Source organism: Trachypithecus francoisi, unplaced genomic scaffold, assembly GCF_009764315.1.
Source record: "Trachypithecus francoisi isolate TF-2019V2 unplaced genomic scaffold, Tfra_2.0 Lachesis_group11, whole genome shotgun sequence".
Lineage (NCBI taxonomy): Eukaryota > Metazoa > Chordata > Mammalia > Primates > Cercopithecidae > Trachypithecus > Trachypithecus francoisi.
The window spans coordinates 864288-1004920 of NW_022681456.1; the positions used below are offsets into that span (position 1 = coordinate 864288).

General features: G+C 57.4%; 1 protein-coding gene, 1 long non-coding RNA gene and 1 pseudogene across 4 annotated transcripts; 2 read left to right on the forward strand and 1 right to left on the reverse strand.

The window, feature by feature from the left end:
* The first annotated feature begins 5942 nt into the window (after positions 1–5942).
* Positions 5943–121170, forward strand: GALNT9 (polypeptide N-acetylgalactosaminyltransferase 9). Of its 2 annotated transcripts, XM_033220062.1 has the most exons (11): positions 5943–6562; positions 42030–42210; positions 66954–67120; positions 68453–68627; positions 72025–72222; positions 80931–81048; positions 114089–114274; positions 116430–116567; positions 118309–118404; positions 119626–119793; positions 120318–121170. In XM_033220062.1, exons 1-11 carry the CDS (start codon positions 6325–6327, stop codon positions 120462–120464), a joined length of 1812 nt encoding a protein of 603 aa, XP_033075953.1. In that variant the 5' UTR covers positions 5943–6324; the 3' UTR covers positions 120465–121170. The 2 variants fall into 2 exon arrangements, with proteins under 2 accessions (XP_033075953.1, XP_033075954.1); XM_033220063.1 differs by lacking the exons at positions 5943–6562; positions 42030–42210; positions 66954–67120; positions 68453–68627; positions 80931–81048 and having other exon boundaries at positions 72152–72222.
* On the reverse strand, positions 52471–57266 carry LOC117089159 (annotated as a pseudogene). The gene is made up of 2 exons (XR_004439483.1): positions 54081–57266; positions 52471–52993 (listed from the first exon to the last, which is right to left on the reverse strand). The product of XR_004439483.1 is annotated as an uncharacterized LOC117089159 (transcript).
* Positions 121171–128013: 6843 nt separating the features above from the next.
* On the forward strand, positions 128014–131192 carry LOC117090935. Its single transcript, XR_004440152.1, has 3 exons — positions 128014–128555; positions 130020–130289; positions 130503–131192. It is a non-coding gene; the product is annotated as an uncharacterized LOC117090935 (long non-coding RNA).
* Positions 131193–140633: the final 9441 nt, after the last annotated feature.

A 140633-nucleotide genomic window follows, 5' to 3' on the forward strand; every position in this document is an offset into this window, starting at 1 on the left:
GAAGGTGCAGAGAATGCATTTTTGAAAAGTATCTGGAGCAGTATCTGGTGCACTAATGCCAGATTTGATAAATTGAGGCAAAACCTGAAACCTCCTAGGTGACATTTTTGTTCCACAGAAGAGACCAGCAAGGAACAGGCATTTGACCCTGTTGACAAGTGCTGCCAGGGAACCGGCATCGCACCACAGTCATCACAAAGCTGGGTCAGCACCCAAGCGGTAAACGCAATTTCAGCGGGGAGGAAACTCAAATTCTATAACCCTTTTACAGTGTTTTGGGGAGAAGAAAATAGCAGAAAATGCACCCAAAGTCCTCCATTTTTATTATAACTCCCTTCTATCCCCATTCCATCTTCCTCTCTCTCCCTTTTTCTCTTTCTCCCTCCTTCACTCCCTCTCTCTCCCTGTCTCACACAAACATGCATGCACACACGTATATACTCAGGCATACACAGAGGCACGCATGCACACACATGCATGCACACACATGTACATACTCAGGCAAACATGCACACATATGCATGTGCTCATGTGCAGGCACACTCAGGTACACATGTACATAGGCACATAGGCACACATGCATGCACACACGTGTACATACTTAGGCACACATGCACATGTGCAGGCGCAGACATACAGAGGCTCATGCACACACAGACACATGCACACACATGTACATACTCACGCACATGCACGTACATGCACACACGCACACACATGCATGCACACATATGCACATGTGCAGGTGCAGACATACAGAGGCTCATATGCACACACATATACACACACACATGCACACACAGAGGCACACACACATTCTCACCCTGGCACCACTTCTCACATCTGTTCACCGGTTGGGACTCACTTCTTTACCTGGAGAAGCGGGTGGTGCCTCGGCCGGTGGGTTTGAGTCCCTGGCATCTCTTCATCTTCAGCACACTATGAACTTGCAGCACCTCCCCAAGGTCTGCTGTGCCCATCTGCAGAGTTAATGGGCTGTGGGCCACCAGCTGTCACATAGGGGGCATGCAAGGGTGGCACCCAGGGGCAATGAATAAACTGCCACAAACATGTCTGCTGTCTCTTTAAAGCCACTTACAGTTGGATCTGCTGCCTGAGCCCAAGAAGGGAACACAGCATTTGGAAAAGCAGGCTCAGACCAACGCCCTCCTCACTGGTGGTCCAAAGCTTAAATCCTGGATGTGCCACAAAGGACTGATCTTGCCAAGGCTGTATAAGCAAAGTGGAATGAAAATGAAAGTTAATTCTGAATCCGAGGTCCTTTTAGAAAAAAAAGTAAATTAGCCTGATTTATTCATTCCACATTTTAAACATATATCAACATCGCATGGTACCCCATATGACATATGCAATATTTGTGAATTAAAAACAAAATAATTTTAAAAACAGAAAAGCAGGAGGGGAGGGGATCAGTGTGTTGTTATGTCCAATCTAAGAAACTCTGCTGTCCCAGGAGTCAGCAGTGGAAAAAATCACAGGTCTTGAAATCCAACAGACCAGCGTTCAAATAATGATTCAGTCATCAAAAAAAAATCTGGGGTGTCAGTGACCCCGACTTTGTCTCCTGGGCCTGAACTGGAGCTGCCAGCGGATGTCTGTCGAGGTCACTCTCATTGAGGACTTGGTCCGAGCAACCGCCGCCCACACTTGGATCTCCTGGGGAAGGTCCCACCCTCATTCCTGAACTCCACGCCCAGAGGATCTTGGCCCAGGAGAGGGAAGCAGAGGCCCAGACCCAAACTCGTCAAAACCAAAAGTCATGTTTTGCTTTAGTCATGTCTTCTGTGACATGGTTGCACTGAAGTCTGATTGGACAGCGTGTCATTTGTAGCAACGCTGGGAAGCCTGGCATTTGGGGGCATGAGGTGGGTTTGGCATAAAATCCCGATTGGCTGGAAGGCTGCGGTGCTGACTGAGAGAGCACTACTCACCAAAACACCCCGGTTCTCCCGTCTTCCAAGCACGTGGTGGGATCTCCCTTCCCACCCCACTGCGTACAGGCGCCCATGCTCCCACCCCACTGCATTCGAGGCCCGTGTGACAGTCTCTCTCCAGCAGGTGATGGGTGGAAGCAACGGGTGTCACTTCGGTGTGGGGCGTGGACAGTGCGAGGCCCCTGAGTGCTCCTCCCCGGCTGGCCATCCAGCATTCACGCAGGGGCTCCGAGCGACTCTGGTCAGCAGAACTCCCCGGTGACCCAGGTGGATGCGCAATCCCGTGAGAAATTACCCTGTGTCATTTATGCCATTGAGATTTGGGGGTTGCTTGTGATCATGGCATAACCCTGCCTCCTCGAGCGACACATTTAGATGCTAAAACACAGCACGCCGCGTTCCCTGGGTGGCGCCTGAGTGAGAAAATGCCTTTCTCTCCATGATGTGGCCAGAAAGCACTTCAGTGACCTTGAGTTCCAATCTGTGGTTCGAGGAAAGGGCCACGTCCAACTGGGGGTGAATGCTGTTCAGATCTGTACAGAGTAATCGAGGCTAAACCTCCCACAGGGCTTGAGCTCATGGACATTGAAGTACCAGCATTTCCCTTCACTGGGCTCGTTTTAAATCCCACACCGCGTCCTCCACGGCCCCCGCCCACACGAGAGCCTGCCCCTCCAGAGTTCTGCAGTGACACCCAGATGCCTCCCTGGTGATGCTGCAGTGGTGTGATCTTGGCTCACTGGGGGGTGATGCTACTGGTGAGGGTTTCTCCCGATGCGAAGGGTCGGCACCCCGGACCGCAGCTACCTTTGTGGACTCGGCAGGGGCTGGCTCTCTAAGGGAGGCCCTGGAAGGCCAGGGTTTATCAAAGACGGGGTGGGGCTGGCACTGTGGTGCTAAGATGAGGGGCAGCCATGGGTACATGCATCTTTTCAGACAGGGGTTCATCTCTGCACCCCGTGGGTACGTGTGTCTTCTCAGACAGGGGCACATCTGCGCCCCGGGGGCCGCCTCACATGTTACAACTCACTGAGCATTCAGCATGTGTATATTTTTGTGTTTGTGTGTGTGTGTTTGTTGAGACAGGGTCTCACTCTGTTACCTAGGCTGGAGTGCAGTGGTGTGATCTCGGCTCACTGCAGCCTTGACTTCCCCAGGCTCAGGTGATGCTCCCACCTCAACCTCCCATGTAGCTGAGACTACAGCTGTGCACCACCACGCCTGGCTAATTTTTTGTCCTTTTTTGTAGAGATGAGGTTTTGCCATGTTGCCCGGGCTAGTCTTAGACTCCTGGGCTCAAGCAATCCACTGGCCTCGGCCTCCCAAATTGCTGGGGGGAGGTCACAGCACCCGGCCTCCCGTATGTCCTGAAAATCCAGCAAATGATAGTTTGCCAGACTATCTGATGCATTCTCTTCCATGTAAAGTACACTAGTATTTTCCCATGTCCAGTGTGCTTATATTTCCAATGAAATTTACCCAAATCTTGATGGTAGTTAGGCCACATCTTTTCCTGCTAGATTTTAGAATGCAGTAAAATGTATTTACACGAATAAAATGTTTTCTCCTACAAAGCCACGTTAACATCGTTTTCATTAAACATATAATGGAAAGTGCTTGATGTTTTCTCTTGAGTGGCCATGACTAATAAAGTCGATTCTGGAGCCCAATTGTCTGGGCTTGAATCCCAGATCCATGCTTTGCCATTGACGTGACCTTGAGCAAGTCAGTTGCCCTTTGGTGCCTCAGTTTCCTCACATGGAAAATTAGGTACCACCAGTTTGTATCACACTTCAACGTGGCTGCTGTTGGTATTAACTAGGTGACAGGCATAGAAGACCGTGCCTGGTGAAACCTTTGCCCTGCATGTGTGCCAGCTACCTGCATCATTATTCCAGCAGCTGTCCTTGTAACGTCGGGAAACATTTACAACCTGCATTTTATAAACAGAAAAATACGACACTTTAAGGAGGGACATGGGAATGGCTATTGATCAAAAACAGACCGGGGTTTATCACACTGGCTGCATCGTAATCACCTCCCGGATGATTAAAAACAGCCTCCCTGGCTCCGTCTCAGAACAGGTGATACATATCTACAGTAAACGCCCTGCAGACAGCTGCCTCCGTCCCAGTGCTGGGTCCTGCCTGGTTCTGGTCCTCTGGATTTCCTGAGATAAACGTCCTGAGGAAGAAAAGAATGGCTCAACAAAGAAAGGAGAAATGGGTGTTCATCTCACCCAGCCTCAGCGAAGGGGCAGAAAACCTCCAAGTTGGATAGGCTGTCATGCCTGACACCAAGAAATGGATACTTGAAGAATAGAATACTAAGCTCAGAGCCAGAACCCCCCAGCTCTCCCTACACACATGTGCACACACAGACACATGCACACACACACAGAGGCACATGCACACACAGATATACACACAAACACAGACACACGAACACATGAACAAACACAGATATGAACAGAGACATGCACACATGTGAACACGCACAGACAACACACACATGAACATACATAGACACACACACAGAAACATGTACACATGAACACAGGCATCCACACACACGAACATAAACACAGAGACACATACCTGGAGAGAAACATGCACACATGAACACACAAACATAGACATGAACACACAAACATAGACATGCACACAGATACACAGAGACACTTGTTCACAGATACACAGACACATGCACACATGGACACACAGACACATAGATACACAGACACATGCACACAGATATACAGAGACACATGCACGCATGAACAGAGATATGAACACACGCACAGACACAGACACACATAGACACATACGCAGATACACACATGCACAGACACATGCACACACATGAGCACACACAGACACAATGCACACTGACATGCAGGCACATGCACACACAGATATACACACAGACACATGGACACAGGTGGGCACACAGACACATGCACATGGAAACACATGGACACATGTACATGCATGTGCGCTGACAAACGGACGTGCACCTATGCAGATACATGGGCACGCAGAGGCAAATGCATGCACGCTCACGCACACACACACACACACACACACAGAGCCAAGAGCTGTGAAGTCCCTTGTCCTACTCATCTCTGTGTGGAGAGCCAAGCACGGGTGCTTAATAAATGCTCCATCATTTATTCACTCATCCCACACACATTTACTGAGCGCCACTCCGGGTCGGATCTCTGGGAACACAGGGGTGAACCCTGCCTTTGGGTGGAACTCCTGTCTCTTGGGTGCTGCCACTGGAAGTTGGGCCCCTGTGCTGGTGGCTTGGCTGACATCTCCTGTGGATTCCAGGTTCTCCTCCACAAAACGCCAGTGTGGGGCCAGATCAGAGCCTGGGCTGGGGTGGGGGCCGCCGAGGTTTGCGGCCTCGCGTCTTACCTGCGAGCCTGGCTCAGGGACGGGGCCCTTCTCCCCTGCTGGTGGCTCCGGGGTCCCCTGTTGCATCCCAAGCCCCACCCCCACACCCGCCCCGGGACTCAGCTTCCCCAGTCCTCAGCCCCGGACGCGGGAGAGGGAGGGAGGCCGGGAGCTGGGCTTGGGGAGGGGTGGGCAGGAGACCACCAGAGAGGCCCTGCCCCGGGTCCTGCCCCGGCCGCCCCCTCCCCCATTCACGCCGGCGACACCGCCCTGGCCGGGCATTCCCGGAGGCCCCGCTGCCCTCGGGTTAAGCTTGGGGTCGATTCGGACCGTGCTGGCCATTGGGAGCCCCGGGCGTCTGGCGGGTCCTGGGGAGGGAGGGTCCGCGCCTGGCCCGCCCCCCGCGCCCGCGTGCCCTTGGCCCAGGCTCTGCGCGCTGCCCCCGGACCTGCTGTGCTGGGGTCCCGGGGGACGCGCTGGGGGGGCGGGGCAGGCGCGCGGGGCGGTCCCGGGGGGCGGCCTTGCGGGGCGGGGGAGGCGGGGCGGGGCGGTCCTGGGGCCGCGGATGCAGATGAGCTGAGCTGAGGCCGCGTCACTCTGCACCGGCGCGGTGGCTGCGGGGCGGGCAGGACCGGAGCCGGCACAGACACCGAGCGCCGCCGCCCGCACCTCCCCCGCCGCCCCCCGGCGCCCCCGGCCCCCCTCGCCGCTCCCCGGGGCGGGGCCGCGCCCTCTGAGTGGGGGATGCCGGCCGCGCCCCGCGACCCCAGCCCCGGGCAGCCCCCTGCGCTCTGGGGGACCCTGGGCGGCCGTGGCCGGGCGCGCTGAGCTGGTGCTGAAGGGACAGCTCCCGGCCGAGCCCCGCAGCCCCGGGCGGCTCATGGTCCCCGAAGCCAAAGCCGAAGCCGAGGCCCGGGCGGGGACGCTGGGGATGCCCCGCGAGTGAGGCCCCCGCTGCAGCCGCGTTCATGGCGGTGGCCAGGAAGATCCGAACTTTGCTGACGGTGAACATCCTGGTGTTCGTGGGCATCGTCCTGTTCTCCGTGTACTGCCGCCTGCAGGGCCGCTCCCAGGAGCTCGTGCGCATCGTGAGCGGCGACCGCCGGGTGCGCAGCCGACACGCCAAGGTGGGCGCGCTGGGGGACCGCGAGGCCATCCTGCAGCGCCTGGACCACCTGGAGGAGGTGGTCTACAACCAGCTCAACGGTGAGCGGGGGCACCAGGGTGCAGGGGAAGCCCTGCTGGGGACAGCGGCCACCGCGGGCGCGATGGGTCAGGCCAGACTCGGGTGGGCGCCCCTCTGCGCCCCTGTGGGAGGGAATATGCAGGAGAGAGGAAAGGGAAGGGCCGCAGAGGCCCCTCTAGCAGCAGGCAGCAGCCTGGGTGCCCCGCCCCCCGCCCCACAGCACCCACCCCTCCAGTGGAGTCTTGAGGAGTCCCCCTGCCCCCACAATGACTCCAAACTTACCCCCCAGGGGAGCTTCTGCAGGCACTCTGTGGAGCTGCTCCAGGAGCAGGCAGTGCCCCAGGTCCAGGAGTGTGGGGTGGGGGGCTGGCTTGGCACTCCAGGAGTGAGGGGCGTTAGGTTTAGGCGGGGGCGTCAGGTTTAGGCTGCGCCAACCCCTCCACTCTTGAAGGTGGGGAAAGAGGAGGGTGGGGACACCACCCTTGGGAGGCTGCTGGTGCAGTATCCTTTGCCCCTGAGGTTCGAAGTCACCCCAAATGCTTCAACTACTGTGCTAGGCAGCCCTTGTCCTGGGGGTGCCCAAGGCCTGGTTAGAAAGTTGTTATGGGAGAAGCATGAGGCTGAGACCTGAGGCTGGTGGGAGGATGGAGTTGAGGATCAAGCAGGGCTTGGCAGGACTCATTACCCAGGGAGACCCAGGTTGTGGCACCTGGGAGCCCCAGAGTCCATGAAAGCCTCCAGCTCCTGGTGGGTCTATTTCATCACGAGTGGATGTAGGTCAGCCCGAGAGGCAGCACCGGTGTCACCACAGGTCAGGGCCAGTGGCCACAGCTGCTGAGAGCAAGCACTTTTCCACTCGCTCCACCTTCCCAGAGCAGGACCGGAGGAGCAGCTGCCCCCAAGGCCGCGCTGCATCGGGGCGCCAGGAAGGAAGAGAAAGTTTGCATGTGCCCACATCACTACCCGACGCGGCTTTCCGCTCCATGTCGATGATTCAGGTTTCTGCATTGGCAGCCCCAGCAAACCTCCTCCAGAAAGCATCCCTAACAGGCTGGAGTGGGAGGTGACGGGAGCTGGGGTTACGCGGGCAAGCACGGGCTCCGGATGTGCTTGCTGTGTGTGGGGGCGAAGACACGGGGGTGGTCTTGCGTTTCCTTCAGGAGCCGCACCCTCTCGAGGGCGAGCTGCAGACAGGCCGTGGGGTGGGAGGGAAGGTGAGTCCCCATGACAAGGGGTCGTCCCAGCTTTGTCTGGCTCAGAGCACCCCGACTTCCTGAGCACCATCACCCACAGAATCCCTGACTTTCCCGCAGAACTGTGCTTGGTGAGCTCTGTGGCTTCTCTGATCTTTCTGATTCAGCTGGAGCCACGAGGGGAGAAAAGTAGTTCAAGCAGCCGCCTGGCCGCCCGGCAGTGCGATTCATCTCCCGGAAGGCGGCGTGCCTGGCAATAGCACATGGCTCTATTGAAGTGTGCTTGCCACGGTGTTATGGTCTGTTTTATGGGGAGAGTCGGAGGATTACATAAAAACATTGGCAGCACGCTGAGGTTGCGTAACACCACGAGGGCAGCTCCGCCCTGTGAGTCGTTTTCCCTGCCTCACCCTTCAAGGTGAGAGTCGGCCGGGATGCTTGGTGGTGGAAAAAGCCAGGACCCATGGCCTGCTTTGCTGACATTAGCAGGAGATCAGGAAGCATTCCAGGAAAGTGTGTCTCCCCCTGCCCCAGCCCGCCACCCCCAGTACCTTCTCCTGTCCCCCCTCCTCCGGTCCTCTTTCCCCTCCCTTCTTCCTCTTCGCTTCCCTCCCCCTTCCTCCTTTCTTGCTTTTAAAATAGTTTCTCCTTCTTTCCTTCATCCCAGCTTTCCTCCCTTGTCAGCCTGCCTCTGAACTGCCCCCACCGTCTGTCTGCTCTCTGTCTGCCCTCCACCTTTTGATGAGGCCGAGTTTCATCCCCCTCTGTGATGAGGCTGTACCGCGTTCCTCTCTGTGACCAGTGGGCCTGGCACAGTGTCTAACCCAAGAGTCAGTCAGTCTTGGCCCCAGGAAATGGTGGGAGACACCAAATTACTCTCACCCCTGGTGGGGCCCTAAGGGGAGGGCAGTGCAGTAGAGGCTTGACATTTGTCCCCATGAGGCCGTTCGAAACAGCATTACCCCCTCCGATGCTGGCACAGGCTCTCGGTGTTCAAGGTGTGGAAGAAGGCTCCCTGGAGGAGGCAGCCTGCTTCCATCACAGCCTGTTCCAGAATGTGACATCCCAGGATGCAAGATTGATTCCTGGGAGCTCCCACTCGATACTAATCCATCTGAGTTCAGAAAGGAGAGGGGGAAATCCAAAACAAAATGGATTGATCACTTTTCCCTGCCTTGATTGCTTCCTGGAATTCCTCTGCTGGCTGGGAGGGGCCTAGTGGAAGGAAGTCCACGTCTTCCTCGGAGTGGAGGAGCAGGAGGGCTGTCGGGCTGGGGAGGGGCCTGGAATCTGAAGTTCTCCCCGCACCCTGCCTCCACTGGCCCAGTGGCCTTTCTTTGGGATGTCCATTGACCTTGGCAAAGAAGTCCTAAGGAATGTGTGCGGTTTCAAATTCATGAGGCCCTGGAGGGATGTTGGTTAAGGAAGCTCTGTGCGGTCACTCCTCTGTGTACGTCAGGGTTTGCTTCTAAATTCACGCTCAAGGCAAGGATAAAATGTTTATACACAAAAACCATCCTTCTGAATATCTTCAATTGCACATAAATGACAGCATCCATGGTTTTGTGCATGCAGCAGACACAGTAAGTCTCATAAACACTAAATTTCAGCGCCTCTAAACTCAAGGAAAAGAAGGGGAGGAACGGTCTCTGTTCAGTTTTCTGGGCATTCAAACCCATCTGCCTTTAAGAAAATTTTCAAGCCCCTTGGGATGGGAAGGGGAGAGGGAGACAAAGAGCCCCCACTTTCTCTAGGCGTTTGCAGGGCCCACCCTGTGTCCATGCGAGGCCTGGGCAGTGCTAAGGCGCGCTGGGCTGTTTGTCGCTGTGGGCGTGGAGGGGGTGAAGGTCACCACCAGGGAGCAGGCCTGCCCACGTCGCAGCGGCTGGACTCACTCTGCCGGGACAGTAGAATTGCCCCTGCCTGGCGCGGTTCCGGCCCTCCTGCCCCCCAGGAAGAAAGGCTCTGAACGGAGGATGGAGCCGGGGATGACGATGGGAAGTTTTCCTTTTGTTGGTTGGTTGTGAGGGAGGTCGTTTCTAAAATTCAGAGCACACATATGTGAATTCCGTCTCACTGACCTGCCCCAGCACAGGTCACAGGGCAGGCTCAGGTCTGAGAGTCTGGGCCTGAGCAGCAGGAAAGCTGGGAGCCTGGGACAGGGTGGGCCACAGGGCCCAGAGAGGTCCGGCGAGGTGGCACTGGCTTCAGAGGGACCTAGGTTTCTGTAGTTACTAAAAGTTTGAATTGAAAAAACGGAAGGCCCCACTGTAGCCAGGTGGTTGCTGGCCAGAGAAGGTTGGGGTGTGGCGCACGCTCATTGCACACTCGTTCTGCCCACGCCCCCCTCTCCGGGAACACGGACTCAGGCTCCCTCCAGTCTCAGGAATTCCCACATGCCTCATGCATGCCCCCATGTCTGTGTGACACCTCGCTCATGTCCACTGAGGGCGAGGCTGTGTCTGTCTGGTCCCGGCTCTGACGCCCAAGGCTTCTGGCGGTACCATGAACGCAGTGCTCCATGAATATCTGTCCAGTGAGCAAGCGAGGGGGTTTTTCTCCAAGCAATTCATTGTTTTGTTTAAATGAACTTAAGAGACACTTGTGTGTCTCCAGCGCACCCGTGAGTAGAAGGTGACTGTCATGGGAACAGCCTGGAGACTCCAGCAGGTGCCACCCCACCGAGGCCTGCCCTGTGCCCGAGGGAGGCCTGAGCCAGGGCCACATGAGTACGATGCCAGAAGAATTTGGGAGAGCAAGGCCTGAAGAGGGGCGGCGTCTCATGGAGCTGTGCCCATGCATGGCCCACAGCCATGTCTGCAAGCTGGGCCCACTGGGATGCAGCCCCTGCTTTGGGAAGCCCCAGTGTGTGCAGAGCAGGAGCCGAGGGGACGTTCCTGCGGGGCTGGAGGACTTGAGGAAGGGGTGGTCAGGTTGCCAAGGGGCGTATCTCCCCAGGCTACCTTCGCCACAGTGGGGCCCAGAACTCTAATTCGGACGCAAAACACTGCCAGGGGTCCCGGCACCATGAGTGACTACCAGTGAACACCTGGCTGAACCAGAATGTAGAGGCCGGGGAGGTGAGAAAGGGGAGGTGGGGGGAGAACGCCAGGCCACCCAACGCTTGCCTTGCACCCGGCTGCAGAGGGGCGGCAGGCTAGATGGGAGGGTGTCTCTCTGACAAGAGCAGGGGCGATGGCGTCTGCTTCAGCGGCAGGCAGACCGCACAGCTGAGAGCGTGAACTTGGGGAGCCAGTCCAAAGACGCCCTGCTGTCAAAGTGACAGGCAGTCGGCCCACACTGCCTTTGTCCCGTCCACAGCCGTGGGTCCGGGGTCTCGGACATGGCACGGGCACATCAGCTGCACAAAGACAGCGTCTCTTTCATGCCTGGCACAGAGCACGTGCCCCGTCAGACCTGTGTGATGAGTGAAGGCCAGGTAGGAGCTCGCAGACAGTGCCGTTGGAGGTGCACGGGGTCCTGCAGAAGGCGCGGTCGGAGGCACACAGGGTCAGGTCGGGTCCCAGCAGTGCCTGGCTGCTGCCCGCCGTGCGTCTCGGAATGTCCTGTGACCCCCACTCTGCCGGCTCCGTCACACCCTCCCTCGAGAGCCCCGGAGGGGGTCAGGTGTGGGTTTCTAAAAAGGGCTTTCCAAGCGTCTGCTCTGCGTAAGCATTTCCATTTTGGAAATGCTTTGAGAAACTCTCCTTGCGAGGAAATGCGGTTTCCAGCAGAAAGCTTTTCCTATTCATTTGTGAGTTTTATTTCCCAAATGACTCCTGCTGGTTCCAGGCAGCCTTTCCAGCTTGAGTTCATCGTCTCTACCCTCCCCTGAATTCCCTCCGTGTGTCACAACATCCCACGTTGCTGATCCAAACGGCCGGAGTGGCCGTGGCCGGGAAGACAGCTGCAGTGTCCCGGAGGCTTCAGTCACGGCCCCAGCAGGTCTCGCTTCAAAACGCCAGCAGTATTGACATGGTGACCGTTTTTCCGCCTGGATCATTAACCTCCAGGCCCCGGCGGAGTTTCACAGCTCCCCCATGATTGCGGATTTACTACAAAAAGTGAAAAAATAGTTACCAGCCACGGCCAGAGCCCCCGCTCTGACTCTGATGACGAGGCTGGTTCGTGGCTACAGGACGGGAATTGCCTCTCCTGTTTCCCGACGTTCGCTGGGTCTCCTGACACTCGGAGGAGTCTGGCATTTCCCGGCTGAGGAGATGAACACATTTTGGTGGTGCGTTCTCTTCCTTGCGTGCGCTCACACACAGCTGTCCTCCCCACAGCTGCCTCCGGATTTGTCGGGGATTTTGACCCCATCTGACCATAGACGGGTCAGAGCCACTCAGCCCGCTCCCTTGACCTGGAGGGTGGGCTCTGTGCAGACCTGCACCTTTGAGTCTTGGGGGAGATGAGTTCCTAAACACTTGTCAGCCACTTCCCTTGGGGCAGAGCAGACCTGCGTGGGGCAGGCCCGGTCCGCAGCCTTCTGTCTGCAAACGCAGCCCAAGCTTCTAGGAATGACCCAGGCAGGCGGTGATCCCCAGCGTCAGCGTGTGCTGGGCTGAGTGTTTGCATTTACAATTCAGCTCAGCAACCTGCATATTTCTGAGTCTTGGAACTATTTTCTGAAAGGACAGTTTATCCTTCATTGGCTGGAAACTTGACAAAAATAAGTCTGTAAATTTTCGTGTCAGATATCCCACTGAGGACAAGCGGGCAGGACGGGATCCGTGTCCTCAGACCCGTGTGGTCAGCGGCCCGTTCTCTCTTGAACAAGCACAGATGCCTGTGAAGGGATGAGGAGGTGGAGAAGCCAGGAGGCGCTGGAGGAGGGGGCAAGGCTGACGCACGGCTCTCACGCCCTAGGAAACGCCCTGTGACCTGGGCTTTCCCTTACGGGATGGTGAGGAGAATGATGGCCGCCCCGCCACTCAGCGAGGAGACTGGTGTCAGCCTAAGTCTCACAGTCCCCCCTCTGGTTGCCAGTCACAGAAACGAGAAACTCATATTCCAGTCATTTAAAAGGTGCCAAGGGTTGCATCATCTTGTAGCATGGAAGCGGCTCGGCCCTGGGCTCTGCATCCCATCCCCTGGGCTCACGATGCCCTCCTAGAAGGCTGCCCAGGACTGCTCTCGCCTCCATCCTCGCAGAGCCTACAAACCCTGCTCCCATGCCTAGGGACACCCATGGTGCTGCCCGAGTTCTGGAAGTAGGAAGGGCAAACTGTGAAGGGGTGACAGGAGCTGGGGTCGGGGAGACGCCCCCATTTCCTGTGCAGACACTCACCCCTCCCGGAGCCTTCTGTGGGACGACTGAGCCACGGACGGGGGTGCCGGGTCCTTGCTGTGCTCGAACTGGCATTTGCGGGCCCGGCCCCTCCAACCCGAAGGCCTGTCTCTGTGGGCAGTGGCACCACCTTGTGCGCCACACGTCTGTTCCTTCCTGGCAAAGCCGTGAACACCTGCTGCGTTCCTGCACTGCACTGAGGACCTGGGCCTGAGCAGAGATGTCCCCACCTCAGGGGCTGACATCCTAGGGAGGAAGACAGGGAGTGAGCACGTTGCATCGTCCAGATGGTCTCAGACAGAGCCAAACCTGTGAGGAGGCCCGAGTGATGTGGATGAATGGGTACCTGGGTTGGGGGGGATGGTTAAATGGGGCCGACCTGGAAGCTCATGTTCACCTGGAACCTCGGAATGTGGCTTATTTAGAAACAGGGTCTTTGCAGAGGTAATTAGTTAAGATGCCCTCAGCCAGGACTGGGGATTCGGTGGGCCCTAAATCCAATGACTGTGGTCCTTATAAGACGAGGAGAGACTGTGGGGTTGGAGGGGAAGAGGCCCTGTGGGGGCAGGGGCAGGGACTGGAGTGGTGTGGCCACAGCCGGGGCCCTGGGAGAGGCAGGCCGTCTTACCCACGGCCTTCAGAGGGAGTATGGCCCTGTGTGCCTGACATCCGACTCCCGGCCTCCTGTGTGAGGGGACAGGTATGTGAGGGGACAGCTGTGTGGGGTCCCGTGTGAGAGGACAGGTGTGTGGGGTGGAACCTCCCTGTTTGGTGCCACTGCAGTGACCTGGGACACACACAGCTGGGTGGGGAGGGAGCCACTCTCTGAATTGTGAATGAGGAGAAGGAGCTGCCAGGAGAGAATCGGGGGGAAGCGCCGGGTGTCGGTGGCAGGTGCAGAGGCCCCAGTGGGCCCTGGGGTCAGGGTGGTCGGGCCGAAGTGAGCGAGGGAGATAATTGGGTACCAGGGCGGGCCTCGGTCTCCTGGACAGCCCATAGGCCTCGGAAGGAGGCTGGCTGCACTCCTAGGCTCTGGGCCGTGCCAGAAGGTTCTTGATGAGGGATGTGACGCTGTGGGTCCCCGTTTCCCGGGGGCACTGAGGTCCCATCTCTGGTGGTGCCTGTCTCCTGGATGCTTGAAGCACATATTCAGTTTCACTCGGATCTGCCAGGACCCAGATGAGACGGGCGACTCATTAGCAGACGGGAGACCAAGGTCTCCAGAGTGGCTGGTGTACCACGGCCTCCATCCCGGACCACCCCGGAGGGGTCTCGATCCCGGACCGATGGGGGCCTCGATCTCACACTGACAGGGGCCTCGATCCCGCACCGACGGGGGCCTCGATCCCGCACTGACAGGGCCCTCAGTCAGGGCTGACACAGGCCGGGCAGTTCTTCCTGGCGAGGCTGCCCTGTGGGTGGGTCATGGACGTTGAGCAGCATTTGGCTCCACCCACTGCCAGGCACCCTCCTCCCCACTGGGATGCCAGGAGGCCCCTGGAGCGAGAGCCCACCCTGGGCACCTGCCTCGCTGACTATGGCGTCGACTGCCTGGGTTCAAACCTAGCTCTTCTCTCCTCAGCTGCATGACTGTGGGCCGGTCACACGCCTCCTGCACCTCAGTTTCCCTGTCTGTAAAAGGGGGATGCCCCAAGCAACAGCCTTGGGCACTGAAGGAGGCACCCAGCACAGCAGAAGGACCCCCGCTGGCACCGCCCACCTCCTCTCTGCCTCTGAGATGAGGGTGGGCTGCTGCTTCTCCATCCCGAGGGTGCCTGGTGGGGGCGGAGGCCTTGAGCTGGCCCAGGGACATGGAGTTGGAGAGAATCAGATCACACTGCGGGAGCTTCCCTCCACCCTCCTCCACCCTTTCCCATGGCACCAGGGCCCGCCTCTTGGCCTCTGACCTGGGCAACCTCTCTTAATCGGAGAGGGGCGTTTCCCGGGCACACGGGCTTTCTAACAGGCACACCTGGCCAGACTCTCAATGCAACATCCTGTTTCCATTCTGTTTACTGATATTTACTAGTAAAATGATATGTGTTTTCTATTTTTGGTGCCAACCCATCACTTATTTAAGAAACGAATTAATTGAACTTAAAAGATGAGTCGATTTGAAAGAAATTGTTAAGTAATATGAACTCAAGCTTCTGCAGAGACGACAGATTCCCCAGGAATCCGGAAAGATCCGAGGTGGGGGCGTCTGCGCCGCGTGGCCCTTGAGGGCTCTGGGCCGTGTCTGCTGCACCCGTGTGCTCAAGGTGGAATCAGAACCCGGGAAGCGAGCTCCCGGCTCTGCAGGCTGCACTCTCCCCGGGGCGTTCTGTGCCTCTCAGTCTGAGTTTAAACAACAACAAATAAAAACACAACAAGCACGTGTGGATGTGCTGCTGGGAGGCTCCTGGGCTTGGCGGCCGGCCCTGGCACATTGTACCCACGCGGACTTGGGGACGTCGCTGCAGGAGCTGTTTTTGCGGGAGCAGCTTGAGGCTCGCCAGCTCTGTTAGCAGCTGAGATCTTTGATTTTCAGCTACAGAAAACTCAAGTCTAATAGAGTGAACGCTAACGGGACCCAGCGGCCCAGTGGTTCTGGCAGAGGTGAGGCGTGACCCGGTGGCGAGGGCCGCTTGCCGCCCCCTTTTCCTTAGGAGCGCCTGCCTCATATCCCTGCCTGCATGGTGGGGTCCCTGCCCTCCGGACCTCAGGACGCTGAGAGTGGAGAAGACACGGGCTCCACAGGAAATCCGGCTGCCCTTAGAAGGACGCGGGAGGCTGGGCTCCCAGGCCTGAGGAATGCCTTCTGTCTACGTGGGGTTGTGGGAGGAGCACCCGAGGGACCCGAGGTAACCTGTGGACGTGTGTTGTGCCAGGCACAGCTGTGTGCGTGGCGGAGTGGGGTGTTGACCTGCACCAGACGGAAAGGCTTGATGAAAAGCAAACTCGGCTGGTGCGTGGGTCAGGGCTCTCCCGAGGAACCAAGCCAGTGGATAGAGAAAGACCTGAAAGGAGATGCAGAGTAAGGATTGGCCCCGCGACTATGCAGGCCAAGAGGCCCCACCGTCTGCCGTCTGCACGCTGCAGGCCAGGGAAGCCAGGTGAGGTCCTTTGGCCTGTGTGCAGAGACCTGAGAGTGGGGGTCACGTTGGGGAAAATGCTATAACTTCTACTCCAAAGGCCCGAGACCTGGCAGCTCCATCTGATGTCCACAGGCAGAAGCAGAGGGAGGTCTCAGCTCACACAGGACATGAAGCTGCCGTCCTCTGCTTTTCTGTTTCAGCCGGGCCTCCGAGGAGGGGCTGATCCCTGTCCGCACTGGGGAGGACAGACCTTTCTTCCTCAGCCCCTGATTCAGACTCGAATCTCGCACAGACGCACCTGGAAGCAATACTTCCAGCCACCTGGGCATCCAAGGCCCTCTCGGTGGACGCAGAATTCGCCATCACAGCCAGTTTCAACCATGGGAAGTGTCCCTCCCGCGAAGGCACGCACGCTGCAGGCTTGGTGGCTCAGTGGTGGCCACGGACACCCAGGTCTGTCTCTGCTCCTCCCTCCCAGAGAGTCGCCGCCGGCGTCCAAAGGACCTGTGCAGCCACCAGGTGTGCATGAGCAGGGCCCTGAGAGGCGGGAGGCCCCGCAGGGACGTTTGGGGACTCACAAGCCTCCTGCCTCTCTGTTAGGACTGTGTCGTCTCTGAGCACCTAGCCAGCCACTGGCAGAGGGCAGGAGGAGTGCCCTGTGGGACTGGCCTGGTCATAACTGGCCCTAGGCGTCAGCACTGCCCAAATGCTGGGATGCAGGCCCAGCTGGGAGGTCAGTCAGGGTGCACATCCCAGGATCCACCAGGAGGTTTAGGGCGGCCCCGAACCTGCAAGTCACCATCTCTGCATGATCCTACAGCTGCAGCTGCGACACTGCACCGGAGTTCAAGCGTGGATGCCACCTGTGAGGCCCTGAGGCCCTGTGCTTATGGGATGGCAGATTTGTGTTCCTGGTGGCCTGAGGCCCCTGCGTTGGAGGCTGGACCGAAAGCTGGGGCACGAAGGGCAGGTGCTCTTAGAGCCCCACCTCTGGCCCTGAGGAGAGGCGGCCATGTGGGTTCCCCGAGCACCCACCTTGTCTCTTGTTCTAGGTCAGGCCTGCCCAGAACCCATCCAGCCCCATGCACCATCCAACACTCTTGGTCAGCATCCTGCCACCCACACTTGCCTGGCCAGAGGGGCTGTGCTCAGGCCCTTGGCTGTCAGCATTTTATTGTTATTTTTTAAACTTTTTCGAGGCAGGGTTTCACCCCCACCACCTAGGGTCAAGCAATTCTCCTGCCTCAGCATCCCAAGTAGCTGGGATTACAGGCACACGCCACCACACCCGGCTAATTTTTTATTTTTTGTAGAGACGGGGTTTCGCCATGTTGCCCAGGCTGGTCTTGAACTCCTGAGCTCAAGTGATCCACCCGCCTCAGTCTCCCAAAGTGCTGGGATTACAGGTGTGAGCCAATGTGCCCATCGGTGCTTTCTTTTTCTTTTTTTTCTTTTTTTTCTTTTTTTTTTTTTTTGAGGCGGAGTCTCGCTCTGTCGCCCGGACTGGAGTGCAGTGGCCAGATCTCAGCTCACTGCAAGCTCCGCCTCCCGGGTTTACGCCATTCTCCTGCCTCAGCCTCCCGAGTAGCTGGGACTACAGGCGCCCGCTACCTCGCCCGGCTAGTTTTTTTGTATTTTTAGTAGAGACGGGGTTTCACCGTGTTAGCCAAGATGGTCTCGATCTCCTGACCTCGTGATCCGCCCGTCTCGGCCTCCCAAAGTGCTGGGATTACAGGCTTGAGCCACCGCGCCCGGCCCGGTGCTTTATTTTTAAGTTTATTTACTTGGCTTATTTGCCAAGTGCAATTGTTCTTTGAAACACCATCCTGGACCCTGGTGGAGTGCCAGAGAAATAACGAGATCTAGAGGTGCCAGGTCAACCATGGATCTTCCTGAGGCTCCCAGCAGCCCCCGTGCGGCCCCATCAACACCCCTCCTGCTTCTTTCCCTGCCCTGGTTGGGAGGGACAAGGCTGGGCCCCGGGGCTGGAGGGGCCCGAAGATGGGGCCAGCTGGGGAGGGCCGAGTGCAGCCTCTACTGGGCGAGGGGGGTCTGGCCACTGCGTTTTTGAGCTTTTAGGAAGATTTTTAAAAACAAAATCTCAACACACGCTTACCAAAATTATGGTGTATTTACATGTTCATGGATAACAAATTAATGCTTTTAACAGGCTCACTGGAGTGTGATCCAATTGTGCTGTTCACAGATGATCCTGGAATTCATAAAACCCGCAGGTCTCTGCAGTGAGGTGGCCCAGGATGATCCTGGAATTAATAAAAACCACAGGTGGCCAGGTGCAGTGGCTCAAGCCTGTAATCCCAGCACTTTGGGAGGCCGAGACGGGTGGATCACGAGGTCAGGAGATTGAGACCATCCTGGCTAACATGGTGAAACCCCGTCTCTATTAAAAAATACAAAAAAACTAGCCAGGCGAGGTGGTGGGGGCCTGTAGTCCCAGCTACTCAGGAGGCTGAGGCAGGAGAATGGTGTAAACCTGGGAGGCGGAGCTTGCAGTGAGCTGAGATCCGGCCACTGCACTCCAACCTGGGTGACAGAGCGAGACTCCGCCTCAAAAAAAAAAAAAAACCACAGGTCTCCACGGTGAGGTGGCCCCAGAGAGGAGCTGACCCCACGCTAGGGAGCCCGTGTGGATGGAAGAGTGGCAAGTCCAAGTCCTGGGTCTGGGCACCCACTGTGAGGACATGAGTGGAAGGAGCAGGGGAGAGGGTATGGCCTGGGGATGGTGGGAGCGGCACAAGGGTCCTGTCTCCCAAGTTGGGTAAGCTGACCCTGCCAGCTGCTTCTGTGGGGTGTGGGATGGGGGCTGTGCTCTGTGGGGTGTGGGATGAGGCCGTGTTCTGTGGGGTGTAGGATGGGACCGTGTTCTGTGGGGTGTAGGATGAGGCTGTGCTCTGTGGGGTGTAGGATGAGGCTGTGCTCTGTAGGGTATAGGATGACGCTGTGCTCCATGGGGTGTTGGATGAGGCTGTGCTCTGTAGGATATAGGATGAGGCTGTGCTCCATGGGGTGTTGGATGAGGCCGTGTTCTGTGGGGTGTAGGATGAGGCCGTGCTCTGTGGGGTGTAGGATGAGGCCGTGCTCTGTGGGGTGTAGGATGAGGCCGTGCTCTGTGGGGTGTAGGATGAGGCCGTGCTCTGTGGGGTGTAGGATGAGGCCGTGCTCTGTGGGGTGTAGGATGAGGCCGTGCTCTGTGGGGTGTAGGATGTGGCCGTGCTCTGTGGGGTGTAGGATGTGGCCGTGCTCTGTGGGGTGTAGGATGAGGCTGTGCTCTGTGGGGTGTAGGATGAGGCTGTGCTCTGTGGGGTGTAGGATGAGGCTGTGCTCTGTGGGGTGTAGGATGAGGCTGTGCTCTGTGGGGTGTAGGATGGGACCGTGCTCTGTGGGGTGTAGGATGGGACCGTGCTCTGTGGGGTGTAGGATGAGGCTGTGCTCTGTGGGGTGTAGGATGAGGCTGTGCTCTGTGGGGTGTAGGATGGGACCATGCTCCGTGGGGTGTAGGATGAGGCTGTGTTCTGTGGGGTGTAGGATGGGACCGTGCTCCGTGAGGTGTAGGATGAGGCTGTGTTCTGTGGGGTGTAGGATGGGACCGTGCTCCGTGAGGTGTAGGATGAGGCTGTGTTCTGTGGGGTGTAGGATGGGACCGTGCTCCGTGAGGTGTAGGATGGGCTGTGCTCTGTGGGGTGTAGGATGAGGCTGTGCTCTGTGGGGTGTAGGATGGGACCGTGCTCCGTGGGGTGTAGGATGAGGCTGTGTTCTGTGGGGTGTAGGATGGGACCGTGCTCTGTGAGGTGTAGGATGAGGCTGTGCTCTGTGGGGTGTAGGATGGGACCGTGCTCCGTGAGGTGTAGGATGAGGCTGTGCTCCGTGAGGTGTAGGATGAGGCTGTGCTCTGTGGGATGTAGGATGGGACCGTGCTCCGTGAGGTGTAGGATGAGGCTGTGCTCTGTGGCGTGCAGGATGTGGGCCGGGCCATGTAGCATTCCTGGCCTCTTCACACTAGATGCTGGTAACTGCCCCACCCCTCCCCAGGTGTGAGAGCCAAACCTGCCCAGGTCTCGCCAAGTGTCCCCATGGGTCTGAGTGCCCATGTGAGTACCAGTGCTCGCGACGGGGAGGAGGCTGGGTGGCTGCAGAGGGAGTGGGCTGGGGTGGGCGTTCCTGTCGGATGTGAAAGGGTGGCCGAGGGACCACACAGAGCATGGGGGGATTTGCTGAAGTGGAGGAAAGAGAGAGGGACACGGCCTGGCAGGAAGAGGGACAAGGCCTCGGGAGGTCCCAGCAGCACCTCGGATGGCCGTTCCCTGCGCACAGGCGGAAGCGCGAGTGCTCCTGGATTCTCCGTTTCCCAGGGAGGAAGGAAGCGAGGTCATCTGAGGTTGAGAACTGCAGATTCCTTTTCTTTCTTTTTCCTTTTTTAGTGAAGCTGTAGCACTAAATAGATTTTTAAAGGAAGTATATGCTCAGTTATAGGGAATCTGTTTCCTCCCAGAATAGGGGCATAAAAATGCATCGTGAAATGGGGACATGGGGTCAGGCTGGGGAAGAGCCCGCAGGCTGTGTGGTGGAGAATCATGGCTGTGTCTGCCAGGCATGGAACCCCCTTTGATCCAGCTCTGCGCCTCTGCTGGAGAGCTGATCCTGGACCGGGGTGCTGGGGCCTGTAGGGTTGCCTCCCAGCCCGCTGGCCGGCTCCTGCCTCTGCCTGCCTCTTCTTTCAGTGAAGAGGAGGTGAAAGGCTGATGAGGAAACGATGGAACCCAAGACCTGCAGGTGCGAGGTGGGGGGCGGGCCGTTTCAGGGGCTGCCTGCCCACCGTGCCCTCTCCAGGACCCCGCGTCCCCACCATCCTCCACTCTCGAACATTCTGGAGACTTCTCAGGGCCAGAGACCATCCCCTTTCTCATGCTCCAAGTCCCCATTAATGTCTCGGAATGGGCCCAGCACAGCGGTTTATTGCAGCCCCAACGTAGAGGGGTCTTCCCCGAGGCCGTGTCACTCACACCCGGTGTGACGTGGTGGGGAGTATGAGTGCGCGGCTCAGCCCTCTGCTGCGTGTAGGAGGCTGTCTCTGGGCCCTGTGTTCCTGCACGGACACCACGGCTGAGTGTGGATGCACAGCCTGGGAGTGGCAGAGCTGGGACCCGAACCGGCGGCCTCCACAGAGACTGGCCCAGAAGCCGCGACCTTCTCAGATCAGCAGGCACTGCGCGACCTCGCCCACGGCCCACCGCAGAAAGGGGCTGCTTTGACTTTCCACAGAATAGTTCAGTCGCATCAGCTCCGTGTGTAGCCCCAGCGTGAAATCCAGCAAGCCCTGATTTTATTTCTAAGTCAGAAAAGAACAGACAGGGTCTGAATTCTGCAAGGGGCTATTTTCACACTATTTTGAGAAAATTGTGGAAAATGCCTGTTAATATTCTGAGGCTCGAGCACGTTGCAGTGGACACAGGGGAGGCCACCATGATTATCTTAGTTGCTCGGTGCAGAGCCTTGCGGTTAAAACGTGGCTGGAGCGCTGGGCTGCCTGGACTCAGAGCCCGGCCCCACCACCTCCCCCTGTGCCACCTCCATCAGGCCACCCAGCGTCCCGCTCCTCAGCTTCCTTATCTGTAAAATGGGGTGAGAACAGCATTCACTTCTGTTGTGAGGACGCTGGACGGGAGGAGCATGTAGAGACCTCTGTCGTGAGGACGCTGGACGGGAGGAGCTCTGGGAGCAGCGCCTGGTACTGGGTCGCGCTTAGTAAACGATGGAGCTGCTTCGGCAAAGGCCACTGTGGTTTCTCATTTCCTCCATCTGAGGTCCACCCAACCTTCCAGCCTTACTCCACCCCACGGAAGCTAGTTCCACTCCGCCCAAGATGCATGAACTCCAGGCTTCCATGGGAAATTGGAGGGGGCATCGGAGAGAGGGTTTGATCCGATTCACACTTCATTCACCAAATGACTGCCCTACTGTGCAGAGCCCAGCAGGGTGTGCCCAGTGCCCTGAGCAGGTGCCCCCTGGGAGTTCACAGTCACACGGGGGGTGGGGGGGGGCAGCCTGCACTGTCTGCTGTCTAAGGCACAGGAGAGGGGATTGCTTTGAAGGGGAAGGTCAGGACAGCTTCATGGAAGAGGAATCTTTGAGCTCACATTCGCAGTTGGATGGATCTGAGTCCTAATCCATCCAACTGGATGGGTAGGCAGATGGGTCGATGATGAATGGGCGGATGGGTAGGTGGGTATAAGAATGGATGGGTGGATGTGTGGATGGATGAGTTTTGGATGGGTGGATGTATGTATGTATGGGTGGGTGGGTGGATGGATTTGTGGGTGAATGGGTGGATGGATGAATGGATGCGTAGGCACCCATGGGGTGACCTTGGGCAAGTCACTGCTCCTCTCTGAGCCTCAGTTTCCTCATCTGTGAAAAGCGAAAAATGATTACCCCTCCATGACAGGATCATGGAGAAGGTTAGACAAGATGGTGCATGTCAAGCGCTTGTCAGACTGCCTCCCACATGGTAGGTCCCAGAAAAGTTAGCAAAGATGGAGGGAGAAAGAGTTCAAGTGGAGCAGGATTTGGACAGATGGATAGCGTGACGTCTGATGTGTAATAGGTGCTTGGTAAATATTGATTGACTGGTGGGATGGATGGATGGGTCGGTGGGTGGATGGATGGGTGGGTGAGTGGATGGATGGGTGGGTGAGTGGGTGTATAAATGGATGAGTGGGTGGGTGGATGGATGGGTGGGTGGGTGGATGTGTGGATGGGTGGGTAGATGGGTGGGTAGATGTGTGCATGAGTGGTGGATGGGTGGATGGGTAGGTGGTAGATGGATAGGTGGGTGGATGGGTGGATGTATGGATGGCTGAGTGGATGGGTGGGTGGATAGGTAGATGGATTTGTGGGTGAATGGGTGGATGGTTGGTGGAGAGATGAATGGGCAAGTGGATGGGTGGATGGATGTGTGGATGAGTGGGTGGATGGGTAGGTGGTAGATGGATAGGTGGGTGGATGGGTGGGTTTATGGATGGGTGGGTAAGTGGATGGGTGAGTGGGTGGATGGCTGGCTGGCTGGATGGATTAGGTGGGTGGAGGGTGGGTGGTGAGTGAAGGGATGGATGGATGGATAGGTGGGTGGATGGATGGATGGATGGGTGGGTGGATGGGTGGATGGATTGGTGGGTGAATGGTTGGATGGGTAGGTGGGTGGAGAGATGAATGGGTGGGTGGATGGGTGGATGGATGTGTGGATGAGTGGGTGGATGGGTAGGTGGGTAGAGAGATGGATAGGTGAGTGGATGGGTGGGTGTATGGATGGGTGAGTGGATGGATGGGTGGGTAGGTGGATGTGTGGGTGGATGGGTGGATGTATGGATGGCTGGGTAGTTGGGTGGATGTATGGATAGGTGGGTGGATGGATGGGTGGGTAAGTGGATGGGTGGGTATGGATGGGTGGATGGATGGCTGGCTGGCTGGATGGATTAGGTGGGTGGATGCGTGGGTGGTAAGTGGATGGATGGATGGATGGATAGGTGGGTGGATGGATGGATGTATGGGTGGGTGGATGGGTGGATGAGTGGGTGGATGGGTGGATGGGCAGGTGGATGGGTGGGTGAATGGGTGGATGAGTGGATGGGTAGGTGGGTGGAGAGATGAATGGGTAGGTGGATGGGTGGATGGATGTGTGGATGAGTGGGTGGACGGGTGGATGGGTAGGTGGGTAGAGAGATGGGTAGGTGGGTAGGGAGATGGATAGGTGGGTGGATGGGTGGGTGTATGGATAGGTGAGTGAATGGATGGGTGGGTGGGTGGATGTGTAGCTGGATGGGTGGATGTGTGGATGGATGGGTAGTTGGGTGGATGTATGGATGGGTGGGTAGATGGGTGGGTGGATGGCTGGATGGATGGATGGATTAGGTGGGTGGATGGGTGGGTGGGTGAGTGGATGAATGGATGGATAGATGGATGGATGGATGGATGGATGGATGGATAGTTGGGTAGGTGGATGGGCAGGTGGATAGGTGGGTGAGTGGGTGGATGGGTGGATGGGTAGGTGGGTAGAGAGATGGATGAGTGCGTGGATGGGTGGATGGATTGGTGGGTGAATGGGTAGGTGGATGGGTAGGTGGGTGGAGAGATGAATGGGTGGGTGAATGGGTGGATGGATGTGTGGATGAGTGGGTGGACAGGTAGATGGGTAGGTGGGTAGAGAGATGGACAGGTGGGTGGATGGGTGGGTGTATGGTTGGGTGAGTGGATGGGTGGGTGGATGGATGGGTGGATGAGTAGATGGATGGATGGATGGGTTAGTGGGAGGGTAGATATATGGATGGGTAGGTGGGTAGGTGGATGGATGGGTGGATGTGTGGATGCATGGATGGATGGGTAGGTAGGTGGATGGATGAGTGGGTGGAGGGGTAGGTGGGTGGATGGATGAGTGGGTGGAGGGTTAGGTGGGTGGATGGATGAGTGGGTGGAGGGGTAGGTGGGTGAATGGATGAGTGGGTGGATGGAAGGGTGGATGGATGGGTGGATGGATAGATGGGTGGGTGGATCTGTAGGTAGGTGGATGGATAGATGTGTGGATGGATGGGTGGGTGGGTGGATGAATGGATGAGTAGGCAAATGGGTGGATGGTGAGTGGGCGGATGGGTAGGTGGGTATAAGAATGGGTGGGTGGATGTGTGGATGGATGAGTTGGGGTGTGAATGGATGGATGGGTAGATGTATGTATGTATGGGTGGGTGGATGGATGAATGGATGAGTAGACAGGTGGATGGATGAGTGGGTGGATGGGTAGGTGGGTGAATGGATGGATGGGTGGATGTGTGGATGGATGGGTGGGTGGATGGATGGGTGGGTGGGTGAGTGGAGGATGAATAAATATAGTAGGAGACTCTATAGAGTGAGGACAGCCAAGCATTGAGAAAGGGAAGATAGTGTCTGGAATGCTGGACTAGGAGAGACAGTGTCTGGAGTGCTGGACTAGGACAGACAGTGTCTGGAGTGCTGGACTAGGACAGTGTCTGGAGTGCTGGACTAGGACAGACAGTGTCTGGAGTGCTGGACTAGGAGAGAAGTCCAGGAAGCCAGGTTGGGTCCCAGTGCATCCATGTGGAGTTGAGCAGCCCAGACTGACACAAGCCTTGGACTGACAACCTCATCTTTGACTTGGGCCCCGGCAGAAGGGGATCAACTCTGGGGGTAGAGACATGGAGCCTCTGCTGCCCCCTGACAACAGGGGTTCAGGGCAGGCTCCCCTTCAGCAAGTGGCTGAGGGAAAGCCAGATGCCCTGGACTCCACTGAGGGCTTCATCAAGGGCAGGGCCAGTTTCCCCTCCAGTCCTCCGTGTATGGGTTCCTGAGGTCTCCTCCTGTCTGTGACCCTCAAGGCTGGGCTGTGTCCGAAGGACGGGCATTTCCAGGAGATTCCAGAGTCGGGATTTGAGCAGAGAGCTGACCCCAGGCGTGTGCACCATCAAAGGACAGCGTGGGCGTGGGGAGGGGTGGGGGCCCATCCACTCTGCTCCTCTCAGCAGCTTCTCTCAGAGGTGGCCACCAAGGTGATGGGGCACCCCAGTGTCCCTCATCCTTGCTCCTAGCCGCCCTTAAACCCAAACCTGGGTCAGGTTGGCATTTATTGCTGCATGGAGCAGCCGCGGGATGTTCCAGAGCCCTGCATGCTTTCCAAAGGGAAGCAGAGGGCCAGGAGATCCTTCCCACCAGATACTTCCAGTCGTTCCCCGTCTCCCTTGCTTTGGCCCCATAAATATTCATATTCATTGAACACAAGTATTATGTATGAAGATTTATCAAACACCATATTAGTCTCAGTGAGAATATATTTTACAGGTATTGCCATGTCCTGCAAAATATTCATGACTTCATGGTTTCGGAAGGGCAGTCAGTCTTTTCACTATTGACAATATGTTACTAGTTTGGGTCCCCAGGGAATCTTAAAAGACCTGTCTGTAATGAAATTAGCTGTTGTATTTGGAGAGCGTGGATAAAATTGAAGCTGGGAGAGACAGAGAGACATTATCTACAAAAGCAAACCAGGGTCTCTCCTTTTTATCTTCACTTTGTAATCATCAAAATTAATAGCCAGGCACATGAAATCGGTTTACATTTTTATAGTGGAAATAAAGAGAGGGACGAGGGAGCTGGTGGGACGCTTTGCCTGCTGCAGCTTCCACACTGCCCTCTGCCCTCCACACTCCCTGAAGTGGACAGCCAAGGTTGCAAGCACACGAAGGACACAGGGCCTGGAGTGCTGGAAGGTGATGGCGCTGCTGGTTCCCCCACTGCAAACAGGGTGGAGTCCTGCTTGCTGGACAAAGGTCATGGTGGCGGCTGCTGGTGTCCCGGAATCTGAGGGTGGAGGGAGGGCCCGCTGTCCCATGGCTGCTGCCCTGGTCTGGAGTCCACCTCTGTTCTTTCTGCTGGCACTTGCTCACGGTGTTTCTTTTCCTTGTGTGCCTTGTTACGTTTGACTGTATGCTGGTCATTGTCATTGAACATTGATTTGCAGGCATAACCCAAGGCCTAGGCTGGAAGCTCTCCTCTCTGGAAAGGGTTGTGTTTGCTTCTCCAGGCTCCTGGAGGCTGCCTGTGCTACCCCTGTCCATGCTGTCCCTGCCCGTGCTGCTCCTCCATCAAGTTCAGGTCTTGATGGTTGCTTGGCCCACACCGAGGCTGCACATCCTGAAGGCGAGTCCCCCAGTGCTTCACCCTCGCTGCAGTTTATGGAGGGAGAGTTTTCTATTTGGCACGTCTGGTTTCTTCCCCCTTTCTCCCTCTTTGAAATGTCAACGTCACAATATTCAGAACACCCCCTTAGGAAAAAAGCAAATTGCAGGCCCACTCATTTCTCTGATTCCCATTTTCCCTTCGCTTTTGGCCTAGCAATTTCTTGCCATCTTGTCAGGTATTTATTGCTTTTTAGAATTTGATGTTGTTGTTTAAATCCAGCATTCTTAGTGCTTTTCAGCAGGAGGCAGGTTGGTCTGGCTCACAGAGGCCACAGTTGTGGGAAACTTTAGCTGGGGCCGAGTCCCTGTCTTGGGCTGCCAGCGCCGTGGGCCCAGGGAGAGCAGGTGCCCTGAAGGGTGGGTGTGGACAGGCGGAAGCTCCAAAACAGGACAGCCGGATTTGGGCTGTTTGGGGATCACCTCCCTCGGGCCACAACCCTGCCCAGTTTCTCTTTGCATGGGAGCACAGCGTGGCTCCCACGTGGCTCCCACCTTCCTAGCAGTGCCCTCCCTCTGCCCCTTCCTCCCTGATTATCTTGTGCCCGGCCATCTCTCAGTTTGTGCTGTTTCCTCTCTTGGAATATTGGCTTCAGTTGCTGTGACAGATGGAAATCCGTGACTCAAAGAGAAGCTGGGAGCTTGAAAGCCCACTTCCTTCCAAGTTGAAAAATCACAGCCGCCCACATATCCCAGGTATCATGTGCTGGGAGAGCAGGCAGCCAAGTGTGAAATTACTCTTCAGGGGGCAGGGACCCAGAGGAAGCTGGCAGGGATGCCTGCTTTTCTGGAGCGCTCTCAGCCCCCAGGAGACGGCCAGCACCGTCCTTCTGGGTGGGGCTGTTGGGTGGGAGGCAGCCTGACCTTATGTGGGTGCCCTCTCGCTCCTGGCACTTGGCCCTGGCTCCTCTGGGTGAGGGAACTCAGAGCCTCTGATGGTCCCGGCCTTTGCATGCCTCAGTTCCTTTACTTCTGTGTGTTACAGACCCTGACTGAAATGCAGAACCGCGGTGTGGCTGGTGAAACCTAGAGGGCTGGTGGGACCCTCACAAGCCCAGCCCTATGGGAATCCCAGCTCCTCCCTTTCTGCTGGAGGCATTCGGCCTCATGGTCACACATTGGCTGCTCCAGCCCCAAGCACTGAGTCCTGGTTCCAGGCCCAAAAAACAGTACAGGGCTGTGGATAAAAGGTGAAAACCTCAGATTCCAGAAGTCTGCTTTTTTAGACATATTTCTCAGACATTCCACCCAGCAAATTCCACCTGAGTCTTACGGACTAGGTGTTAGTCGGGCGCCACCCTCCGCTGCGCAGTCACCGGGGAGGCCCGGCTTTCATCTGTGCCCGCTGCTGTCAAGCGAACTATCGCTCTGCGGCTGAAGGACAGGGGATGGGTGGTGGCCCGGGCGTCTGCTGGGCCCCTTCCCTCTAACTGCCCTCCTCGCGTGGTCTCTTCCTCTGCCCTCTGGGATTCCTGGTGCTGCTGTAACACTGACCACAGACTGGGTGGCTGTACACAACGGAGACTTACTCTGTCTCTGTTCTGGAGGCCGGAAGTTCAAAGTCACGGTGCCGGCAGGGCCAGCTCCCCTGGGGGCCTAGGTCTGCTGCAGGCCTGTCCCACTTGGGGGGCTCCGGGCGGTCGTGGCGTTGTCTCTGCCTCTGACGTCACGTGGCCTCTCTTCTCTGCCTGTGACTATCTGAGCCCTCTCATTGTCTAATCAGCATGCTTCTTACTGGATTTAGGCCCTCCTGCCCCGAGTCCAGGATGACCTCATTTTGAAATCCTTAACTTAGTTATACCTGGAAAGACCTTACTCCCACATCCACAGGTTCAGAGTGGAGATGGCTTTTGGGGCCCTCATTCAACCCACCATCCCGCTCCATTCATCTAAACTGGGGCACGATCCCTCGACCTCCAGGGTGGCTGCGTGAGGCCCACGGGCAGCTAGAGGTGTGGGGCCAGTCGGCCGTGGCTGTCCCGGGGGCCACGATCCCCTCCAGCCCATCTCTGACGTGCATGGCAGATCCGGGCTGTCAGATTGCCGGATCCTCCCGAGGAAGCGGGAACTCCAGGTTTCAGGTGAAATCTACAGGGATTTCAATGTTGGCAAAAACTCAGGATTCTGAGAGCGTCGCGTGGGACAGACACGCCTGCGGCCCGGTGGACGTGGGCTGAGTGGGCGGGGCCGGCTTCTGCCCACCACCCTGCAGGGCCGTGAACGGGGGCTCTAGGAACCTCCCTGGTTGGGGGCAGAGAGGTGGGGCCAGCAGCGTCCTCCCGGGCACCAGCTCACCCCTGCTCCATGACCACCTCCTGCCTCCTCGGGCACAGGGGGAACAGTGTGGCCATCCCGAGCCCCATGGGTGAGGCGTGAGGACGGTCGGTGCACCCGCGGCTCGGAAGGCCCAGGAGCCACAGCCTGGCGGGTCTTTGTGGCCGCGGTGAGCCTCACTGTCTATGCAATGGGGACAGCATGGTGCTGACATCATGGGCAGTGTGAGGATTACAGGACGGGCACCCCAAGGTACCAGGCGGGTCCCGGGCCCCTCTCTTTGTCACAGTCCCAGCGGTCGAGGGTCCCTCCCACCCCGCCTTGCCTCCCCGGCCTGCCCTGCTTTCGTGCGGCTGCCCCACATCCCACAAGCCCTCCCCTGCCTTTAGAAGTGTCTGGGAACCCGCGAGGGGCAGGCACTGCCTGGGGGCTGCTGGAACGAGACCAGCAAACAGAACGGGCGGCGGCACCCAGCAAGGGAGCGTCGGCCCAGGGCAGGGTATTTAGGGGTCTGCTTGCTGTACCAGCTTAGCCTCCTGTATTATTTTCCTGGGGCTGCTGTCACAGATCACCACAGATGGGGCCTAAAATCACATACGTTTCTTCTCTCATAGCTGTGGCATCCAGACACCCACAGTGGATTTCACTGAGCGACTGCCGAGCTATGGGCAGGGCTGTGCGGCCTCCAGAGGCCGCAGGGAGGGTCTGTCCTTCCCTCCCAGCTCTTGAGGGCTCCAGGCATCCTTGGCCACATTGCTGCACCCTCTGCCTCCATCACATGAGCTGTTTCCTCTTCTGTCTGCGTCAAATCTCCCTCCCCGTGCCTTTTACTTTTTTTGTGTGTGAGACAGGGTCTCACTCTGTTGCCCAGGCTACGGTGCAGTGGTGCGATCTCAGCTCACTGCAGCCTCAGCCTCCTAAGGTCAAGCGATTCTCCTGCCTCAGCCTCCCAAGTAGCTGGACTTACAAGTGCCCACCACCACACCAGGGTAATTTTTGTGTTTTTAGTAGAGATGGAGTTTCGCCGTGTTGGCCAGGCTGGTCTCAAACTCCTGGGCTCAAGGGATTCTCCTGCCTCAGCCCCACAGTGTTCTGGGATTACAGCTGTGAACCACTGTGCCTGGCCCAATTCTCTCTCATAAGACATTTGTTTTTGTTTGTTTGTTTGGAGACGGAGTCTTGCTCTGTCACCCAGACTGGAGTGCAGTAGCGCGATCTCAGCTCACTGCGACCTCTGCCTCCAGGGTTAAAGCAATTCTCCTGCCTCGGCCTCCTGAGTAGCTGGGATTACAGGTGCTCACCACCACGCCCAGCTAATTTTTGAATTTTTTTTAGTAGAGATGAGGTTTCATCATGTTGGCCAGGCTGGTCTCGGACTCCTGACCTCGTGATCCACCTGCCTCGGCCTCCCACAGTGCTGGGATTACAGGCGTGAGCCACTGCACCTGGCCCACTTCTCTCTTATATGACACTGGTGATTGCATTCAGGGTGCACCTGGGTGCAAGGGCACCCTCTGTCTCAGGGCTCCTAACTTAATCATATCTGTAAAGTCCCTTGACCATGGAAAGTGACAGACTTGTGGGTTCCAGACATCAGAGCGTGATGCCTTTCGGATCTGTTATGTGTCCCACCACACCTGTCCTGCCCGATTAACAGATATAGACAGACCCAGTGTGTATTTGTTAACTTAATGCCATTTCTTCCAAAACGTGAATTCATTGCTGACATATAGAGACAGAAATCTGTACACCGGCACCTCCTGTTGGAATTTTAGAAGATCTGGTATCTCTGGACCCTAGTCCCTGGGTGGCAGTAATCTGTGGGTCTGAGCCGCAGTCCCCACCACTCTCCGTTGGCCCAGACACACACGCCAAGTGACAATCTGTTCATCCTTCAACTTCCCTGTTTTCCTCAGGGTCCGTTGAGAGGAGGTGGCTGAGAAGCGGGCACAGGTCCCCTCACAGCCCAGACCACCCCCGCCTGCCCATCTGCTCACGAACGGAGTCACCCCCCGAGGAAATCACTTCCCCGCCACACTCCCAGACGGCCGTCTCCTCCCCTGTGATCGTCTTCCAAATTATCTCCTGTAGTTAGAAAAGTGCGTTCCCTCGGGTCATGGGAAAGGAACTTCAAATGATGATTCCATAAAAGCAGAATGACCATGGGCACTCGGTGGCCGTGGTCGGAAGTGAGCCATCTTTTCCAATTACCACAGTGATGATGAATGAGGGGGAGGAAGCCTTGTGTTCAGCCCTGAATCTCAAAAGGAAGCTGCTTTTCCTCTCACAGGTCAAATCACTGCCTCCAAAACCAAGCTGTGTCCCCGGCTCTGAGCAGGGACGAAGGCGTGGAGAATGTCCTGGGGAAAGTGGGTGCCCCATGGCTCTCCGTCGGCAGCGCTGGGGCGGGTGGGGGGACCCAGAAAGGCCCGGAGACGCACTGTGTCCTCCAAGCCACTATGTCCGACCACTTTCCCCTAAGAACTTGTCGTCCACAGTCTGGACGCCCGCTCTGCCCACCCGCCTGGACCTCGGACCCTAGACCCCGGGAGGGCTACCCCCAACAGGCGTCTGCATGGCTCTGGGACGCCCCTGAGTGGGCTGCCTCCTGGCCGGGGCCCTGGAGCCAGGCCGACTCCTCGCCATCCCAGACAGCAGCTCCCATTGCTCTGCACTTGAGAGTCACCTGGGGATGGTTTAGACGTTGCAGCGTCCAGGCCACGCCCCGGCAGTTACATCCACTCCGTGGGGGAGGCCCAGGCAGGCGCCGGCGCCCTCAGACTCCCGAGGTGGTTCCGGTGCGGACGGGCTTCATCTGCTGCCCCCGGGTGGCTGCTTCCAGTGCTGCCTGTGTGGGAGTCCCCTGGAGGCCTGGTTAGAACAGGCACCGGCACCCCGGGGTCCTGACTCGGCCGTTTTGGAGAGGGTCTCACAGGCTCCCAGGTGAGGTGGACGCGGCTGTCCTGAGGGTGGGAGCCACTGTCTTGAGTGTGGGCCCCGCCGTGAGCCCCTCTGTCCTGCGGGTGGGCCCCCTGGCCCAGGTGCCACTGTGAGAGCCGCCGTCCTAAAGGCTGTGCTGCCAGCCCTGACTCAGCTCCTTCGGACCCAAGCCCCACCCAGGACTGCTGGTCCCCACCACCCAGTGCCGTGAGGAGCAGGAGGAGAAATCCCAGGCCTGGCCCTCACATCGGCACCTGGGCCACACTCTGCACCCCAGGGGCTCCCTGGCTCCCCTCTCAGGGCCCACTGAGCCCAAACACCCCCCAAATTGAGCTCCAGGAGGCCACCCAGGCAAGGCTGTGCCCAGGCGAGGATGTACCCAGGTGAGGGTGTGCCTGGGCGAGGGTATCCCTGGGTGAGGGTGTGCCTGGGCGGAGGTGTGCCTGGGCGAGGGTGCTGCTTCTCATCTCTCCTCCGCTTCCGTTTTTGGTGGCAGATTCTGAGCAGCTGCCTCTCCTGTTAGACGAAGATGCCCTGGTGGCCTGTGCTGTTTAAGATGCCTTGGGGTGGGGGGGGCGCCTCTCTCCTGGTGATGAATCCACTCAGGGCGCTTGCCCAGCCTCGGGCAATCACTGCATCCCAGTGGTGGAGGGTCTGACAGGGACTGTGGGTGAAGGCCACAGGGGTGACAGCCACAGTGCGCATGGGGATGGCTAGTCCTGAAATACACAGGGAGGCTGTCCGGAGAGAGATAGACAGACAGAGGGTGGGAAACTGAGTCGTTGATGTCCACACACCATCTTGCCCCTGGGCTGATCAGAACACCGGACTCTGCACAGGCCCCTGGGTTCCACCCTCGTCCCCCCATGGACGGTCACCGGAGTGGTTTGTCTGTGTGGAAAGCCTGACCACTGTGCCCACCCTCCTCTCTCCGCCTCAGCTCAAAGCTCCTCTGCGCTCCCACTTCCTGCAAAGCTCAAAGCAAGATCCCAGCCGGCACAGAAAGCTCTCACCCCGTCCCATCGTCCCCTTTCTGCCCCCACAGCCCTGACCTGCACACGCAGCCACTCGCAGGACACCTTCCTGCCCTCCTGGCCTTTCTCTTCCCTCAGACTCCTCCTCGTGGGGACCCTGCCCCTGCCTCTGGCCACACCTGCGAGGAAGCGGCTGCCCTGGGCTGGCACCTGCTCACCTGTGTGCATGAAGGGCATGAGCTCTGGGGGGCAGGCAGGTGTGTGCTGCGTTCACCAGGGCCACCTGGGGCTACCCGGCCCAGGCGGCTCTTGGGATTTAGCAGATGCTCTGTGAGTTTTGATAATGGATAGATGAATAAATGGCGCAGCTACAAATTGACATTTTATGTTTGCAGCCATCAAAAGTTATGTTTATGAAGAATTTTTAGTGACATGGGAAAATACTCAAGACGTAGTAATAACAACAGAACGCAGGCGGCAGGCACCAGATATGTGGATGGAGCTGCGCCGAGGAGTTTCACGTGATCTTATAAAATAATATGGAGCGCGAAAATACTGATGTTAGTTTTCCCTGCGGTGGCATGAGACCCCAGGTGATCCTCTGTGTGCATGTGTGTGTGTGTGTCCATGTGTGCAGAATTTTCTACCAGAAGCATTTATGACTTTTCCAATCAGAAGTGATGCACTTTCTAATTAAAGTAGTGGAAGCATATATTGCTGGCAGTGAAACAAAACTAATCTAAACCTTCTGGAAAATGACTTGGCACCAAGATTCATGAAATTTCTCTATCTTTGACGCACTGGTTCAATTTCTGAGATAAGCAACCCTAAATATGTAATTAATAAATAAGTGATAAACGCGTGAGCTCTCAGGGTTGTCAGGCAGTCGTTTCTGTGGACTCTGCCGTCTGATGGATGTTTCCTGGTGGTTGGAAGGTCATTGCTATGACTGCAATTGAATTCTACCTGTGACGGCACGGAAGGCATCTGTGGCCACAACTTTATGTGGAGGCAAAAAGCAAAATGCAGACCCCTCCATCTTGAAGGTGGCACACGAATGTTCCGTGCCCCCCTGGAGCCGCATCCAAATCACCTGCCCTGTCCAAAGTCATGCAGGGCAGGGGGGAGGCTGCATTTGCCAGGGAGGGGTTGGCCTCCCTCTCCGGCCAGCGAGTGGGGCCCTAGGTCCCTCCTCTGAGGACTGGTTCAATCTGAATGTGTCCACACGGCATGTTCCTTCCCCGTGGCCACCAGGCAGTCCTCGTGCGGTGCGGGTGGTGAATGTTTGCACAGCCATCCCAACCTCCAGGCGGAATTGAGAGGGGCAGGGGCCGGCAATGGGACAGCCCCATGGATGGAGACCCTTTACGTGCCCTGGAGGAGAAGTGTCCAGCTGGCACCTTGGTCTGGCCCAGAAACTCCTGTGTGGTTCTCGTTGGACGGTTCCCCCGTGCCCACCGCAGCAGCACGTCCGTCTGTGAAGCAAGGCGCAGAGTGAAGCTCAGCCGTGGTCCCCAAGGCCAGGCGGGCACCGTCACCTGCTTCCTTGGGAGAGGATGCCCTTCCTCTCCTGAAAGGGGTGTGACCATGGTTTAGTGGCTGTTTATTTAATGCCTTTGCCTGACACGATGCAGGGGCGGTGCCTTCTCGGTCCCCTGGGACACCCTCTTTGAGAGCTTTGCAGTTCAGAGCACTGTGGCGGAGTGTGGCTGGGGCTCACTGCCTCCTGGCCATGGGCCCAACCTTCAGCCTCAGTAGTCTCATCAGTGACATGGGGGTGACAAAAGCACCTGGCTTGGGGGGAGCCCTGGGGATTAAAGGAGGCAAAGCTCGTGCAACGCCTGCAGGAGGAACATGGTCAGTGCTGTGTTGTGAATGTGTTGCCAGCTGCCCCCACGTGGGAAGCTTCACCCCACCATGGCACTGAGAGGGGTCTGCAGGGGCTCTGCCCTCTCCAAGGGGTTAATGCCCTTAATGTGAGAATGGGTTAGTTATGGGAGTGGCTTATCTCAGGAGTGGGTTGGTTATCAGGGGTGGGTTAGGTATGGTGGGAGCAGGTTAGTTATCATGGGAGTGGGTTGTCTCAGGAGTGGCTTGGTTAGCTCTGGAGTGCAATGGTTATCATGGGAGTGGGTTAGTTAACTTGGGAGTGGGTTACCTTAGGAATGAGTTGGTTGTCACAAGAATGGGTTGGCTATCCTGAGACTGGGTTAGTTATCTCAGGAGTGGGCTAGGTGTCTTGGGAATGGCTTGGTTATCTCAGGAGTGAGTTGGTTGTCATGGGAGGGAATTGGTTGTCTCGGGAGTGAGTTGGTCATCTTGGGAGTTGGTTTTCTCAGAAGTGAGTTAGTTTTCTTGGGAGTGAGTTGGTTATTATGAGAGTGAGTCGGTTAGTGGAATTGGCCCGGTTGTCTCAGGAGTGAGTTGGTTATTGTAGGAGTGAGTCGGTTATCATGGGAGCGAGTTGGTTATGTTGGAAGTGGCTTGGTTATCCTGGGAGTGAGTTAGTTATCTCGAGTGAGTTGGTTATGATGGAAGTGGCTGCAGAGGGGCCCTATGTACAGTCAGGGCTAGAAGGAGAAGGTGGGGGACCCCATGTACAATCAGAGCTGGAAGGAGAAGGTGGGGGATCCCGTGTACAGTCAGAGCTGGGACAAGATGGTAGGGGATCCCGTGTACAGTCGGAGCTGGGACGTGATGGTGGGGGATCCCGTGTACAGTCAGAGCTGGGACGTGATGGTGGGGGATCCCGTGTACAGTCGGAGCTGGGACGTGATGGTGGGGGATCCCGTGTCCAGTCGGAGCTGGGACGAGATGGTGGGGGATCCCGTGTACAGTTGGAGCTGGAAGGAGAAGGTGGGGGACCCCGTGTATAGTCAGAGCTGGGACGAGAAGGGGGGGATCGGAGGCTTCAGGCGTCCTGTTCAGGGTGGCAGCGGCCATGTAGCGCCAAGGTGCCGGCAGAGGCTGGGATCAGGACTTCCAGCCGGGAGGGCAGGGCAGGAGCAGGCACAGGCCCAGGACAGTCTCTGGGAGGGCAGGGCAGGAGCAGGCACAGGCCCAGGACAGTCTCTGGGAGGGCAGGGCAGGAGCAGGCACAGGCCCAGGACAGTCTCTGGGAGGGCAGGGCAGGAGCAGGCGCAGGCCCAGGGCAGCCTCCGGGAGGGCAGGGCAGGAGCAGGCACAGGCCCAGGACAGTCTCTGGGAGGGCAGGGCAGGAGCAGGCGCAGGCCCAGGGCAGCCTCTGGGAGGGCAGGTGCGGTCAGAGCCGCTTGGCTTTCCCGGTCACGTTCTTTGGAGCAGGAGAGATCTGTTAATAGCTCGGAAAAGTGGAAATCCCACGGATCTGATTTTGCCTATGAGGAAGGTTGCCATGGGTGCCTCGCGGCAGGATTTCTGGAGCTCTCGTCTTCCCTGTCTCTTTTCTGCAGCATGGCCTCATCTTCTTTCACAAAGATTCCTTCCAAAGAGGCAGGGTTGCTTGATCCCACCAGGAAACAAGGACAAATCATGAAGAATGATGGTAGAAGAAACTGGTAAAAGTGTGGAGACGCCCAGTCTGCGGCTGCAGGGCTCAGGACCAAATCCCTCTAAACCCACTGTGGGATGGAGCTGCCAGTGATCCCTGTAGCTGCACTGGGGGTCACAGGGAGTGGCTGGTGCTGCCACAGCCCAGGGGCTGGAGATGGGGCCTCCAGCCTGGGAAGCCAGTGGGGCCTTCGGACGGGCACCTGGAGAGTTTGCTCTGCTCTTCCCCACCCCCAATGCCCTGGCTTCACCAACAGCCAGGTGCCGGGCGCCGTGCGGGCAGGGAAGGGGAGGCCCAGTGCTGGCACTGGTGTCCCCCGGGCAGCTTCTCTCAGCAGCTACGGGATGGTGACAGCACTGACTCCACCAGCCGAGGAAGAAGATCAGATCCGAGTCAGCAAAGGCTCCTTCACCCCAGTGCACGCCCAGTGCAGGGCTCAGGGTCCCTGAGCTCCATGTCCACCATCCGCACAGTCCTGGGACAGGGACTCGATGGGGGTCCACCTGTGACCAAGGAGGACCCTCAGCCAGGAGAAATCAGGCAGCTCCCTGGGCAACAGCATCTGGACCAGGGGCTGCTTGGTTCTCTTAAGCACAGGTGCAGCAGTGAGGGGAGGCATGGAGCCCCAGGGTGGAGGGAGGATGGGAATGGCAGCCTCTCTCTTCAAAACACACTCAGTGGGAGGCCTGGCAACCCTCATTCCTCCACAAGGAAACTGTGAGCAGCGGCATGGCCAGGGTGTCCCCAACCCCCGTGCAAGTGACGTGACCACAGCACGTAGGCCAGTGAAGGCCCAGCTCCTCCGCGCCTTCTGGCCAATGAAGCAGATTCAGGCAAAGCTGGGGGCGTCTGCCAAGTCCCCTTAGCTGTGTAATGCGACACTCACCGGTTCCAGGGATTCGGATGTGGACAGCTTTCGGGCTGCTGCCAACCACATAGAGTAAAACGAGTTTGCCATTCGTGCAAGGCAGGGCGGCTGGAGGACAAGAGCGTCCTTTGGGATTAAATAGCTGATGACAAAGCCAGTTCAAGGGACAGGCTAACTGGCAACACGACAAGAGATCAAGCTGATGAGATGAAAACCAAGAGAATGAAAATGGAGAATGAAGCGTCGGGAGGCAGGAGATAAACCGGGAGAGGAAACGTTCACTTAACAGAGGTTACAGAAGAGAAAACAGGGATGGCAGATGGGAATACAGTCACATCATTAACAGAACAAACTTCCTGGAGCTGAACGTCGACATGAGCGTGGATTGCCAAGTGTGACTGTGATTCGCTTCAAGATATGCCCTGACCAAATCTAGGATCCCAACAACAACAACAAAAATTAGTGTCCAGAGACAGGCAGAAACAAAATGCCAGTCTGAAGAAGAAAGAGGGTCCTGCCAACCTCAGAACACTCACAGGCAGCGCTGGGCACTGCATGAGGCAAAAAAAAAAAAAAAAGAAACGTCGAGCCTGGAATTCTATACCCAGCACAGTTATCAAGCCAGCATGAGGAGCAATGAAAGAGACTTCCAGACATTTGAGGGCTCAGGAAGTTTAGTTTCCACACAACCCTTCTTCAGTCTTCTTTAGAGATATACTTCAGTGGGATGAGAGGACCTCCAGGACCTGAACAGACGTGGGATCCACAGGGCAATGGAGCCCACTCAGGCTTAGAGTGAGGAGGGCCTGGGGGTGGCCACTGGGCAAACAACTGATGCAAAGGGACCTGGGAGTGAGAAGGCCATGAGGCGAGGGCACTGAGGGCTGGCCCTGCAGTCGGGAACATCTATGCGAAGATGGGGCTGTGCTCGCCGGTCACACCGCCAGGAGGCCTGAGCTCACATGGCAGCAGAACATGGCTGTCGGGAGGAGCTGCTCCATGCCACGTTGCCTGGGTTCAAACATGGTTCTGATGCTGACCAGCCCTGTGACCCTGTGTGTGTGGCCTGACCTCTCTGCCTCAGTTTCCTCATCTGCAAAATGGAGTGAAATACAGAACCTACGTCCCGGGGTGTTGTGGGGAATGACATGTTAACGTATGGGAAGGGCGCTTGCTCAGTAGATACTATTTTTATTATCATATTTTTGTCTTCTCTAAACGGGCATATGAAAAGTCAAGATCCAAACCTAAAACAAGTCAAAATATGCATAATTCTGAGAAATGGATAGTGTAACAGGGAAATCAATGATACTGTCTTGACCTTTGAAAGTTCTTCATGAAGCAGCACAGGTTTAGTGGGTGATAGAATGATATTTCCGTCATAGTGTCCATGCCGTGCTGGCGCCATGGTGGATTGTAACTACGCAATCCTGATGTGGGCATGTCAATTTGCTGCTTTTTTCCTTTCTTTCTTTTTTTGAGACGGAGCCTCACTCGCTCTGTCGCCCAGGCTGGAGTGCAGTAGCGCCATCTCAGCTCACTGCAACCTCCGCCTCCTGGGTCCAAGCGATTCTCCTGCCTCAGCCTCCCGTGTAGCTGGGATTACAAGTGCGTGCGCACCACCACATCCGGCTAATTTTTATATTTTTAGTAGAGATGGGGTCTTGTCATGTTGGTCAGGCTGGTCTCCAACTCCCAACCTCAAGCGTTCTGCCCGCCCCGACCTCCCAAAGTGCTGGGATTGCAGGTGAGAGCCACCACGCCCGGCCTGCCCACCCCGGCCTCCCCAAGTGCTGGGATCACAGGTGTGAGCCACCGCGCCCGGCCTGCCCACCCCGGCCTCCCCAAGTGCTGGGATCACAGGTGTGAGCCACCGCGCCTGGCCCGCTTTGCATTTCAGAACCACCCCGTCATCAAGTCCTGTGAACACTCACTCACGGTGATAGAGCTGAGGGTGGGTGTCACAGATGCCTTTAGGGGTGTAAAAGTAGCGGCACAGCTGAGCAGCAGGTGGATCAGGGCGCCCATTTCTCATCTGATGAGGCAGGGAGTCTGGAGATGCTGGATAGAGTCAGAGCTTCCAGAAATAGAGGCTTACGTATTCCTTTTGAAGCCACCAAGGTAACCACAGGATCACTAAAAATAATAGCTAAGAAAAATCGAGGGAAGGAGGGGGCAGGGGAAGAAGGTGAGGTGAAAACGGGCTCAGCCCCTCATTTTTCATGCCAAGAAGTCAGGGGACCTCGTCTCAGGCTGGCGAGGTGAGACCTGGATCTGCAGCAGACACAGGGAAAAGGACTCAAACCAGAAAAAGGCATCTCCTTTGAAGTGTGGTGCTTGGAGAGGAGACAGAGCACACGGTTGTCAACTCTCCGTTTCATGATTTTCTGGATTGTTTAAATTTTTCAACTCGTGCATATTTTATTTTACAAGTGAGAAAGTAAACCCCCAACGCCGGGCATCGGGCAGCTGTCCGGAGCCCCCTCAGCCACCCTCCTGCCAGGTGTAAGCCCTCGCCTGAACCACGCTCAGCCACCCTCTGGCCAGGCGGCCAGTCCCCAGCTGAGGCCTGAGCCCCGCGAATGGTGAGGTCTCTCTCGAGCTAGAAGCTGCTGTGCCTGCCTCTGGGAGACATCCAATTCCAGACTTTCCAAAGGGAAAAATGCACGTGCAGTACTGATATTTTAAAAGAGCATGATTACATATTTATCTCGCAGTATTAAGAAAGGGAAGTGATTTGTGTCATTTTTCAGTTCTACGTCCAATCTGTATCCTTCAGTCCTACATAAATAAAAACACTTTGTTTATCCATTTAAAATAGATTATTCCAGAAAGTCCAGAGGTTCCAGGAGGCTCAGAGCCTCGGCTCTGCAGAGGGGAGAAACCCACTCACTGCCCTGTTGGGGATGGAGGGTCATGGACTGGAGTCTTCCCAGGGCATCGGTCCCTCCCTCCCTGGAGCAGGAATCCTACAGAGATCCCGCCGGGCCCCAGGAGCTGGTGCCACAAGAGAAGGGCCCTCCCATGCGGGCAGCTGTGGGACGTCAGCATCGGGTATTTCCCGAGTTTGTGTTTCCACTGGCCTTCCTCCGAGGACCAGAGACCTCTCTGTGCAAGCTGACAAAAGGCAGCCCAGCCCCAGCGGTCCATGCCACCTCTTTCTGACTTAAAACTACTGCCCGGGCACCTGCCCCCCAAATCCATGATGCCCCGGAGACTCCCAGCTGAGAGACAGCCAACGGTGCCGTCTTTGCGGGGAGATACCCCTCTCACCCCCGTCCCCCTGGGAACAGCATCCCCAAGCCACATCCACTTGCCCAGCACAACTGAGCACCTAGAACTTTCCCTGGCCCGGCCCCCTTGGGCACCCGCTCCATACACCCTGACAAAGCCGTGGAGCCTCCCTGTCAGCCCAGAAGTTCCACTGGCTCCTTTCCAGTCGACGCTGCCCCACCCCGGGGTCCCCGTCCCACCCCGATGGCCATGGGGTGGGATTGTGATTCCGTCTGTTCTTGAACCTCACACCGGTGGCCACACGGGATAAGGTCTCCTGTGTTGATTCTTTGGCTTGGCGTCACGTGTGTGAGCTGCGTCTCGGCTGCTGCCTGTGTCGACGGCTCCGATCTTCCTACCCCAGAGTAGCAGCATGCATGCGGATATGTGTTCAGCTCAAGTTACGCAGGCGGACAGCGTCAAGGGCTGGTGGGGTTGGTGGCAGTAGTATGGCGTTTAAAACACCTAATCTTAGAGTCATTGCAGTTTTGAGTTAATATTTTTAACATCAGTAGGCCTGACCATCAGAGCAGTTCCGGGTTGATAGAGACTGAGCGGAGTTCCTGCATCCTCCACCCCCCAGGCACAGTGCCCGGGCGTGAACGTGCATGAATGTGACTGTGTATTGAGCCGACGCTGCCCGATGCAGGCGACTCACCCAGGGCCGTGGCTCACGGGGAGCTCACTCGGTATCACACCTGCTGTGGGTTTGGACAATTGCGTAAGAACAAGTATTGGCCAGTGCAGTGACTCACGCCTGCAATCCCAGCACTTTGGGAGGCCTAGGTAGGTGGATCGCTTGAAGTCAGGAGTTCAAGACCAGCCTGACCAACATAGTGAAACCGTCTGCACTAAAAATACAAAAATTTGCCGGTTGTGGTGGTGTGCCCAGCTACTAAGGAGGCTGAGGTGGGAGGATCACTTGAGCCTGGGAGTTCCAGGCTGCCCGGCTGCAGTGAGCTGAGATAGTGCCACTGCACTGCAGTCTGGGTGACAGAGCAAGACCCTGAATCAAAAAATACATAGTAACAAATTCCACCATTACAGCATCACACAGAGTCCACCGCCCTCAGAGCCCCATGCACCACCCATTCATCCCTCCCTCCTCTGCCCGCACCGCCCTTCACTCTGCACACAGTCGTGCACTTTCTGGAATGTCACGAGCTGGCAGCCTGCCATCTGCAGAGTTTGCTGGGCTTGCACCGGGGGCGGGGGAGGCAGCCGTAGGGGAGAGGGGTGGGAGGGGCGTCTCCTGGGTACAGATGCAGCATGTCCTGGGCCTGCCTGACCTCCCTCTCTTCCTTTCCCCCAGGCCTCGCCAAGCCCATCGGCCTGGTGGAGGGGCCAGGAGGCCTGGGCCAGGGCGGCTTGGCGGCCACCCTGCGTGATGACGGCCAGGAGGCAGAAGGCAAGTATGAGGAGTATGGCTACAACGCTCAGCTCAGCGACCGCATCTCCCTGGATCGGAGCATCCCCGACTACCGGCCCAGAAAGTGAGTGAATGAGCCGCCCCCCATGCCGGCCGGGGAAGTGAGCCGCCCCTACTCCGGGCCAGGGAAGTGAGTGGCCCCCCGCGCCGGCCGGGGAAGTGAGTGGACCCCCCGAGCTGCGGGCTCCTGGGAGAAAGGTGCAAAGGTCTGCTGTGGGAAAGTGGAGTGGTCAGGAGCACCGGCCTGTGGGGCCCTCCTGCCTCCTCTGTCTTCCCTGTCTCTCCTCCTCTGTCTCTCCTGTCTCTCTCTCCGTCTCTCCCTCTCTCCTTCTTTCAATCTCTCTGTATCTCTCTCTTTCTCTCTCTCTCTCTGTGTCTCTCCCCCTCCCCCACTTTTGGCTGCGGGCGTCCTTCCCAGGGCCTACCCCAGGCATGGGGCACTCCTGCCATAGCTGCATCTGGGGATCGCGGAAGCCGGGCTGAGGCATCATGGCTCATGCAGCACAGGCTCCCTGTGTCAGGCCCTGCCAGCCCTGGTCCCACCTGCTGTGGCCTCTCACTGCTGAGCTGGGGGTCGCTTGTGTCTGAAGCGAAGGGTATTCCCTTCCTGTGCACCTCCCATCCTGTCGCCCCCCAAGCTGCAAGAGTGGGTGAATCAGGAGCCAGGCCTTGGAGGCTACGGCTTTGCCTCAGTGCCACTCGGGATGGAGCCTGGTCTCTGACCCTCACACCTGCCCTGAGGGAGCAGCCACGACAAGGCAGGATTTGCCGACCCCTCCTGCGCTTCCATCCACAGAGCCTAGCCCACGACAGGATGCTCCCCGGGAGGGCCCCTGGTGGCATCATCCTGCAGAAGCCGGGCGCTCAGGGCTGCCCAGCAGGGCCACGTTGTCACCGTGGGGTGGTGGCAGGTGGCCTCAGCCACACTTGCCTCCTCCTGGAGCTGCCTGAGGGAGGGCAGGTGGGAGGGCAGCCCCCTCTGCAGCTCCTGGTGTGGTCAGCCTGCCCTACCCACCAGGGGACCCTGACACCAGGATTCTTGGGCCAGGAGCTCATTTGAGATGGGGATGGGGAGGCTGGCAGGGAAGAGAAGGGGGGAGGAGAGGCATGTCTCAGCCCCATTCCATTTCTTGTGACTCAGGCAGAGGTTCCCAGGGCATTCACTCAGCTGCTCTGGGGTTCCCCGCGTGTGGATGGAGGGATGTGAGATGGCCGGACAGGCCTGCGGTGTCCGGGGGTGCAGGGAGCGCCCTGGGCCACGTGGAGGTGGCTGTGGGAACCTGGAGCTCCCTGTTCTAGCCAGGTGGGGCCCACTTCACACCTTTCCCACAAACACGTGCTGGGAACCGGTTCTAGGTGTGATGAGTCTTCCTTAGACAGCACAGCAGTGCAGGTGAGGCGTGCCCAGCTCCCGAGGCTCTGATTCCTCCTGGAGGGGGTCTCCACGAGTCGTTTAGACAAACGGCCGAGGCCTGGGCACAGAGGCTTCGGCACCTCAACCACATCCAGAGTGCGACATTATTTTATTTTCATTCCACTTATTTTAATGGTTACCATGATTTAACGCAAGTGATGCCAGCTTTTCATTTGCAGCGGTGAAATGAAGATTCCTTTTCAAATAAAAAATGCATTTAGTTTTAAAATAGGCCAATTTAAAGAAACATGCTCCATAAGTAAGAACACAGTGGTGTTTTCATGTGGCACCAGCTACAGACTTGGGGCTGGAATGACTTTGGTTTGGAAAGTGGCTGGTGCACATCAGCTGACCTGTGCACTGAGTGTGCACGGTGTGTGTGCGTGCGTGTGTGTGTGCACGTGTGTGTGTGCATGTGTGTGCGTGTGTGTGCGTGTGTACATGTGTGCACGTGTGGGTGCGCGTGTGGGGGGGGGTTTGAAGGCTCCTGTGTGTCCTAAATTTGGGAGCGAACTCTGCTGTCAGGGCTAGCCTCACTGCTGGAGTGAGCACCGTTCTTGGTTGTGAGCCTCCAGGCAGCTGTTGTGCGGCAGGAAGATCCCCGAGACCACTTTGATGGTCCACAACTTGCTAGAAGGATGGACAGAAGGATGGACAAAACCCAGCCAGGCTGCTTTTCCCTGCTGTGGGTTCTCACGGTAGAGGACACGGGTTAAAGTCAGCAGAGGGAAAAGATGCCCGGGCAGGGCCCAGGAAAAGCTGGGCGCGAACTCCCAGGTGTCCCCTCCCAGGGGGTCCCGGGAACTTGATTCTCCAGCACCCATGTGTGACAACACCTGCCAGGCAGGGCCAGCCAGGAACCCCCGAGCCTCAATGTCCAGGGTCCTCACTGGGCTGGTCTCGTGGACATGGCTGACCTCAGTCTCCACCCTCCAGGGGTCAAGCTGATGCTGTGAGGCCAAGGCCCCACCATGAATCCCACCATAGCACAGACCAACTGGGGCGGCCAAGGCCAGGTGAGCAGGGCTGTCCTCTCTAGCAGGGGTTCAGGGCAGGGAGGGGCCAGAAGGGGATTCTCAGGGTGTGGAGGAGCCGGCTGCCAAGTTAACCCTTTCCTGCTCACAGCCACAGTGGAAACATCAGTGCCATCTGGCAGAGGAAGGTCCCCAAGTGCCCCACCCCTGTCCCCATCACTCCTCCTGGGGGGCTTCCAGCCATGAGGAAGGGGCGACCCGTGCCTTGCTCTCCCGCCTGCCTGTTTTATCTCCTAGCTTGTGCTGTGAGGGAGGAAGGCTGCCTCCGGCACTGGTTTTCGAATCCCTGCAGGCCCTTGGTCCCCTGTGGAATCCTCTGGAGGATCCCAGTACCACTGTGCATGACCTTGGTCCTGTTGGCAGGCAGGGACCCTGAACGTCGTGGGGTCCAGTCCTGGGGGCCGGGTCGACTCTGAGTCAGGACTGAACCCAAGCTGGAGGTGAAGCCCTGTGTGACCCTCTGCGTCCCCCCGAGGTTTGTTTTCCGGAGGCCAGGGAGGCTGGACCTGGCTGCTGAGCCAGTGCAGGACCGGGCAAGGGTCTCTCGGGTCCCATCCTCCCCCCATATCAAGGAGTGGCTTTTCTAGCATAGACGTGGGCCTGCGTGTCACAGAGGGTCATCATTTGCCTCCTGAGGTCCAGTCCCGGCTCCAGGTGGAAGTCCACGCCCCTGCTCTGATCCAGGTGGAAATCCACTCCCCCCGCTCCGATCCAGGTGGAAGTCCACGCCCCCGCTCTGATCCAGGTGGAAATCCACGCCCCCGCTCTGATCCAGGTGGAAGTCCACACCCCACGCTCTGATCCAGGAGGAAATCCACGCCCCCCACCTCGCTCTGATCCAGGAGGAAATCCACGCCCCCGCTCTGATCCAGGAGGAAATCCACGCCCCCCCGCTCTGATCCAGGAGGAAATCCACGCCCCCCACCCTGCTCTGATCCAGAAGGAAATCCACACCCCCGCTCTGATCCAGGAGGAAATCTGCGTCCCCGCTCTGATCCAGGTGGAAATCCGCGCCCCGCTCTGATCCATTTCAGCCCAGTTGCAGATCCCGCAGCCCAGGTCTAAGCCAGTCAGAGCAAGAAGGTCACCCCAGACCCAGTGGCTGGCTCAGGGCTGGTCAGGTAGTTAAGCCAGTCCAGTCACAGTGAATTCTGGAATTACCAGGAGGCCATCGAGAAAAAAAGAGCCAGCCTTTTCCCACAAGGTCAGACCAAGGCTGCGAGCTGGGGGAGCTACAGCCATCTTATCAAGAGGGGAGAGTGCCAAGCTTCCAGGGCCCCCCGCAAAACCTAAGAAGTGGCTGGTGTCTGAATACCTGGATCCAATTGCTCCCGAAGCAGACCTGCTTGGCTTTGCAATAAATTAGCACGCAGGCACACACACGCGCGCGCGCACACACACACACATGCACACGCATATTTTTAATTTTTTGTTTAAGCACATCTGAATTGGGTTTTCTGCTCTTAGAGCCACAGGAGTCCCACTGGACTCCCCTGCTGTGGGATGCAGGACCCCCCCAGGCCTGGGCTTGCTATAGTAGGGGCTTATTCCCATGCTGAGGGTTGAGGGACCCCCAGGCCTGGCCTTGCTGTAGTGGGGCTGATTACTTCTGGGATGTGGGACCCCCAGGCCTGGGCTTGCTATAGTGGGGCCGATTCCCCTGTTGTGGGTTGTGCGACCCCCAGGCCTGGGCTTGCTAGTCGGGGCCGATTCCCCTGCCATGGGATGGGGGACCCCCAGGCCTGGCCTTGCTACACAGTGGAGGCTCTTGCTCTCCTTTTGAGGATTCAGCATCCTGCTGCCTCTCCCCAGGTACAGGTGGCCCCCACTGTAGGAAACCTGTCTGCCAAGATAAAGTCTGGCAGGAGTGGCCAGGCCCAGGTTCGTTCTTACGTCACAGAAGACGACATCGGGGTGAACCTTGAAAGAACTGGCATTTGCTCTATACCCTCACTGATAGAAACCCAGTTTACAGATACTCTGGTTTGAAGGCACACAGCTATCTGCCTCCTGAATTAGAGAATGTGAATTTTATATAGATATTTACACATGTATTTATATCCCATTTCTTTCCCCAAAACAGTGAGGAGGCTTTGACACCAGTGAAACGCACACCCCACGTGCAGCCCGCCCCGCACATGTGGCCGAGAAGCTCGAACGCGAAGGCCTCCTGGCCCCTCGCTTGCCCCTCGCAGGCCCTGTCCACGGTCTCTCCAGCTCCGCACCCAACCCGGAGCTTCCCCGGTGCCTGCAGAATAGATCACAGGGAATTAGTCACCTGCAACAGCCCTCACAAGCGTACCACTTAGAAAGCAGATCCTGGTGGACGCTGGGTCTTATCCATCTTCCCAGGGACCACTTTCCTAAAAGGAGCTTGGGTGGAGAGACCCGAACCCAGCGCGGCTCAGCGAGTATGACTGGGAAGCATCTTCACCGTGCCTGGCCTTTCCCTGGGGTCACTGAAGAACTGCTGGCTGCAGGGGGCTGGCTGCAGACCATGCACTGTTCCCTTAATTCCTGCAGCGAGCTTAGAGGCAGAGCCTGTTATTGTCCCATTTTATACATGGGGAAACTGAGGCAGGAAAGGTTAAATCTCTTTATTGAGATCCCACAGAGAGTAGGTGGTGGCAGAGCGGGGACGTGGAGTCTAGAGATTTTACAGAAAAAGAGGGGAAACCCCAGTTATTCTGAGGAACCAGATGGGGGTGCAGGCTGAAAGCTGAGCCCGGGAGGGGCTGGGGGGCCGCCCTGAGGGGTCTCTTCCCCGGGGTCTTGTCTCCCTCTGGGGCAGGCTCTGTCCCACTCCTTCCTCTGCTGGCTCAGGAGTTGGGGGGCTCCGCTTTCTTTCCAGGAGCTGCTGCCTGCCAGCCTCCTCCTGACTCTGGGCTGGGGGCACAGCCTGCCTCCCTTTCCAGCCCTTCGGGGAGGACGTGGGGCCCCTTCCCCTAACCGCTCTCGGAAGCTTCCACGCAGGCCCCTTCCGGACACTGCTTCACAGACACAGACAGGGCAGCTCACAAGGTTCTGTTTTCACCCAGAGTCTCCATGCTGCCAGGCCGCAGCCATCCTCAGGATGCCTGTGGGGCACATCTGTTTCTAGGGTCTCCTGTGAGTGCCTCCTGTCCTTCAGGCATCTCCTCACCTTGGAGAAGACACATTTGTGTCCCTCATCCTCCAAAAAGAAACCCCTTACTGCTGGCCATCCGGATGGGTCAGTCAATAAGACATAAAATCCAATTAAAAATGGCTCAACCCCAAAAAGGGACTCTGTTGACTCAGGCAACTGAAAGGTGGGGCTTCAGGTATGGCTTGATCTAGGGGATAGTCCAGCCCCTGACTGCTCTCGGGTTAGATGCACCTTGACTCTCTTAGGATCCTCGCAGGAAATTAATGGTGCCCTCACGTGGACATGGGCAGAATCCAGGAGACCTGGTGGACATTGGGCATCCAGGCAGTGACCCCGGTGAATCCAGGAGACCCAGTGGACACTGCGCATCCAGGAATTTGATCCAGGAAGTGACCGCACTGGAATGTTCTTCTCTCCACGGCCTGAAGGGACGGGGGCGAGAATCACAGGTGCCCAGCAAGAGCTGGAGCTGCAGAGAGAGGACAGGGGATAGGGACAGTAACTCTGGAGAGAAGAAACCACTGCCAAGACGGTGGGGAGGGGATCGGGGATGCCCCTCACTCCTTCCACCCTTCAGGCTCTGGGGCTGCCTCCCAAGACTGAACCCAACAGAAGCCGGAGGGCAGAGGAGCCTGGCAGGAAGCCCACAGCAGTCGCACAGGGCACAGCACGGGGCTGGGCAGAGCAGAGCCTGGGCTCAGGGAGGGGAGATCCCAGGGAGGAACCGGCCAGCGCCGTCCTCAGGCTCCAAGTGTGGCAGCTGCAGCCAGCCGTCCCCACTGAGCACGCTGGACCGTCCCAGCAACCATGCAAGCCACAGTCTCAGGCGACTTTCATTGGCCCATACTGGGTCACGTGCTTGTCTGGGACCCAATCACTGCCAGCAGCCTGGGGAATGGCGTTCACTGATTGGTCAATCTTTGTTACACGTTCCCTGTGGGAAATGAGAATAATTCCGCATTGGAGGGGCTGGGGAGCGGAGCGGCCCGGCGGACACCAGGGTTACTGGGGAGCACAGAGCCCCCTGCGGTCCCTGCGGCCCGCGCGCAGCCCTCTAGCCCTCTGCAGTGACAGTCACCATACCGTGGTCTGATGGCAGCCTCTGGAGGCTGAGTCCTGTTGGGACGGGCTGGGTGACGGGGTAGAGGTCTCCCCGGGGTCCCAGCATCCACACCAGGGGCCAGTGGCATTTTCTGTGATGCGTCAGGGCAGAGTTGGGACCTTCAGGGACACCGAACCCACTCTAGAAGTGACTTCGGGCACCGAGCTTGCATGTCCGTGGCCTCCCGTGGGCTTCAGCTGCAGGGCCGACCGCTCCAGGCTCCCCAGGCACGAGGAGCGGTCCCTGCCTGCCCGAGCAGCGTGTGCCGTGGGAACACCCTTCGGTGTTGGCAGCAGTCAGGTCTTCTGTCCCGGGTTGGAAGAGCAAGCAGAGAAGGGACGCTAAAGTGAGCCCTCCCGATTCCCCTAAACCAGCGGCTGGAGACACATCCAGACTGCCGGCCCGGCCCCAGGGAGGGCAGCTCCGCCTCCATTTCCTCTTGGCTTTCTCCACCGCCCTGCGTCACTGGCCTGCAGGTGTTGGGGACAGTGGGGTCCGGGTCTGGAATGGTTTCTCTGGCTGTGTCAGCACCGGGCCTGGCTCAGACCCTCCCGGGCGGGGGCTGTGGGTGTAGATGACACCATCGGGTTAGGGGCCTCATCTTCCAGCCTGCTGTGCTATTTTTAAGTCCTCAAATAACTTGTATGTTTGATGCCTAATTATTTTATTTTGGTATTTTTTTTTAACTCAGAAGTCTAGATTATCCACACCTTGAGACACACCCAGAGAGCACGACGTGGTGTCCCCGCTGTGGTAGGAAGGAGGTTTATACAGAGTCTTGTGAGGCGGCGCCCACCATGTGGTAGGAGGAGTGTGACGTGGCGCTCTGGCTGTGGTAGGAGGAGTGTCACGTGGCCCTCACGCTGTGGTAGGAGGAGTGTGACGAGGCGCTGTCTCTGGTAGGAGGAGTGTGACGTGGCGCTCTGGCTGTGGTAGGAGGAGTGTCACGTGGCCCTCACGCTGTGGTAGGAGGAGTGTGACGAGGCGCTGTCTCTGTGGTAGGAGGAGTGTGACGTGGCGCTCTCGCTGTGGTAGGAGGAGTGTCACGCGGCCCTCACGCTGTGGTAGGAGGAGTGTGACGAGGCGCTGTCGCTGTGGTAGGAGGAGTGTGACGAGGCGCTCTCGCTGTGGTAGGAGGAGTGTCACGCGGCCCTCACGCTGTGGTAGGAGGAGTGTCACGCGGCCCTCACGCTGTGGTAGGAGTGTGACGTGGCGCTCTCGCTGTGGTAGGAGGAGTGTGACGAGGCACTGTCGCTGTGGTAGGAGGAGTGTCACGCGGCCCTCACGCTGTGGTAGGAGTGTGACGTGGCGCTCTCGCTGTGGTAGGAGGAGTGTGACGAGGCGCTCTCGCTGTGGTAGGAGGAGTGTGACGAGGCACTGTCGCTGTGGTAGGAGGAGTGTCACGCGACCCTCACGCTGTGGTAGGAGTGTGGCGAGGCGCTGTCGCTGTGGTAGGAGGAGTGTCACGCGGCCCTCACGCTGTGGTAGGAGTGTGGCGAGGCCCTCACGCTGTGGCAGGAAGGAGCTTTAAACAGGGTCTTGTGACACGGCGCTCTTGCCGTGGTAGGAAGAGTGTGACGTGGCACTCTCGGTGCCCCCGCTGTGGTAGGAAGGAGGTTTAAACAGGGTCTTGTGAGGCGGCGCCCATGCTGTGGTAGGAAGAGCGTCACGCAGTGCTTACGCTGTGGTAGAAGGAGTGTGACGCCGTGTTCAAGCTGTGGAGGAAGGAAGTTTAAACAGGGTCTCGTCACACGGTGTTCATGCTGTGGTAGGAAGGGTGTCACCCAGTGCTCACGCTGTGGTAGGAAAGAGGTTTAAACAGGGTCTTGCCGGAGCGCCTCCCTGGTGAAACCCTGGATGACTTTAACCCCCACTCCCAGCCCCCAGGGGCCTTGGGGAGCCCAGCAGCCTGGCTCCTGCCTACTGTCCCCGGGGCTTCTCCAGAGCCCGCAGGGGCCAGAGGGTGGGGTTAGAATGGGGAGAAGGAGTTTAGAAAAACCAGAGAGGGTGTGGAGGTGAGGGGAAGGGGGCTGGGGTGGACGGAGGGCCTCAGAGCTGCTGGCCGTGGTCAGGGCGCCACTGACCGGGTAGCTTATAAACAACACACGGAGTTTCTCACCGTTCGCGAGGCCAGAAGTCCAAGGTCAGGGTGCCAGTGGGTTGGGGCCTGGCACAGGGTCTCTGTCAGGTTGTTGGCAGCTGTCCCCTTATATCCTCATGGGGTGAAATGGGCGAGGCAGCTCAGGACTCTCTTGAATATGGCATGAATCCCATTTCCTGTTCATGAGGCTCCACCCCACAACCTCATCACTCCCAAAGGTCCCGCCTGCTGATAGTGTCACTGGTTAGAGGGTCACGGCTTCAACATGTCCCTCTGTGGGAGGGACACAGATGTGCAGACCACAGAGCTAGGGCCTCTGAGGACCGCCTTGGCCAGGACGCTCAGGAAGCCTGGGTGTGAGTGAAGCCTCGGCTGGGACGTGCGGGGAAACTGGGTGTGAGTGAGGCCTTGTGTGAGGGGTTCCCCCAAGTGCACATCCCAGGCCCTGAGTCCAGCAGAACCTGAAGCTCCTCCCTAGGCCCTGCCATTGTGTGAACCAAAGCACGTCTGCCTCTCCCCAGGCTGACCTGGATTTCTGTGGCTGCCACTGTTGGATGCTGACTGAGAGGCAGGGCCTCAGCTTCAGAAGAGAGAGGCTCAGAGCCGTGCTCAGGGCAGGGGCTCCCCAGCCCCTGGAGAAGTGTCTTCCCAGCTGGAGTCCCGGCGGCAGCTCAGGCACCAGGCTGCAGTCACACCTACACAGCGACTCCCTCGCCAGGCTGCGCTCATGCCTGGTCCGCAACTCCCTCGTGGCTGACGTCCTGGGACTCAGCACACTTTGTCTAGAAAGGACCAGATGTTGACACTTGAGGCTTCTGGGCCCCATAGTCTCCGTGGGGATAGCTGTTGAGGGATAGTTATCAGTTTCCCCAACCCTGTTGTGGCAGGAGAATGGCCACAGTCAATCCCATGTGAGCGGGCATGGCTGGGAGCCGGGACCCTGCATCCATGGCAACAGATGGTGGCAGAACTTGGCCCCTGGGCCGCCGTGCGTGGGCTCCCGTTCTACGGTGTGCGTGTTTCCGGATTCTCACTTCTTCACATGGCCGTTGTGGCAGATGGTATTTTCCAAGGATGGATGGAAACACACCTCCCAAAACCTCGTCCCTGCCCTTGAGACCAGTGGGGCTCTGCACCCATCAAGGCAGGACATCCAGGGGGTGCTCGTCCCTGCCCTTGAGACCAGTGGGGTTCTGCACCCATCAAGGCAGGACATCCAGGGGGTGCTCGTCCCTGCCCTTGAGACCAGTGGGGCTCTGCACCCATCAAGGCAGGACATCCAGGAGGTGCTCGTCCCTGCCCTTGAGACCAGTGGGGCTCTGCACCCATCAAGGCAGGACATCCAGGGGGTGCTCGTCCCTGCCCTTGAGACCAGTGGGGCTCTGCACCCATCAAGGCAGGACATCCAGGGGGTGCTCGTCCCTGCCCTTGAGACCAGTGGGGCTCTGCACCCATCAAGGCAGACATCCAGGGGGTGCTCGTCCCTGCCCTTGAGACCAGTGGGGCTCTGCACCCATCAAGGCAGGACATCCAGGGGGTGCTCGTCCCTGCCCTTGAGACCAGTGGGGCTCTGCACCCATCAAGGCAGGACATCCAGGGGGATGCCACGTGCCTTCAGGGCGGCTGTGGGGAGGTGAGTTGCTTCTAGCCCAGCGCTGGTAGCAGAGCCGGGGCTGCAGGGGAGCCCCCAGCAGTCCTGGAGCCGCCGGGCTGTGAGGCAGCCCACAGGCTTCACACGGGGAGTCGACGTGGACGGACCCTGGGGCAGCACGATGAGCGGCGTCCGGCCAGTGCCAGCGCTCCAGCTGCAACCCAGAACCCCCCAGCAGGTCTGCCTCAGTGCCAACCCTGGCAACCGTGGCAGAAAGTCACACGACAGTCTGGTCGCTGCACGAAGCCACACGCTGGAGGCCCGCTATGCAACAAGGACAGGGACATGGGCGAGGCATGGCTCAGACTGGACATGGCATCGCGATGACATGCGGGCATGTGATGTTAGCAGGCGTCTGTGGGAGTCTTCCATCCCCTGCAAGCAGCCACGGAAGCTGCATCGTGTCCCACCTGGGTGGGTGCGCCTGGCTATTGCAGGCCTCAGCAAGAGTCCATGGATGATTAAAGAAGTAAACAAAAGCAAGCTCAGCCGGGCCCACTCAAAACTCAGACTTGGATTTCCTGCGTGGCTTTAACCCCTCAGACGCCAACTATCTCGGCAGAAACTGCACTGCTGATTGGTTTGGTTTGATGGGTCTAGTCATCGGAAACACACCTAGAATGTAGGAGTGTGTGCATGCCTGTACATGTGCATGTGCGTCTGCATGTACATGTGTGCATCTATCTGTGTGTGTGCCCACAGATGTGTATGTGTGTGCACGTGTATGTGTGTGCACGTGTGTGATGTGTGTACGTGTGTCCACAGATGTGTGTGCATGTGTGCGTATGTGGACATGTGTGCACGTGTGTGATGTGTGTGTGCATGTGTGCATGTGTGTGTGTTCTGGCTCCAACAGGTGATTCCATCCACTTTCTTTCTTTTTCTTTTTTTTTTTGAGACGAAGTTGCCCGGGCTGGAGTGCAGTGGCCGGATCTCAGCTCACTGCAAGCTCCGCCTCCCGGGTTTACGCCATTCTCCTGCCTCAGCCTCCCGAGTAGCTGGGACTACAGGCGCCCACCACCTTGCCCGGCTAGTTTTTTGTATTTTTTAGTAGAGACGAGATTTCACTGTGTTAGCCAGGATGGTCTCGATCTCCTGACCTTGTGATCTGCCCGTCTCGGCCTCCCAAAGTGCTGGGATGACAGGCTTGAACCACCACACCCGGCCTCCATCCACTTTCAAACCAACTCCTCACCACTTTCTCCATGAGCTGCGTTACTGATTTCCTTTTGTCGGGCAGTAGATGCTTTTCTAATTAGGCAGTGGCTTTAATTATGCCACAAAGCACATAACATAGGTCCTGAGTATTAAGACTGGCCCATGGGATAATGAAAGGAAGACTGGCAAATCCAAATTAAGCAGAATCATAAAAATGAATGACCTTATCCGAGAAGCCGTTGTACATCCCAACACAGTAGCATGCCCCTGCTCTCTGTTTGTGGAGTCTTCATGCATATTAATCGTTTAAGCCTGAGCAGCCTGGCCGTCAGCTCTAATCGGTGCATATTTAGTGGATGGCACTTTGAGGAGCTGGGAGCACGTACCTCAGCCCAGTCCAGCTTCCTGACGAAGGTGCTCTGTCTAAAGCCTCCTGCGTTTCGGGTCTGTGATGAGAAGTGGGGAACGTGGACATTGAGGGTGGGAGAAGCCAGGCACCGTTGTGGAGACGTGCGGCGAGCCGTGTGGCTTCTCCGCAGGGGCAGCTACCAGGTTTTGTTCCTCATCAAGGGGTGGAAGCTGCAGCCGGTTCCCCAACTGACATCTTCCCGTTTCATGCACGCCTGGCTCCGTCCGGGCCTGGGGTCTGTGCCCTGGGAAGGAAATGTCTCGGGGAGTGGGACCCTCGGGTGAGCTCAAGGGGGACCCACTCCCACTGGGTTCTTCTTTGCCTTTGAAGCAGCTCTGCGGGCCTCTCTGGGCACAACTTCAAGCCAGTCTTGTCCTTGGTTCATGGAAGCCAAACCAGAAAGCTGAGGTTCCTGCCCTGTGGCTTCCTGCTGCAATGTGGATTCACTGGGACCTGTGGGGCAGAGCCCGCTCGATGCCAGGCAGCCCTGGACTCTCTAAGCAGGAAGAACCTTCTCAGGCCTGGGATCCAGCTCCCCCTTCTCCCACACACACACCTGGGCACACGCACATGCACACACAGCATCTCACTCACAGACGCAGCACACACCTGGAGACAGACGGACCTCAGAGGGACACTGGCAGCCCAGCCGAGGCGCTGGTATCACCCACGGCTCCTGTTCACGAGGCGAAGGGCACGGGCCGATCACAGGCGAACACTTCCACGCAGACCTGAATACTGTGGGTTTCATTTGTACGAAATCCACCTGGGCTGGAGCAGGACTCCTTCAACAGCTAGTGACAGAAAATCCATCTCAAATTGGGCTCAAGCTAGAAAGAGAGGCAGTGGGGAGAGAGACAGAAGGAGGAAGGGAGGGAAGTGTCCCTGCAATGACGAGGCCTGAGGAAGTCCTGGCGTTGGCGAGTAGGATTCATGGCTCAGGCAATGTCATCGGGCCAGCGTCTTGCCAGCTCTCCATGCTCCTCTTGGCCTTGCTGAGCCTCCACTGTCTGCAAGAGGCTGCAGCCGCTCCAGCCTCACGTCCTGTCTCCCGGAGCCCAGCCACCCTCTCCTGGCTCTGACAGGGCCGTGCGTCTCTCCCCAAGCCTATTGCCATGCTGATTGGCTCAGACCCGGTTCTGTGTACTCCCCTTCATCCAGGCTGGAACTCCACCCCGCTACTCAGGGAGTTCCTGCCAGGGTGAGCCCCACGTTTTGTGGGGAGGAGGAGGGAAGGAGCCGAGCAGGGCAACAGCGGAAGTCCACGGCCTGGAGAGGACGGCCTAGACGGGGGGAAAGAAGGAACAGGGAGGGGCTGAACCTTTTCACATCACGCCCTGCACGCCAGGCTGGACAGGGAGAGGCTGAGCGTGCAGTCTGGGGTTAAGGCTGGAAAGCCCCGATAGATGGCTTAGAAGTGAGTTGGTGACAACTGGACAGTTCCCCAGGTGGGGCAAGCACCTGAGCGATGGAAACAGCCCCTGCTGCCAGGAGCCCACGGGGGAGGGTGCGTGTGTGTGCGGTGTATCCTGTGTGCACATGTGTGTCTGTGGTGTGTTCACAGATGTGTCTGCACATGTGTGCGGGTGTGGAGGGTATGTTCTTGCGTGTGGCATATGTTCACATGTGCATGTGTGTGTGGTGCTGTACCTTCTAATTCAGCCCAAGCCACAACTTAGACTTTTAACGTTATGTTCAAACAAAACCATTTGGAGACTCACTGACAGCTTTGAGGCTTTGGATGCCGCCCGCTCATCACCTGCCTTCCCCTCTGCCGTGAGCGATGAATTCAAGCTCCGTAAAGGCCACACATGGAGCCCCGTGTGCGTCTAGAGTTCTGGGTGCCGGGATGAGGCAGTGAAACAGCAAACCCGCACGTAGAACCCCTGCCCCAGGAGCCCTGGCTGGCAGGAGAGCAGGGCAGGGGTGCGAAGAGCAAGCGGGGGGTGGGGGTGGGAGAGGCAGAGCAGCATGCTGGAGGCCGGGGCCCTGGTGGGATTTTACGTTGAGCACGGGGTGAGCCTCTTGAAGGGTGAGGGCGCATGTGGCCATCCAGGTATCCGGGTGGGGGTGGGGAGCGCAGAGGCCCTGGGGCAGGAGCAGGCCTAGAACACGGGCCACAGAGCCAGGGGCTGGGCCGCAGGGGAGTGAGCCAAAGGAAACTAAGAGCGGATGGTGGAGGGAGCAGCCTGGCTGAGCAACCCAGGCCTTTGACCTTCTCAGGGGTGATGGGAAGCCTGGAATTGCGTGGGCCGGTGTGGAGGTCACCGTGACCTTGCCAGGCCTGGGGTTGTAGCCGCGGTGCCCAGGGAGGTGAGAAGGGGCTGGCCAGACTGCCTGTTGTGAAGAGTGGAGAAGCATGAGAGGGACGTGGAGCAGGGCGTCTGGCTTTTCTCTGACCTGCAATGGGCTGGTGGGAGCGGGAAGGCTGGCCTCACTGTGAATGTGAAAATGCTGGTTGGAGCCCACCACGGTGGGTCTTCCTTCAACAGCTAAATGCGCCAAAGGCCTCAGAGCTTGACAGGGTTGAATTTCCTCCGAGCCCCCAGGCCCTGGGAAGGCCGCCCTGTGCTCCCTGGATGGGGCGACGGCCGACATTCCTGGCCTGTCCCCAGCCATGTCGCCTCTGCCCAGCCCTCAATCACTGCGGCTCTCAAGCGGCTCCGGGTGCCATGATCTCCTTCAACTCTGATGCTTTCCAAACACCATAAATTTAGTTTATTTTCTGTCTGACAGAAATGGCGCCACTTAAATCCTACAAAGAACCCTCGGGTTCCGCTCAGGCTGAGTTATTCGGGGGCCACTGCTGAATGGTGTGCATTTGTTTCCTCTGTGACATCGGAATGGGGAGGACGCTGCCTCCAGCACAGGGCCAGGGGCCAGGGCTGCTCACACAGAGCTGCTGAAGCCTGCGGGGGCCCAGCTGTGGTCCTGGGCTGCCCGCCCCCAGGAAGGGCACTTTGCCACCATTGAAGTGGGGCGAGCTGGTTCAGGCACAGCTGGAAACCAGAAAGAGGCAGCCTGCAGCAGCTGCACCAAACAAGAGCAGGAGCCCCAGGCCTAGGTGGGCGGATCACGCTAGACCAGCCTGGCCAAAACGGTGAAACCCTGTCTCTACTGAAAATACAAAAATTAGCCAGCTATGGTGACACGCGCCTGTAATCCCAGCTACTTGGGAGGATGAGGCAGGAGAATCGCTTGAACCCGGGAGGTGAAGGTTGCAGTGAGCCGAGATTGCGCCACTGCACTCCAGCCTGGGCGACAGAGTAAGACTCTGTCTCAAAAATAAAGAAGAAAGAAAGAACGAGAGTCCAGAAGCCACTGCTGCCCCCACCAGCAGAGTGGAACTGTGATTTCATAGAACAGACGCAGCCTGGCAGCGAGAATGACCACAGTGCTCACAGCCACTCGGGTGGAATCTCAGGAACTCAAACGTCAGGAGAAGGAGTGGGGCTCCGAGGCCTGTGTGCGGGAGACAACGGCCATGGCGTCGAGTTCAGAGGCATGCCGGGCGCGGCTGGGGATGGGAAGGTGTGGAGCAGAGCCATGGGGAAGGCCCAGCCCAGGCGCACATGAGGCCCAGAGACGGCAGCCTGCGAAGCGGAGGAGGGTGGACGCCGGGGTGATCACCCACTTTTCCTAAACTGGGCGTCAGGCACAGGCTTTGTATTGCTTCATTCATCGTCATATTTGATATATGGTTGATAAATATCCCTTTAAAAATTAAAGACAATTTGTTAATTGAGAAGGGTACTGCATTATGGGTAAAATAAATTATTTTATGCTAACTAGTGCTGGGTGAAAAATGAGGTGTATGTATTACATTATTTCCGATTTAAACAGCAATTTGTCTACAAAGGGTTGTGATGAGTGTCAGGTTGTTAGGTGCACATTCATGGCACGAAGTGAGATAGAGCATTCTCCTGCAGAAAACACAGAAAAGTCCAGAAGGAATGTACAACAGCCTGCCCTGGCACTCCCACCGCTGCCGGGCGTCGCAGGAAGCTGGGAACTAATTTAGCGCCCGGCAGTGGGACGGCGGCACTGCGATATTTTCTTCTGCACAAATTTGCTGTACGGGCATCGTGGCGGGCCTGTGTGGAGCCACCGTCAGAACGCCAAGGAGCACCTGCCCCGACCCCATCCTGCCCTGCGCCCTTGCCCACTCTGTCCCGGTGAGGGGGCGCTTCCCTGGGTCCTCGTGAGACCTGGGCCGGTCCCACAGAGGGGTCCCCGCTGTGCGTCCGTCCCCATGGTGCATCCCCCGACTGCTCTGGGGCTGCTCTGAGCTGGGGAGCCTGGCGGGGTGTGACGGCGTTCTCCTCTCTCCTGTCTCCTCCTCCCCCCGCCCTCCAGCCCTGGCAGTGGCGGGTGACTGGAGTTTCGACGGCTGGCAAATGTGTCCCCAGGGCTCAGAGACAAACACGAGCTGTTCACGTGTGACCGCCCTGCTGAGAATGTGTGGCCCCATGTGGCCGCTGCTGCCACGGTAATACACAGCACTGAAGGGTGCAAGGGGGACAGTCACAGAGTGACGGGCACAGAGTGATGGGCGCAGAGTGATGGGCGCAGAGTGAAGGGCACAGAGTGATAGGCGCAGAGTGACGGGCACAGAGTGACGGGCGCAGTGTCTTTTGTGGGGAAGCAGCGGACAGCAGCAGCTGAGGCACCTGCTGTCCCCCTGCTTGATTTTTAAGGACTGTGCTGCTGTTGTCTTGTTCTCTCTGCCTCTGTCTTCTCCCTCCCTCCTTTCTCCCCGTCTCTGTCTCTCTGCTTCATCTCCTCCTTCCTCTCTCTGAATCTCTGCCTCCCTGTCTCCTCCCCCACTCCCCTTCCTCCCTCTGTATGGCGATGACTGACCATCATCTCCCTCTTATCTTTTCTCCCACTCTTCCTCCCTGATAGAATTCTGAAATGTATCTGGGCTCCAGCCAGAGTGAAGACTACATTTTCTGGCATCCCTTGCAGGGTGCTGTGGCCATGGCTGTGGCTGTGTGGCCGGGCTCTGGCCAGGAGATGATGGCCAACAGCTCCACCTGGGACCTCAGACACATCCGATCCATTTCTTCTTAAAGAAATAATTGAAGTCAATTAAAGTCAAATTGAGTTCCTATTGATTACACTCGTAAAATCCGAACCATTATGTGCCCAAGAGCTAGCGTGTGAAGCTAGCTGTTCCCGGGGGCTCCTGTCCCTGGGGTTTATCTCCAGGTGGCACCTGGCAGGGCACAGAGGTGGCATCACCTGCTGGATACTCCAGACCCCAGCTCTCCGGTTTGCCCCCAGGCAGAGCTCCGTGAAGCCTGCAGGACTCCATGCCTGCCTTTGCCTTCTGGAGGAGGTTCCTGGTGATCATATTTCAGGGAGACATGGGGTTTGGCTTGATTCTCAGCCCTGCTCCCCTCTATGACAACTTAGCTTCTGTTTCTCACACCCAGGATCAGAGGTGCTCACTATGTGCCAAGCTCAGTGTTTATCGATCCCGTATTTTACAATTGTTTTGGCCACAGTCAATAGACTACTTTACAAAAGGTGTCTGTTCAGTGCTATATCCTGTAATAGACATGGCCCTATTTCCTTTCTTGTCCCTAAATGGGATTTGTTCTTGTTGGAGTAACTAAACGAGAGCAGTCTCAGGAACAGTTTTCTTTGAAGAGTTTCTTCCAGAGCGTGGCTCCTGAGATAGAGCTGGAGACCAAAATCACCTGGGGGTGCCCTCAGTGAGAGGGTCTGTCTGTGCAGTTCAGGCCTCAGAGCTGTTTATAAAACAGGCTGGGCCTAAGTTACCCGGGGAACTGGCCGATCTGGTGCGCCTGTCTCCCTCGCCTGTGTGCTCTGCAGGCAAAGGCCAGGCCTGCGTAGCTGGTTAGACACGGGAAAGTGAGTGGTCAGGCCAGGATCCCAGCAGGCACCCTGTGCCGCCCCACAGGGCTCCGGCCCCGTGGGTCTGAGACCTGCCCCAGGTATGCATTCCCAGCGGTGTTTGTTTCCCGATTCCGCCCTCGGCCTCGAATTCGTGGAGCCGAACTCCTGCTTTCTTCACAGTCACTTCTGGTATTTGAGCTGAAACCATGTCTGACCACGGGCCCGGCTTCCTACGCCCCACCCTCCTGCTCTGAGCGGCACCTGCCCTGGGCGAAGGCCATCCCGCCCTGGGTTCTAGGACCCGGCACAGGCTCCTCCCCGACTCCCCTCCGCCGTCTCCCGCCTTTTCCAGCAGCACCAGACGCAAATGGGACTCGGTGGCTCCCGCCCAGGGGACGTCACTGACCTCCTGCCCCTTCCTCTGCTCTGCCTGGAGGTCCTGCTCCTTGGAAAAGCTCGCAGCCACTGGTTCCACTTGCTCTTTTCCCACGGGGGAGATGGGACCTGCCACTTGTGGAAATCACACTCGTCGAGGCCGCCCATCACCAAGCCCAGTGCAAATTCTCGGCCAGCATCTTCCTCGGCCGCCTTCGGGCAGGTGACGCTGCCTCGCGACCCCTCCCCCTGACTCTGTGCTGAGGCTGCCCTGGGTCCTCCCTGGCCACACAGCCCACTGCCGCTGTGCCTTTGCAGAGCTCCAAGGTTAGGGCTCCAGGGCTCAGGCCTTGGCCTCCTCCCCCGTCTGTGCCTTTCAGTCCTGTCTAATGGAGGCAAACAGTCCCAGACATCTAGCTCTAGCCCTGGCTTGAACTCCAGGCTCAAATATCCACGTTTTATGTTTCAACAAATGGCCAGATTGTTTTCCAAGGGTTTGCGCCACCTCCGGTCCCCACCCGCCACACGTGGGCGTTCCAGCCCCTCTGTGACCCTCACCGACACCGCTTTTGTACACTGGGGGCACGTCAGCCCTTCCGGTAACCAGACAGCGGCCCCCGTGTGGCTCCGAGTGTCCGTCAGCTCCCTGACGGCCGCCTGGGGGGGCACCTGCGCACATACTTGGTGGCTGCTTGGGCATCTTCAGTGCTGACGGGTCTGTTCTGATCTTTCCCCAGTTGTCATTGGACATTTTGTTTTCTTACTTTTGTGTTTTGAGAGCTCTGTGTTACTTCTGGATACAAGTCCTTTATCAGATGCGTGCTCTGAATTTATTTTCTCCCCGTCTGCTGTGGCATGACCTTCTGTTCACTAAGAGCGTCTTTCAAAGAACAGACTTTTTTTATTTTCATAAAGTCCAGTGTATCCATTTTGCCTTGTTTTGGATCATGCTTTTGTTGCCATATTGAAGAAATCTTTGCCTAAGCCAAGGGCACGAAGACTTTCTCCTCTAGTCCCTTCCAGGGACTTGATGGTTTTAGGTTTTACATTTAGGTCAATGATCCACTCTGGGTTAATTTTTGTATGTGGTGGAAGATACGGATCAAAATGCATTTATCCAGAATGGGCAGTGTTTGTTGCTTGCCAAGGTGTGTGTGAGTGAGAGCATACGTTTGTGTTTCAGTTTGTGCGTGCGTGTGTAGGTGTGGGTATGAGTGTGTGTGAATATGTGTATGGGTGTGAGTGCGTGTGTGTGTACATGTATGGGTTTGAGTGTGCTTGTGTGAGAGACTGCATGTGTGTGAGCGTGAGTTCATGTGTGGGTTTGTGTGCATGTGTGAGTGCATGTGTGAGTGTCAGTGCATGTGTGGGTTTGTGTGCGTGTGTGTGACTGTGTGTGTGAGTGCGTGCGTGTGAGTGCATGTGGATTTGTGTGCATGTGTGACTGCGTGTGTCAGTGTGTGTGGGTTTGTGTGCATGTGTGTGACTGCGTGTGTGAGTGTGTGAGTGTGAGCACATGTGGATTTGTATGCATGTGTGCCTGCATGTGTGTGTCAGTGCATGTGTGGGTTTGTGTGCATGTGTGTGACTGCGTGTGTGAGTGTGAGCACGTGGATTTGTGTGCATGTGTGACTGCGTGTGTGTCAGTGTGTGTGTGGGTTTGTGTGCGTGTGTGACTGCGTGTGTATGTGTGTGCTTGTGTATTTCCCCATTTGCCAAAGCAGTATCCTTTCTTCACCTTACTCCTTTATCTATTTTGATTTATCTTTCTCTTTGTCTAGCTTCACACCAGCATTGCCCTGCCCATGGCTGTGGTTCTAAAATAAGTGTTAACTTGAGGTGGTGTGAATCCTCCCACCTGGTTCTTTTTCAAGATTGCTTTGGCTCTCCCAGGTCCTTTGCATTCCCACATGAATTTCAGAATCAGCTGCTCAGGTTCTACCCTGAAGCGCACTGGGGTGCTGAGGCGATGGTGTGGGGTCTCCGCATGCGCAGGGGAGTGCGTCTTAGCCTCACTGAGGACCCCCCGCTGCTCACCTCACATCCTCCTGTCTGCTCTTTTTGCCATGGGCCAGCCTGTGTGCTGAAGTGAGTGGCTGGGAGTTTGGTCACACACCTCTCTGTGTGGTCTGCTCCAGTGGCCCCTGCTTTGGAGCCCACCCCATCCACCCCTGCCACAAGCTGGCGCCATGTGGCCCTGCCTGCCTCCTTCCCCGCCCTGGTTCCCCTGCCTGCCTCCTTCCCTGCCCTGGTTCCCCTGCCTGCCTCCTTCTCTGCCCTGGTTCCCCTGCCTGCCTCCTTCTCTGCCCTGGTTCCCCTGCCTGCCTCCTACCCTGCCTTTGTTCCCCGCCCCTCCTCTTGGCTGCTCCAGCTCTGGGCTCAGGTGTCTTCCTTTTTGTGGGACAAGCCCAACTCTTCCCACCTCCATCCCTCTCTGTGCCCACATGCCACCTCCTCACCCTTTTCCCACCTCCATCCTTCTCTGTGCCCACATGCCACCTCCTCACCCTTTTCCCACCTCCATCCCTCTCTGTGCCCACATGCCACCTCCTCACCCTTTTCCCACCTCCATCTCTCTCTGTGCCCACATGCCACCTCCTCACTGCTCCTGGGGGACAGAGCTCAACTGCATGTCCAGACGCAGATCACGCCTCAGGCTGGCCCTTTCGCTCTCTGAGTGGAGGCTGCGTCTGTGACGTTTTATTCTCAGAGACGCGGGGATGCTCACCTGAGTCTGTCCCCAGCCAAGGGAGGCCCTGAGCCTGTTTAGGGACAGCAGGAAATAATGGCAGAGGCCCAGCACCCCCCTCAGATCCCCCTTGCCCAACTCGGTGGTAACCCACTCAGCAATGCCGGGAGCAGCCACCGCTGTGCTGGCAGAGCTGCCTTGCAGGAGGGGAGGTCCCGGCCCCACGTTTGAGAGCAGAAGACAAAACATCTCCTGTGGCCGCTGTAACAAGGGCCACAAGCAGGTGGCTTCCAACAATGTGGATGCACCGTCTCCCGTTCTGGAGGCCAGACCCCAAGATCACGGTGTGCCCCCTCCAGAGTCTTCAGGGAGGATCCTTCCTGCCTCTCCCAGCTTCTGGGGCTCCAGGCATCCCTGGGCTCATGGCTGTGCCATTTAAGTCTCGGCCTCCACCTCCACGTGGCCTCCTGCCTGGGCCTCCATGTTGCATTTCCTCTGCCCTCTCTTTAAGGACACCCATCGTTGGATTTAGGACTCACCCTGAATCCAGTATGATCTCGTTGTCAGTGGGTGGCTGGGTCAGGTTCTTGACTTTGCAGCACAAAATAATTTGAGAGCAAGTCCAAAGCACAAGTAGGCAAATAAGTTTGTCACAAAGCAAAAGTGCTCCTCAGAGGGAGAAGCAGCCCCTGGTGCCTTGAGGGGAGTCCTTTCATGGGAGCTGTGCGTGCACGTTCATGAAATACAGTGAGGTTGGGTATATAAAGGCAGACAGGTCTGCGGTTGGCTGTGCGTGCGTGTTCATTAAATACAGTGAGGTTGGGTATGAAAGGCAGACAGGCCTGCGGTTGGTGCACATGCCCAGTACCTAAGTGCTCCAACACACACTGCCTGTATCATTACATATGGAATCCTCACTGGGGGTATATCTCTTACTATTAAAATGAGGGAAAGGTCCCTGTAAGCTGAACTTGGAGCCTAACTGTGCGTACAGCTTCCTGGAGATGCCTCTGGCCCCTCCAAGGCAGGAATGTGTAGCTAAGAGCTTCGTGGGCTTTGGGTGCTGACTGGCTGGAGATTGGGGAAGCTACATCAGGAATAAGGTACCTTCGTTCTCTTTCCCGGGCCCCTACTGGGCTTCACACAGGGAACAAGGACGTCAGTGTGGCCTCCCCACCCTACCGATCCTGCCTCAAGGTCATCTCAGGATCCCGAGCTTAATTACATCTGCAAAGATCCTACTTGCAATCAGGCACATGAGGACAGGCCCTTCTGAGATTAAACCCAGACCAGAAGATGTGTTTCCAAGATCGGAGACAGAGGCCCACGTCCTGCTGACACCATGTCCTGGGTCACGGGAGGAGGACACCGTTCAGCCCACCACGGAAGAAAAGCCTTCTTCAGGGAGGACCGGCCCAGCCGTCATTTGCTCTCCGTGGCCTCTCCCTCATCCCCAGCAGGAAAAGGCTGGGGGCTGAACTTTAGGGTGAGCGACTTGCCTTCCTCACTGATGGGCATTTTGGACTTGTTGGAAAATCTTTGAGCTCCTTTATCTTTTTCTTGGGGCTGGGTTGAGCCTTGCAGAAAAGTGAGATTTGGAAAAGCCATCCTGGTCTTCATTGTCTTCCATTTGCCAGCCAGTGGGTGACGGGGGTTAAATAAAAACACTTCAAGTCCACGTGTGTGGAAATGACCTGGCAGGATCTCCCTTGTACGACCTGCGAGGCGGACCCGGTTGGGATCCTCATTGTGCCGGAGAACTGAGGCTCCCAACGGCTGTCGGTCTCACCTGTGGGCGCCTGGTCTCGAACCTGGATCAGACGCTGGTGCTGCTCCCTGTCAGGAACATCTGCTGACGGCTGGTCCACCATCCACAGGCCCCACTTCTAGGAGCCCCACCTGCCAGGCGCTGAGCCCAGCATGATGCAATAGAGCATAAGCCAATCAGAGCGCCCTATTTCCTCTGGCCACAGTGGTTGGTTCAGGGAAGGGCACGTCAGCCAGTCAGAGCCCAGGAGACACAGGGATGCTTTTCCTGCGTGGCCTGGGAAGACAGGCGGGTTTGCTGCCCTGGACTCAAACCCCTGGAAGGACCGGACCTGTGGGGACACAGCCTCCGGCCACGCGGACAGGCCTTCCTGGATTAAACTCAAGCCAGAAGGCTGGAGCCAAGAGAGGCAGACAGAGGCACGTGTCCCACTGACGAGCTTTGATCCCCAGTCAAGTTGGGCCCGAAACCAAACACACCTGGATTTTTCCTACTGATGAGCCACCAACCCCCTTTCTGCTTAGGCCAGCCCGGCTCGGCTTCTCCATGTTCCTGCTGAGCGGACAGCAGAGGGTGCATCTGGAAGGTTCTGTTGCCCTCATCGCTCCTGAGCACCTCACACGCTCCGCAGCATGGCCAGCGTCCCGGGGGCCTCTGCGTCCATCTCTCAAACCTGCGGCCATGAGCTTGCAGGGAAGCCTTCCGTTCCATGCAGGCAGCTTGTTTATAAAGCGAGTGGCTGCTGAGATCCATCAATAAAAGGCCGTCGATATCCTGGGGCAAGGAGTCTGATTTAGAAACCGGACACGGATTCTAAATCAAATGAGAGGTCATTGAGAATGAGTGCCGTAGGTGACAGGGATTCTCTGCCACCACCCGCCCTCGCTCTAAAGTCTGAAAAGGCTGGAGGCCCCCGGGAATGCTCACACCATAAATTACTTGTCCTTGCTGCTTGCAAGTTCTTCAGCACAGGTGCATGCGGCCCTGAAGCCTCCTGACCTAGTGATGGAGGGAGAAAGAAGGGTTGGAGTCCACCACTGTCCCCGAGGCCAGCGGCTTCCTCCACTGCTCTGAGGAGGCATGGGGGGCAGAAATGAGTACTTCACGGGCCCAGCCGGTGCCTGTGGGGCCCCTTGAGTCTCCATTTGTCCTCTCGTTACACAGATGTTTATAAAGTACCTGCTGTGTGCCGGGCACAGCCTGGGTTCTTGGTATAGAGCTGTCAACAGGACAGAAAAGGAGCTTGCTGTTAAGGGGGCTCACGTTCTGGTCATGGGGGGAGATAGACCTGCAGGAACAAACAGGTACAGGGCGTGCGCTTGAGGACGGTGAGGGGGGCCGCCCCGTGGGACAGGGCTGGTCCCAGGCTTTCTGAGCAGCCCTGCCCTCTCCCCCTGGTCTCTGGGAGTGTCTCTGCCCCCACAACCCCAAAACATCTCCTCTCCAACCTGCAGCCGTTCCTGCAGTCCATCCTAAGATCTATTTCCTTTCTCAGGATTTTTTGTTTTACACATTTTGCAAGTTCATGAAAAGTGTGCGATCCAAGCTTTTTCCTCTACAGACTAATGGAGTGAAGTCTTCTTGTCAGAAAGCATTTTTCTGAGTGATGAAATCTCCCTCACTGAGCACCACAGTCCAGATAAATGTGACGGTGACGCACAGCCCTCGTCCCTTTGAAATTCTCACCAGAGGCTCGGAACCAGCTGCAAGCCAGGGCGGGAAGTGGCTGTCCATGCGGGTGGCTGGCTCCTTGGCTGTGCCTGGCTCCTCAGCTGTGCCCAGCAGCGCCATCCCCAACGTGCTCCTGAAGCTGACAGCTGGGGTTGGAATCCCAGCACCTGCACTCATGGCCCATGGGGGAGGCTCCTGTCTGTAGAACGGGGACATTCATCTCTTGAGGTTGCTGTGAGGACAGGGTGGGCACAGGAGCTGTGTGTGTGCTGAGTGCCGTGTTACTGTTACTAGTTTCTTTCTAGAACAGCTCTGATCCCTGTACACCCTTGACGTCTGGTTGTAGGGTCAAGGCCTTGTCCAGTAGCCCTTGAAGGGTGCACCTGGCTCCCAGGGTCCCGTGCACCCCACCCTGACCACACCTCAAACTGTGTCTCCTGCAGGTGCAGGCAGATGAGCTACGCCCAGGACCTGCCCCAGGTCTCCGTGGTCTTCATCTTCGTCAACGAGGCGCTGTCGGTCATCCTGCGCTCCGTGCACAGCGTGGTCAACCACACACCCTCCCAGCTCCTCAAGGAGGTCATCCTGGTGGACGACAACAGTGACAACGGTGAGTGGGCGTGGCCTTGGCCTCGGCATGTTGCTCACGGGGCGGCTGCCTGTGGCTGGGTTGAGCTGGGGTTGGGTGGAGCCTTCCGGGACGGAGTGACAGGACCACACCCCGTCTGTCCACGGGGCTCTAAAGCTACGGGGGTCCCTGCTGCCTTCCAGCCTCTGTCATGACTCGTACATGCTGTCCCCAGTGTGTGGCTGCCCGTGCCTCTCTCTGCCTCCATCACACAGCCTCTCCCCATGTGTCTGCATCCTCTCCTCTTCTCATGAGGACCCACACTAGACTCAGAGCTCACCTCAAATCCAGGAGGATCTCATCTCAAGATCCTCAACCGGATACATCTACAAAGTCCCTGCTTCTAGACAAGCTCCCCTCTCAGGCTCCGGGTGGAGATGAAGTTGGGGTCAGCCACCCCACCCTCCACAGAGGCCAGCAGAGCTGAGCTCTCCTGGGTGCCACTTCCCGCCTCTCATGCCCACAGAGGCACCAGAGCTTGGCTGGACGGAGCTGGCGGCTGGAGCCCAAGCCCCGTGGTTCCTCAGCACCACCCTCCTCAGCCTTAGGTGCCCTGAGGGCAGCACTGCTCACACCCTCTGGCACACAGGCTTGAAACGCCAAACAAGGATCTGGCACTGCCCCAGGCCTGTCCCCCATCTGCCCTTCCCAGGCGCAGAGCAGAGAGCCCACAGCCATGACACTCCCTCTGGAAATGGAGGGAAACATGAGCAGGCCCTTCCCCACCCCTTGTGGAGGCAGAAGGCTGTACCATGGGGCTGTGGGGCAAGCTCTGGCCTGCAGCAGGGCCCCAGCCCGGCAGCACCGTCTACACTGGGGTCTGTGTGCGGAGGACTGAATGGTGTGGCCGCCCTCCTGAGCCCTATCTCACTGCAGAGGGTGGTGTGTGGGGAGGACCATCCAGTCCAGCTTGGCTACGTGTGTCTTGCCCTTGGCCACAGGGAGCTCCATCAGGACACCCTGCCTCCAGCATGGAGAGGCCACGTTTGTGTGTCCACCCATCCATCTGCGGACTTGGTGTTTTCACAGCTGACTGCTCAGCCCTGTGTCTCCCGTCTCCACAGCACGGGCTGCTTTCTGGTCTGGTGTGTTTCCTTGTTTGCTGTGTCTCCCACTGGAATGTCAGCGTCGTGAGGCTGGGGTCTCGTCTCTCTGTGACCTCCCACGCGGAACCGCGTACAGCTCAGTGGGTCCTGAGAGAATGTTTACGAGACATCCATCCCACACGGGGCACGCAGCGTTTCCGGCCTTGGGTCTTGGTGGCCCCGCGCCGGCCAGCACCTGCCAGCGTGCTGAAGTCTTGTCTCTCCTCAGTGGAGCTCAAGTTCAATCTGGACCAGTATGTCAACAAGCGGTACCCAGGCCTCGTGAAGATCGTCCGCAATAGCCGGCGGGAAGGACTGATCCGCGCCCGGCTGCAGGGCTGGAAGGCAGCCACTGCCCCCGTCGTCGGCTTCTTCGATGCCCACGTCGAGTTCAACACGGGCTGGTAAGGGCCGGAACAGGCTGGACAGCCGGTCTCAACGGGTCCCCCTCCACCATCCCCCTCCTCAGCCGCTGTGCTGCTGCAGCCTGGCTGCTAGGGTGGCCCCAGGGCTGGGGTACCTGCCGTAGCCTTCAGGAGCTGGGGCTGAGAGCCACCACCGAGTCCACCTGTTCGGTTACCTCTGCGGCCTCTCTGTGTCCAGCTCCCGAATGCAGAACCACTGGAGGGCAGGCCCAGCACGCACCCAAGGACATGGTTCTTAGAAGCTCTGAGGCACGTGTGTGAGGCTTGGTCTGTGCCCACCTTGCCCCGGGAGAACGTGACCCTGTCCTGACTGCAGCAGTCTCGGGGACTGTGTGTCCCCCACAAGGCAGGAACCTCAGATCAGGTGGGGTGGGGCTGAGGTGTACACGTCTGGCCTCTCAGGCCCTGCTCAGTCACTGGAGGTGGCCACAGGTGCCCTGGAGGCCTGAGCCGAGTGCAAGGGGCATGGGAAGTGAGTGCAGGCTTCACCCGTGAAGGTCCTGGGCTGAGGGTCACCTTGTGTATGGGGTCCTGGGGCCACCAGCACAAAGCACCCCTGCTGGGCGGCTCAGAGCAGCGGGACTTCACCTCAAGGTGTAGGCAGGGCCGAGTTTCCCCCAGAGGCTCCCGGCAAGGATCCCTCCCGCCTCTCTCAGCTCCTGGGGGCTGCAGCCCCGCCTCCGACTCCCACCCCGTCCCTGCCTTGTGCAAGGACTCTTGTCATTAGAGTTGGGGCAGTCCAGGATGCCCCCATCCACACCCCAAAGCCAGCCCCACAGAGGGCACCTATGGGATACATAGTGTACAGGGGTGTGTGCCCGGCACCCAGGCCAGACCCCACGCCCACAATGCACAGGGGTGTGTACCCTGACCTCAGCCAGTCCTGTGTCCACCATGCACAGGGGTGTGTGCCCCGCACCCAGGCCAGACCCTGCACCCACCATGCACAGGGGTGTGTACCCTGCACCTCAGCCAGTCCTGCACCCACCATGCACAGGGGTGTGTGCCCCGTACCCGGTCCAGGCCCTGCCCCTGTCCACCCAACCACAGGGAAGACCCGGGAAGCTGTTTTCCCCACTTCCTGGAGAAACCAAAACTGAAGATTTTATATCAACTCTCCTGACTCATTTTTCTAAACTCTAAACTCAGGGAAATGCCAGCTGTGGTTGCCGCAGGGACTTTGGTGGGAAGCGGCAGCTGACGATCAATCTCAGGGTTACACGGAGGCCGGGGACTGTCACTGTTGGCTGGGACACCCCACTGCATGTGACCCTGGGCCTCCTGCCGGGTCTCCGGGGAACCTGGCGTTTTGGGGCTTCTCAAAACCTGTGGTTTCTGTAACAGCATCAGTGGGTTTGAGCGGGGACTTGGCACCTCTCAGGCTTCTCGCCTCACACTCGGCTTTCCTGGGGCATCTCAGCCCCCAGCCAGTGCTGTTCTGATGAGACGCTGCCTCCTCTGCCCTGTGCCCTCCCTGCCCCTTCCTCGCTCCTCCGCCGGGTGCTCCCCTTTCCCTCGATGTTCATCAGCTTCTGACGTGTTGTGCATGAATTGTGTTCTACTGCCTGCCCCCTCAGGGTCACCCCACATGGTCGCACAGGTTGTGCACTGCACAACTACACCCACAGCCTTTCAGTCCCTCTGATGCCGCGTAAGCTCCTCGAGGCCTGAGGGCATGTGGGGGAGCCTTGCGTCTGTCACGTCAAAATGCAATTTTTTTTTTTTTTTGAGACAGGGTCTCGCTCTGTCACCCAGGCTGCAGTGCAGTGGTGCGATCTCGGCTCACTGCAAGCTCCGCCTCCCGGGTTCACGCCGTTCTCCTGCCTCAGCCTCCTGAGTAGCCGGGACTACAGGCGCCCGCCACCTCGCCTGGCTAATTGTTTTTTTTTTTTTTTTAGTAGAGACGGGGTTTCACTGTGCTAGCCAGGATGGTCTCCATCTCCTGACCTCGTGATCTGGCCGTCTCGGCCTCCCAAAGTGCTGGGATTACAGGTGTGAGCCACCGCCCCCGGCCAAAATGCAATTTTAAACCAGTGCAACTTTAATTTTCACAACTGAAAACCAAGTTATCCTTCTGCAAATAGCAAACCCTCCCATAACTGTCTCCACAAAGGATTCTGCCTTATTAGCAGACCTGGCATTTCCAGGGAGCTTTTCATCTCTGAAGCACTTTGCTAACAGTAATTAATTAATCCTCCTCACAAAACTGAAAGGCAGGTAAATACCAGGCCTCACACTCAGAGGGTGGGAAGGAGGGGTGAGGACAGCCACGTGGTCTCACAGGCAGGGTCAGGGCCTCGCCCCTCCCAACACCGGCCCTGCCTGAGCTGACCCAAATCTGCCCTCAGGCCGTCCTGCCCCTCACTGAAGCCTCTGGGCTCTGTGTCAGCTGGTGGCTAGGTGGCTGCAGCCCCATGGGACTCCAGCATGGATGGCGGCCTCTGCAGCCGTCTCACCTTGCAGTAGACCGTGGTGTCTCACCTGCTTCCCAGGACCCCTGCCTGGGATGGGGAATCACAGACTGAGCTGATGTCCACGCGGGCTGCTTCTGCTCACCTTCCTCTCTGCCCTCCTCGCCCCCCACTGCACCACTGCTCTGTCCAGCCTCCTGGCCAGCCCTGCAGGCCCATCAGGCACACGCCGGGCTTTGGTGCAACTGCTGTTCCCGCCAAGACTTCCTCCACGCCTCCTTCCAGTCACTACCCAGGGCAGCCCTACTTAAAACTGGGAGCCCCTTCTACCACATCCATGACTGCTTATACCTCATCCTCTGTCCCGTCCTGGAGCGGGGCCACTGCACACTTGCACAGGTTCCGCACTGCACAACGGTGCCTGGTGGCTTTTCCATCCCACACTGTGTGAGCTCCCCATGACACGGATTGCTTTTATTCCTTAGTTCATGACTGTATTCCAATTTGTGGGAACAGGGCATGGCACATAGTAGATCCTCAGTTAATTCTTGCAAATGAATGCAGCTCCCACAGGAATAAGAAAGGAGAGGAGGGACTCTGGGCTGGGCAGAGAGGAAGACTGAGCTGGAGAGCCCCGTGATGGACATAGCTGACTTCTTGTGGGCCCCTGGGCAGCCCTTCAGAGATGCTGCAGCTGGGCCAGCATGGCCAGTGCCAGCGTCCCCCAGGGGCCAGCAGCATTCAAGGGGCTGCCCCAACAGGGGTGAGGCCTTGGTCAGGGTGGGTCTGCTGCTGAGAGGGGCCCTGGGGCTTCCAAGTGAGGCTGTGGGTCCAGCTCAGCAGGGGGTGGCAGGGTTGGATGCAGACCAGGTGGGGCCTAGTCTCCCCTCCCTGTGGGCGAGTGGACCCTCCTCGGGGAGTGCAGTGGGCTGGGCCCCCCCCAAATCACAGCTGTGCCTCTGCAGGGCGGAGCCCGCACTGTCTCGGATCCGAGAGGACCGGCGTCGCATCGTGCTGCCAGCCATAGACAACATCAAGTACAGCACGTTTGAGGTGCAGCAGTACGCCAACGCTGCCCACGGCTACAACTGGGGCCTCTGGTGCATGTACATCATCCCCCCGCAGGACTGGCTGGACCGCGGCGATGAGTCGGCGCCCATCAGGTGAGCTGCCCCAGCAGGGGTCGAGGGCAGCCCTGCCTGGGAAGGAGTGGAGCAGAGCGAGGCGGGCGGGGGACAGGGCTGGGGATGGGGGCTGGGAACGGGGACTGGGGATGGGGGGTGGGGACGGGGGCTGGGGACGGGGGCTGGGGACGGGGACTGGGGACGGGGGCTGGGGACGGGGGCTGGGGACGGGGGCTGGGGACGGGGGCTGGGGACGTCCCCCAGCAAGCACAGCCTGGTGCAGGGCCCTCGCAGAGACCATGGTGAGGGTTGGGCCAGGTGCTGGGGCCCCCGGCCTTTGCCATAAAAACTTGGCACACAGAGCTTGTCTGTATCACAGAGATGCAGATGCAGCCCTCGGGGCTCACTGGAGCCAGGACTAACGGCTTGAAGGTTATTTTTCTTCATTCAAAATGCACTTGATAATCCCCAATCAGCAGGAAAAGGATTGTGTTGTGTCAGGATTGCCTTGTGTTTGACATTTTAAAAATGAGTGAAATTCAGAGAACCCAATGGGAGGCACCTCCCACGGTTTTTGGCAGGCTCTGGATGCCCTGAGCTGCAGCAGGAGTAGGCTCACTGGCCCCATCGAGTCTTCAGGGCATGGCTGCCCACTGCTCCTCATAGCCACCACCTGGAGAGCTGCTGAAACCCCCGTTCCAACCCTCAGCTAAAGGACAGGCAGCGACGTGAACAGACACTACCCAGGAGAAGACTGGCCTGTGCCAGAAAGCTCATGAAAGGTGCTCCCCACGGTCCAGGGAGAGGCAAATTCAACCCGTAGTGAGATGGTGCTCCATGCCCACTGGGGTGGCTGACAGGTGCAGGCTGACAATACCAAGTGTTGACAAGGAGACGGCACAGACACAACTCTTGGACGTGGCTGGCAGGACTGTGAATCAGCACAGATGCTTTGCAAAACCAGCAGCTCCTTCTGAAGGCCCAAAACCCTCTCCAGTGTCCCCCTCCAGTGTCCCTCCCTGTAGTGTCCCCCCAATGTCCCCCTCCAGTGTCCCCCCTCCAGTGTCCCCCTCCAGTGTCCCTCCCTCCAGTGTCTTCCCTCCAGTCCCCCCTCCAGTGTCCTCCCTCCAGTCCCCCCTCCAGTGTCCCTCCCTCCAGTGTCCCTCCCTCCAGTGTCCCCCTCCAGTGTCCCCTCCAATGTTCCCCTCCAGTGTCCCACTCCAGTGTCCCCCTCCGGTGTTCTCCCTCTGGTGTCCCCCACTCCAGTGTCCCCCTCCAGTGTCCCACCTATCCCACTCCCAGGTGTTTTTCTCAAAATAAATGAGACATATGTACATGCAAAGGCTTCCACACAAACGTTCACAGTGGTGTTACTACAGTAACCTCCTGTGCGTCAGCAGGGAGTGGTTGAGCAGGGCAGACTCCCCCCGCATCACGGAATACTCAGAAACAGGGAGGAGCGGACCCTTCCACACCTAACAACATGGTGAGATGCAGAGGCTCGTGCTGAGCCTCGGAGCCACACATGGAAGAGAGTTTCTGCGTGATTCCTGCACACAGAATTCCACGGAAGGCAAAACTCATCCTGGGGCAGAGGCCGAGGGTCGGGGCTCACAGGGATGGGGCCTGGGACAGTTCTGGAGCAGCAGTGTTCTCTCCTGGACAAGGACGGGGTCTCCATCCGTCAGAATGGACCAAAATGCAAATATCACATGGATGCATTTCATTTTATATAAATTTCACCCCCCAAAGTTGATTATAAAGAATAAATTAAATACTAAGGCAGGTGTGGTGGTTCATGCCTGTAATCCCGACACTTGGGAGGCCGAGGTGGGTGGATTGCCGGAGCTCAGGATTTCGCCCTCCCTCATGGGGACAGAAACCGCAGACAGCCGCAACGAGACGAGGCCATCTTGGAAGTTCCAGGACAGCTTCCATAGTGGACGCCCAGCGTGACGATCGCAAAGGTGCACTCGGGTCCACGTGGTGGTGTTGCGGCCGGCGCCCCTGCTTCCGTGCTCAGCGTGCAGGCGTGCAGCCCGCTGGATTTGTATGTTTTAGGGAGACATAGGAATCAGTCCACACATGTCAGGGGCGCACTGGTGCAGTCCAAAAGGCAGGACTACCGCAAGTGGGGAATTCCAGGTCATGGGTGGATTCGAAGATTTTCTGACTGGTAACTGGTTATTATCTAAAGACCGACATCAATGGAAAGGAGTGTCTGGTTAAGATAAGGGGTTGTGGAGACCAGGGTTTTATGATGCAGATGAAACCTCCAGGTATCAGGCTTCAGAACAAGCTTCAGAAGGAAGAGATTGTAAATGTTTCTTATCAGACTTAAAAAGGGGCCAGACTTCTGGTTAATCTCATCTGGGTCAGAAAAGACCTCCAAGGGAAAGGAAGTGTCTACGGAATGTGGAGTCCCCCACAAGAGGCCACATCGCAGGTCATTTCAAAATACATCAAAGAAGTATGTTTTGGGGTAAAATACTTAATTTCTTTCAGGGCCTGTTAACTGTCATTTTGGATGCGTTTTATCTCTACAAAGAGTCTGTTTGGTCAGACTTAACATCTCCGTTTTAGTGTTCCTGAATTCCAAAGGGAGGAGGGTCTGAGGGGGCTTGTCCAAACCCCCTTCCCATCAGGACCTGAGCTGGTTTTCCTGGGTTACTTTGGGGTGCCTTTGGTTGAGAAGGGGCTCCATTCAATTGGTTGGGGGTCTTAGAATTTTATTCTTGGTTGACAGAACCAATACTTAATCATTTTCACATGAAATCTTATTTTATGTGAAAATGATTTCTACTCTTTGAAAATTGGAAGATTCTAGGCCCCAATTCTTACTCAGTCTTGATGAGCTGAAGCTGAGTTGCGGCTGCTCCCTGGGACAGAGCAGAGCCACAGTCACCACCAGTCCCAACAGCCACTCCCAGCAAGCCTGTCTGTCCTGTATTGTTTATTGTTTGCTGATGCCGCTGCTCCACTTGGGGAAGTATTTCTCTAGAGTTGGGTCCTCACGGAGAGAGGGAGGATAGGGATAGACCAAGAGGATTGACGATTTCAAGAAAAAGAAGATGAAGTCTTTCATTCCATCATGTTCAGCACATGAAACTAGTAAACTAGTCCTCTTCTCTCTTGTACTTCACCTGCCTGACCTTCATGTAAGTGAGTTCGTCAAAACTCACCCTGGAGGACCACAGTCTGGGTGAGACCCTGTCAGAAATGAGCTCCCCACTCACTAGAGGGTCACAGAGTCACATGCTGGAGCCTTGTCAGAATCACTCCCCTCATGCTGGAGGATCAGGAATAACAGGTGAGAGAAAAAAATAAGAAGGGCACGATGCCAATCATTGCTGAAACCGAGAACACATTCTCCTCGTCTTTCTCCCTTTGCATACGCTTGAAAATTTCCATAAATGAAAGTAAATATGCATATTAAAAGCAACGGAGGGGCCAGGTGCGGTGGCTCACACCTCTATTTCCAGCACTTTGGGAGGCCGAGGCGGGTGGATCACCTGAGGTCAGGAGTTCCCAGCCTGGCGAAACCCCGTCTCTACTAAAAATACAAAAATTAGCAGGGCGTGGTATTAGGTGCCTGTAATCCCAGCTACTCTGGAGGCTGAGGCAGGAGAATTGCTTGAACAGAGGAGGCGGAGGTTGCAGTGAGCTGAGATCGTGCCTTTGCACTCCAGCCTGGGCGACAAGAGCGAAATTCAGTCTTAAAAAACAAAAAAAAACACAGTGGAGGGCATTTTCTCTCTCTCTTTTTTTTTTTTGAGACGGAGTCTCGCTCTGTCGCCCGGGCTGGAGTGAGTGGCACGATCTTGGCTCACTGCAACCTCCGCCTCCCGGGTTCACACCATTCTCCTGCCTCAGCCTCCCCAAGAGCTGGGACTACAGGTGCCGCCACCACACCCGGCTAATTTTTTGTATTTTTAGTAGAGACGGGGTTTCACCATGTTAGCCAGGATGGTCTCGATCTCCTGACCTCGTGATCTGCCCGCCTCGGCCTCCCAAAGTGCTGGGATTACAGGTGTGAGCCACCACGCCCGGCCTCAGTGGAGGGCATTTTCAAGGATGTACAGCAGGGGTCAGGGAATCATGGCCCACAGTCCTGTATTTGTAAATAAAGCTTTATTGACACATGGCCATGTTTTCTCATTTGCATATCACAGCAGAGTGGAGTGGCTGCCACCCAGGCTTCTGGCCGCAGAGCCAAGACATTTACATGCTCTCCCCGGGCAGAGGAAGGGGGGCCCTGCTCCAGGACAGTGTTTCTGTGATCTCTTTGGGGAATGGACCTTCAGGTGCAGGGCTAGCCACCTCACTTTTTAAGTACAAACAGTCTTTCACTTTTCCCATTGTGGATGCAAACTCTTTCTAAAACGTGGCATGTGCTTCCCTGCCTTCTTAGAAACAGATTTTAAATAACATTAAATGTCAGTGTCGGTGGCCGCAGGACAGGAGGGCCTTCTGTCACAGCCGGGATGCAGCTGCGGGAGGCGCCCACATGCCTGGGACTCTGCCCTTCCTGCGTTCACAGCTGCCTGTGGCTCGTCTTCGGAGGCCTCTTTGCTCCCTGCAGAGTTGAAGCACCTGAGCTGGTCAATGGGACAGTCCTGGGCAGGAGTGTGGCCTCGCTGCCTGGGCCTGTGGAGGTGGCTGCCCTGCTGGCCTCCACCCTGTTCTATTCCTCTTCCCGCTCCCCTGCTCCTTTCTCCCGGGACAAATGCTGGGGACCATCCTCATCCCGGAGGATTCCTGGGATCCCAGTTAAGACCCGGCACCTCCAACACGTGAGCAAGGCGGGAGAACTGGCAGCCTGGCAGGTGGGGGGCAGGCCTGGGGAGCTGGCCCTCATCGGGGCTGCTGGTTCAGGTGTGACTTCAGAGGACACCTGGGGACACATGTTCCAGGAGGAGGGGCCCCAGGCTGTAGGTGCCCAGAGGCTGCTGCTATGCCACCGGCCCCTCCAGGATCAAGGGCTGTGCTGACATCAGGCCTGCCCAGCGGATAACCACTCGGAAATTCCCTCCAAAGCTCTGGAACCCCAAGCACTGCCTCCATTTCCCAGGGCCCTCCAGCTCACAGAGCCTCCTGCCGGTGGCTGGGCCTGCGGGGAGGAGACCCCTGATTTTCTCCTTCATCCAAGGCACAAAGAAGAGTGCGCTCTCCCTGAGACCTCTCCCGGTCAGAAGAGGACCTGGGAGGGTGGTGTGGGCCCAGAGGCCCCAGCAGGATCCTGCAGCACTGGAGGAGTCCCCTCTGAGAGCTGGGCTTGCACAGCCCTGCGCTCCAAGGATTTAAGGAGTCAGCGACCCCAACCCCATTGACAAGCCACACAGAAACGAAAGCAGCCACACCCCTCCCCAGAAAGCGGATGCTGGGAGCCCCCAAGACGCAAAGCACCCGGCCTGTTTCACAGCTTCCTGCCCTGTAACCTGCGCCATGAACTGGACATGCCTTCCTGAGCTTTCCATCCTTAATGTACCCCAGATTTAATTTTAACTTTTCGTTTCAGTGCCTCTGATTGAAGATGGCAAGTGTTGACTGAAACCAAAGTTAAAATTGTATTGACTGAAATTCATAAAACCAAATGAGTGTGAAAGAAATGTAAATAATTAAGGTCTCAGGTAATGTTTCCGTGCGTTTGTGGCTCACACATCTGCACATACATGTACTGTGTGCTGGTCACCACGTGGGTCTTGCACAGCGAGGTTTCATTGTGCGTTGTTCTCCACGCGTTCTGAACTCCGTGTGGAAGGATGTGGCTCCGGTGCCCTTGTCTCAGCTTCTCCATGGATTGTGTCTTACGCATGCTCTGCTGTTTACGTCCCTATCCCAGGTTCATGGACACTTGGCCCACTAGGCCTCCCTGTGCACGCGTGCAGACGACAGGCCCGCTGCGGGCCTCCGGGGATGTGGGTCCCGACTCCACCCACACGGGCAGCGCCACCGCCTCCTTGCCATCTTACCCAGGCGTGAGCTGAGCCTTTGTTGTTGTTGTTGTTAGAGACGAATCCCTCTCTGTCGCCCAGGCTGGAGTGCAGTGGTGTGATTTTGGCTCACTGCAACCTCCGCCTCTCAGGTCCAAGTGATTTTCCTGCCTCAGCCTCCCAAGTAGCTGGGATGACAGGTGTGCACCACCACGCCCAGCTGATTTTTTGTATTTTTAGTAGAGATGGGGTTTCATCACATTGGCCAGTCTGATCTTGAACTCCTGACCTCAGGTGATCCACCTGCCTTGGCCTCCCAAAGTGCTGGGATTACAGGTGTGAGCCACTGTGCCCAGGCACGATGGCTTTTCATGTTATCAGGGTCTGTGGAGGATCAGAGCACTCAGTGGGCCCTTAGTGAAACTCACATAACATAAATTAACCACACTGAAGTGCGCGCCTCAGCAGCGTTTAGACCATCACAGTGTCACGCAGCCGCCACCTCTGTCTCGTTCCAAAGCATTGTCCTCCCTCCCCGTGGGGACCCCGTACCCACGAGGAGCCACTCCCCTCCCCCGTCCCAGCCCCTGCCTCCACGATCCACTTTCTGCCCGCATGGACTTGCCTCTTCTGCTCCTTGCATGCGGACGGTGGGGCGGCCTCTTGCACCTGGTTCCCTGCCCTAGGTGCCACGTTTCCAGGGTTCCTCCACGTCTCAACCTGTGTCAGCCTCGCTCCTTCCACTGGAATCGTGGTCCACAGCCTGGACGGGCCACTCTCCATGTATCCACCTGTCCCTCCGTGGCTACCGGGCTGACTCACTTCTGATGCTAACAAGAACGAGAGGCGTCCGGCTGGACTAAGGCCCCGGAAGCTGAGAACCGGAGGGCGGGCACGGGCGTTGGGCAGAGCAGCTCCAGCAGGCAGGACCTGGGGCCTCCACCCTGCACCCGTGTGCCCCACGTGCGGCAGAACCGCCCCGAGGGGAGGCTGTCTCCACGGTGACAGGCAGTCCCACGCGAGCCTGAGAACCCTCCGCCCTGCCTTTTTCCGTAATCACCGCAGGCATTTCTCAGGCAGGTCAATCCGGTTCCAGCTGGTGCTGCCTCCCTTGTCTCGTGAGTTTATTTTAGAACTCTGAGCAATAATGAAACGATACTACCCGCTACAACAGACATGGCAGAGGATCTGGCTGGCTCTTCACTTCATCAGAGATTACCCTGAGATGATTGTTGTTGTTAAGAAAATCGGAGAGATACCTGTCGTATGTGATGAGCTATAACTTACCCAATCAAACATTGCTATTAAAAATCAAAGAGGGTATTAAAATTTCATCACTGTTAGGTTTGTGGCCGAAATCGAATGACAGAACAAATTGGATGTTTGCACAAAGAAAAGGATAATCTCTTTTTAATGCTCCTGTTATTCTTGGACAATTGATGCGCATTTATTTCTGATGGCTGAGTCGCTGGGGACAGAATTGCTTCTTTTAAATTACGACAGAGGCCAACTTTTTGCTGTTGTTTTTATGGAAGAACGCACTGACACGCAGAGGAGGATCGGGGAAGCTCAAAGGCCTGCAGGGCGGCCTTGGCCTTGACCGTGGCTGCGGGGGCCTTTGGCCGGCCTGCCGTGGCATCTGAGGACAGCGTGACGTTTTGCTGCTTCCTCTGACAGCTCCTGAGGCCTCGGAAGAAATAAAGCCCTCCACGGACATGGAAATTGTTTTGAGGCAAAATATTTCAGCAAAGATGAGAAGTTCCTCCTTCCTTACAACACACAGACTCTGCCTGCTCCTTGCAGGAGATGGTGATTTTCCTGCCTCTTTTTCAATCCCTGCCACCTTCCAGACACCCAGTAGAAAGCCAAGAGGGATGAATGAATGAGCCCGCGGCATCACCCACAACAGCACACCAGCTTATCCTCCTGCTCCACGCTGCAGATCCTGCCTTCCCCACTGCTGTCCATGCGGCCTCTTCCCGGGGGATTTGCAGCACCAAGGCACTCTCAATACATATCAGAAAAAATAAAACTAGCATACCAATGTGTGATTTCACAGAGATAGGGCCAGGCTAAGTCAGCTGACATTTTAGAATTATTTCAGGACGCGTAGTACAGCTGGCAATCTCTTACACGTAGCTACACAGGCTGTGTACTTGCAGCTCCAAGCTGTGTCGTTCAGAGTCTACCATTGACAAGGTTCTGTGGAGTTGACCAGTGCACAACCTATGCAACTGCCCATTGCAGCCCTAGCTCCTGATACACAGTTAGGGTGAAGCATGGGGGAGGGGGGCAAGTGATTCACTCGAGCTTGGGAAATGATGTTCAAGGCAACCACAGGGCTCCTTAGGTAAACGGATCTTTTTTCAGGGGAGAGGGGAGACAGGATATCACTCTGTTGCTCAGGCTGGAGTGTAGTGGTACAATACCAGCTCACTGCAGCCTCAACTTCCCAGGCTCCAGTGATCCTCCTGCCTCAGCCTCCCTAAGTGCTGGGATAACAGGCGTGAGCCGATTGATCTTCTTTTTTAAACCTCTACACTAAGCTGAATTGAATGCAGGTTCTGTCATCTATTGGCGTTCAGCGTTTGGATGCCGTCTGGGCTGAGTGCTTGACCTGGCTCCAGGGACTCAAGTCCTGGCGGCTGGAGGAGCAGCAGCCCCTCACTTTGGGCACAGGGACCTGAGTGCGCAGGAAGGAGGCACAGGAGGGAGGGGGTGGCGGGGTCTTCCAGGCTCTCCTGGCTCATGGCCCAGCAGGCAGGGCTCAGGCCTGCACAGCAAGGTCCTCACGCCGCCATCTCTGCCTCCCAGGACCCCGGCCATGATCGGCTGCTCCTTCGTGGTGGACCGCGAGTACTTCGGAGACATCGGGCTGCTAGACCCTGGCATGGAGGTGTACGGTGGCGAGAATGTAGAACTGGGCATGAGGGTGAGTGTGGCCACGGTGTCCGGGGACAGAGCGAGGCTGAGTGAGGCCGTGGCATCTGAGGACAGGGTGAGGGTGAATGCGGCCACGGTGTCTGGGGACGGGGTGAGGGTGAGTGAGGCCACGGTGTCTGGGGATGGGGTGAGGGCGAATGAGGCCATGGCATCCGGGGACGGGACGGGGTGGGGTGAGGGCGAGTGCGGCTGTGGCGTCTGGGGATGGGGTGAAGGCGAATGCGGCCGTGGTGTCTGGGGACAGGGTGAGGGTGAGTGAGGCCGTGGCATCTGGGGATGGGGTGAGGGCGAATGAGGCCATGGCATCCAGGGACGGGACGGGGTGAGGGCGAGTGCGGCCACTGTCTAGGGACGGGGTGAGGTCCAGGGCTCCTGCTCAGAGCGCTGAGGCCTCTCCAGAGCCTGGGCTGAGGCAGCTGGAAGCCGAGCTGGGCAGCCAAGGCCCCCACGGTCCCTGAGCTGGAGTTGGGGACAGAGAGAAGGGGCTACCCTGAGTCTCGCTAGAAGTTTGGTGTCAATGTCGCCGAGAAATTCTGTAGAATCACAAAAGATGGCATTTCCCACGTCTACTTTACTTTTCAAGCCCTGTGTGTTGCTGTTACGTGAATTGCCTCAGGCGACGATGGACTTGGGACCTTAGAAAAGTGGCTCCTTCGGCACAGAGGTTGGGGGCAGGGGTGGTGACCCCAAGCCGTCCTCTGTGCCTCTGTCTTGGCTCGGTGTGGAGGGCAGGGTGCAGAGGGAGGTGGGGGTGCCTGGGGTCCCCATGAGGAGCCATGGCAGGGACCTGGGGTGCAGCCTGTATAGTACTGGGGGGCCCTTGGGGTGCAGCTGGAAAGGCCTGCGTAGAACTGGGGGCCTGCGGTGGGCAGGTCTCAGCTCCACGCCCCACGCCTTCCAGGAGCACAGGAGGCCCAGGCCAGCCCAGCAGGCTCCCCCTGGCTGCCCGCCCGGCCACCCAGTGAGGCCTGTCCCAGAGGGAGAACCATGAGCCTCGGCCCCTCTGTCCCACCCTCTTCCCCATTTCAAACCTCCCACGGTGGCTAAGGGAACGGATGGATAGTTCTGGAAGAAGAACTATGAGGGAATGAGGGAATCCAGAGTGGCCAAGCTCGTTCTCCTCCTGGACCCCCTCAGCTCAGACTGGCCCTCGCCCTGCGGGGCAGGGGCTTTGTGGCACTGTGCTCAGGGTGCGGCTGCTCCAGAGCCGGAGGCTGGTGCAGCCTCAGTGGGCAGGGAAGAAATGGAGGCGGCAGGCAGGCAGGGCCTGGGGCCGTCTCCGTACCCCCCACTCCTGCTCCAGGTGGAATGGGAGGTGGAGCTTGCAGTGAGCCCAGCGTCCTCCTTCAGGGACCCCTGTGGCCTCTGATTCCTGGGGTGGCAGAGGACAGACCGTGGGCATCTGGAGACCTCATCCCGAGTCAGAGCCAGGAGACCTGGGCTCCGGGCCGCCAGGGAGGAGGGAGACGGGGGCAGGAGGGATGAATTCCGTGCGGTTTGTGGGTGGAACGAGGGGGTGTAGGGGTCACAGGAGGCCCTGCAGTTGGGCCTGTGCAGCTGGGAAATAGCTGTGCCCACCGAGGTGAGGAGACACTGCTTCCAGACGTGGGCGCCAGGAGCCTGGAGGACCTGGGAATCCCCCACTTGTGACAGGACCAACCCTGCGGCCCCCAGAGCCCCTGCCGGGCAGCGTGGATCTCAGGCTGCAGCTTCACCGGAGGGGGTGCTTGTTGCTGGCCAGGGTCACAGAGAGCCCCGAGCAGGCCCCAGGCACCGTCACTGTGCCGGAGAGGCTGGGCCGCGAGGAGGGCCTGAGGCTCCACTCCACCAGAGTGGCTCTGCTGCCCCATCTGCTTTCTGAGTATTTTGTGCAGAAAAGTTCAACACATCATTTTATTCTGAAAAGAAATAAAATTGGGTTTGGACTTAGAGATGGCGCGGCCCAATCTACTGCCTCCGTTGAGGGCTTCGTCACACCAGGCAGGGCTCGGTGAGCTGTTCAAGGAGGCTTGATGAGAGCTGTGCAGGCCTGGTGGCAGAGGCTTTCCAAGGCTGTGCGTGGTGTGGGGTGCCGAGGGTGCCGTTTGGAGAACCCCCTTCCTGCAGGGGTTGCTGTGAAGCTTTTGAGGCCAGGTGTGAGACTTGCTGGCAGCCAAGCCCCTGCCGTGTGCCAGGTGCTGCCCATGCAGTTTCTCCGCCCCCATGGCCCTGCAGGAGCCTGCCCGGGGTCAGTGAGGCCCCTTCCAGGGATCCCACGGAGGCAGAACGGGTGTGTCTGAGCCGGGGCACCCAGGCGGGAGCTAAGCCCCAGCTGGTCTGGGTCTCTCACCACTAGTCAGCCCTGTCTCTGACACGGAGGCGCTGCCCTGGAGGTCAGTGCAGGATTCGCAGATCCTGGGCGCGTTCGTCTCGGGGGTGGCAGGAACAAAATAGCAAAGACTGCAGGGATTACAGCCACAGGAATTCATCCTCTCACTGCTCTGGAGTCTGGAAGGCTGAAATCCAGGCAAGGGCAGGGCCAAGCTGTCAGAGGCTCCGGGGAGGATCCATCCTACCCCTTCCAGCTTCAGGTGCTGCGGGCTGCCCAGCGTTCCCGGGTTCGCTGCACCAGGCACCGGCTGCCATCTTCCCCCCGTGTCCGCCCTCATCTTCCCTCCGGGCTTGTCTTCCCCTCTTTATAAGTGCACCAGTCACGCTGGACAGGGCCCACCCTGACAACCCCATTTTAACTAGTTATCATGGCAGAGACCCTATTTCCAAATAAGACGATATTCTGAGTGTTGGGGGTTCAGCCTCCAGCATGTTTTTTTAGGACACAGTTTCTCCCTAGTAGGGATGTGCTGTGTGGTTGTGATGAGTTAGGATCTGAGTAGGGAGCATTGGAGCCTCCGGAGGGACCCGGGGATGAAGGAGGAGAAGCCGATTCTGTTTCCACCCTGCAGTCCTGAAGCTGAACTTCCTGAAGAAGTGGGAAGCCCAGAGAAGCAGCGTCCAGCCCAGGGGAAGCAGGGGGCTTGGCTCATGGCTCTGGGGACCTGAGAGTGGAGCTAGCACAGAGGACTTGCCCTGTGCACCCGTGTTTCCCAGGCCCATGCCTGGGGATGCCCGAGCACAGAGGCCTTTCCTGGCTGTTCACCGCTAATCCCCTGGGTATCCCGAGAGTCCCAGAGGGCAGTGGGTGCCATGACAGCCTCCGAGTTCCTCCAGGCTGGAGATCTGGGGCCCAGGGTGCTGGGTCCAGTCCTGGGAGACACAGAAGCCTGTGAGACGTGCTGCAACCAACCAGATAGGACCACCTGACCACGGCTCACAGGAGCGGCCTTGAAGGCCACGGAGGTCGTCACCAAATACTCTAACCTGTGGGTCCAGCCCAGAAAACGTGCGGTCACATGGGACATGTGGAGAAGGGCCTGTAACATGGACGCAGGCACATTCAGATGCGGAGAAGAGACCTGTAACGTGGCACATTCAGATGCGGAGAAGGGACCTGTAATGTGGCACATTCAGATTCGGAGAAGAGACCTGTAACGTGGACGCAGGCACATTCAGATGCAGAGAAGAGACCTGTAACGTGGCACATTCAGATGCGGAGAAGGGACCTGTAACATGGACGCAGGCACATTCAGATGCGGAGAAGAGACCTGTAATGTGGACACAGGCACATTTGGATGCGGACAAGAGACCTGTAACGTGGCACATTCAGATGCGGAGAAGGGACCTGTAACGTGGCACATTCAGATGCAGAGAAGGGACCTGTAACGTGGACGCAGGCACATTCAGTTACAAGCACTTGGGGGTTCCTAACGCCAACAGTGGGAAGAAGACACAGTGAAAAATGGCGGTGGCACCGTCTCTGCTGCAGACGCCAGGGGCAGCCCTCAGTGCAGGCACTTCACCTGGTGTTTGAGACTCCCGGCTCACACCAGGTCCCTGAACACCAACCAGTGCCTGGGTCCATCCGGTGCCTGACCCAGGAGAGACACAGCAGCCTCGAGTCTGACCACGTCACTGCGCCACGCACACACTGTGTGGACGGGGCCTTCCCAGGCGGCCACCAGACACACCCGACCCACAACTCTCCCTACTGCATGGCCCACACGCTCCTTCTCCACACACCCTGACTGCAGAGACAGTGCCTGGCCCCTCCGCCGTGAGTCTGGGCTGGCCCGATCGACCGTCCAATGTAGGGCTCAGCTGGCTCTGTGCCGAGTGAGTCTCGAGGCTGGGCCGTAATCCACACACAGCCTCCGCCTCGTCCTCCCAGAACCTCCGGGATGCCCTCCTGTGAGGAAGCCCAGCAGCCAGGTAGAGATGGAACCAGGGGTTCTGCCCCGCCCTCGCCAAGGTCATAGCCGACAGCCAGAGGGACATGAAGGAGCTTCCAGGGGATTCTGGCCCCAGCCTCCAAGTCTTCCCAGCAGAAGCGCAGACGCCACAGGCAAGACGTCGTTCCCGCTCTGGCCTTTCCAAACCTGTGACCCACAGAATCCGTGCTCCTAACAGGAGCAGAGGATGTGTCCAGCCCCACGGTCCAGATAGCTCGTTAGCAGCAGCTCATCCAGATGCATCCATTTCGGACCTGCCCTCAGCAAGCAGCTCCTATCCTGGGTGGGTGGGGGGGGCCCAGGGGAACAGAGGGCCTCCCACAGTGCGCAGCCCTCCCCCTGCTCTGCCTCTGCCTGAGACAGTTTCCGTTGGTGTAAATGGGGCCGCAGCCTGCCCCACGGAGGGCAGGAGAGTCACAAGGCCCATAAACCATGGTCCCACAGCACCTGCCACGATGTGAACTGACCGGCATCCGTGTCACCCAACAGCGGGCGTGGACGATGTGCCAGGCCCCACCCGAGTGCCTTTCCTTCCGTACCCCGGCTAATCCTCCCCACGCGCCTGGGCAGATGGGCCCCACTCATGTTCCCACTTCACAGAAGAGAAAATCGCGTCTGAGGAGCCTGAGCTGGGAATGTCCCCAGAGCAGGACTCCTGGCCCAGGAATCCCTGAGCAGCATCTGCTTTCGGCACCGCGGTGGCAAAGGCGGCTCCTGCAGGGTACAGAGATGTAACGGCCCTCAGGCCAGGCCGCACCTCCAGGGACTGTGTCCATGTGAGGCTCTGAGCTCGGCCAGCCGTCTGCTTCTTTGTTGTTTATTTTGGAGGTTATGGGATTTTTATTTTGGAGGCTCGTTTGGTTTCCTTTGTGTTTTGCCCATGGGGCTTCTATTCACAGGAAAGATTTAAGGCTAGTTTTAAAAATTATATATAGTTTGTTAAGTTGCACCTTTCAAAACCTGTGTGCTGTAAGCTTGCAGTTCACCTTAAAGATTGTACTATCATGGAAACAAATTCAATCAATAAAACGGCCTCCTTCCCCGTGGCCACGATTGTTTAACTCAGGTTGGGCAGATTAAATAATATCGTGAGGCCGGGCACCGTGGCTCACGCCTGTAATCCCAGCACTGTGGGAGGCCGAGGCAGGCGGATCACGAGGTCAGAAGTTCGAGACCACCCTGACCAATATGGTAAAACCCTATCTGTTCTAAAAATACAAAAATTAACCAGGTGTGGTGGCGGGCACCTGTAATCCCAGCTACTTAGGAGGCTGAGGCAGGAGAATCGCTTGAACCCGGGAGGTGGAAATTGCAGTGAGCTGAGATTGCACCACTGCACTCCAGTCTGGGTGACAGAGTGAGACTCCATCTCAAAAAATATATAAAAAAAAAAAATAATAATAATACCGTGAAACAGCAATTCACTGCTTTTGTGCCTTAGTTAATTAAAGTCCCTTGAGCCCGTTAAAAACGGCACTCATAAATGTCATGTTTATTTTCTTTTAATCGTTTTTAATGCCTGATTTCATACCAGAAATCCCCCCGACCAAGTGCTTTAAAAATTCTGGTTTAGTAAATTGAATTGAGACCAGATCTGGAATTCTGTGAAGCATGTCAGGACTGTTTGTAGGTGCCTTTAATCCTCTCATCCTGTCTGATTTTAAATTGCACAGCTAGAATCAATCCTCAATTACACATTTTTAAAATGGAAGCTGGAAGTTAATCTGGCAGGCTCTTTAATATTCTGACTTCCCTTAACTGTTGTGATTGTTAGACACCAGACCTCAGCTGTGGATTGAACACACCCACGTGGGTGTCGGCTTCTCTCACCATCTCCCCTGATGCTCACCCTGCAGGGCAGGAGACCAGCCAGCGGGTCAGGGGCCTAAGAAAGCCCTCAGAGGGACAGAACGCACTGCAGAGACTGAGGAGGACAGCCTGGGGAGGGTGCCGGGGACGGGCAGTGCACAGCCGCCACAGAAGCTGGAGAGTGAGGGAGGACAGGAGCCCTGGGGTGGAGGGCACCCAGCAGATGTGGTCCTGGGGACAGAGCCACTGTCAGCAGAAGACAACTCACCTATGCAGGAAGGGCCCAGGGGAGAAACGCCCCCACCTCCCCTTCCAAACAAAATTGGCTCCGTGGGCCAAACCCAGCTGCAGTGAGAGGCCAGAAGGCTGGGTCACGGGCACATCCCAGGCTCAGAGCAAAGCCGGTACGACAGTGAACCCGTGTGGTGGGCGAGGGTCAGGGACCCCCGTTGGAGAGCTTCCCTCCAGTCTCCATGACAGAGGGGCTTTTCTTTTTTTTTTTTGAGACAGAGTCTCGCCCTGTTGCCCAGACAGGAGTGCAGTGGCGCGATCTCGGCTCACTGCAACCTCCACCTCCCGAGTTCAAGTGATTCTCCTGCCTCAGCCTCCCGAATAGCTGGGACTACAGGCATGTGCCACCATGCCCGGTTAATTTTTGTACTTTTAGTAGAGACGAGGTTTCACCATGTCGGTCAGGCTGGTCTCGAACTCCTGAGCTCAGGTGATCCACCCGCCTCGGCCTCCCACAGTGCTGGGATTCCAGGTGTGAGCCGCCGTGCCCGGCAAGCATAGGGACCTTTCTGACAGCCTGACTCCTCCGAGGGGCGGGGGAGCCTGCGTCACCGCTGGTTCTTTCCACCCTCATCCTCTGACAAGGCACAGCTGTGGCCACGCCCGGCGTTTGCTCGTCCCCCAGCTGACCTCCTGACCTCCCCAACCTCTCCCCCTACCTCTCCCCCACCTCTCCCCCATCCTGGGGCCGTGGCAGTTTTCACCTTGGTGTCCTGTCTGGCAGTCAGAGGTTGCTCTACGGTGGGAGACAGGCTGAGAACCAGAACCCGGTTCTCCCTGCGAGGGACGGGCAACTCACCTGTCCCCATCACCACGCCCCCCTCCAGCCCCATCTCCACATCCCCTGTCCAGCCCCATCACCACACACACACCCCCCGCCCCCCCATCCAGCCCCACTTCCGCTGCCCTCGTCCAGCCCCATCACCATGCCCAGTTGTCCAGCCCCAGCCCTGCCGGGCCCTCAGATGCTGACCACTGCTTTCCAGTCCCCCAGGTCCTTCCCTGCTCCTACCTTGTGCGCTTGGCCTGTGGAGGCACCAGAGGCTGTTGGAAGCTGCACCATGGTCTGAGTGGCCGGCCCCCGAGGCCACACTCTGCTGGTATCGAGAACTGCACATTGCCGCCCCTGAGGTTGCACTGCCCCCGTCTGTCCCCATGACCCTGATCATGGGGGTCCCTAAAGCTTCCCTTCATTAACATCTTTCCCGTTGAGCCCACAGTCCTCGGGCAGTTTACAGAACCTCTCCCCTTGGGGCCCATCAGGATGTGTGGTCTTAAATCATTGCCATTTAATATTCAACAGATGCTCCACTGAGAACAAGTGTACTTAGGGGAGGTTGCTTGAGAGGAATCCCTCCCTAAACGGCGGGGTTGAGTGGGATGGTCGCCCTACAGGACAGGGATGTGGAATACGGCCAAGTCGGGCGCCGCCGTCAGGCTGGGGGTCACCGTGCCCCTCCCTGCAGCCCTGGCCCAGCCCTGGCTTCTGGCCTGCAGGCTCCAGGGCTGCAGGGAGACCCCACTGTACACGCCATGCTGGCTGGGTGGCTGGTGAAAGGCACCCTTTGGCTTCTAGCCTCTGCTTGTTCAGCGCAGACATGGCCTCAGAACCAGCCCTCAGAACGGGGCAAGAATAGCCGTGCCCATCTTGGACCCTGGGCGGCGCTCACTCCAGTCTTTCTTGTGGGGTGTGGCAGACACGGGACTCTTCCAAGAAATATTTAGGATGCAAAGCTGGCAAGGGAGGGTGATTGACGGGTGAATGGCCGGTGATTGACAGGTGATTGATGGGTGGGCTGCGATGGTGGCTGATTCCCAGTCCCCTGGCGGGCAGGGCCTTCATAGGAACAGAATGCTGGCTGGTGCGTGGTGGTGCGTGGGGGAGAGCCGCCATGGACACGTGGAGTTCAGGGGCCCCAGGACAGCCAGGTGGGGCTCACAGTTAGGGTTAAAGCCTGAGGGGCAGAGTGGGGGCTGTGCAGAAGCCATTTGAGGGGATGACAGAGGCAGGAGAAATAGAAATAGAACCGGAGCCTCGTGGGAGCCAGGCAAGGAGACATGCGGGCTCTGGAGGGAAGGACCAACAGCACCAGAGCTGCCCCTGTGAACCCAACTCTGTTTCCCCAAAGAGTGGACGCCCGACCTTCAGGTCTGCGAGGTGGGGCCCCCACCTGAGGCCCTCTGGTCTGTTGAAGGAGAAGTTGGCATGAGGGGAGGCGCTGCCCACCCACGATGTCGCCGTGCATGTGCCTAGGGGCTGATGGAGACAAAGGGTGGGGAGACATTGTGGCCCCGGGACCTGCAGCTGAGCCCCAGGCGGACGGGAGACAGGTGCACACCACCCCTGCGGGGGACGGGGCTCTAGCATCGGAAGATGAGTGGGAATTCTCCCCTGGGAGCTGGAGAACGTTGCAGATAGAACAGCAAAGGAGTAAAGGCCTCCACAAGAGAGAGCTCCAGAGGGTGGGGAGGGCGGGACACTGAGGCCACTGTGGGCACGGACGGCCCCGTGAAGGGTGCGTGGTGTGTGTGTAAATGGGTATAGATCATACTGCACATTCCACTTCTGCTGGTGATCAGGTTCTGGGAACTTGCCAGGAAACAGAAGGGTTCCAGCAAGATAAGGTAAATTATAAACAGAATAAAAGAGAAAGAAAAACACAGCAGAGAGTGAAGGGGAGCAGGTCCGAGGCCCACAGAATGCAGCCGAGCCCCGGGGCCACGCCAGGCCCGCAGCAGCACTGCCCGTGACTGGAGTGAGCGCCGCCCAGGGTCCGAGATGGGCACGGCTATTCTTGCCCCGTTCTGAGGGCTGGTTCTGAGGCCATGTCTGCGCTGAACAAGCGGAGGCTGGAAGCCAAAGGGTGCCTTTCACCAGCCATCCGGCCAGCATGGCATGTACAGTGGGGTCTCCCTGCAGCCCTGGAGCCTGCAGGCCAGAGGCCAGGGCTGGGCCAGGGCTGCAGGGAGGGGCACGGTGACCCCCAGCCTGACGGCGGCGCCCGACTTGGCCGTATTCCACATCCCTGTCCTGTAGGGCGACCATCCCACTCAACCCCGCCGTTTAGGGAGGGATTCCTCTCAAGCAACCGCCCATAAATACACTTGTTCTCAGTGGAGCATCTGTTGAATATTAAATGGCAATGATTTAAGACCACACATCCTGATGGGCCCCAAGGGGAGAGGTTCTGTAAACTGCCCAAGGACTGTGGATCTTCCTGGGTTTAGAGCGGCCGGCCCGGGTGGGGCAGCCTCTCCTAACCCCTGATCACTCCTCTCCCCACAGACACCAGACAGCCTCGCAGCAGCAGGGCAGCTCCCGGGCAGGCGCTGCGTGAGGCCGGGCCCCTCACAAGAGAAGGATTCTTCTCTCTGTGTCTCTCTCTCTGTGGTCTGCCTGTCTCTCTGTGTCACTGTCTCTCTTTGTCTCTGTCTCTCTTTGTCTCTCTGTCTCTGCGTCTCTGTCTCTGCCTCTCAGTCTCTGTCTTATTCTCTCTGTGTCTGTCTGTCTCTGTCTCTCCCAGTCTTTTTGTCTCTGTCTCAGTCTATCTCTCTCTGTCTCTTTGTCTCTGTGTCTCTGTGTCTGTGTCTCTGTCTCTTTTTCTGTCTCTTTCTTTGTCTTGATCTCTGTCAGTCTTTCAGTCTCTATCTCTGTCTCTCTGCCTGTCTCTGCCTCTCTCTGTCTCTGTGTCTCTTTGTCTCTCAGTCTCTCTGTGTCTCTCTGTCTCTCTCTCTGCCTGTCCCCCACGCCCACATAGCTCCTGGGGTCTGACAGACGTCAGTGCTGTGTAGCCCCCAACCCCACATGAAGATAAAAAATTCTCCCTCATCCTGAAAAGTATCCCCGTTCTCTTCTAAGCTTTCTGATCATTTCAAGAGGAAAATTTAGGCCGGGTTCTAGAGCACCTCTAACGCTGCACAGTCTCAGACTGTGGTATCCAACCACTTTAACTGCGGTGTGTATTTTATTGTATTTATTTGTACAGTTATCTCTCATTTTTGGCAAGAGATAATGGTCCACTCCTAAGGCAGTGATAAGGAGTTTCTGGTTAAAATTCACGCAGTTACCCTCTGGGTGGACGTGTGTTAGGTAAATGGTAGCACGTCCCCTGGCGGACGGCCTGCAGATGAGGGGGTGGAGGAATCGGGCTGTCGTTCTCTTGGCCCTTCCCACAGCCTCGGGGAGGAGCCGAGGCCCAGAAAGGCTGAGTGACCTGCCCAGGGCCACGCAGCAGATGGATGTGAGACTCACACTCAGGCCTGCCGAACTCCGCCTTCCACTGGCCCAGGTGCAGGTCAGCCAGGCCAGAAGCCCCCATCCCTAGGGCAGCCCCTCCCCGTGCCGGGGCCCTCTGGCCTGTCCTGGGCACCTGCACAACCATGGTCTCTCCGGCACCAGCAGTGGCGCGATGTCTAGGAGGCCTTGACTCCGTTGCCCCTGCGGCTCCTGCCCTGGCCTCCTCTCCCCCTTACAGGAAGAGTAGCGGGATTACAAGTGCACTGTCTCCACGTCCTCCTGCCTGGCCCCTCCTGAAGCCCCCCATCCAGCTCTGTCCCCCTCGCCAGTGACCCCAGAGCTACCTGCAAAGGGCTGTCCTTGGTCTCCGCCATAAGGGACCCAGCAGCCGGCCGAGTCCCTCGTGGGCTCTGGGATGACGCCCCCTCTCTCCTGGGTCCTGGGCAGCCCCTACCCGCGTCGTCAGCCTTGGAAGTGTCGGACAGGCTCGTTTCCGTAAGATCATGACTATGTCCTTCAAGTCACCGAGTTGTGGAATTCGTGGCAGACGGCAGCCACAGGAAACGCACACGACCTCCACCTGACCTTGGCTCACCCACTCCAGCATCGCAGCCCAGCTCCCCGTCTACTGGGGTCACGGACGTTTCCTGAGGGCGTGGGTCTGGGCTGCACGCTGGGGAGAGGTGGAGGCCCTGAAGCTGGAGGGCAGCATGAGCAGGCCTGGCGTGGGAGTCCCTCGTGCAGAGGTTTTGGGTCACTTGCCACGGATGTAGAGTCCCACCCCCCAACCTCCACTACAGGCCTGGCAGAGGCCTCCCAGCTCGGGTCAAGCGCTGTCCCGGGCTTGCTTCCATGCCATGTGGTGAGGCTGCGTCAGGCCCCACCAACTCTGCACAGGTGGCTGCGAACTGAGTAGATATTTCCTTTGCCTGAGCACAGGGGAGGGGACCCCACCCACCACCCACCACCCACCACCCACCACCCACCACCCACCATACTGGGCATCTCCTGCAGAGGCAGCTGTGGGCAGGTGTGAGCGGGTGTGTGGTGTGAGCAGGTATATGCAGTTGTGAGCAAACATAGGTAGGTACAGGCAGTTGTATGCAGGTGTCAGCAAGTGTGGGCAGCTGTGTGCAGGTGAAAACAGGTGTGGGCAGGTACGAGCAGCTATGAACAGCTATAAGCAGATGTCAGAAGGTGTAGGCAGGTGCGGGCAGTTGTGAACTGGTGTGGACAGGTGTGAGCAGGTGTGGATGGGTGTGAGCAGGGGGCCTGGGGCAGCCGAGGATACACGGGGGATACAGGAGCTCCATGTGAAGGCAGTCAGACTCTGGGTCAGGACGCAGCTGACCAGCCCTGGGTCCCACGCTGCCTGCACAGCCTCAGCAGCCACAGTCCTGAGAGACCTGGCCACTCCACGCTGGGGTCAGGGCAGCCCTGGGCTCCTGGTGAGATGGAGGAGAATCCAGTGGAGAAGAGGACCTGGGTGGAATCCCATGGCCTATGGAGCACCCTGAGAGATCCAGGACTCACGGGTTACCAGATGGGATGAGGAGAACAGCCATGTGGCCTGTGGGAGGAAGCCAGGCTGTGGGAGGCCACACGACCAGTGCTCACACGGCTTTCCTGTCGCGATGCCACAAAGGCTGTGGCCGAACCAACCCTGGGTGAACGGGTGTGCCCAGGATAGACCACAGGGATCACCACTGACTTGAAGTTGGGGGCACAGCAAGACAGACACAGGAGACCCCCAGGAGGTGTGGCTGGCAGAGGCCAGCCTCGATGCCCTGAAACCTTGCACCTTTCGAGGCCGGGTGATCTTCAGGATGGCTTTGGTTTTCGCTGATTCTTTTAACCAGGTACAGATAGGGGTGAACTCTTTTGAAGGAAATCAAAGTGCAAGTTTGGAACTTGAAAGTAAAGATAGAAGAAAGGAAAGAAAGTGGGAAGGAAGGGAGGAGAAAGGGCTAGGGGAGGGAGAGACGCTGTCCCCCGACATCTGTGATGATTTCGCAGAGCTGACTCCCTGGCAGCCATGGTGACAGGTGCCACGGGGCCTCGGGGAACTCTGCAGAGGCTGTGCTGTCTTCCCCTTTGGTTCCGAGGCCCCCTCCGGAGACATCAGGCCTGGAGCCCGCAGCCCCACACTGGATGTGGCTCCCTTGGCCCCGACCCAGGCCCACCGCGTCCCCCACCCCAGGGCCATGGCCCCCACCAGCTCCCCACCAGCCGCCTGTCCTGCTGGAGCTTGGAGGCAGCTAGCTGAGGATTTACGGGACTGTCATTGCTGATTTATTCACGAGATCAATGCCTAGGGGAGGGAGGCTGGCATTTGCTTGTATTTGAAAGGCCCGTCTGACCTTGAATTCCAGCCCAGGGGACCTCCCACCCTGTCCCGAGGGTTGAACTGCAGCCCAGAGGACCCTCCCGCCCTGTCCCGAGGGGCTGGCCGCCAGGGCCACAGGGGGCTGAGGGGCAGCCGGGGACACAGGCCCCGGCTGAGCGACTGGCTCTGGCTGCCATGGGGTGGATGGCAGGGCGGGGTCTCCCCCTTCCCCGACTCCACACTGACCACCCTGGCGGGGCACTTTGAGGGGTTTGGAAACAGATCGGGTACTTTTCCCCACCTCTGAGCTGTGCCCCGGCTTCTCTTTCTCTTCTGAGCGCCAGTTCCCGCAGCTGGTACCCCCAACACTCTTCCCTCTGCTCTCTCCTCCTATGCACCTCTCCTCTAGGACCCTGGGTTCAAATCTTGGCTCTACCCCACACAGTTTGTTCTTTGGCACATTTTGGAAACTGCCTGATTCCCAGTCTCCAGGTCTTGGCTCCAATGACCACACCGTGCACAGCACCCCCCACACCCGGCTCCTCACTCCTCCTCCAGCTCAGTCCTCTGCCCCACACACTCAGAGTTTGCAGGCCCGCTCCATGCTGTCCCTCTCACGCCATCGAGTGTGTGGCACGAGGGGCTCCACGCTGCCTCCTCTCACGCCATCGAGTGTGTGGCACCAGGGGCTCCACGCTGCCTCCTCTCTCACACCGAGTGTGCGGCACGAGGGGCTCCACGCTGTCTCCTCTCTCACGCCATCGAGTGTGTGGCACGAGGGTGAGCCTCTGTCACTATTTTCCCAGTGCCCGGAAGAGCATGAGGCTCAGCAGAGGCTCACAAAGACGTCCCGAATGGAGGTTGGGAGCCCTGCATGGCCTGTGGTGTGGTCTGCCTGTAATGAGCTGAAAGGAGGCTGAAAGACCAACAGATCAATCCGTGAACCGGGATTGTTACCCGTCTTCATACACCGCAGCCCCGGGATTGTTACCCGTCATCATACACCGCAGCCCCGGTGTGGCTATCACCAGCCCCTCCCTGCCGAAATACGCCGTGTCCCAGCTACAGGAGGACAGGGCCTCACCCTTCTGATTGAAGGGCTGTGGGGAAGGGGTCCTGCCCGGGCAGCCTTCTCGTCCACTCCGTGAGGGCTCCCCCACCACAAGGGCCAGGAGGCGTGGCCTTGGCAGTGGACGGATGAACAAGTCTCCCCAGCCCGCGTGGGTTATGGGGCCTTTTCTGTGCCCGCAGATCCAGCAGCGAACGCCAGGTGCCCATGGACCCACCACTGCCCCCCCGCAGTCGCTTGTATCCCAGCTCCTTTTGCCTTGTAGCAGATCACCCCATAGTTTAGTGGCTTAACGTGACCGTTTCGTTTGGCTCACAATCTTGGGGGTCAGGAACTCGGGAAGGGCAGTTGCTGTCCTGTGCAGCGGCCCCATCACAAGGCTCGCTGGCGGGACGTCCAGCAAGGTGCACGCACACACATGGCGGCAGGGGACGCGTGGCCTCCAGAGGGTTCAGCTGGGGCAGGTGGCTATGTGCAGCCTCTCCACAGCTGGGCTTCCTGGAGGCACGTGAATTTTGGTGGCCCAGGCTGGAGTTACGATGCCCTCCATGCCCCGCCTTGGATGACCCGGTGGTGACTGTTGATGGACGCAGCCACACGCCCACCCAGGCTCAAGGGGGCGGCACCGGGACCCAGGTCGGCCTGGCAGGAGGGTCCGGGAATGTGCATTCTTTGTTGATTTCACAGTTCTTTGCTTATTCAGCAGAGGGAGGTGGCTGAGATGGGGGCCGAGAGCCTGTGACTCCACCCCCAATGGACGGTGACCTTGGGCAAGCTCCTGGCTTCTCCCAGCCTCGGCTTCCTCGTTGGAGAAAGGATTCCTTCATTAGGATTAAACCAGTGAACACCTGTGGTGCCCTGAACCCCATGCCTGGCACCGAGTTGGGGCTTCACAGATGCCAGTGACCATGATTTCCGTCTCACTTGGGCCTCGGGGAGAGGCTGGCTGGTGGCTTCCCAGCTAAGGATTTGCCAACCATGCCAGCCGTGTGGCCCGAGAAAGGTGGGGACAGCCCGGCTGAGGCCTAGGCACCCTCTCTCCCAGCCCCGGCCCCACATGCGTGCTCGTGAGAGCAGAACTTGCTGCAGTGCTGTGCCTGCGAGAGTGGCCCCAGGGCCTGCAGCAGGGTGTGGCCGGTGTCAAGGGTGTAGTGAATGAGCAGATGAGTCATCGGGATAGTCTCTCCGTCGTGCTCGCGCCAGGGCAGGACGGGTGGGGCGTCGAAGGGAAGCGAGTTATTCATTGGCTGAACAGATGCCTTCTGAGTGAGCTCAGGTGCTGGAGGCTGCTCTGGGCTCGGGTTCTGCGGAGAGCAAAGCAGACAAAGTGTGCGCCTCGTGGGGCTTGCCTGAGGTGACTGGGGAGGACCCAGGGCGTGGGCTCCACCTGCGGGGGGGAGGCCTAAGTGGGGAGAAGCCCAGGGAACGGTGCGCGGAGCGGCGACCTGTGAGCCAGGACGGAGAAGCAGAGGCAGCTACAGGGAACAGTGTTCTAGCAGAGGGATCAGCAAGGACAAAGCTCTGTGGCCTTGAGGCTGGTACATGCCCAGGGGAGGGCAGCCCCCGGCCCATGCACTGGCACAGGCGTCTGCTCCAGGACCATGTGGCCATGTGTTCTGGCCCCAGCTCCCGCGCACCTGAGTCTAACGCATCCACACCGGCGGCCTCTCTGATCAATTCAGCGCAATTAGAGGAGGAATTCTCCCGTCTTGGGGCTAATTTACGTTCTGCAACGGTAGAAACGCCAGCTGCTCCTCATCTAATGCGGAAAGTGCTAGAGCCAGTTAGAGGCAAATGAGTCCATCGCATCCATTAGGCTTAATAAAGGTCAGGATGAAATCAAGTGTGAGAGTCGGGCCAGGAAAGCCGTCTGCAGAGCGGAAATTGGAAATCGTTTGCTTCTCTGTCTTGAAGCGTTCAGACTTGCTGCTCCTCAGGGTGTTACAAGAAAACCTCCACTCGCACACGGATAGGTGCCTCCTGGACCCTGGACCCTCGAGACCTCACCCTGCTGGGGGACTGTGTGAGCATCAGGACGTCTGGGGCCTGGACCCTGGACCCTCGAGGCCTCACCCTGCTGGGGGCTGTGTGAGCATCAGGACGTCTGGGGCCTGGAGGTGGCTTTTGCGATTGATTCTCCAAGGGGGTGAGTTCACACAAGATCCTGTCAATAAGTCCTGTCTCACCAGAGGCCGAAAGGCGTCACCCTTCCTCTGGGGAGGGAGTGAGGAGGTGCTGCCGGGCTGCCCCGCTGCCCGCATTCAGGGAAAGGGAGTGCCAGGGTCAGAGGGACGCCAGGGGTGTCTCCTTTCTGCATGAGTGGAGGGCAGAGGGAGAGGCTGGGGAGAGACTGAAGCCCTGTTCTTGTCTCTAGAGCTGCTTTCTCCAAGGGCTTGTTCCAGCCACAGGTGGTTGGCCGCTCCCATCCCCCTGCCGGGGCCGCATGTGGCGTCCTCACCAAGTCCAGCACCCCCACTCCCCAGCAGACCACGGAGGAGGCTGTGGCTACAAGGCGGGCCCTTCACCTGCCCACAGCCCCTGCTCAACTTCAGCAGGTCAACCAGGCCTCCAGGCTGCAGGGAGGAGACAGATGGGGAAGCTGAGGCTCGGAGCAAGGAGGCGTGGGGACAGGGAGGTCTCTGTCCATTTGCACCTCCCAGTGGAGAAGCCCCGCTGAGCACGAGGGGTCTTCAGAAGACCCCTCCACATTGCCTTTGGACCCTGCCTCTGCCCATTAACCAGCAGGGCCACCTCTGAGCCCTGAGCCTCCGAGCCTCCGTTTCCCCATCTGTCACTAAGGATAAAAATACAGCTACAGACTACACCCCGGGGCTCTTTTAGGATTAAACGCAGTGGGGTTCTCAGTGACTGGGATACAGCAAGCGTGCAATAAATGCTAATTTTCATCACGTGCAGACATTCCTTAAATACCATTTTTCTTTTCTTTATAAGAACTGTTTTAGATGGAAAAGCACTGGATATAAGTTAACTAGAACACAATAAAAATCACCCACAATTCTGCTTCTGTCCGTGCTGAGACGTGCACTCACTGGAGCCCGTCTGCGTCTGTCAGACGCTGTCTGTGGTGCAGGATTGTGCCCGGGTGTAACGTGGCCTGTGGTGTTGCTTTCACAGGCACAGGCTTCGGAGGGAGCTGTGGCCACCGGGGTTAGGGAGTTGGGCCAGGGAGCGGGTCGCGGGCCTTTGTCTGCGCAGTGCACTTCCCCACACACGCATTCGGGGATGGCACCATGCACAGCTGCACACCGGTGCCCAGGGGTTCTGCTGACGAGCTTGGGGGCCATTTTGGTGCCTCTGTTCCATCTGGCGCAGAAACGATTCTTCCTGTATCTGAGTCTCTCCTCGTGCCCTAGCCATTTCCTTAGGCTGAATTTCTAGAAGCGAAATTACTGACTCAGGAAACGCATATTTTCATGGATTTATATACAATTTGCCAAATTCACCTCCCTCCTCCCCCCAAAAAAGCTGTGGGGTGTGTATGGGGTGTATGCATGTGTGGGGTATGTGGGGGGATGGGTGTGTAGGTACAGTGTGGGGTGTGGGTTGTGTGGTGTGTGTTTATAGTGCATATGGGGCATATGTATGGGGTGTATGTGTACAGTGTGTGGGGTGTGTACGGGGGTGCATGGGGTGTATGTGGGGTGTGTATATACTGTGTATGGACTGTGGGTTGTATGGTGTGTATGTGTGTGGAGTGTGTATATGGTGTGTATGGGGCATATGTGGGGTGTATGTGTACAGTGTGGGGCGGGTGTATGGGGTGCATGTGTGTGGGCTGTGTACATGGGGTGTATGGGTGTATGTGTGTGGGGTGTGTGTATGGGGTGTATGGGATGTGTGGGGGGTGGTTGTGTGGGGTGTATGTGTGTGGGGTGTGTATGGGGTGTATGTGCGGGGTGTGTATGTACAGTTTGGGGTGTGGGGGTTGTATGTGTGTGGGGTGTGTAAATGGGGCGTATGGGGCATGTGTGTGGATTGTGTATGTACAGTGTGTCGGCTGTGTGGTGTGTGGGGGGGTATGTATGTACAATGTGTGGGAGCGTGGGTTGTGTGTGGTGTGTGTGGGTGTTGTGTATGTACAGTGTGTGGGGTGTGGGTTTTGTGTGTGGGGTGTGTGGGGGGGGTTGTGTATGTACAGCATGTGGGGTGTGGGTTGTGTGGTGTGTATGGGGGTGTGCATGTACAGTGGGGTGTGGGTTGTGTGGTGTGGGGTATATATGTACAGTGTGTGTGGTGTGGGTTGTGTGGTGTGTATGTATCGTGTGTGGGTTGTGGGTTGTGTTTATTTGTGTGGCGTGTGTATATACAGTGGAGTGTGGATTGGTGTGTATGTGCGGGGGTATGTGTGTGGGGTGTGGGAAGGGTGTGGGGTGTGTATGGGGCATATGTCTGTTGTGTAGGTACCGTGTGTGGGGTGTGTATGGGGTATATGTAGGGTGTGTAGTGTGGGGTGCATTTGGGGTATATGTAGGGTGTGTAGTGTGGGGTGTATACAGTGGGGTGGGTGTATGGGGTGTATGGGATGTGTGGGGGGTGGTTGTGTGGGGTGTATGTGTGTGGGGGGTGCAGGTTGTGTAGGGTGTGGGTTGTATGCTGTGTGGCGGGGGGGTGCGTCCATAGCGTTCGTATCTCCTCCTCAGTCGTGCATGAGAAAGTGGCCTCCCAGGCTTTGCAGCACTCAGGAGCCGATTGAGTGTGATGATTGTCACTTTTGCAATCACGACAGGCACTCAGGAAGTGCCTCTGCGGCTTCTCTGTGTTTCCTCCGTGGCTAACGAGCCTGAGTGCTCTGCGCATCGTCGGCCGCGTGTCCTCCTTCCTTTGCCAGCTGCTGCTCGCGGCACCCCTTGTGTGCTCGTTCACGTGAGGAGCCCTTAGACCTGGGGACAGGAACTGCGCGTATGACCAAGCGCTTTCCCCGTTCGTCTGGCTTCATTTTATGGTGTTGAGTTTTTGATACACAGGAATTAGTAAATGTGAACTGTGTCTACTTTTTGTGAGGAGATGGGTTTTCACCATGTTGCCCAGGCTGGCCTTGAACTCCTGGCCTCGAGCAATCCTCCTGCCTCAGCCTCCCCAAGTGCTGGGGCCACAGTCTTGAGCCACTGCGCCTGGCCTGGTATCTGTGTTTTGATGGCCTGTGTCTTTGCTGTCGTTCTTAGAAAAGCCTGTTTGACTCTCTGAACATCTTTCTGATACTTGTACAATTCTTTGTTCAAATTAAAAGCTTTCATCCATTTGGAGTTGTGTGTTTTCACATGAGGAAGCTGCTGATCTTTATCGGGTTTTAAGATGGTGGACGACGCTTTCTCAGGCCACTCATCAAATCTCCATCCTCAGTTGCGAACAGAAGAGCAGCCCTCGTCACAGGCTTACTCTATCCACTGTCTGTCTTGGGCTTTCTACTCTAAGCTCTTATTTATACAATTATTTATAAAATAGCTGCATGTCTAGTGATTAAACATGTCCCCATTATTATTTTAGGACTTTCTTGCCTATTATTCTCTTACTTTTACTCTCTCATGTGAACTTGAGAAACCTTTTGCTGAAATTCGATTCCATGTGTGCGGGTTGCATTTACCTGATGTCACCCAGCAGCACGGTACCACGAACGGCTGTGGGGTGGGCTTCTGGGCCCCCAAGTTCCTCTGATCACAGAGCCCTGATGTTTGTGCGTTTGTGGATTCCTTTCCTTTATGGGGTGTTGCATACATTGTCCATCTCAGGCTTTCTGTCCTTTTTTAAAAATTTTTTTGAGACATCTCACTCTGTTACCCAGGCTGGAGTACAGTGGCATGATCACAACTCACTGCAAGCTCCACCTCCCGGGTTCAAGCAATTCTCCTGCCTCAGCCTCCTAAGTACCTGGGATTACAGGTGCCCACTACCACGCCCAGTTAATTTTTGTGTTTTTAGTAGAGACAGGTTTCACCATGTTGGCCAGGCTGGTCTCGAACTCCTGACCTCATGATCTGCCCACCTTGGCCTCCCAAAGTGCTAGGATTATAGGCATGAGCCACCACGCCCAGCCCTTTTTTTTTTTTTTTTTTTTGCACACAATCTCACTCTGTCACCAGGCTGAAGTCCAATGGCACAATCTCAGCTCACTGCAACCTCCACCTCCCAGGTTCAAGCCGTTCTCCTGCCTCAGCCTCCCAAGTACCTGGGGATTACAGGCACATGCCACCCTGAGGAGGTGCCCCTTCCCCTTTCCCAGGCTAATTTTTGTACTTTTAGTAGAGACAGGATTTCACCATGTTAGCCAGGCTGATCTCGAACTCCTGACCTCAAGTGATCCACCTGCCTCGGCCCCCGCAAAGTGCTGGGATGACAGACGTGAGCCACTGCCTGTGTGTTTCTACAAATCTGGACAGTCCTTAGTTTCTCAGTTTCCATGCCGTAGTCTGAAAGCTGAAGACCCAGGTGGGGTTTCCGTGCCGTAGTCTGAAGGCTGCAGACCCAGGTGGGGTTTCCGTGTTGTGGTCTGAAAGCTGGCATCCTTCTCTGGGAGCCCCCACCCCGTCTTTGCTCTCGAGGCCTGGCTAGGTGGGGCCTGCCCATGTGCCTGCTGCTATGCGGAGTGCCCACTGACGCAGGCGTCACTCACAGCTGCAGACACGGTTCCAGCAGCACCTCACATCCACCGAATAACGGGACCTTCACCTCCTGAGCCGACGTACAACATGGACCACAGCCCACAGGCGTGGATTGCAGGGCAGGAGTGGGGTCTGTGATCACGTGGCCTGCAGTTGGGGACCAAGTTTGAAGTCTGGCTGCCCCGGGTGCCAGCTGGGTGACTTGGACACACTCTTCAGCCTTCCCATGCCCGTCTCCTGATTCCCACAAATGGTCTTGAAGGACCTGCCCCAGGGTCCCCTTGACAGGGAGGGGGAAATGCTCTGTGAAGCTCTGGGCCTGCTGCCTTTTGCAGAGAGAATATTTGGGAAAACCATGGTGGAGACAGAGGATGAGGGACAGAATGGCCAGGTGGACGGGAGTGGGTGGATGCGGTGAGTGGACCACAGGCTGAACCTGGTGAGACTGCAGATACACAGCTGTTTCCAGCCAGCGCGGAAGGCGGCTGTGTGTGGTTTGACTGAATGGACGTGAATAGACATGAGGCGTTTTCTTGTACTAGGTCGGTGCAAAAGTAATTGTGGTTTCAGATTGTGAATTTTAAATCATTATAACTAGGCTCCAACACACCTTTATTCGTCAAAATAGGAACCATCACAGTCAACACGTTTTTGCCAATGAGAAATAAGTTTATTCCTGTAGCATAAATATCTGTGCTTCAGGATTTGACAAACTCTTGGAAACATTTTCTGCATCCTGCTGGTTGTGGAAGCGTTTTCCCTGCAAAAAGTTGTCGAGAGGCTGCAGAAGTGACAGTCGGTTGGCGAGAGGTCAGGTAAATATGGCGGATGAGGCAAAACTTCGCAGCCCAATTCGTTCAGCTTGTGAAATGCTGGTCGTGTGATGTGCAGCCAGGCGTTGTGGTGGAGAATTGGGCCCTTTCTGTGGACCGAGCCTGGCGGCAGGCGCTGCAGTTTTTGGTGCAACTCATGGATTTGCTGAGGACACTTCTCAAGTGTAATGGTTTTCCCAGGATTCAGAAAGCTGCTGTGGGTCAGGCCAGAGAGTGGCGGCCAGACAGTGACCACCAGAGAGTGGCGGCCAGAGAGTGGCGGCCAGACAGTGACCACCGGACAGCAACCACCAGACAGCGACCACCAGACAGCAACCAGCAGACAGTGACCACCAGACAGTGATGGCCAGTGACCTCCAGACAGCAACTGCCAGACAGCAACGGCCAGACTGTGACCACCAGACAGTGACCACCAGAGAGTGATGGCCAGTGACTGCCAGACAGCGACGGCCAGACAGCGACGGCCAGACAGCGACCACCAGAGAGTGACCACCAGAGAGTGATGGCCAGTGACCGCCAGACAGCGACAGCCAGACAGCCAGACAGCGACAGCCAGACAGCGACCACCAGACAGCGACCACCAGAGAGTGATGGCCAGTGACTGCCAGACAGCGACTGCCAGAGAGTGACCCCCAGACAGCGACGGCCAGTGACCACCAGACAGTGACCACCAGCGACCACAAGACAGCGACGGCAAGACAGTGACCCCAGACAGCGACGGCCAGAGAGTGATCAGGCCCTTTTTTGGTGCAAGTTTGGCTTTTGGCAAGTTGGAGCTTCTCCTCAATTCAACCGTTAAGATGGTCATCACTGGTCATCGTATAAAATCTACTTCTCATTGCACATCGCAACCCAATCGAGAAACGGTTCATCATTGTGTAGAATAAGAGAAGACAATGCTTCAAAACAGTCATTTTTTAAAAGTTTCGCTCAGTTCATGAGGCACCCAGTTATTGAGCTTTTTCACCTTTCCGATTTGCTTCAAATGCCAAACCCCGGTAGAATGGCCGGCGCTGAGTTCTTCGGCAGCTTCTCGTGTGGTTGTGAGAGAATCGGCTTTGGTGGTCGCTCTCAGTTGGTCGTTGTCAATGTCTGACGGCAGCCACTGCGCTCCTCATCTTCAAGGCAAAACTTCTCCTTTACAAAACTTCCCAAACCACCACTGCCCTGTACGTCACTGGCAGCTCCTGACCACCACTACCTTGTGCATCATTGGCAGCTCCTGACCACCACTGCCCTGTGTGTTCATTGGCAGCTCCTGGCCACCACTGCCCTGTATGTCGCTGGCAGCTTCTGGCCACCACTGCCCTGTGCGTCATCAGCAGCTCCTGGGCCAAGTGCGTTGTTGATGTTGTGAGTTGTGTCTGTGGCTTTACGACCCATGTTGAACTCTAATAAGAAAATCACTCAAATTTGCTTTTGTTTAACATCATTTCCGTAGTCTAAAATAAACATAAAATAAACAGCAAGTAACAAGTCATTAGCAAAAACATAAAGTGAGAAATGCACATTAAAATGGTAAATAACATAACATTTATTGGAGCACATATTCCAATATCAAATGGCAAACATTCCAAAAACGTGAGACCACAGCTACTTCTGCACTCACCTAACAACTCAGTTGAAACACATGACGAATTTGTCACCTGCTGCACCTGGGCACCGTCATGTCATCTACAAGGCCCCGGGAGGCTGCCGTGGGTGAGGCCTGGTGAAGTCAGGAGCACCGTGCATACGTCTCTGCGTTATTTTCAGGGATAGAAGTCATATATTCAGGGCCGGGCGCGGTGGCTCACACCTGTAATCCCAGCACTTTGGGAGGCCAAGGCGGGCAAATCACGAGGTCAGGAGATTGAGACCATCCTGGCTAACATGGTGAAACCCTCTCTTTACTAAAGTAAATACAAAAAAATTAGCTGGGCGTGGTGGTGGGTGCCTGTAGTCCCAGCTACTCGGGAGGCTAAGGCAGGAGAATGGCGTGAACCCGGGAGGCAGAGCTTGCAGTGAGCCGAGATCGCGCCACAGAGCGAGACCATCTCAAAAAAAAAAAGAGAAAAAAAGCTGTACATTCTCAGCATGAAAATTCAGATATTACAGAAATGCCTCATAGGAAATAAAACATTCTGTCCCGTGATAACCACTGGGAACAGTTTCTTCCAGATGTCTATGTGTGTGATTTTCAAAATTCTTGTTTTTACAAAAATAGCAAATGTTTCTAATAGCATATGTTTCAAAAAACATGCTATTTTGTGATGTAGCAATAGCAAATGCATATTTCCAGGAGCTGGAGGTGGAGACCAAGGGAAGGGGCAGGTGCCGTCCCTCTCTGTGGCCAGGGCTCACGGGCATATTCTGCCAGGTCAGGAGGACTCTGGGGAATGGGCCGTGCAGCGACTGGGAGGAGGGTCCGGGCACAAGGGGCACTGAGAGGCTGCAGGCGGGCGGGGCTGGTGTTCTCGCCGGAAGAGCCGGGGGCGCCTCGGCTGGAGAGGGGCCGCCGGGCTCGCCCACCTGCCCAGCCGACATGGTTCCTGGTCAGGGCCGGTTCCCACCTGGTGTGATTTAGAGGCTGGGGCAGCTGGGAAAAGCTCCAGGCCCAGGTTTCACTCCAGTTTCCCATGTGGTCAGGCAGGGCTGAGGGATGCAAGGTGTGGCAGCCGTGTCCAACGCCCCCGGCACCCACCAGTACCTCATGGGGAGGGCGTGCTCGGTGCCCGAGAAGCCAGAGGGTCCCACGAGCAGTGGGGATGGCCACAGGGGGTCTTCCACGCACGGCGCCACAGAAGCCGAGCCACAGAATGAAATGAGCCTGGAGTCCAGGAGAGACGCACATCACCCTGCGGCAAGGCTGAGCGCCGGTCCCTGTTCCCATGCAGGAAGCCCTGTTCCCACGCAAAGTCCTGTTCCCACGCAGGAAGTCCTGTTCCTGCGGGAAGAGCTGGCTGCTTAACCACAGGGCACTCCAGGAAGGGGCCATCTGGTCACTGTGGTGGCAGGAAGAAAATGAAGAGAGCAAGACAGACAGCTTCTGAGTAAAGTTCACGGCGCTGCCAGCAAGGCCGGGCACTCCCGCGTGGTGCGGCCGGGTTTCCCGTGGAGACGGAGGCCGGGGCAGCGGTTCACGCCCAGCCACAGGCCCAGGGAGGACAGTGCCAGGCTTCCAGAGCTCGCCCCTTCACAGTGAGGACGCCGCTCCGCACCGCCCTGCCAGTGACAGCTCTAGCCTTGTTGAGGATTGGGAGTCAGGTCTCCCCCGCCCACCACCACCCTGCGAGAGTCAGGTCTCCCCCGCCCACCACCACCCTGGAATTCACCTTCCAGATGTTCATCCGGGACGCACTGAGACCCAGAGATCTGTTGGGGCCGGGGGCCAGGCAGGGCTCTCCCCTGCTCCCAAGGAGGGGGCCCAAGTCCACGAGCGCCTCCCCTCCGAGCAGCCACCAGGAGCCCCGATGCCTGCCCTTTGCTTGCTGCTCCCGTCAGGGGGTTTACCAAGTCAGCCAGGAGCCAAGAGGCAAGGGTGGGTGGCCCTCTTCAGTGACAGCTCCACAGCTCCAGGCGAAGAGGCAGCTTCAGGCTTAGCCTGGTGGCCAGGGCTCCCTGCCACCCTGCACCAGCTGTGTGGCCTCAGGCAGGGGACCAAGCCTCTGTGCCTCGGCCTCATGTTCACCTGCAGACGACGAGGTTGGCCCCACCTGCCCTGGCACAGGGTTGTGGCACTTCCTCTTCACCCTGCTGCCACCTCCTGGGCCCGCTTTATTGGTTAGGGATAGAACAGCAGAAGTCCTCTTGGTTCCTCAGGCTCGCACTGAGGGAGGTTTGTATCTCGGAACACACAGAGCCGAATGCTTCACCAGTGACCGCAGGGGCATGGGCTCTAACAATCCACTGCCATCCTTGTTATACAGGCTCTGGTGTGCATATTTGTTGCCTCATGGTCTCGAGATGGCTGCCACTCCTCCAGACCTCACATCCACATCCCTGACAAAAAGAATGGAAAAGGGCAAAATGTTCTGCCAGCTGAGGCTGTTCCCTTTTTTAAAAATCAGGATAGGCTGGGCATGATGGCTCACACCTGTAATCCCAGCACTTTGGGAGGCCGAGGCGGGTGGATCACAAGGTCAAGAGATCAAGACTAGCATGACCAATGTGGTGAAACCCTGTCTCCGGTAAAAATACAAAAATTAGCTGGGCGTGGTGGTGGGCGCCTGTAATCCCAGCTACTTGGGAAGCTGAGACAGGAGAATCGCTTGAACCCAGGAGGCAGAGGTTACAGTGAGCCAAGATCGCACCACTGCACCCCAGCCTGGCAACAGAGCAAGACTCCATCTGAGAAAAGAAAAAAAACCAGGATAAGTCACAGCTTTGCCAAGAGCCCCATTCTGAGGCCCCTGCTTACACCTCATCGGCCAGGATTCTATCAGCGGCCACCTCCAGCTGCCAGTGGGCCAGAGAATTGGTGGTTTGTGGATGCAACCCAAGTGACTCAGCGGAGTCAGGAGCCACAGCTCCCCCCTCACTCACGGAAACAGTGCCTCCCACCCACCCTGCCCCTGGTGATCTGACGATGCCTCATAGCCAGAGTCCTGAGGACGCTCTCCAAGCCCCTATATCCCTGACTGCAGCACAGCCGGCCTGTGCCTGCTCTGCACTGCCCCATGGCCCAGGAGGACTGAGCTCGGGCCTCAGCATGCCTGCATGTCACCGCCAGTTAACCCCACTCATCATCCACCTCTGCTCAGAGCTGGGGTTCGGGAAGCCATCCCCGACCCCGGCCAGGGCGCACCTTCTGCCCGAGTCCCATGGCCCCGGTCGGTCCTCCGGCTGCGTCCACACATGACCAGTGTGACGTCTGATCCTTGCCGGCCTCCCCTCTAGATGACAGTTTCGCGAGGGAGGTCGTGTGTCCCCAGCACCTCCAGGAGAACCCTACAAGCCCTATTGCTTTGCTTGTCTTGGCCAGAAGAACAGCTCCGACTTCACGGTATGGCCTTGCCCTCAGGCCCTGTGCTAGGCCCACAGGGCTGCCAAAGATGGCATCAGTCCTCAGTGGACGGGGGGATTTTTGACCTGACGCCCACGCGCAGTAGGGGCCCCTCTCCTGTCTCTCCTCTTGCTGTGATGCCCCAGCCCGGGGCCTACAGACGAGGGGCCCCAGGGCCCCACCCATCTGTGGAGGAGTCGCCATCTTCCCATCTGTGGCCTCTGCAGTTGGTGACGGCCCCTCAGCCACCCGTGTCTTCCTCATGTCACCAGAAAGGGGTCCCCATCCAGACCCCAAGAGAGGGCTCTTGGATCTCATACGAGGCAGAATTCGGGGCGAGTCCACAGAGTAAAGTGAAAGCAAGTTTATTAGACGAGTAAATAAATTAAGTGAAGAGAAGAATGTCTGCTCCACAGGCCAAGTGGCCCCCGGGGCTGCTGGGTGGTTATTAATTAACTTTTGTGGTTATTTCTTGATCATATGCTGAACAAGGGGTGGATTATTGGTGAGTTTTCTGGGAAAGGGGGTGGGATTTCCCGGAACTGAGAGCTCCACCTTTTTTAGACCATGTAGGGTCACTTCCTGTGAACTGTCATAGTGCTGCGGGGAGTGTTTTAGCAGCTAATGCATTATAATGAGCGTACAATGTGCTGCGAGGACAACCACAGGTCACTCGTCGCCATCTTGGTTTTGGTGGGTCTTGGCTTCTCCAACCTGTTTGTTTGCTTGAGACGGAGTCTCACTCTGTCACCCAGGCTGGAGTGCGGTGGCGCGTTCTCGGCTCACTGCAAGCTCTGCCTCTCAGGTTCAAGCAATTCTCCTGCCTCGGCCTCCCGAGTAGCTGGGACTACGGGTGCACACCACCATGCCCGGCTAATTTTTGTGTTTATTTATTTATTTTTTTGTGAAGACAGCGTTTTACCCTGTTGGCCAGGATGGTCATGATCTCTTGACTCGTGATCCACCTGCCTCGGCCTCCCAAAGTGCTGGGATTACAGGCGTAAGCCACCGCAGCCTGCCTACTGCAACCTGTTTTATCAGCAAGGTCTTTGTGACATGTGTCTTGTGCCGACCTCCTCTCTCATCCTGTGACTTAGAATGCCCTTGCCGTCTGGGAATGCAGCCCAGTGGGTCTCAGCCTCGTCTTGCCCAGCCCCTGTTCAAGATGGAGTCGCTGTGGTTTGAATGGCTCTGACACTTGGACTTCCACCCTGGCTATGGGGCCAGATGGTCAGGTAGCATGGGGGTGACCACAGGCATCGTCACCCAAACCAGGACACCTGAGAGTTACCGGAGGTGCTATTAATAATCACCCCAAGTCAGGGGTATCAACTAGGGTTGTCTTGGGCAGTGGGGATGCATGGCTAGTAACTAGCATTAACTAGTACTGACTGACTATCTGCTGCGTGCAAGGAAACCACAGGAGTGACGGTCTTGGCCAGCTGTGCCTGCCGAAGCAGCATGGATATGTCAGCTCTTGGATGTGTAACAATCCACTCTGAAATGTTACGGCCTGAGACAACCATTTCCTTGGCCCACAACTCTGTGGGTTGGCACGTGGCCTGTGTGGAACAGAGCAGCTCTGCTCTCAGCTGACCTTGCTGATGCCGGCAGTCAGCTGCCAGATGAGCGAGGTTGGCTGGTTGGGGTGGGGAGGAATGGACTCAACCGGGCGGCTTCTCTCTGTTCCACGTGGTCTCTCGTCCTCATGCTGGTGGGCAGGTTACAAGACAGCGATCGGTGTGAGCATAGGCTCCTGAGGCCCGGGCTTGACCTTGGCACTGGTGGGTTCTGCCCCTTCTGTTGGTCCAGGCAAATCGTGACGAAGGGCTAGGGTGATAGCGTCCCTCTCTCAGTGGGGAGAGCTGCACACATTGACACCAGAAGGTGAGTCCAGCTTGGCCCCAGTTGTTCTCAGTGCAGAGAGCCAGCCGGGCTCTGGCCTCCTTCACCTGATCTTCCTCCAGTGTGGCCAAGAAGGGGAGGGCCCGGGCCTCCTGCCTCTTGAGAGCCTCTGAGAGGTGGGCCGCGTGCCTCTGGCTCCTGCAGGAGGATTTTGCCTGATCCTTAGGTGTTGGTTTCCTCTGGCCCACAGAGTGGAGAATTTATTGCCAATATTTATCTGAAATTTATAGAGGATTTAAACTGTTTCCCTTGAGGTTGTGATGGTAGGGCCTTTAAATTCTCCCTCTGTATAAGCATCAGTCTCCCAGGCAGCATGGCAGGGGCAGATTTGCCAGTCAGATGATGTGTTGGTCCCTGGCTTCAAAATATGTGAACAATTACAAGGTCATTAACTCGGACGCAGAAAAGAGACCTGCCCCAGGCGTGGGGACGCCGCACACCAGTGCCGCTTGCCCAAGGAGTCATGCAGGGTAGGGGCGGTGGGGGGGGCTGTCCTGTTCTTTCCCTGTTTTGCAGGGATTGGAAAGGGGATGTTGCTGAGGGCATGGGGGTTTACTCTCCGACTTGATCACTCCTGAGCTAATGGCACTGCTGAAAAGCCAGGTCACACAAGCTGTGGGCCCGTGTGGTTAGGGGCACTCCACACACCCTGAAAGCTCAGGGGTCTGCAGCCGAAGCCTGGAGACTGAACCTGGCCAGCCCCCAGCCGTGACGGTCCTTAGCTGATGACGGAAGCCAGCCGACTCCCACCACCCGGAAGCCTCGCCTCTCCCGTAGCTTCGGTCCTTCTAGAGACACGGTGGGGGGCCCGAGGGCCGAGACACCTGAGGCTGCATTCACCCAAGAAGGGGCCTGAGCGCCACCTGCAAGCTCAGCACACACCGACGGGGCTGGAACCCGCGGACCTGGCTTGGGGAGGCTGTGTAGACCGCCCAGCAGTCTCACCAGGTTCCCGCGTGGAATCTCCCCAATGCCTCAGAAAGCCCCGGGGACAGAGTGGCCGTAAGTGGCCGTGGAGTCCCTAAAGGGAACACATTCGTTCCGCAGCTGTTTATCAAGCACCTACTGTGCGCCAGGCCTCGCGCTGAGCACTGGGAGGCACCGTGAGCAGAAGCAACAGAAACCCTGTCCTGTGGAGCTGAGTCGCCGGGAGGGGCAGGCGGAGACAGGGATGGACAGGAAGCGGCGCCATACTGAGGGTGTGAGCCTCCGGTCCGGACACCCAGCTGCGGGGCAAGGACGGTGGCTCTAAACAGGACGTAGGGAGAGGACTCACACTGAAGGCTTGATGGCGACATCTGAGGTTTATTTTTACTTTTCATGTTTTCAGACAGGGTCTCACTCTATTACCCAGGTTGGAGAGTGTTAAGTGATCTTGGCTCACTGCAGCCTCAACCTCCCGGGCTCAGGCGATCCTCCCACCTCAGCCTCCCAAGCAGCTGGGACCGCAGGCACGCACCACCACACCCGGCCCAGCTACTTTTGTTTCTGTGGAGATGGGGTCTCACTATGCTGCCCAGCCTCGCTTGTTTTTAACGGACAAATGGGACTGTCCCCGTCGCGGGGTGTGGCGTGCCGCGCTCAGGTCAGGCGACTGCACAGCTGCCATCTCCACATTTGCCGTTTCCTTGTGTAGGGGCTCGGCTCTTCCTCCAGCTGCCATCTGGGTCATGGTCAGGCCCGCGGTCCTCCCTCAGCGGCACCGGCAGCCGCTCCTCTCTGCTCGTGGTTTTGGTCCTTTTTTTTTTTTTTTTTGAGACGTAGTCTCGCTCTGTCACCCAGGCTGGAGTGCAGTGGTGTGATCTCAGCTCACTGCAACCTCTGCCACCTGGGTTCAGGAGATTCTCATGTTTCAGCCTCCTGAGTAGCTGGGACTACAGGCATCTGCCACCACGCCCAACTAATTTTTGTATTTTTAGCAGAGATGGGGTTTCATCATGTTGGCCAGGCTGGTCTTGAACTCCTGGCCTCAAGTGATCCACCTGCCTCGGCCTCCCGAAGTGCTGGGATTACAAGTGTGAGCCACTGTGCCTGGCTGGTTTCGTGCCTTTAATCTCTGGCATTGGAGCTTTGAAGGCCGGAGGCAGCAGAGCATGCAGAGACCTGGGAAGGATGCCCAGCGCGGGCACCGCCTGTGCTAAGGCCCTGAGGGGTGTGCGTGGGGGTGCTGGGAAGGCCAAGGTGCTTCGAACCCAGGGGGTGGGCAAGGCAGGTGTCAGGAGCCCCTGGGGGCTTCGTGTTCCCCGGGGTGAGGCCCGAGGACAGGATGCTGTGGTGGGCGGGGGGACCAAGTCTCTGTGGCCTCAGTGCTGGGGTAGACAGGGAGGCTGAAGCTGCTGGAGGCCGCCCCAGAGGCCGGTGTGCCAGGTGCTCCTGAAGACGGGCAGGTGGATGATAGGGGACAAGGTTCTGTCTCACGCTTGTGGAGCTTCCTCCGTTCTGACCCTTCCAGTGAAGGGCGGCTCCGAGGCTCTTTCCCCCGTGGGCCCCCACCCCTCCTTCTCGTGAAACCTGGGTGGTCTCAGGCTGAGGTGGAGACATCAGGAGAGTGGGAGGGCGGCGTACGGGATTCACCAACAAGGCCCCTTCCCGCCGCGAACAGAAATCCCGAGGCTGGTCTCAAAGGCAGAAAGGAAGCCCTGGCTCAGGAGGCCAGAAAACCCCAGGCTGGGCTCCCAGCAGCTCCAGGCCAGCTTTTCTCAGACAGGCTGTCCCACAGCAGAGACAACAGACAGCAACCACGACGCTCCCAGGGCACCCTCCTGCCACGACGTGAACCTGATGCAGAAACCCTGTTCACTCCCTCGGGACACAGAGGCCAACTTCAGCCGGGCGTAGCAGCAGCACAGACTCCACCATCCCGGGGAAGGAGCTGGAGCCTGTGGGTGACGTGAGACTGCAGGGTGGGGTGTCCCGGGCCGGGCTGAGCAGCGAGGAGGCTCTGGGTCGCCGGACTGGGGTCAGGGAGACTGCGTTAGCCGCGTGCCGTGTAATCATCTCCTCAAGGAGGGAGCAAGTCTGGGTCTGTCCTGCGGTGGGTGGTGTGGGAGAGGCCGTAAATGATCAGCGGCACAGCCTCCCGGTTCTCTCTCCCGCCTGGGACTTGGCTTCCTGAAGGCAGAGTCGTGGGGAGGGAGGAGCCCCTAATCCTCACACAAGGGACTGGGGCTCTGGGGTGGGCTGACAGGCAGCCCCCGAGGATGCAGCCAGGGCCCCTGTGACTGTGGCCCTCTTTGGGAAAAGGGGTCTTTGCAGATGTGATTAAGATAACAGCCTGGAGATGAGAGCAGCCTGGACTAGGATGAACCAGTAGTCCAGGGATGACTGAGGGATCCGAGCTCCGCTGGGCAGAGGCTCTGCCCCGTGTGCCCCCACGGCTGGCCTGCCCTCGGCACCTTCTCAGTACCGCGGAGGGAACAGGCAATGCCAGGGCTGCCCACCCTTTCTCGGGTGGTGGGGGGGATTCAGGAGATGAGGCAAGCACAGTGCCCGCCCTGGGCCTGGCGCACTCGTCCAGCGCAGGAGGCTCAGGGCTGAGGACCTGAGCACAGTGGAGCTTGGGCCACGTGGATCAGACCCCTTTGTTCATAGTGACATCAGCCTGTGGGTGGCACCAGCATTTTTTTATGGGGTGGGTGGGATGGGACAGGGGCTGGCTCAGGGCTCTCCAGGGAAGCAGATTAATAGCAGACATGGGTTTAGATGTGGATGTTCATCTAAGGAATTGACTCACACGGTTATAGAGGCTGAGAATACCGAGACTGGCTGTCGGCTGGCAGGCGCCCAGGGGAGCCGGTGGCGTGAGCTCCAAGCCTGAAGGCAGGAGAGGACCCACGTCCCAGCCCGAATCGAGCAGTGTGTGAACACTCCCTTCCTCAGCCTTTCTGTCCTACTCAGGCCTGCAGGGGACAGATTTAAACACGGCTCCCACCAGAGGCCATGCACAGACCACCCAGAATAAGGGGAGAGCAAATGTCCCGGCGCTCTGTCCCCTGCCACGTCGAAACGAAACCCTCACAAGCAGGACAGCGTGGCGGGACAGGCCAGTGTTCAGGGAAACGACAGGGAAGCACAAAAGGATACTTAGTGACAGATACATCTCTACTGTGCTGGGGGTCAGAAAGCCAGGGGCTGCGGGGGTTTATTTGCTGGGCTTTTGTTCAGACCCAGGCTGCGTGTGCTCTGGGGATGCGTGGAGCGGCATCTGCACAGCAAGCGGCTGTTTGTAAACAGATTGTTGGCGTGTGCGGGTGCTGGGGGAGGTGGTTGGTGCAGTGGGGCGGGGGGGGGGTTCCCTGCACAAAACAAGCAAGCACTGGCGGTAGGAACCACAGGACGAAAAGCCTGTCAAGTGTTTGGGTCGGTGGAATAACTGCCCCTCAGCCCCCACGGCCGTCGTGTAACAAAGAGAAAGAGGAGCAGCGTGCACCAGACACAGCCCAGACCTGCTCCTTCTCTGTGGGCCGGGTCCCCTGAAAACAGCCCCCAGGAGGCAAAGCCCTGGGACCCACCAGGCCTGCAGGTGCCCTAAGAATGGAGGGCCGGGCCCCTTGGCCTCTCACAGGCCCCTGGCTGGCTGGGCTGTCCGCCTCTGTCGGGAAGGCCGCCCGCAGCCAGTGCCGTCTCCCTTTAGGTGTGGCAGTGTGGTGGCAGCATGGAGGTGCTGCCCTGCTCCCGCGTGGCCCACATCGAGCGCACCAGGAAGCCCTACAACAACGACATCGACTACTATGCCAAGCGCAACGCCCTGCGTGCTGCCGAGGTGTGGATGGACGACTTCAAGTCCCACGTGTACATGGCCTGGAACATCCCCATGACGGTGAGTCCCCCACGGCCGGGAGCTGGGGCCACACCCCAGGGTCAGGGTCAACGTCATGGTAGGGCGCGGGGAGACCCCATGCAGGTGTGAGCAGGTGTGTGCCGGTGTGAGTGGGTGAGCTGCCTGCCTGCGGAGGAGCCTTCCTCACACCAGGAAGAGACCAGCTCACACCAAACCCATTGTGGTGGATGTTTTTCTCTCAACTGCTGGTGGTTAGAAGCCAGGGAGGGGCGGCCTCTCCCCAACCTGGTGCCGCTGCCTCAGCCAGGGCCCCACTTAGCACCCTGCACTGTACCTGTCGGCCAGCGCGGCCCCCTCCGCTCCCCCAGCCCTGGGCAGCCTCAAATGGCTGTTTCGTGAACGGCTCATACACTGTGTGGCTTCCCACCCTCAGCACCACATTTTCCAGGTCACCCCCGCTGTGGCTGAGTCACGTCCACGGTGTGAACGGGCCAGTCGTGTGGCTCCACTCCTTCGTGGATGGACGTTTTGGCTGTTTCCTGTTGGGTTTTGGCCTGAGTGGCTGACCTGCTTCAAGTCGAGGATTGCTGTTTGTTTTCTAATTTGTAGTCGACCAATTCCCCATAAAGAGCCTGAATTCTGGCTTTTCTCAAAGCGCCCCAGCCCCCACAAGCCTAAGAAGGGCAGGTGCTGAGACAGGAGGCCGCGACCCTCCGCCCATCCCGCCACCCCCCAGCGTCTCTGGGAACCACCCCCTTCCTCACCTGGCCACTGTAGGCATCGGGTCCCTGAGTTCTGGGAGGGCTCATCTTAGAAACAGCCTTGTGTTTTGCATCAACCCCAGTAAGAACCAGATCTTAAGTCATGACCCAGTGTGCACACACGTGTCTATTTACATCCGTCCACATACAGCACTTTGCATCCATAGTACCAGTCATCCTTCTCATTCACAATATACTACTTCTTAAAAATTCCACTGTAGCACCTAAGTTGGTTCACCACCCCCTGCTGGACTGCACCCTCGCGTGTGGGCGACACGGCCTGGAGGGACCCCGGGCTGGACCATTCACCGTGCAAACCCAGCATCCCACCCCCAGATCAGCTCCCACGGCAGCTTCTGTCAGGCAGGTCGGGAGTCTGTGGACACGTGCACTTGTGTCTGAGAGATGAGAAGAGGGTACCCGGTGCTCCTACAGCCTTGTTTTCCACAAAGTGATTTGGAAAACATGCAGGGTGATGACGGCCCCAAGTGTGTGGGCAACTGAGTGAGGGGCTCCAGGCCCCCAGGCAGTGAGGCCGGCAAATGCCTGTCGCCTCCCTGTATCCAAGGGCCCTGGCGTGAGCCCCTTGACTAATCAAAGCCTCATAACAAAGCAACAATGAGTTTCTAGTGTGATCACCCCACTTGACCAATGAGAAACTGAGGCACAGAGAGGGTAAGGGACTGTCCCAGGGCCACACACCAGAAGGTGATGGGATTCAAGCCCAGGCCGTACAGGCCAAGTCGTCTGCCCTCCTCACAAGGCCTGAGCCTGGAGGGTCCCTGGGCAGGAGGCAGGTACTCCCTCAGGGCTGGCTGCCCATCAGAGAGTGCTGGGCCCACAGCCCCTCAGGCCCCACACACGGCTGTGGGTTCTCACGGCAGAGGACACAGGTCAAAATCAGCAGAGGGAAGGGATGGCCCGGGCCCAGGAGAGCCTGGGCGCGAGCTCCCAGGTGTCCCCTCCCAGGGGGGTCCCGTGGACTTGATTCTCCAGCACCCATGCATGACATGTGCCAGGCGGGGCCAGCCAGGAGCCCCCGAGCCTCAGTGTCCAGGGTCCTCACCGGGCTGGTCTCGTGGACATGGCTGACCTTGGTCTCCGCCCTCCAGTGGCCATGCCAGGTGAGCAGGGCTGTCTTCTCAGGCAGGAGGTTCCTGGGCCCAGGTGGGTGTGGACAAGCCGGCTGCAGCAGGGGCCACCTGTCCAGGCTGGGGCTGGTCTTCGGCAGGGCCCTTCCCCTCAGGAGCAGCTGCCTCGGACCCTCTGTGGATATTGGGAGGCTGGGGGGGTCCCACCCGGGTGGGGCCTCAGCCCCCGAATCCCTGAGGGAGGCTGCTCTTGTGAGGGGACTCGGTCCCTGGAGCCCCCCCCAACCTCATCATGGGGACGGTGACACTCATGTGCCCTCCCGCCTCCTTCCGGCCTTGCAGAACCCAGGGGTGGACTTCGGGGACGTGTCGGAGAGGCTGGCCCTGCGCCAGAGGCTAAAGTGTCGCAGCTTCAAGTGGTACCTGGAGAACGTGTACCCGGAGATGAGGATCTACAACAATACCCTCACGTACGGAGAGGTAGCGCCTCCCCCGAGGGCCCCGCGCAGCCCGGCAGGCCTTCCACCCTGACTCCCGCACACACGTGTGCATTCAGGGGGAGGCAGGCACATCCACGTGCACACACAAGGTGCAGGTTCACATGAACAAATGCACCTGCAGACACGCATGTCCATACACACCCATTCCGTCACAGGGACCTGCCTAGAGGCAGACGTGTAGTCACATCCATGCATACACGTGTTCACATGCCTGATTCAGACATATCTATGCACTCACGTGTATGTGCACACAGGCAGGCATGCACTCACCTAGACGTGTGTAAAGGGACACATTAACAGGCATGTACGCAAATCCATGCAAACATATGTACAAGTGCACGTGGACACGAGTATACATCTGCACAGTTTTGCTCATGTAGACACAGAGCTCTTCATACACAAATGTATGTTTCACTAAGTGCATGAACCCCAAAGGGGCTTGCCTGTGCACAGATAAACATACAAGCACTTGTTATCAAGGAACAATAATGTGCATGTGTGTACACATCTGCATCCACAGATGCAGAGCCGTGTTCATACCCCACCACGTGTGCATGCAGGTGCCCACACTCATACAGGCACATCAGCTACACAGAGACCCCGTCTCCGCTGGCCCCCACCTGCACTGCCCTCTGTAAAGCCAGCAAGAAGGTGCTGCTTTTCTGCCCCCTCCCCGGTCTGTGCAGGGGACAGAGTGCCTCCCACCATGGGACTCGAGTGTCCCAGCCCTGAGCTGGCATTTGGATGGGGCAAGGAGAAGAGTCCCTGGGGTGGATGGTCCTCGCTGAGCCTCCCCTCCCTCAGCTTCTGGTCCCCCTGCGCTGACTCCAGTCCCTTGGGCACAGAGGTGTCCCAGGCAGCGCTGAGAGTGCATCAGTGTGCCGCCCCGTCCCCCAGCCTCCCTGTGCTTCTGCTCTGCCCACTCCGTCCTCAATCAGCCAAGCTCGGGCACCGCCCACCCAGAGCAGCTGGGTGTTTCTAATTTGTAGTCAGCATCCACACTCGGTTGGGCTTTCTCAGCGGTCCCAGTTCAAACCTGTGTGACCTCTTGCGGTGGCCATGATGGAGGGGTTAGCTGCCGCTGCAAACCCAGCAGCCTGGAAACGCAGTGGACAAAAGCAATAAGCGTCTACCCTTGCTCACAAGCCAGGGCCACCTAGGCAGTGCTGCTGGCCTGGGCCAGGCTGTGCTGATCTCGGATGGGCCTGTTCTGGTGGCTGGTGGTTGGCTGCCCGATGACGACTCGCTCCCCAGCAGGCTGGCCCGCGCTTGTCCAGAGTGGTGTCAGGATTCCTTCCCAGACGCAGTGGCAGCTGGAAGGTCTCCCAAGGATCCAAGCCAAGGCCAGCCCAGACTCCAAGGCCGGCGAGCGGTCTCTACCCACTCAGTGGGAGCTGCAAGGGTGCAGGGAGCAGGCGGCAAGGCAGGGAAGCCCCCCCCATGGGTTAGGGGCTCCATCCCTGCTGCTGAGAAAGGCTGACACTGCCGTCCTCAAGCCTCCCCTATTGACTGCTGGCCAAGTCTCCATCAGTGACAAACTCGGTCGGCCACCCCTTCCCGGGAGGTCCAGCAAGTCCCTTCCCAGGCAGCCCACCCAGTCAGAGCACTCCACAAGCCCCCCCCCGCCCCAGGAGCACCTCCTTAGGTGCTGGCTGCGTGAGGCTCTGTGGGGCTCCACCCTCGGGTGACCCTGGACTTTCTCCTGGGGCTTCTGGTTGCAGGTGAGAAACAGCAAAGCCAGCGGCTACTGCCTGGACCAGGGAGCGGAGGACGGCGACCGGGCGATCCTCTACCCCTGCCACGGGATGTCCTCCCAGGTAGGAGTAGCAGCAGCCACCCATGGAGCTCCCAAGGGGGGCACCCCAGGCCACCCGGACCCCACACCCTGGGGCAGAGGCACGGGGCCAGCCTGCTGGGGTGTTCTGATGCCACCAGGGCTGCATTCCAGGGCTTGGAGCAGCCTGAGGGCCACTCTAGAAGAGGCCTCCCAGCCTGCCCCACCTGGAAGGCAGCAGAACGTGGTGAATTGAACAGCCTGGGCCGGGCGCAGTGGCTCACACCTGTCATCCCAGCATGATGGGAGGCCAAGGCAGAGTCTGCTTGATCACGTAAGCCCAGGAATTGAGACCAGCCTGGGCAGTGTGGCGAAACCCTGTCTCTACAAAAAATATGAAAATTAGCCGGGCATGGTGGTGCATGCCTGTAGTCCCAGCTACTCAGGAGGCTGAGGCAGGAGGATCACCTGAGCCTGGGATGCAGAGGTTGAGCCAAGATCGCGCCACTGCACTCCAGCCTGGGCACCAGAGAAAGACCCTGTCTCAAAAAAATTAAAAGGAACCAGGCCTTTGGGGTCAGATGGGCTGTGGGCATATCACTGCCCCCTCAGTCAAGAGAGATGGCAACAGTACGTACCGCTCAGGGCTGTTGGTGATTAAAGTGGAAGATGTGGAAGCATTTGCCCCACGGTGGGTTAATATGGAAATAGTGCTGTTGCAACAGCAGTCTATTAACCACCGAGCCATCCTCACCTGGGCGGGACTCACCTGCAGCGTGGGCCCAGCCCCATGGAATCGGTGGTCAGGGACTGGCCATAGTGAAGGTCCGAGCCATTCTGACCACAACCTCCATAAAGAGCTGGGCATTTCTAGCCCCACGGGAATGCGTGTTCCGCTCACACACGGCGCTTTTCAGTGAGCACTGCGTGTCACCCAAAGTAAACCCGACTCCTGTCCTCCCTGAAACAAGTGGGGCCACGCTCTGAGTCTGAGCCCTGTTCATGACGTCTGTTGGGAGCCTGGCCCTGTGGAGCTTCTGGGCGCCATCCAGCCCACATCCCCACGTGGGCCCTGCCCGGCAGGCCTCTCCCACTCACAACAGTGTTCCCAGGGTGGGAGGCTCCAAGGCAGCCGCCCAGGGCCCCGTTTGCAGCTCGCACAGCCTTTCCGTGCTTACCAGGGAGAGCCTGGGCTGGAGCACAGGCCATGGCACTCCCAGGCCTGGACACTGCTCACACACAGCCCCGGTGGTCCTGTCCCCAGCTGGTGCGGTACAGCGCTGATGGCCTGCTACAGCTGGGGCCTCTGGGCTCCACAGCCTTCTTGCCTGACTCCAAGTGTCTGGTGGATGACGGCAGGGGCCGCACGCCCACCCTGAGGAAGTGTGAGGATGTGACGAGGCCCACACAGCGGCTGTGGGACTTCATCCAGGTCAGCCACGGGGGAAGGGGGGCCGTGGGGTTGGGACAGGGCTGCTGGGACCCCTGGGCGCCTCTGCCACTAGAGCCAGCCCGCTGGGTGGGAGCTGGAGTGCAGCAGTGGCTGGTCAGGGGACGGGGCCTTGGATCAGCTGCTCCCTCGAGGGCCCCGACGCTCACAGAGAGGGCAGGTGACTGGCCAGGGTCACACAGCCAGAGAGGGGCTGGGCTGGACAGTCTGATCATAGCCCTGCATCTGCCTCTTCCAGCCTCGGGTGCCCAGGGTAGAAGCAGGATTTAGGGAGGGGATGAGGTGTGACTCCAACCTGAGCTGCTAGCTCTGCAGGAATGATGGGAGATCCTCAAAGCTCCACTGACGTCAGCCCCTTCCTGGCCCCCGGGTGCTGCTGTGATGCGGGTTTCCATTCAAGCTGCCCCAAGAATGAGCATGAGGGCTGAGAGCACGAAGCAGCTGCCTGGGGGTGGGGGACAAGGACGCCTGCACCCCTGGCTGACTTGGTGTGACTGACCCCACAGAGCGGCCCCATTGTGAGCCGGGCCACGGGCCGCTGCCTGGAGGTGGAGATGTCCAAAGATGCCAACTTCGGGCTCCGGCTGGTGGTGCAGAGGTGCTCGGGGCAGAAGTGGATGATCAGAAACTGGATCAAACATGCACGGCACTGACCCCGCCTCTGCCTGGACCCCCACAGACCTCGGGAAGGCGCTGGTCCAAGCCAGTGTGGCTGAGTGGCCGGGGTATGCCCAGCAGACACAGCAGGGCAGGGCTCTATGTGCGGCCAGGACAGCAGAGGCCAAGGGGCCGAGGTGTGGCTGAGTGACCAGGGTGTCAGCCACTGCATCTGGAGTACAGCTCCTCCTAGGACAGGTGGCTCTACCCAAGGGAGGGCATCTGGGGGATAGTGACGCCGACTCAAACACGTGCCTTCTCCACGGTATCTCCTGGCCAGGCTGCTGGGACAGCCACCGCCTCTGCATGTACCACAGCCCCCTATGCCCCATAGGGTGGCCAAGCCCCAGACCACGCGCCAGGCGGCGCCCCGGCGTCTTCCACCCGCGGCCTCCCATGCTCCAAGCAGCCTCCCCCAGCCCTTGCAACCGCTCAGCCCTCCAACCGAGACCTAAGTCACACATCACAACGCAGCTCCTCATGGTCTGGTAAGAGGGGTGCTGGGGGACATGGATGGCGACAAACCTGAGGCTGTGTCTAGGAGGCTGGTGCGACTGCTTCAGCAGAGACCAAATAAAGAGGATTAGGCAGCAGCGCTGTGTGTGTCTTCCTTGGAGCTGAGCTGGGGGGTGGGGCCTGGGCCCTGCCACAGCCCAGCCCCTCGCCTGTTTTAATAAATACAGTTTTATTGGCGCCCAGCCATGCCCATTTGCTTACTACTGTCTGTGGCCACCGCTGTGGGGCTCTCGGCGCAGAGTTGATCCATGGCCGCGTAGCTCACAAAGCTGCAGACGTGGACTCTGGCTGATGCCCGTGCTGGGATGTGGCCTGGCAGGCGGCCTCACATGTGCAGACAGACCATGAACTCAACACAGCCAGAAAAATGGAGGAGAGCACGTCCCCTGCAGCCGCACATGGCAGCTGGAGGCCGTCAGCCTGAGAACTCACTCGAACAGAAAACCAAAACCATGTGTTCTTATTCATGGGAGCTGAACGCTGTGTGCACACGACACAGAGAGGGAACAGCAGACGCCAGGGACTCTAGAGGGGCGGGTGGGAGGAGGACGAGGATGAGGGCTGGAAAACCACCTGTCAGGAGCCGCATCCACTCCCTGGGTGAAGGGATCATTAGAAGCCGAAACCTCAGCAGCACGCTATATACCCACATAACAAACCCACACATGTATCCATGAATCTAAAATTAAAACAGGCCCGGCACGGTGGCTCATGCCTATAATCCCAGCACTTTGGGAGGCTGAGGCAGGTGGATTAACTGAGGTCAGGAATTCAAGACCATCCCGGCTAACATGGTGAAATCGCATCTCTACTAAAAATACAAAAATTAGCCAGGCATGGTGGGTGCACCTGTAATCCCAGCTACTCTGGAGGCTGAGGCAGGAGAATAGCTTGAACCCGGGAGGTGGAGGTTGCCGTGAGCCAAAATCACCCCACAGCACTCCAGCCTGGCCCACAGAGACAGACTGATCACCCCACAGCACTCCAGCCTGGCCCACAGAGACAGACTGATCACCCCACAGCACTCCAGCCTGGCCCACAGAGACAGGACTGATCACCCCACAGCACTCCAGCCTGGCCCACAGAGACAGACTGCTCACCCCACAGCACTCCAGCTGGCCCACAGAGACAGACTGATCACCCCACCGCACTCCAGCCTGGCCCACAAGACAGACTGATCACCCCACAGCACTCCAGCCTGGCCCACAGAGACAGACTGATCACCACACAGCACTCCAGCCTGGCCCACAGAGACGACTGATCACCCCCAGCACTCCAGCCTGGCCCACAGAGACAGACTGATCACCCCACAGCACTCCAGCCTGGCCCACAGAGACAGACTGATCACCCCACAGCACTCCAGCCTGGCCCACAGAGACAGACTGATCACCCCACCGCACTCCAGCCTGGCCCACAGAGACAGACTGATCACCCCACCGCACTCCAGCCTGGCCCACAGAGACAGACTGATCACCCCACAGCACTCCAGCCTGGCCCACAGAGACAGACTGATCACCCCACAGCACTCCAGCCTGGCCCACAGAGACAGACGATCACCCCACAGCACTCCAGCCTGGCCCACAGAGACAGACTGATCACCCCACCGCACTCCAGCCTGGCCCACAGAGACAGACTGATCACCCCACCGCACTCCAGCCTGGCCCACAGAGACAGACTCCATCTCAAAGAAATAAAACAAGGGGCACCAAACTTGGCAAGTCCAGGCTCCGAGTCTCCAGGGAGTGAGGACGCTGACCTGTTGTCACCAGTCGGAGTTCAGCCTGCAGGGACACTTCACTGGCCACTAGCCCTGGGGGAGGCGGTGGGGCTGTGCTTCACTGCTCTTTCCAAAGCCCGGGGTGGCGTGTTCCTCCCCCAGCACCCTGCCGTGGGGGTGCCCACCCACCACACGGCCCCTCTGCTCAACCCCTTCCTCTGGGACTCCCCAGTTGCTGCTTCCTGTTCCTGTAAGAAGCTCTGAGGGGTCCCAGTTCCTCTGTTCTCAGTAGAGAATTCTCCCAGCCCCAGCCCAAGCCTCAGCCCTCTGCTAGTGCAGACCTTGCCAAAACTCTGTGGCAAAACACGGGCAGTAAGTGGGGCCCCAAAAGTCAGTGGCTTGCCAGGGACCCCCCCACCCCCAGCCAGACTCACGGGACTCCAGAAGTTTCCCAGGCGAAGTCAGGATGTGCAGAGTCCCTTCGCTTGCAATGTGCAGTGCCTGTAGTTTAGACCAAGAGGATGGCAGGTGCAAACTTGGCTCACTCACACTCCAATTCATTAGGCAAATTGACAGGCAAGTCAAAACTGGCTTGTTCGTAGCCCACACAGGATCCCACATAAAACCTGACACCTGGAAAATTACTCCCGAATCCTCAGTAGAACTCCCGCCCTCCAGGGAAGTGAGCATCCCTCCTGCTGAGGGAAGCCTAAGGCTGCCCCACCTCACCTGATCCAGCCCCTCCTCCCTGGCACCAGGAGGAGTCCCGAGGGGAGCACCTGGGAAGGCGGGTCCCTGCCGGAAGGCGGAGGTGAGGCCCTGTCCACGCTGTCCGGGCAGGAGACTCTTCACGGGCATGACCTTGACGTGGTGAACATTCTGCTTCACCAAAGACACCCCCAAGCGCCTTATTTCCCCGACTGCTCCCCTCTGTTCTTACCTGCTTAAGTGGTCACACGCCTCTCGAGACCTGCCCCTGTTCCGGAGAAAGTGCCCATGGATCCAAAAGATCTTTTAATCCAAAGAGCTCCCCACCCTCACATGGGTGGGCCAGAGCTGGAGACGCCCCAACATCTGCTGCTGCCGCTGCACCTGCTGCCACACGGTGTCACTGTTGAAGACGGTCTCTGCGTGGCTGCACGGCTGGCCGTGGCCACCAGGACATCCTTGCTGGCCTAGACTCACGCCTGCCTCACAGGGGTGCCCCATGTGGGGACCAGCCATACCTGTTTAAGTCGCAGTGACGTGCTGATGTAGATCAGGTGCTTGTCCCCTCCACATTTCAGGTTGAAATTTGACCAACACGGAGGTGGTGCCTGCTGGGAGGTGTTTGGGTGGATCCCTCATGAACAGTCCGGCGCCGTCCTCATGGTAACTGACGTCCACTCTAGCAGTTCCCGAGGGAGCTGGTTGTTAGAAGGGTCCTGGCACCACCCTCCCTGCTCCCTCCCTCACCACGTCCTCTGCTCCGAGTAGAAGCTCCCTGAGGCCCTCCCAGAAGCAGATGCTAGCGCCAGGCTTCCTGCAGGCCCGTGGGCCAATCACACTCCTTTTCTTCATGAATTACCCGTCTCAGATGTTCCTTTATATAACACACAGCAAAACGCCAAACGGACAGAGACACGCACTTGCTCTGACCCCGGCACGGTCCCTGGGCTCAGGAAAACGTGCAGTGCCGTCCGTGGGCTGTGCCGTCCGTGGGCTGTGCCATCCGTGGGCTGTGCCGTCCGTGGGCTGTGCCGAAGCCACTGTGATCCCCTAAACCCTTTGACACGTGCGGACACATCCCTTCCTGTAAGGCACAATCACTCCTCCTCATGGACTTCTCTGTCCTGTTTCGTAACCACGGGTCCTTGGTTGGGGTCACCCCAATTGTATCAGGTGGGATCTAACCAGTCAAACAAGGGGATTTAATACGGACCCGATTGCCCAAGTGAGGGAAGAACCGAGGCTTTGACCAGGGGACGATGAGTCGGCCCAGGCTCACAACTGCCAAAACCCCTACCAACACCCACAGGCTGGAGGGCCTGGGAGCTGGGGCTCTGGCGGTCGGCGGGGGGCCTACAGCAGGCAACTCCAAGCTCAGAGACAGCGGGTCGGTCACCTGAAACGGTCCGTGGTGGACAGACAGGCACCACAGCTGGCGATGTGACACGCCATGGCTGTGCTTCCGAGAGTTGGTGTCAGACACTGGCCAGCACACCCCCAACTCGCCCTCCCGAGACCCCCAGACGCAGAGCATCTCCCCAGTCGAACAGACGCGACCGAGATGCAGGGCACCTCCCCAGTCCGACGAACGCCACCGACAGGACGCACAAGAGATCCCTTTCAGAGCAAGGTCTACGGAAAGGCCAGCTCCTGTCCCAGTTCTTCAGAAAAGCTGCTGGCAACCATTCTCTTCTCCTTAGAGGAGGAAGAGGAGGAGGGAGGAGGAAGACAGAGGAGGACGAGGGAGGGAGGAAGATGTTTAAATAAGGGTGAAATTTTAATCCCACTTAATTCTTCAAATACCTTAAGTAGTACTGAGCACTCCTGTGCCCATTAAGGAGAAACAGAGGCTCGGAGGAATAAAACGACTCTGCACAAGACACACCATCACAGAGGCGAACCCGGGGGTCCCACCCAGATCCATGGGACCCCAAACCTGCGACCTTCCACCCTGCCTGGCTGCCCAGTATTTTTTTCTTTTTAAACAGTCATGTTTTAAATGGCAAGGACACAAGCAAATAGAATTTAGTAAAACTTAATATCAGGCCTGCTTCTCACATTGATTCAATTAAAATCTGGCTCTGCAGCAGATTCAGAAAAATCCACGTCATCTGTTTGACACGGTTCATTGGCACCTGACAAGCAGGGCTCGGAGCGGCCGTTACAGGAGCAGGCACTTCTGGTGGAAGCAGTGAACAAACACATCATTCTTCTCCTTGCTTTGCTCTTGACAGAGATCATGGGCTTCCGAATTTAGTTTTGCCTCTAATACAAATGCCTATCGCCTGATGAGTCTCATGTATGGCTCAGACCGACTTCAAGAGTGGGTCCCACAGGAAGCAGCGTGCAGGGGGGTCTGTCCCCAGGGCGGGGCACCCTTGAAGGGACCCAGCAGGGCTGCAGGCCAGGCTGGTGTTGACCAGGGGCCCAACCACACAGAGCGTGGGGGTCTCCCAAGCACCCCATCTTCATCACAGGCAAGTTTAGTTCTGGTCGAAGCAAGGGGAAGGTGAAGGGCAGACTCCGGGGCGGGGGCCGCTCTGAGGGGGCTGCAGGGACAGCTCTGGGGTCTGCAGAGGGGGCAGCAGCAGACACACCTGAGCGCCCTCTCCTCGCTGGGCAGCTTTGGGGAAATTACTTTCTCCTTCTGAACTGTGTTTAATTCAAACAAGGAAGAAATAATACGGGCTGCAAAGCTTGGCTTTGAGGATTAGGAAAAAAGCACATCATGCCCGTTACATTCTTGGGTGGTTTTGATTTTTATTTGCTTCTTGTATTTCCTAAATTTCCTGCAAAGAAACTTGTCTGTAATGAAGGATAATTGGCTCTTTTGTTTATTAACATTCATGGCGCTCTCCCTCACAGCAGTGGCCCGTTCCCGCACGGTGCCCGGCCTCCCGCCCCGAGACACAAGGAGGCTTCTAGAGGAATCACCGTTCACTGCTGTCCGGCAACCAGTCCCCGTGCTGGCGCTCACTGGCTGGCCCGCAGGCCACAACTCACACCATGTCCTCCCCACCTGCCAGGCACGGGCTCACCAGCCTGCTGGGCTTGTGACTGCCCCAGTCCCAGTCACAAGGTGCTCCCATCTTTGTGCTCAGTGCTGCCGTAACACAGGACCACAGCAGGCCGCTTCAGACAGCAGGATTGATTCCCTCACAGTCCCAGGAACAGAGTCCAAGGCCCAGGTACCGGCCGGGCTCCCTCTGAGGGCTCCAGGGCTCCTCCTGCCTCCTCCCTCGCTGGGCCTGACCCCCCTCTGCTGCCGGTGGCCTGTTCCCCGCCCCACCCCTATGTGTCTCCTCCACACCGCATCCTCACGTCACCCTGCAGGGTCACCAGCCTCGGATTCAGGGCCCCTCATCTTAATGTTCCATTGGCTAAGGCCTTCTCTTTAAATATGTCTCATTTAAGGGTTCTGGGTGGACACGAATTTTGGAGAGACAGCCCACGACCTTCTCCTATTGCCCAAATAGGCCCAGAAACTTCCCGAGTCCTTTGAGGCGCACAGCTGTACTGAGGTCTGTGGGGAAAAGAGAAAGGCTGAGCTGCCCGCTGGACACGTGTGTCCCTGAGCCCCGAAGTCCATCGTCAGAATGGCCCCTCGACATGTGCGTGGCTAACAAGCATACAGAAAAGGCACAACATCAGCAGACACCGCAGTCTGCAGAGGAAAGCCACGGCGGCTGGACTGGCTAACGTACCCACTGGCACACCGGCGAGCCTCAGAGCACCCCTAACGCCCACCCACTGCTGGCGGGAGCATGAGAGGCTACAGGCACTTGGAGCCACCATGGGCCACCACCTCTCTAGAAAGGTAACTCAGAGCTCCCCAGCCCGGCAATCCCACACCTGGATTCACCCAAGGGGCATGAAGACACGTCCCCAAAGACTTACAGTAAAATACAGCGGCTTTATTCACAACAGTCCAGAGCTGCAAGCAGCCCAGATGCCCCGCGAGTAAGGGGCAGCCTCTGCAGGGCCTGTGCCTGAAACAGCTCTTGGCGGAGAGGAGCGGCCGCGCGGCAGGAGAGAGCCTGAGGGACCAGGACGGAGGGAGCCGGCCCGGGCAAGCGCACACTGTGCCCTCGGAACCCGCACAGCCGGTCACCCCACGCCCAGCGGGGTCGGAGGGGAGGCTGCCTGGGACCGTGTGAACTGAGCAGAGGGCACAGGTTCTGTCTGCATTTTCTTTGCAATGTCCTGGGAATCTAAAAGTGCATCAAAGTAAAAAGGTTTTTTGTTTTTCATTGTTGATTATACTTTAAGTTAGAGGGTACATGTGCACAACGTGCAGGTTTGTTACATGTGTATACCAGCTTCCGCCGAGCTGTGCAGACAGGCGGCTGCCCGGGGCCAGGAGAGGCGCTGGGGAGGGCGGGGCGAGCTGCGCGGAGGGCGGTGGAGACGCTGCTGGAACAATCATCACAACCCACTGAACTGCCCCGGGGAGACCGGCGCCGCCCATCGCATGGAACCTGCGTGCAATGATTTAAAAGGCTAAAGGGCCTCTCCAGGCCCTGCCCTTGATTCCTCCATCGCTCCAGCCGTCGGTGCCTCAGTGCTCTGTCCACGGAAGGACAGGCCCAGCCCCGACTCCCTCTGCGAAGCAGCCCCCACTGCTGATCTCTGCTTGACTCCACAGGAATGGCCCCACCCCCACCACACCTCGCCGCTCACACTATGCCAGGCAGTTCCCTCCGAGCCCCACTGGGACAGCGTCTACACTGCACACACCACAAACAAGCCAGAGAACTGCACCTACACCAGACACATCGTAACACCAGGCACAGAACAGCGTCCACACTGCACACACCACAAGTGAGCTGTGTCTACACTGCAGACGTCGGCCCGAGCACACACGTCTTCATGCAGGCTCAGCATAGGGGGAAAAACATGTCCCCGAGGGTGGAAGAGTCGTGGCCAGCAGACGGACAGATGGACGGACAGACAGACGGACAGACGCGGGCGAACAGGCAGCCCAGGCGTGAGCTGAGCTGGTCGAATGGGCCAGGACCCGGGTCCGTGTGCCCTTCACAGTCAGGATGATGGAATCCCATGGAATACGAAAAATGCCGGGAGACAGACCCCAGGGGCACAGCCCCTCACCAGGCAGGGAGGCCTCGAGAGAGAAGCACAGGTCCAGGTGCCCCCACGCCGGGCAGGGAGGGACCCACCCGCACCCTCAGGCCGTGCTCTGGATGGGCACAGGGTGAGCTGAAGAATTGATTTCATCTCTGGAATAAAATGGAATGATGGGTTTGTGTGAAATCAGGACAGAGCTGGGGAGGTGACGGAGCGGGGATGGGAAGAGGCCAGAGCAGACGGCTCACTCCCTGGAAGCAGCCTCTCCTGGCCCGGCTTAGTGACTGAGGGAAGCTTTCTGTGCACCGAGCCCGGCTGCCCAGTGAGCAGCACCACCCTCCCTCCTCCTCCTTCTCTCCCTCCTCTCCCTCCCCTAACTTCTCATCACCCCTTCATCCTCATCTCCCCCATCCCTTCCCCCCACCTCCAGCCTAACATGGCACTGGCCTTTAGTGTCTCAGAACACAGAGCAGTTGCTGGGCAGAATCCCACGGGCCACGGTGGGTCCACACACAACACATGAAATAAACCACCCGAAATGCAGCAGGTTAAAGCAGCACTAGGCTCCTGGTCCTCACAATTCTCTGGGTCCATGGGGGCTCCCTGGGCTGGCTCATGGGACCACCATGATCACAGCAGGGCTGGCCAGGCTGGGCAGCAGACGGCTCCTTGCAGCTGGCAGGTGGGTCTGGCCATCGCTGTGGCCCGGGCTGTCCTCCGCACGGCCTCCTGACTTAGTTTTCTGTTTGTGATGAGCCCCGTACCTAGCGGCTCAGTGCAAGGCCAGTTCATCCCCTCGCAGCTTCCATAGCCAGGAGTCAGCCATGGTGTGGGTGGATGTGCCACTCAGGGCTCACAGGCTGGAGTCCAGGTGCCGGCAGGGCAGATGTGCTCTGCAGGCTCGCTCTGGGGAAGAACCCGCCTGCACGCTCATGGGGGGCCTGCAGCGGCAGGGCTGAGCTCCCGGCCTCCTTGCGGGTTGTCAGCCGGGTCCCCTCTCGGCTCCTGAAGGCTTCCAGCATCTTCCCCTTAAGAGCCCTTCACGTCTTCCAACCAGAAACAGCATGGCCAATTCTCCCAGCTCTGAAGGGCTAGTGAGTAGGCAAGGCACCCCGATGACCCCCCTACCTTGGAGTTAAACTGCCACACGGGGCACGTCCTCAGGTTCCAGCGCTCCTGTGGAGAAATTCCACACGCCACCCTCACCTTCCTGTAGGTCAGGCCCGTTCCTTCCGCAGTAGGTGCGGGGCACTGTTTCAAGAGAGCCACGGCCCAGCGGAGAGGCGTCTGAAGGCCCCACACCCCTTCCACCATGTTCTACCAGCCACAGCAAATCAAAGGCCACCGAGACCCAGGGCCTAGGGACACAGACCATCCTGGGAGGGGAGGTGCCTCCCAGTCACAGTCCCACCGATGCATGGACAGAGGAGAATCGCCAGGGCCCGGGGTCGGAGAATCCAGCAGCCCACCCTCGGCCCCAGCGAGTCCCTTCCTCTCTCATAAAACCTCATCCTCCCCTCCCTAGACCACCAGAGCCCCATCTGATCAGGCGTCGAGACCAAAGCTCAGCAGAGTGTGGCTCATGATGGGCGGCTCAAAAAAACAAACCCACCAACCATGTTTCTGTGACCGGCGGCAGGTTCAGATGCAGAGGAGGCTTCTCAGTGCGGTTCCTCCTCATCTAGGAACCTGCCACCCCACTCAAGCCCGACATAGGCTGGGACAGCCAGGACGGCCACGGTGGGGGCAACACGAGGCACTTTGACATCCCGAGGCCCCCCGGGCCTGTCGTCAGGTCCCAGCTTGGGGGTGTCCCCTGGCCACAGCAGTCCTGCTCCCGGCAGGCTCCCCTGCTGCGTGGACCAGGTCCCGGCTTGGGGGTGTCCCCTGGCCACAGCGGTCCTGCTCCCGGCAGGCTCCCCTGCTGTGTGGACCAGGTCCCAGCTTGGGGGTGTCCCCTGGCCACAGCGGTCCTGCTCCCGGCAGGCTCTCCTGCTGTGTGGACCAGGTCCCGGCTTGGGGGTGCCCCCTGGCCACAGCGGTCCTGCTCCCTGAGGTGTGGTCTCCTGGGCACGTGGCTCCTCCCTCTGGGGCCCGGGCTCTGGTGTGAGCTGCTTTTTCTATAGGAGATGCCTGTGCTTGCAGCTCACGCCTTTGTCTGGTGCCCTGGCCTCCCACCTATAGGAATTGAGTACGTGGGGGCCTCTTCATCTTCACTTGTCTCAGCTTAGAGAAGCCCAGCTACACTTCCTCCATGCCTGGATTCATGCAGGCCCCACAGAGTGAGGTCTGGACACCCTCACAGGCACTGGGGCTCCACGGATGCAGGAGGCAACCCTGGCCTGGTATCCCGGGGGTCTGAGATGGAGGCGGAGTAAGACAGAGTGGCAAAGGCTGCGTCCTGGATGCAGGCTCACAGCCTCCCTGAGCTCAGAGAGCCTGCATGCGCCAGGAAGCCACGCCTGCGTGACCCGAGTCGGAACTCAGAGGCTGGCACAGCCACGGTGCTTGTTGTGTCGGTAAGAACAGCCTCCTCTGGCGGCCAAAGTTAACTAAACTGACAATCTTGGTAAGATACACAGTTAACTGCTCAGGGACAAATAAGACGGGGAGTCTTGTTTGTGGTTTCTTCTTGCTCTTTCCAGTGCCCCACAGTCATTTTAAAATTAAGTTAAATGGCTCGTCTGCGCTAACCCAAGTCAACCAGCTGGTATTTCCTGGGCGGGGAAGCAGTGGCTGCCCGGCCTGCGCCCTGCACACGCTCCCCGCCCGAGCACATCGTCACCGGGCCACGCTTACAGGGCTTTGAAGATGGATTTCAAAGCTGGGATCATTTCTCCCTTCATGGGCACAGTTCAGTGAGATCTGACTTTTCCCCTTTCTAACCTCAGAACGTGGCCTTCCTGGGGGTGTCTGATGAGTGGTCCCGATGTCCCCACAGAAACGAAAGCGGCCTCCTGGGCAGTGCTCACACCTCTGTCTCTCTGTCCGGCTTTGGGGGCTGCAGGAAGCAAGGGGTCCTGTTCTCAGCAGCAAAGCCGACGCCAGGGCTCAGCTGACCACAGCCCTCCCTCCCTCCCGCCAACTCCGAAGTGGTTCAGAGGGAGGTCGGAAGCCGTGAAGGGAACGGGGATAATTGACTCGGTCTGACCCAATGAAGACACGGGGACTGGGGACTTGCTACATATTCAAAAGAAACAAAATAACACAGCGGCTCTTCAGATGTGTAAGAAAAGGAGGGAGGGAGGGAGGAAAGAAGAAAAAAAAGAAAAGAAGGGCCGGGCACAGTGGCTCAAACCTGTCATCCCAGCACTTTGGGAGGCCGAGACGGGCGGATCACGAGGTCAGGAGATCGAGACCATCCTGGCTAATCTGGTGAAACCCCATCTCTACTAAAAAATACAAAAAAAAAATTAGCCGGGCGAGGAGGCGGGCGCCTTTAGTCCCAGCTACTCGGGAGGCTGAGGCAGGAGAATGGCGTGAACCCGGGAGGCGGAGCTTGCAGTGAGCTGAGATCCGGCCACTGCACTCCAGCCTGGGTGACAGAGCGAGACTCCGTCTCAAAAAAAAAAAAAAGAAAAGAAAAGAAGGGAGGGAGGAAGGGAGAGAGAAAGAAAAGAAAGGGAAAGAAAAGAGAGGAAGCAGAGGTTGCCGACAAGACCTTCCATTCCGGGAGAAAACACAGCCCCAGGAATAGAAGAGTGCTTCCGCAGGCACCTCCCACTTCAGAAGAATTGAAGCCGGTAAACTTTTAACAGAATGAAATGAAAACAACCGATCACAGTGTTCAATAAACGAAAGAATGCTCCAAAAACACTAATATAAATCTAATGAGAAAACCCAAAGGGGCAGAAACCAGAGTAAGTGCAGCTGAACACTGAGCTGCCGACGAAGAAAAAATGCTTGTGGTGGGGGCGCTGATTCGAGATGGTTTTCAGTTTTTGACACAGGGTCTTGCGGTGTCACCCAGGCTGGAATGTAGGGCACATTCTCAGCTCCCTGCACTCTTGACCTCCTGGGCTCAGGTGATCCTCTCGCCTAAGCCTCCCAAGTACCTGGGACCACAGGTGCACGCCACCATGCTGGGCTCATGTGTTTCGGAGAGATTGGGTCTCACTGTGTTGCCTGGGCCGGTCTCACACTCCTAGGCTTGACCACTCCACCTGCCTTACCCTCCCAGAGTGCTAGGATTACAGGCATGAGCCACAACACCCAGCCAAAAATTTTTTTAATACATAGGGTGAAGCAACAGAAAAAACGGTAATGAATTATTCAGAATCCACACAAAGATAAGTCCGAACAGGGAGAACAGGTGCCCCAAGAAAGAAAATTTCCAAAGTAAAACGGGAGAGCTATTTAAAGCTATCATACAAAAAAATTCACCTGACATGAAAGAAGGATTAATCTGTACATTGTGGGGAAATGAGAGATCAGACTGTTACTGTGTCTATATAGAAAGAAGTAGACATAAGAGACTCCATTTTGTTCTATATTTGAGATACTGTTAATCTGTGACCCTACCCCCAACCCTGTCCTTGCAAGAGACACGTGCTGTGGTGACTCAAGGTTTAATGGATTTGGGCTGTGAAGGGTGTGTCTTTGTTAAACAAGTGCCTGAAGGCAGCTTGCTTGGTAAAAGTCATCACCATTCTCTTAATCTCAAGTACCCAGGGACACGCACACTGCCAAAGGTCGCAGGGACCTCTGCCTGGGAAAGCCAGTTATTGTCCAAGGTTTCTCCCCATGTGATAGTCTGAATATGGCCTTGTGGGAAGGGAAAGACCTGATCGTCCCCCAGCCTGACACTCATGAAGGGTCTGTGCTGAGGAGAACTGGTATAAGAGGAAAGAAGGCCTCTTGGCAGTTGAGATAGAGAAAAACATCTGTCTCCTGCCCGTCCCTGGGCAATGGAATATCTCCGTGTAAAACCCAATTGTATGTTCTATTTACTGAGAAAGGAGAAAACGGCCTTAAGGCTGAAGGTGGGACATGCTAGAAGCAATGTTGCTCTTTATGCACTGAAAAGGTTTATGGAGATGTTTGCATATGCATATCAAGGCACAGCACTTTTCCTTAAACTTATGTCACAGAGATCTTTATTCATATGTCTTACTGCTGACCTTCTCCCTCTGATGATCCTATTATCCTGCCACTTCCCTTTCCTAAGATGGTAAAGACAATGATCAATAAATACTGAGGCAACTCAGAGGACGGCGGCGTGGGTCCTCTGTATGCTGAGCGCCGGTCCCCTGGGCCCACTTTTTCTTTCTCTATACTTTGTCTCCGTGTCTCATTTCTTTTCTCAAGTCTCTGGTTCCACCTAATGAGAAAGGCCCACAGGTGTGAGGGGCAGGCCACCCCTTCAGTACATTGAAATAGTAGACTGTGTTTCAGGAAGAGATGACATAGAATTTTATATTGGCACATGATCCAGGTGGAATAAATAGAGCCAGACCCTGACAAGAGGGAAGTCAGCCCGAGGGATCACTCCAATGTTTGATGTCAAAAGTCAATGGGAGGGGTCTCCTGCTCCTGGGAAGATAGAGCAGAGGTCTGTTCCCTATTCAGCCCACTAAGTGTGGCAGAAAACTCTGTATGAGAAAACACAGGACTCTGCCGGGTGGAGAGAAGAAAGCAGGCTGGCGAGGGACCTCGGGGCCCAAAGGATGATGTGGTGGTGAGGGCTTTGGGTTTTCTTTTTGCCTCTTTGATCACACTTGGACCGAAGAAGCTGGTAATCCGGAAACAACAGGGAGCACAACATAAAAATTAAAAAGCTCCAACACGAGCCTAATCAAATCAATCATCACAGCTCCTACCTTGAGAAATTACAGAAGAACAAAATCAACCCAATGCAAGCAGACAGCAGGAAAGAAAAAATGACGGAAATCACTGAAAGCAAAGCAGAGAAACAACACAGAAAGTCCAAGAGCTGATGTCTTTAAAAATATTTAAAAGGGTGAACCTCTAGCAAAAATGACAAAAAAAAAAAAGACACAAATCACAAGTATCAGGAACGAAGGAGACACTACTACCAACCCCACAGATATAAACGTGAAAAGAACAAGGGTGGCTGGCACGGTGGCTCACAACTGTGATCCCAGCACTCTGGGAGGCTGAGACGGGAGGATCACTTCAGTCCAGGAGTTTGAGACCAGTCTGGGCAACATAAGGAGACCCTTTCCCTACCAAAAAGAGTTTAAAAATTAGCCAGGTGGTACCTGCCCATAGTCTCAGCTACTTTGGAGGCTGAGGTAGGAGGATCACTTAATTCCAGGAGATTGAGGCTGCAGTGAGCTATGATTGCACCACTGCCCTCTCCAGCGTAGGTGACAGAGTGAGACCCTATTTTTTTTTTTTTTTTGAGACGGAGTCTCGCTCTGTCGCCCAGGCTGGAGTGCAGTGGCTGGATCTCGGCTCACTGCAAGCTCTGCCTCCCGGGTTTACGCCATTCTCCTGCCTCAGCCTCCCGAGTAGCTGGGACTACAGGCGCCCGCCACCTCACCCGGCTAGTTTTTTGTATTTTTTTAGTAGAGACGGGGTTTCACCATGTTAGCCAGGATGGTCTCGATCTCCTGACCTCGTGATCCGCCCGTCTCGGCCTCCCAAAGTGCTGGGATTACAGGCTTGAGCCACAGCGCCCGGCCGAGACTCTATTTTTTTAAAAAAAAGAATAGGAAATATTTGACAACCTAGTTGAAAAAGACCAATTCCTCAGAAAACACAGCATACCACAACCTACCCAACATGAAACAGTGTGACTATCCCTGTAACTATGAAGGAAATGTAATACATAATTATAAAACTCCGAATAAAGGAATCTCCAAGCCCAGATTGTTTGACAAATTTTGCCACACTTTTAAATAAACATTTAGCCCAATTCTATGCAACTCTTCCAGCAAACAGAAAAGTAGGGAACATGTTCTAGTTCATTTTATGGATTAATAGTTCCCAGATACCAAAACTAGATAAAAATAGTACCGAAAAAATTAGACCGATATCTCTTATGAATATAGATGCAAAAATCCTTAATAAAATATTAGCAAATTCTACAATATATGAAAAGAATCCTATGCCACATACAAGAGGCGTCTAACCCGGGGACACAAGTCTTGTTCAGTTATTTTTAAATCTGTCCATATAATCCACAATTCTAACAGGCTCAAGAAAAAAAAAATCACACAATCTCATAGGAAAAAAGCATGTGATAAAATTCAACATGGATTCATGACCAAAACTCTCAGAAGAACAGAGAGGTGCTCCCCCAGCTCGATAAGGAGCATCGACAAAACACCCACGGCTGGCATCACACTCAACGGTGAGAGACGAACGCTTTCCTCCAGACAGAAGCACAGCCAGGTGAGTGTGTACCACGCCGTCTCAGCCCAGCACTGGATCTCTCATCATCAGCGCCACGATACCAGGAAAGAAAAGCAAAGGCAGCTGGCTGGAAAGGAGAAAGTGAGAAAGTGGCACCGTGGGACACCGACACTCAGCCCTCACACTGGCTCGGTGAGGAGCACCAAGCAAGAATATTCTGACTGGAACGACTCTCGGGACACTCGTGGGATGGGAAAGACTCTCAGAGGCTGGAAGTTGTGGTGACAAGAGCTTGAAGCCACCAGGGGCTACCACACAGGCCCAAACGTGGAGCCAAACCAGAGAAAGCAGAGCTGGCCATTTGAGCCCTGGATCAAGCCACACCTGAAGGCAGTTACCAACAGTAGTCAACACACTCCCGATTGCCCCAATCAGTTTTGGTTTTTCTATCACTAGCAACCCAATGACTCCTAAGTAACATAAAGGGGGACGGTTTTGTGTTTGGAGGAAAAATGAGACCTGGGGTGACGTTTTCTGTTGTTAGGATGGGAGATTTGAGCTATTTGTCAGGTAAAAGGGAGCAGTGCGTGGGAGAGGCAGACCCAAGAGGCTAGGCTCTCAGGGAACCCAGGGAAAGGAGAAACTGTAGCCACAGAGAGTGAGAGGAGGAGAGGAACACCATGGAGATGCAGGGATGCCCAGCCCCACTCCTGTTCATCTGATGACAGCCACACAGTTCCACACACTGTACACCCGAGGACAGCCACGTGGCTCCACGCACCATACACCCGAGGACAGCCACGCAGCTCCACGCACCGTACACCCGAGGACAGCCACGCGGCTCCACGCACCGTACACCCCAGGACAGCCACGCGGCTCCACGCACCGTACACCCCAGGACAGCCACGCGGCTCCACGCACCGTACACCCCAGGACAGCCACGCGGCTCCACGCACCGTACACCCGAGGACAGCCACGCGGCTCCACGCACCGTACACCCGAGGACAGCCATGTGGCTCCACGCATTCATTCCCCAGGCACTTATTGAGGGCACACTGTGCACCTGTGCCACCCTTAGCTCCTTCCCCAGAATTTCCCATCGTGAGCCCCTCTCTCACCAACACCCTGGGCCACTGCCACCTTCTCCAGAAATACTCAACTGTTGAGAGCAGAGTCAACCGACTTCCCACCCGCATGGACCCTGCAGAACCTGCGTACCGGGCAATGCTCAGAGTCAAGGCTCTCTTCCTGCCGCCCAGGGGCAGAGGGTCAGCGGCCACAGCTGCCTCCACCAGCACATGTTCAACATGCAACACACGCCACACATGCAACACACGATACACACACCACTCATCGTGACACATGCTACACACACAACACACACGCCACACACATTCAACCACATGACACCATGACACACACAATACACACACCATTCAACCATACAACACACACGTATGCAATATACCACACATGAAACATCACACAAGCCACACAGCCACGCGAGGCTCACACAACACACTGCACACTCTCCAGCCCTCCTGCCCACCCAGGGGCGCCACAGCTGCGGTGCTGTCCCAGCCACACCTGGGCAGGTGGGAAGGTCAAGGTCAGCCCCCCAGGGCTCCCAGGCCTGAAGGGTGCAGGGACAGGAGGAGCGGAGATGCAGGCACCACGGCCAGGCTGTCGGAGGCGGCCCCGTCACTGGGGCGGGGACAAACGTCACCAGAGGCAGGAAAAGAGCGTGGCAGGCACACAACGTGGAAACAGTGAAGGGACGCACCCATGCCGGCGGCCTTGCTCCTCACACCCTCCAGTCACCGCCAGCCAAGGTGGCCGCTATGCAGGGGCTTGGAAGGGCATGGACCCCAGCACCCAGCGCTCACCGCCTGCCTCCTCCACACCCTCCAGCAGCTGAGGCTGACGGCTGCCGCCAACATGTGAGAGCGTGTGCCGTCTGCTGCGTGTGTGTGTGCTGAGCTGTGCAGGGTGTGAGTGAACGTGTGCTGGGTGTGTACATGTGCTGAGTGTGTACATGTGCTGAGTGTGTGTACTGCATGTGTGTGAGTTGTGCTGGGTGTGTGTACTGTGTCTGTGCTGTGTGAATTGTGCTGGGTATGTGCACTGAGTGTGTGTGTGTGCTGTGTGAGTTGTGCGGGGTGTGTGTGCTGAGTGTGTGCATGCTGTGTGAGTTTTGCTGGGTGTGTGTTGTGTGTGTGCTGTGTGAGTTGTGCTGGGTGTGTGTGCTGAGTGTGTGTGTGCTGTGAGTTGTGCTGGGGGTGTGCTGAGTGTGTGTGTGTTGAGTGAGTTGTGCTGGGTGTGTGTACTGTGTCTGTGCTGTGTGAATTGTGCTGGGTATGTGCACTGTGTGTGTGTGTGCTGTGTGAGTTGTGCTGGGTGTGTGCTGAGTGTGTGTGTGCTGTGAGTTGTGTGGGGTGTGTGTACTGAGTGTGAGAGTTGTGTGGGGTGTGTGTACTGTGTATGTGCTGAGTTGTGCTGGGTGTCTGCACTGAGTGTGTGTGCTGTGTGGGTTTGTGCTGGGTGTGTGTACTGAGTTGTGTGTGTGCTGTGTGAGTTGTGCAGGATGTGTGTACTGTGTATGTATGTGCTGTGCTGGGTGTGAGCGCACACTGAATGAGTGTACCACTTTAGTTATGCAGGCTGAGTGTGCGAGCATGTGTGCTATGTGTGCACTGGCGACGGGAGAGTATGTTAGGTGTGTCAAGGAGTTGTTGCATGTTGCTGAGTGTGTAAAAGGCACAAAGACGAAGACAGTGTACAACATGAGGACTCGGCGTGGCTGTTGGCAATGGGGCGGGTCCCTCCCCCAGGTCTCCCCTTGTGGCCGACACCTGCCCTCCCTGGAGCCCATGCTCCCTGCAAACCTGGCAGTGCTCCCTGCAAACCTTCAGGGCCGTGGTGTCCACATGCACCCAACAGACACCCCCAAAGCCCCACAGAATGCAGGGGCACCCGTGGGCCGGAACGAGTGTGCACCCCGAGACCCACAGCCCTCCCCACAGTGAGGAAGCTTCCCACAGTGGCTGTGACGGAGACCTGCGGAGCTGCAAGTCTGCTGAGTCCTTCTACGTTTCAGCAGCTGCGCTGGCTTCGTTTCTGTTTTCATTTTTTAATTGTGTGAAATTATATGTATAATAATACATGTCATATGCATTTTATGCAGATATTGAACACATATAATCATACATATTAATTTCATCTAATAACAGAAAACTCACCATCGTAACATTTGTAAGTGCACAGTTTAGCAGCATTAAGAGCAGTCATATCTCTGTGCAGCCGAAATCCCACCCCCGCCCCCAGAAACTGTCACCTTCCAAACTCAGGCTTTGTCCCCACGAAACATGAGCTCCCCAGCCCTGGGAGGGCCTGTTTCCTGGCTGGTAGACAGCCACCTGCTCACCGTGTCCTCACGTGACCAAGAGAGCGATGGGTGTGTGTGCGCATGGATGTATGTGTGTATGCATGGGTATGCATGTCTGTGCATGCATGGATGTGTTCGTGCATGGATGTGTGTGCATGTGTGTGCATGGATGTATGTGTGCATGTGTATGTGCACGGATGTGTGCATGGATTGTGTGCATGCATGGATGTGTGCATGAACGTGTGTGCATGGTGTGTATGTGTGCACGGTGTGTATGTGTGAACGTGCGTGTGCGTATGTTTGCAGCCCTAATCTCAAGGAAGGACTCCAGCTGGGGCAGCCTTGACGAGGAGTAGCTCCTCCTTCCACTGACCTGCAGGTGACCCCCCCAGGAGCTTGAACTCTCACCCATTCCCTGCAGCAGGTGGTGGATGACAGAGAAGGAAGGGCCTGCCCTGCCAGCCCCACTCCCAGGCCCTGCTGTGCCAGTCAGTCCCAGCCAGTCCTGAAGAGCCTGGCCAGGCCCCCAGCTCAGACATGGCTCTGCAGAAACAGAACCTTTGCCCACCAAAGCCACTGAGGCCACCCACCAGGGACAGAGCTTCCTTCTCCCTGCCCTTTCCTGAGCTGTGAGCATCCTGTTGGCCACTGCACAGGCAACTCTAACAACCAGTTAAGCAAAGAGCAAGCTGCAGGCATGGGTGGATCCAGCTGCTTTGCCTTCTGTTCCCAGCTCCTCCCTGGGGGCCCTGTACCCAAGGGAACATCTCTGCAGGACCATTCAGCAACTGTGGCTCTGCTGGGACTGCCATTAGCAATAACGGCAGCTACCTGGATTGGGGCAGCTTCTCATTCGTTCTCACACCAACCCTGTTAACAGATAAGGAAACTGAGGCCAGAGAGGTAAAGCGCCGGCCCCAAGCCCACAGCAAGGGCCTGGAGCAGCTGAGATTCGCGCCGAAACTGGCCACAGCCACACAGCAAGGTGTCGGCCACAGTACCCTGAACTGGAAATGTGCTGTCCTTTGTGGTGGTAAGAGGGACTGGAGCTCGTGCCCTGAGTCTGACACGTTACCTGAAGGCAAGAACTCGGCAGAGCTTCCTGCTTGGTGCTCTGGCTGCACTGGCGACAGCAAGAAGAGTAGAAACCTGAGAATATCCATGGCACATCAGTAACTTTGGGGGTAAGAGGCTCGCCAGGGCACATGAATGGCACAAATGTTAAGCTGAAAACAAGTCCATGACATGTCCCTAAACAAACAACAGCTCTCAGAATGGTATTTACACACAACAGCACGGGCGCAACTCAGAGACACGGAGGACACTCACTGAGTGACAGAAGCCAGGCACGGAACTCAGGGTGGCAACCACACAAGATGCCAGACACGGAACGCAAGCTGCAGCCGCAGGAGAAGCCAGACACAGAACACAGGC

Bases quoted from the DNA above. Each gene is read 5' to 3' on its own strand.
- GALNT9 (XM_033220062.1), top strand. From the start codon at position 6,325: ATGGCGGTGGCCAGGAAGATCCGAACTTTGCTGACGGTGAACATCCTG. The intron at 42,211-66,953 runs GTGAGTGAATGA...TGTCTCCTGCAG, and splicing joins CCCGACTACCGGCCCAGAAA to GTGCAGGCAGATGAGCTACG. The intron at 119,794-120,317 runs GTCAGCCACGGG...CTGACCCCACAG, and splicing joins GGCTGTGGGACTTCATCCAG to AGCGGCCCCATTGTGAGCCG.